This window comes from Eumetopias jubatus, unplaced genomic scaffold (assembly GCF_037043125.1).
Source record: "Eumetopias jubatus isolate StellerSeaLion01/CBP00866 unplaced genomic scaffold, mEumJub1_p1.0 scaffold_4, whole genome shotgun sequence".
NCBI lineage: Eukaryota > Metazoa > Chordata > Mammalia > Carnivora > Otariidae > Eumetopias > Eumetopias jubatus.
The window spans coordinates 2,310,762-2,420,876 of record NW_028274810.1 but is presented as its reverse complement, the minus strand read 5'-3'; the positions used below and the strand labels follow the sequence as shown (position 1 = coordinate 2,420,876).

Here is a 110,115-nt window from a genome sequence, read left to right as displayed (position 1 = left end):
GTCATGATTCCGGGGTCCTGGAATCGAGCCCCGCATCGGGCTCCCCGCTCGGCGGGAAGCCTGCTTCTCCCTCTCCCACTCCCCCTGCCTGTGTGCCCTCTCTCGCTGTGTCTCTCTGTCAAATAAATAAATAAAATCTTGAAAAAAAAGAAATAAAGATTTTATTTATTTGAGAGACAGAGAGAATTAAGTGTGTGGGGGGGTGCAGAGGGAGAGGGACAAACAGACTCCCGGCTGAGCAGGGGGCCCGACTTGGGGCTCGATCCCAGGACGCTGAGATCATGACCTGAACCGAAGACAGACGCTTAACCAACTGAGCCACCCAAGTGCCCCTCAAAATTTTTGAGATGGATGAAGATACTAATTTTTTTCTACTGTATGTCAGAATTGTATATTGTAATGTGCCAATATTTGAAATATCTGCATTACACATTGAACCAGTTTCCTCCAAATGATCTGTTCCAAATGCAATAAAAAGCAATGGATCCAAATATACGGATTACAAAAAGTTTATTGATACGGTTTCAGATTCTATGTTGCAACTAACGTTTAAGAAACACTATGTTGGGGCGCCTGGGTGGCTCAGATGGTTAAGCGTCTGCCTTCGGCTCAGGTCATGATCCCAGGGTCCTGGGATCGAGCCCTGCATCGGGCTCTCTGCTCCGCGGGAAGCCTGCCTCTCCCTCTGCCTCTTTCTCTCTCTCTCTGTCTCTCATGAATAAATAAATAAAACCTTATAAAAAAACTCTAAAAAGGGGAGACTGGCTGGCTCAGTTGGTTGGGCGACTGCCTTCGGCTCAGGTCATGATCCTGGAGTCCCGGGATCGAGTCCCGCATCGGGCTCCCCGCTACTCAGCGGGGAGTCTGCTTCTCCCTCTGACCCTCCCCCCTCTCATGTGCTCTCTCTCTCTCTTTCTCAAATAAATAAATAAAATCTTTAAAAAAAAACTCTAAAAAAACAAACAAACACTATGTGTTGGGGTAGCTGTTGGTTAAGGGGCTGCCTTTTGCTCAGGTCATGATTTTGGGGTCCTGGGATCAAGTCCTGCATTGGGCTGCTTGCTCAGTGGGGAACCCGCTTCTCCCTCTGCCTGCCGCTCCCCCTCCGTGTGTTCTGTCTCTCTCTCTCTGACAAATATATAAATAAAATCTTAAAAATAAAAAAAGAAACTACTATGTGTCAAATTTTGGTATAGTATAAAAAAATATTCACAGTTATCTGAAAAAGCTATTGAAATATGTCTTCATTGGGGCGCCTGGGTGGCTCAGTCTCTGGGCGTCTGCCTTCGGCTCAGGTCATGACCCCAGGGTCCTGGGATCGAGTCCCACACTGAGCTCCCTGTTCCACAGGAAGTCTGCTTTTCCCTCTGCCTCTGCCTCTCTCTCTCTGTCTCTGTCTCTCTGTCTCTCATGAATAAATAAATAAAAACAAAAAAATACATAAACAGACTCACAACAGGCTTCACAGCAACAGCAACAATAGATAAAAAACACTGGAATTGTATATGAAATCTTTTTTTTTTAAGATTTTATTTATTTATGTGACAGAGACAAAGTGAGAGAAGGACCACAAGCAGGGGGAGTGGGAGAGGGAAAAGCAGGCTTCCCACGGAGCAGGGAGCCCAATGCGGGGCTCGATCCCAGGACCCTGGGATCATGACCTGAACCGAAGACAGACGCTTAACGACTGAGCCACCCAGGTGCCCCTGTATCTGAAGTCTTGAGGGACGGGTGCCTGGGAGGCTCAGTGTGTTGAGTGACTGGCTCTTGGTTTCAGCTCAGGTTGTGATCTCAGGGTCTTGAGATCAAGCCCTACATTGGGCTCTGGAGTCTGCTTAAGATTCTCTCTCTCCCTTTGCCCCTCCCCCTGCTCTCTCTTAAATAAATAAAAATCTTTATAAAAAATAAAGCCTTGAGGGAAAACAAATGTCAGTTTTTTAAAGTATATTTTTTCCTCAGATTTTATTTTATACTCCATTGTCATATTTTAATCAATACTTGTGAGGTATTCTTCTATTGGACTTCCTGAGAATGAAATGGAGTTAGAAAATGAATAAACTACAAGGTCATTATCTGATAAGTTAAGTATAGAAAAATTAGAGTAATATGACTACTAAGTTAAGACTATAATGATGAAACAACAGAATGAGATATTATTTGAAAGAATGATAGAATCAACAGTACCTCAGAGCTATGAGAGAAAAGTAACTTCCCATCCTGAGAGGATAAATTTAATGCAAAATAAATTATTGTAATTGAAACTACCTTAGAGTAATCCAAGATGTGTTTTTCTATTAGATTCCATTAGGACACCTAAAAATCACTGGGGCATTCAGTCAGATGTCACTGCTGGATCTCAGAGATACACTGGTTCAGTACATCTTGGGCAGGGTAATTAATCTGCATTTTAAATCATCATCTCTGGTAAAAATTGACATAAGATGTTTCAAAGATCACACTATCTTCATATTATATGAGAGAGGAATGGACAATATGTACACTTTTAATAGATACTTTAATGTACATAGAAACCTCTATGAAATGTTAAAATAAATGTAGAATATTTCTGCATTTTTTTAAAGATTTTATTCATTTATTTGACAGAGAGAGAGACAGCTAGAGAGGGAACACAAGCAGGGGGAGTGGGAGAGGGAGAAGCAGGCTTCTCGCCGAGCAGGGAGCCCAATGCGGGGTTTGATCCCAGGACTCTGGGATCATGACCTGAACCAAAGGCAGACACTTAGCGACTGAGCCACCAGGTGCCCCAGTATTTATTTATTCTTTTAAAAAATATTTTATTTATTTATTTGAGAGAGAGAGAAGCATGAATGGGGGGAGACGCAGAGGGAGAAGCACACTGACTGCTGAGGTCCAACTCAGGGCTCTATCCCAGGACCCTGAGATCATGACCTGAGCTGAGGGCAGATGCTTAGCCGACAGCCACCCAGGTGCACATTATTTATTTTTATATGGTTATGACTATGTACATTTTGTTCACAATTAAGCCAAATAATTATGATTACATTTGCCTCATAAAATTTTTGTTTTTCCTGGAATTTCCAATTGCCTTGGGTTTTTTTGTTTGTTGGTTTTGTTTACACTCTGTCAGAAGTGTAAACCTCTTGGGGTACCTGGGTGCCTCAGCTGGTTAAGTGTCAGACTCTTGGGTTTTGTTTTTGTTTTTTTTGTGGTTTAGGTTTTATTTCATCATCATCAACTGAACTCTGCCATCCAGCTAGACCTGGGGAGAAAGAACCATGGAGCCCGCAGAACTGCAGCAAGAGCACAGAGATTCTGGGGTATCTCGAGCAGGTGGGGGTGGAGGGGTGCTCTCCCGAGCTACACAAGGAATGGTCTGGTAGTTAAGATAAAACACGAGTCGGATTTCCTAGATCTGTCCACAGTCAGCAATGGTGATCTTCTTGCTGGTCTTGCCGTTCCTGGACCCAAAGCGCTCCATGGCCTCCACGATGTTCATGCCCTCTTTGACCTTGCCGAAGACCACGTGCTTGCCATCCGACCACTCAGTCTTGGCAGTGCAGATGAAGAACTGGGAACCGTTCGTGTTGGGTCCAGCGTTGGCCATGGACAGGATGCCAGGACCTGTGTGCTTCAGGATGAAATTCTCATCATCAAACTTCTCCCCATAGATGGACTTGCCTCCAGTGCCGTTGTGGCGTGTGAAGTCCCCCCCCCCCCCCCGCACATAAATCCCGGAATAATCCTGCGAAAGCAGGAACATTTATAACCAAATCCTTTCTCCCCAGTGCTCAGGGCACGGAAGTTCTCTGCTGTCTTTGGAACTTTGTCTGCAAATAGCTCGAAGGAGACGCGGCCCAAGGGCTCGCCGTTCACGGTGATATCGAAGAACACGGTGGGGTTGACCATGGCTGGGCGGCGAAGGCGGCTCCGGGTCGGTGGCGTCTGCAAGGCCCAGACTCTTGGTTTTGACTCAGGTCATGATCTCATGGGTCCTGAGGTGGAGCCGGAGTCAAGCCCCTAGCCAGGTGGAGCCCTTAGTGGAGCCCTGCATTGAGTTCCAAGCTCAGCCAGAGAGTCCGCTTGAGGATTCTCTCCCTCTGCCCCTCCCCCCACTCGTGTGTGTGTGTGTGTGTGTGTGTGTGCGCGCGCGCGCGCTCTTTCTCTTAAATAAATCTTTTTTTTTTTTAAAGATTTTATTTTTAGGGGCGCCTGGGTGGCTCAGCCTCAGTTGGTAACCAACTGAGCCACCCAGGCGCCCCTCAAATAAATAAATCTTTAAGAAAAAAAAAGTGTAAAGCTCTCAAGTTGGTCAAACACAGTAGGTAACCTGTTGACTTCATGTGATATCAAGCTGGTCTGGTGGCAGGAGGCCTGCTGCAAAGTTGTCCTGGCTCTTCCCTACACTTTCATCCGGGGAATCCTTTTGTTTCTCTTCTGTGCGGATCAACCATTTATTTCCGGGATACCGTATTTTGATTTTCCCTGGCTTCATGCTCTGTTTTAATACTTCATCATCTACTAGCTTCCTGAGGAAGGGAGCACAGAAAGAAAATTTCCTGTCTTTGCATGCCTGGAAACATCTTAGAGGAAGGAGTATAGGATTCTAGATTAAAAATAATATTCATTTAGAATTTTGAGGGCATTGCCCTCAACATTTTCTAGTTTTCAGGAGTATTATTAAATCCAATGCCATTCTGTGTATGCAACTGAGTATCCCTTGTTTTTTTTTTTAAAGATTTTATTTATTTATTCATGAGAGAGAGAGAGAGAAGCAAAGGGAGAAGCAGGCTCCCCGCTGAGCAGGGAGCCCGATGCGGGACTCGATCCCAGGACCCTGGGATTATGACCTGAGCCAAAGGCAGATGCTTAACCATCTGAGCCACCCAGGCGCCCCCTGAGTATCCCTTCTATGCAACCTGATTTTCTCTCTCAAAGCCTTTAAACAGTTTTTTTTCTTTCTTGAGAGAGAGAGAGCGAGTGAGCGAGCGCATGAGATGAGCAGGGGGAGGGGCGGAGGAAGCAGGAGGGAGAAAATCTTTAGAGGTTTTGCCCCCAGTGATCATGACCCAAGCCAAAATCAAGAGTCTGACGCTTAACCGACTGAGCCATCCACGCGCCCCTCTCTAGAAGCCTTTAAGAGTTTCACTTAATATTTACTATGAAATTTCATAATGAAATACCCTTGGGTGTTTGATTTTCAAAAAAATGTTGTTTCTTTGTTTTTTAAATTTACTGTGTTAGACCCTTTTAGTCTGGAAACTCATGTCCTTCAGTTCAGGAACATGTTTTTGGATTTTTTCTTTAATAATTTCCAGCAACTACTCAATTTGTTCTCTTTCCCAAACTCTTATTTTTAAAGATATTTTTACTTATTTTTGTGAGGGAGAGAGAGAGAGAACATGAGCAGGGGGAGGGGCAGAGGGAGAAGCAGATTCCCCACTGAGCAGGGAGCCCGATGCGAGGCTCGATCCCAGGACCCTGGGATCATGACCTGAGCTGAAGGCAGATGCTTACTGACTGAGCCACCCGGGCACCCTCCAAAACTCTTATATATTTTTTAAAGATTTTATTTATTTATTTATTTGAGAGAGAGAGAATGAGAGATAGAGAGCACGAGAGGGAAGAGGGTCAGAGGGAGAAGCTGTGGGACTCGATCTCGGGACTCCAGGATCATGACCTGAGCCGAAGGCAGTCGCTTAACCAACTGAGCCACCCAGGCTCCCTCCAAAACTCTTATTAATCAGATATTCTATCTCCTAGATTAAGCTTCTAATTCTTTTTTTTTTTAAGATTTTTTTTTTATTTATTTGAGAGAGAGAGAGCTTGAGCAGGGGGAGCGGGTAGCAGACGGAGAGGGACAAACAGACTCCCAGCTGAGCAGGGATCCAGATGCGGGGCTCAGTCCCAGGAGCCTGGGATCCTGACCTGAGCTGAAACCAAGAGTCAGACACTTAACCAACTGCTGAGCCACCCAGGTACCCCTCTGAAGATATATATATTTTTAAAGATTTTATTTATTTGTTTGACAGACAGAGACACAGCGAGAGAGGGAACACAAGCAGAGAGAGTGGGAGAGGGAGAAGCAGGCTTCCCGCTGAGCAGGGAGCCCGATGCGGGGCTGGATCCCAGGACCCTGGGATCATGACCTGAGCTGAAGGCAGATGCTTAACGACTGAGCCACCCAGGCGCCCCCCTCTGAAGACATTAATTGCAGTTTTTTGTAATTGTCTCCTGACCCCTTCATTATCTGTTACCCTCTTGGTTCCTTTTCTTGTCTTTCTTGTTTGAGGTTTCTGTTGATTCTTGACTATCTGTTCTGACTTAAGCTGAGGTCCAAAAAAGAAATGATGGAAAGCTCATAGAAGGTCCAGAAAAAGTCAGCTGGTGGGCCTCACTGTGTGGTGGGTGAGGGAGGGACCAGTCCTTGAGCTCCTGTAAACTTTTTCTCCTGGGTCAGTCATTGTCCCCAAAAAGGAATTTTCCAATCCTCCTGACCCTGCTTTCAAAGGACTAAGACCTTCTGATTTTTGAAGTCTTTACAAGTTCTAAGACTCCAATTATCTTACACCGTTTTGAATTCCAACTCCACACCTCATGAGTAGAATGGAAAATATTCAAACTTAAGGATTTAAAACCTCACACATACGCCTTTCCATTTTTCAAAATTATATCTCTCATTTTCTCCAGTCTTTTCTCTCTTTGTCCTTGTGCTTTTCTGTTTTGTTTTGTTTTTTAATTTCTTACTCTCATTTTTTTTTTTTTTTAAGTAGGCTCCATGCCCAGTGTGGAGCCCAACATGAGGCCTGAACTCAAGACCCCAAGATCAAGACCTGGGCTGATATCAACAGTTGGACGCTTAACTGACTGACCCACCCCGGCACCCCTCCTTACTCTCATTTTGATATGGTTTCTGGAGGGAACAGAGATAAATGTGTATGCTCAATTGACCATATTTAACCAGAAGCTTCTTCCTGAAGTCTCAGTTATGTCATTTCTCTAAATCCTAAGGTGGTTGTGAAAATTAAAGATAGTAGTGCATATGTAACAGGATGTTGAAAGAGGTTTTTCCTGTTGCCTTGGAATTTGAGCTGAGTCCTCAAGGAGAGAAGAAGAGCGTATAGGTAGGTACTCCACATAGTAAGGGAAGCCTACTGGACAAACAAAAGAGAACAACTCCTCCAACATTGATGGTCCTTATCCTCATCTTCATCCTATACAGGATGAGCAATTTGATGAGGGAATGAAGGTATGGAGATAGAATAGTTGGGCTATTTTGGAGTGCTTTGTTTTTCCCGTTCTCTCATTGTCTCTCCCTTTTTTCCCTTTGCTCATTTGTTTTGTTTCTTAAATTCCGCATATGAGTGAAATCATATAGTATTTGTCATTCTCTGACTGACTTATTTCACTTAGCATTATGCTCCCTAACTTCATCCATGTCATTGCAATTGGCAACATTTCATTCTTTTTTTATGGCTGAATAATATTCCGTTATATATATATCACACCTTTTTTATCCATTCATCCATTGATGGGACACTTGGGCTGCTTCCGTATCTTGGCTATTGTAAATAATGCTGCCATAAACATAGGGGTGTATGCATCCCTTTGAATTAGTGTTTTTGTATTCTTTGGGTAAATACCCAGGAGTGTGGAGAATGGAGTTTAGATAGGTGACTGCTAGACTCTGCAGCAGTACATCCCTTCAGCTACTCAGTATCTCTCATGTGGCTATTTGTGTTCCAGCAACCTATACTTGTTTAAGTAATCTCTGCACCCAACATGGGGCTTGAACTCATGACTCCAAGATCAAAAGTCACATACTCTACTAACTGAGCCAGGTGGCCCTAGCAACCTATGAACTAAGACAAATTATCAACTGCCAATGCACCGTATATACATTGGTGGAATAGGAAAAGTCAATCACAAGCAAAGCTCTCTCTTTTTCAGGACAGCATAGGGAACACCCAGCAGTCGATTGTCACTGGTCCATAGACCACTGAGTGGCTTGCCTCTGTTCTCATCCCTTGAACCTGGATGTGCCAGTGTCTGGTTGACCGATGGAGGAGAGCAGAAGTGATGCTTTGTAACCTCTAAGGCTAGGTCTTGAAAGGCAATGCAGCTTTTGACTAGTTTGCTGGAACACTGATGCTAGGACCCTCTAAGTTAGCACTCCAACTGCCCAGAGGCCACCATCTTGTGAGGAAGCCCAAAGTGGCCTACACAGAGAGCCCTTGAGAAGCCCTGAGAATATAAAAGAGAGTGAGATGCCTCGCTCTTCCAGCTCCATCTGTATAACTCCTACCACACAAGACACCCTGAGCCAGGGTGCCCAGCAAAACCCTTTGGAGTCACAGACACTGTGGGGATAATAAATACTTGTTATTTTTAAGTTTTGGAGTGATGTGTTTCACAGCAATAGATATGTAGAACAACAGGGTATATCAAGTCTGGGAGGGACCAAGGACCACGTGCCCTGACGGAAGAGTAAGTTCCTCAGTTGGTCTGTCTGGCTTACCCTTGTTCTGCCTCTTGGGAAAATCTCCACTGCTCTCCCTGGCCTCTTGCTCTGCCCTCAGGGAAGTTGTTCTTTGTCCACCATCCCTCATGGCCCAACTGAAGAGACCTCTGTGGGGGATACTCTCTTCAAGGAGTACACAGTTTGGGCAGCCACCTCTAGAGGGAGCCACTTCTGAGTTGTGGATCCACGATGTTTTAGTTTATAGCCATTGGCTGTGACAGGCCAGGTGTGGATTTTTGTTTGTTTGTTTTTGTTTTTGTTAACATAGTTTCATGAAAGAATTAGTAGGCTTACAGTCAATTCTTAAACATGAGTTACTATGGCCAAGATATCATACTGAGGCGAGGCTAGAAACTCACATTTTGCATATTGGCCGCTGTGTCCTCCCCCTACTCCCTCCCAGCCTCCCCCACCCCCGACCCTGCCAATTGTTGGAGGCCTGAAGGGGAAGATGACACTGTTAGTCTGATCTTTGCTGGGAGTCTTGCACTATAGTCAGCCACAGAACTCTTTTTTTTAAGATCTTATTTATTTATTTGACAGAGAGAGACAGCGAGAGAGAGAGAGAGAGAGAGAGAGAGAGAGCACGCACAAGCAGGGGGGGTGGGAGAGGGAGAAGCAGGCCTCCCGCCGAGGAGGGAGCCTGATGAGGGGATCCCCGGACCCTGGAATCATGACCTGAGCCGAAGGCAGATGCTTAACGACTGAGCCACCCAGGCGCCCCCAGGCACAGAACTTTTAAGCAAAGATGCTTGAAAAGGTCTGGGGCCACAGTGTTATCTCCTGGCGGGTGACTGTTTTGCAGCTGCTATTCTGAACTGCTTCAGTTTGGGATAGAGAAGCCTCCATATAATAAGACTCTCCATCAACTTTTATATTCCTTATTGTGTGTGTGTGTGTAGAGAGAGAGAGAGAATGTTTCCTTAGCAGTGTTATTTCCGTTTCTTTTTTTATGCTTACAGACTGGTTCAAGTGTAATTTCATGTCTCATGCAGAATTTTGCTAAAAGCAGCACCAACAAACCAGAACATGAAACCCTTTCTCAGTGGCTTTCTAAGGTACAGTGATAAGTGGTTTGCAAGTACTAGGGGCTGCTAGCTTTCCAGCCTGCAGTGGAGTGGATCCTCCCTAAACGATTGGCCAACATGCTTCCCTTAAGCAAATGCCACATTTTAGATACTCCACTTCCATCAGTTTGGAACTGCATTTATGTTTGTAACTGAGACTGGAAATAGAGACTTAAACAAGCGGAAGTTAATTTTTCTCTCAAAGTAATGAGGTCTGGATGTAGATAGCCCAGGGCTTACATGGTGTCAGGGGTTCCTCAGCTTCCCTGTTTACCACCTTTTTTTTTTTTTAAGATTTTACTTATTTACTTGACAGAGAGAGACAGCGAGAGAGGGAACACAAGCAGGGGGAGCGGGAGAGGGAAAAGCAGGCTCCCCGCTGAGCAGGGAGCCCGATGCGGGGCTCGAACCCAGGACCCAGGGATCATGACCAGGACCCCGGGATCATGACCTGAGCCGAAGGCAGACGCTTAACGACTGAGCCACCCAGGCACCCCAAAGATTTTATTTTTAAGTAATCTCTACACCCAGTGTGGGGCTTGAACTCACAACCCCGAGATCAAGAGTTGCACACTCCACCGACAAAGCCAGCCAGGTACCCCTAAATGAAAAATCTTAACATGAACATTTAATTTAACAATAAAAATTAAAACCTTAGAGTGACTTTAATCAACCCCTCCCAACCAACAGGCAATTAAGCTCAAGATTTTAGTTCTATCTTTTCTAGTTTTAGTTTCGGATTTTTAAGTTACAGTTTGGAGGTAAACAGTACAATACTTGTTATGAACAACACATCCCAGCCCACTCTCCACGTTTCCGCCTACCTAGAAGCAACCACTTTCAGCTCCTGTGCCCTGTAGTTTAGCAGTTATCTCCATATCCCTAAATAACACCTTATATGGTGAATACTTGATTTTTTACTTTATAATATTATGCATGGATTTCTAAAATGGAAGATGAGGACTCATATCTTCCATAGCCTCGCCCTCACACCCCCACTTCCTCCATATAATTATATAACAACTTTGGTTAAAGGACTATTCAGAATTTTCATTACTTCGACTATGTGAATGTTATTCACAGATGTGTCACGAGGATACTTTTCCTTCCTTGGAGTGTTTTTTGTCTTCTACTTATTGCTAACTGACCCTAAACTCTTCTCCAACTGTCTGCATTTCCTCTGAAGGCCCTCAGTCAATCTCACCTTCACACTGAAGTCTTTCCTGGGGGCTCCTGGGCCGAACCTCTCTGACCTCTTTGCCCTCTCCCCTGTGACCTCCCTGCACTCTCCCCCTGCAATTCTCCTTGCTTTTTGCCTGTGTCAGATCCTATTTCCTACATTCCACCGGACTTCATTCTTGGTTTACTCTCTCGCTTTGGTGGACCAAAGCCTCCAGTTTTCTTTGAAAGGGTTGTCCAAGCCCAACCAACAAACAGCCAGCATGGGCCTCTCGGCCTGTGGCGCAGTGTGGGAATCCACAGACCAAAGGAATCGTAGGTGTCTCACCAAACAAAGGAAGAGATACATGGACTACAGGCCTTGGGGCAAGGGTGAGGCTTAGGCGAAATTTATTTCATTTTTTTTTTCAAAGATTTTCTTTCTTTATTTGACTGAGAGAGACACAGCGAGAGAGGGAACACAAGCAGGAGGAGTGGGAGAGAGAGAAGTCAGGCTTCCCGCTGAGCAGGGAGCCCGATGCGGGGCTCGAACCCAGGACCCAGGGATCATGACCTGAGCCGAAGGCAGACGCTTAACGACGGAGCCACCCAGGCGCCCCGGCTTAGGTGAAATTTAAATGAAGCAGTGTTCTAATAGGCTCAAGGGAAACAGGGATCCGTGTAAAGCGGTTAATATCAAGGCTGGAATGAGATACTATGTCCAGAAACCCTTTATCTGAAGCTCTGCACCTGGGTTGTAAATCAGGACTGCTTCTCTATCTCAAGATGACTTGGATCCTTCAGGCCAAAGGAGAATGATTCATTCTTACTGATAGGCTTTCAAATAGCAATTTCTTATGGCCCATGAGTTTAGAGAACAAAGTTTCTCAGTGAGTGAGAAAGCAGTAGTTACAGAAGGGAGACCTTATGAACTTTATTGCTACATGCCTTGGGAGAAAGAGTGTTTTTTGTTAACTTTGCTGGCTTTCTGTGTCTCTTAGCCTCATGAATGGTAGGGCAGGATTTTACCTTGTCTGTCTAAGATTTACTTTCTCGGGGTGTGTGGGAGACAATATTTTTGAGCCTTGGCTGGGAGCTGTTAGCTGTAAGGTTCTTTCTAGCATGATCTGGCCAGACATTTTCCCGGGGGAATCCCTGATGTCAGTATCTTTAGATCAGATTCTTTGAAGCAAGCATATTCCAGTCTCTTTCTTGGAAAGAATGGTTCTAATTGCTAGCGTTCTGGGTCCTGAGTTTGGGGAAAGGGCTGGGGTTCTCAGAATTCAGGATGTAAATGTTCTTTGGTCCTCTTGTTTTTAGCATCCCATTCCTGCCCTCTCTGGAGCGGAGGACTCCACTTTTCTGCCATGGTGGAGGAGGGAGTCACAGAGCATGCATGGAACGCATCAGCGGAGGGGCGCCTGGGTGGCTCAGCTGGTTGGGCATCTGCCTTCAGCTCCTGTCATGATCCTAGGGTCCTGGGATCGAGTCCCACATCGGGCTCCCTGCTCGGCGGGAAGCCTGCTTCTCCCTCTCCTGCTCCCCCTGCTTGTGTTCCCTCTCTCGCTGTGTCTCTCTCTGTCAAACAAATAAAATCTTTAAAAAAATAAAAATAAAAATATAAAAAAGCTTATGTCTTTTTAAAAATGCCTTTATTATTATTTCAGTAGATTTCAGGAAGGAGCAAAAATAAGTGAGTGTCTCTAATATATCCTCTACCCAGAAGTCTGTCTTGCTTTTGAACCACATAAATTAGATATGATTATTATTGTCATATACAAGCAGTGTTGATTTAGCTTTACCCCCAAGTTTACTAATTTTTTTTTAGGATTTTATTTATTTATTTGAGAGAGAGAGAATGAGAGAGAGAGAGCACATGAGAGGGGGGAGGGTCAGAGGGAGAAGCAGACTCCCCGCCGAGCAGGGAGCCCGATGCGGGACTCGATCCCGGGACTCCAGGATCATGACCTGAGCCGAAGGCAATCGCCCAACCAACTGAGGCACCCAGGTACCCACTAATTTTTTTTTTCTCACTGATTTTTTTTGCTTCATAGACCTTCTCTCTGGGATAGTTTATACTCTCCCAGAAGGCAATCCTGTAAGAGTTCTTAACAGTTAAGATATGCTGGTAGTAAACTCTTTGTTTCTGTTGGTGTAAAAATGTCTTTATTTCACCCTTGTATGATGAGCTTGGACTTGATCATGCGGGCATTTGGGGAGAATGAGGGGTTTTAAGCATCTGAATATGATTAGTTTTGTTTTATAGGAAAACATTCTCAGTGGGGGTGAGGCAAGGATAAGGAATCTGTTGCAAACATTAGATATGATGGTGGCTGGAACAAGGGTTGTGATGATGGGCCTAGGGGGTGGACTGGAGAGATATTAAGGAGTTAGAATTGATAGGCCTTTGTCATCACGGGTAATGAGGAAGAGGAATTAGTGGAAGATGCCTCCCAGGTTTCTGTGTGTGTGTTAGCAGTGCTAACTTTCCCTGAGATGCAGATCCGGGGACGAGAGAATGTTTGGTAGAAAGTGGTGAATTTGGTTCTCATCAGGGGGCCTTGGAAGTGTCTGTGGCATTTCTGGATGGCACTCTGGAACTCAGGTGGGAGTGAGTGACACACATGCAAAGTTGTCAGGCCAAGGTGATGGATGCTTGTGGATGACGCACTCAGGGAGACGGTGTGGACTGATGAGGGGATTTTGGGGCCTGGGGGTGTGAGAACTTCTATTGTCTGAAAGCTGAGTCTACCTGCGTGACTGCTGTGGCATGAGGGGATGAGGCTGAGCAAACCTGGGCTGCACTCTCACACTCAGGGTCATTTCAGCAGCTCACTTTTCCCTTAGGGAGCAACAGTCTAAAATAAACCACAGGAAGGCTTTTCCCTTCTTTGTTACCACAGTTCCACTGACCCTATAACAAGGTAGCTGCTGGGGCAACTGGACAAATTTAAGCTGCAGGCAACAATATATGCACCAATAGCACTAGAGACAAGCCCGATGAGTGGTATACCCAAGTGTGAGGGCTTGATTGGTCTGGGTTCAGTACAAAAAATGAAATCCAATATTAAGAAAAAAGGAATTCAATTTATTGAATTAGGTATTTGCAACGTACTTGGAAGGGCTGCAAGGGAGGGTGCTAGCTCGGCTTCCAGGAATGATTCTCAGAAAATGGCAGAACTGGGGCACCTGGTGGCTCAGTCGTTAGGCATCTGCCTTCGGCTCCGGTCATGGTCCCAGGGTCCTGGGATTGAGACCCACTTCGGGCTCCCTGCTCAGTAGGGAGCCTGCTTCTCCCTCTCCCACTCCCCCTGCTTGTGTTCCTTCTTGCTGTGTCTCTCTCTGTCAAATAAATAAATAAAATCTTAAAAAAAAAAAAAAGGAAAAGAAAATGGCAGAACTTTCAGGGAATCTGCTATTTTTGCCATAATTAGGAAGTTGGGAGGATATCAGGAAGCTACTGGTTACTACTGGAACTATTCATTTCAAGAACACAATACTATTCCATTGCAATTTGGTGGGGGGAAAGGATGGTCTTTTCAGTAAATAGTGAATATCCCGATGGGGGAGAATCCCTAAACTCACAGCATATGCAAACATTAATTCACAATAGATCATGAACCTAAATGTTAAAAGTAAAACAAATAAAGCTTTTAGAAAACAAACAAACAAACAAAACTTCTTGACCTTAACCAGGACACAAAAGCACTAACCATAAATGAAAGGGTTTTTTAATTAAATTAAATTCAATTTAATTAAAAAAAATTTTTTTAAAGATTTTAATTATTTGAGCAAGAGAGAGAGCACAGAGGGAGAGTGAGAGGGAGAAGCAGACTTCCAGTTGAGCAGGGAGTCTGACGTGAGGCTCGATCCCAGGCCCTGAGATCATGACCTGAGCCGTAGGCAGATGCTTAATGAACTGAGCCACCAGGCACCCCAAGGAAAGGCTGATAAATTAGACTTTATTAAAATTAAGAACTTCTTGGATGAGTTTTAAAAACATTCTGCTAAGTGAAAGAAGCCAGACATAAAAGGTCACATATTGTAGGATTCCATTTATGAAATATCCAGATAGGTAAATTCACAGAACAATACAGATTGCTGGTTTTCAGGGGTTGGGAGGGTGGGGAATGGGAGTGACTACTTAAAGGGTATGGGGTGAAAGGAAACGATGAAAATGTTTGGAGTTAGACAGATGTGGTTTTACACAACATCATGGTTATACTAAATCCTGATCAATTGTTCACTTTAAAATGTTAATTTTATGTTATGTGAATTTCAGCACAATAAAAAGAAAGGATTTATGTTTACCAAAAAATAGCATTAAGAGAGTGGAAAGGCACCACACAGACTGGGAGAAAATAACTGGAATTAACATACTTGACAAAGCACTTGTGTCCAGAATATATAAAAAACTACAAATTGATGAGCAAAAAACCCGCAATAAAATCATGGGCAAAGACTCGAACAAGCACTTTACAAGGGATAAGCTATAAATGGCCAATAAGAATAACGAAAAGTTGCTTAATATCATTTTGCATCAGGGAAATACAAATTAAAACCACAGTGAAATACTGCAACATAACTACCAAAATACTTAAAGCTAAAAGGACTGACAATACCAAATGTCGGTGAGGAAACTGTACACGTGTACATTGCCTATAGGAGTATAAACTGGAATATTTAGGTACTATCTACTAAAGCTAAACATACACATCTCCTATGGCCCAGCTACATACTCAAGAAAAATTAGTGCACCTGTGCATGAAAATACAAGTACAAGAATGTCACAGGAGTTTTATTCAGGATACCCAAAAACTGGGTATAACCAAAATGTCCATTAACAGCAGAATGGATAAATTGTGGGTTTGTCAATAAAACAAAATACTATATAGCAAAAGCAAAAACAAAAACAAAAACTATTGCCACAACATTAGATTTCACAACCAAAATATTGACAGAACCTAGATACACAAAAATTATATATTGTATGATCTCAATATATGATGTTCAAGAACACGCAAAATGAATCAATGGTGATAGAAGCAGATAGTAATCGGGGCACCTGGGTGGCTCAGTCGGTTAAGTGTCCAGCTCTTGATTTTGGCTCAGGTCATGAGCTCAGGGTCATAAGATCAAGCCCTGCATTGGGCTGGCACCTGCTTGGGATTCTCTCTCTCCCTCTCCTCTGCCCCTCCTCCCCTTCTCTCTACCTTAAAAAAAAAGAAGAAAGAAAGCAGAAATAATTATTGCCTGGGAAGGAGCCTTTGGGGAGCTAGTAATGTACACACACACACACATACACACAGTAGTACCTTCTGATTAAACCAGGACCACCTCTCCTTGTTGCAGCCATCTGCTGCTCGCACCCCACCCTGTCCCTCTCTCCTAATGCTTGATTCCAGTGTCTTGTAAACGAGCCTTCCAACCTCGATCTGCTCCTGAATGCCTATATCCTACCTTCCCTCTCCTCAGACCTCCAGCTCCTCCATCATCCTCACTCTTGGGGGTTGGTTTAGTTTCTTACACCCCAGCAACAGAAGCAACTGGAGAGATTTTTACAGCTTCCTTGCCATGCCCACTTACTCTGCCTTCTCTCCTGTTATTATAGGTGAATGATCCTTGGCCCTCTGCTTGAGAACTAGACCCCACCCCTCATCTTTTTAACCATTTGGCTCCAGGAACTTTCTTCTATCTCTGCTGCAACCCCAGATTTTTGTCAGTACAGGATCTTTCCCCTCAGTGTACTAACATACTGCAATTCCTTCATCTTTTTTTTTTTTTAAGATTTTATTTATTTATTTGTGTGTGTGAGAGAGAGAGAGAGAGAGGGCGCACAGGGGAGGGGCAGGCAGGCGGACAAGCAGGCTCCCCGCTGAGCAAGGAGTCTGACTCAGGGCTCCCAGGACCTGGGATCCTGACCTGAGCCCAGGTGTCCCTGCAATTCCTTCATCTTGAAATGGTCCTTTCCTCACCTTTGTTTCCCCTCTAGTTACCACCCCATTTCTCTCCTTCCCTCCTTGGAAAGAACTGTCTATAATCACTGTTCCCCACCCACTAGCATTCTTTTGAACCCACTACATACAAGCTCTTCTTCCCCCCAGTCCACCTAATCTGTCCTTATCATGCTCGCCCATAACCTCCACTTTGCTTAATCCACTGGTCATTCCCCGGCTTCATCTTATTTGATCTTTCAGTGGTATCTGACAATTTACCATGCTTTTCTCCTCCTCCTCAAAACACTTTCTTAAAAACAAACAAACAAAAAGAAACTTTATGTGGCTTCAAGGACACAACGTTCTCCTGGTTCTCTCCTTTTATTTTTTTTTAAGTTTTTATTTCGAAGTAATCTCTACACCCAACGTGGGGCTTGAATTTACAACCCCGAGATCAAGACTCCCACACTCCTGATCTCAGGATTGTGAGACGAGCCCGGCATAGGGCTTTCCGCTCAGGTGGGAGCCTGCTTAAGACTCTCTCTCCCTGGGGCGCCTGGGTGGCTCAGTGAAGCGTCTGCCTTCGACTCAGGTCATGATCCCAGGGTCCTGGGACTGAGCCCCACGTTGGGCTCCCTATGCTTCTCCCTCTTACCCCTGGTTATACTCTCTTTTGCTATCTGTCTCTCTCAAATAAATAAATAAAAATCTTAAAAAAAAAAGACTCTGCCCCTCCCTCTGTTCTGCCCCTCCCCCCTCGCAAGTAAATAAATAAATCTTAAAAAAAAAAAAGCTGCATGCTCCACCTACTGAGTCAGCCAGGCACCCCTCTCTTTCTTTTCTTTCCAGTTTTTCTCAGTCCCATTTACTGGTTCCCCTATTGTCCTGACCTTCAAACTCTGGAGTTCCCCATGGCTCAGTCCTTGGACTTTTTCTCTTTTCTATCTTCACGCATTCCCTTGGTGATCTCATCCATTCTAGCTGGGATTTTAAATACTATCTATAAGCTGATGACATCCAAATTTATATCTCCACTTGGAAGAGTCATATGACTGACCATGACTGAAATTGAGCTGCTGACCTTGCCCTGGAATGTGCTTCTCCTGGTAGAATTCCCAGCTCAAGAAATGGCAACATCAGGTGCGCCTGGCTGGCTCAGTCAGTGGAGCATGTGACTCTTAGGGTTGTGAGTTCAAGCCCCATGTTGGATGTGGAGCCTGCTTAAAAAAAAAAAAAAAAAAAGGCAACATCATTCTACTTCCTCAGGCCTCAAGGTTTTGAATTTCTTTTTCTCATACCCCACATCCAACTTTTGTTTTTTTTAAAGATTTTATTTATTTATTTGACAGAGAGAGACACAGCGAGAGAGGGAACACAAGCAGGGGGAGCGGGAGAGGGAGAAGCAGGCTTTCCGAGGAGCAGGGAGCCCAATGCGGGGCTCGATCCCAGGACCCTGGGATCATGACCTGAGCCGAAGGCAGTCGCTTAAACGACTGAGCACCCCCCCCACGTCACATCCAACATTTTTTAAAAAAATGATGTTTTGTGGAATGCCTGGGTGGCTCAGTTGTTAAGCGTCTGCCTTCGGCTCATGTCATGATCCCAGGGTCCTAAGATCGAACCCCACACCAGGCTCCTTGCTCAGTGGGGAGTCTGCTTCTCCCTCTGCCTGCTGCTCTCTCTCTCTCTCACAAATAAATAAAATCTTTTTTTAAATAAAATCTTTTTTAAAAATGATGTTTTATTTACTCAGATAGATTTTTTTTTAATTTTAATTGCAAAAAAATTTTTAATTCCAGTGTAATTAACATACAGATTATATTAGTTTCAGGTGTACAATATAGTGATTTGACACTTCCATATATTACTTGGCGCTCATCACGATGAGTGTACTCTTAATCCCCATCACCTATCTCACCCTTCCCTCCACCCACCTCCCTTCTCCTAACCATCAGTTTGTTCTCTGTAGTTAAGAGTCTGGTTTTTGGTTTGTCTCCTTTTCCCATCTCTCTGCTCATTTGTTTTGTTTCTTAAATTTCACATATGAGGGAAATCATATGGTATTTGTCTTTCTCTGACTGACTTACTTCATTTAGCATTATACTCTCTAGATCCATCGATGTCATTGCAAATAGCAAGATTTCATTCTTTTTTATGGCTGAGTAATATTCCGTTGTATGTATATGCCACATCTTCTTTATCCATTCCTCTATCAATGGACACTTAAGTTGCTTCCATAATTTGGCTATTGTAAACAATGCTACAATAAAGATAGGGTGCTTGTATCCCTTTGAATTAGTGTTTTTATATCCTTTGGGTAAATACCCAGTAGTGTGATTACTGGATCATAGGGTAGTTTCCACAGTGATTGCACCAGTCTGCATTCCCACCAACACTGCATGAGGGTTCCTATTTCTCCACATCTGACTTGTTTCTTGTGTTATTTTAGCCATTCTGACAGGTGTAAGGTGATATCTCATTGTGGTTTTGATTTGCATTTCCCAGCACATCCAACCCAAAAGTAAGTCAGGCCACTCTGTCATGTCTCCTTCCTATCTCACTCTGAGAAAACACCAAAGTCCTTCCAATAGCCCCCAAAGCATCCCATGACCTGATCCATTCCTCCCACCCCCTTACCCCTCTGGAACACACTCCCACCTCAAGATCTAGTATTTACTCTTTCTGGAATGTTCTCACAGGTAGCTGCACGGCTCACTCACTCACTTTCAGCCTTTACTTAAATGCCACCTTTCTCAGAAAGGCCTTTACTGTCTGTCCTATCTAAAATTGCAACTCTCCCAGACTTCCTGTCCTCCTTCCCTCTTTATTTTTCACATTAAAAACAGATTAATAGCATAATTCTTAGAGCAGTTTTAGGTTTATGGAAAAATTGAATAGAAATTAGTTATCGTATACTTCCTTATCCCTAGTTTTCCCTATTATTAACATCTTGTACTAGTGTGGTACATTTATGGCAATTAACCAATATTGATATATTATTATTAACTAAAGTCCATAGTTTACAGTAGAGCTTTTGACAAATGTATAATGTCATGTATCCACTATGACAGTATCATATAGTTTCACTGCCTAAAAATCCACTGTGCTCCACCAATTCATCCTTCCCTCCATCTGAACCCTTTGCAACCACTGATCTTTTTACTGCTCCCAGTTTTGCTTTTTCCAGAATGTCATATAGTTGGAATCATACAGTATACAGACTTTCCAGTTGGCTTCTTTCACTTAGCAATATGCATTTAAACTTCCTGCATTTCTTTTCATGGCTTAATAGTCTTGCTTCATTTTTCTCCTGGCAATTATCGATTTTAACATGCTTCTATTTATCTTACTTATTTACCATATTTATTGTTTGTCTTCTCTGTATGTTTCATGAGGACAGAGATTCTTGTCGGCTTTGTTCACTGATGTATCCTCAGTGCCTGCAACAGTATTTTACCTATAGATGGTGCTCAGGTATTGGTTTGAATTAAAATATTTCTTAGGTGAGTGAATAGTGCATCTAATTGAAGAACAAACTTCTATTGAGAACTCTCTGGGCAAAAGAATCTGTGAAACACTGTTTAGCTTTCTAGACCCTTAGAATTCAACTCCACTGCTTCTGACCTTGCTTAATACCTAACCTAACCTGTCTGTGCCATACTTTCCTCCCCAGTAAAATGGAGGTAATAATAGTACCTCCCTCATGCGGTTGTGGTAAGGATTATGTAAGTTAATATACATGAAATTCTTATAATAGGTCCCACACACAGTACGTGTGCATCAGTAGTGACTATTATTCCATGCAGGAAGACGCAGAGGAGGTGGGAACGGAACGCTGGTTGGCTACATCCACGCTGTGAGCTGTGTGAGCTGGAGTAACTGCAGGCAAACCTGAAACAAGAAGGCGGCAGACAGGGCACTAATTCCATTTGCCCATCACTTTACAGAGAACCTTACGTTCTAAACGCGTTTATATATTTTTTAATTTAAAAAGATTTTTATTTATTTATTTGAGAGAGAGAGAGCGAGCGCACAAGCGGGGAGGAAGGGCAGAGAGAAAGGGAGAAGCAGCCTCCCCGCTGAATGGAGAACTCACGCGGGACTCGATCCCAGCACCCTGGGATTACCACCCAAGCTGAAGGTAGACGCTTAACCCACCGAGCCATCCAGGTGCACTAGATGCGTTTAATCCTCACAAAAACAATCATATCGGTTGGTATTATAATCCCCATTTTATCCATGAGAAAACCGGTTCAGGGAGGTCGAGCGACCTGCCCGATGGAACCATAGATTTCCCACGATATCCACCCAGAGGCTCGGATTCACATCTCAATACAGTCTCTATTACTCATGCAAACTCTCAGGGTACGCCGGTGAGTCCTAGATCCAGAGGTCCAGAGGTCCAGTGACCCCTGCGCAGGGTAACTTTTAAAAAAATAACCACATCCCAGTGATGAACGTCTTCGTGCGCCGCAAGCTGCGAAGGTTCGCAAGCCGGTGAGCCTGTGCTCTGGAGGGCACGCTGGGCTTGCATATGTATTATGTATTCTGAGTACGACCGCAACTTGTTTGCGGAACATCCCCTCCCCTTCTCCCGCCTCCAGGGGGCGTGGCAACAAAGCGCGGGAAAACCGGCTTCGACTCCACCCCCAGCCCGTTCTGGGGGCGGGGAAAAGGAGAGCTCTTAAATGGGAAATGGAAGCGACAGTCGGCTCACACCCCATCCCCGTGCTTAGGAAGTCTACCAGCATACCGCTTTAAGATCCCTTTGGAAATGGCCCAGGCCACGCCAGCACTCTAACGTCACCTCTCCTCCACTTCCGGTCTGCAGGGCCGTCCCGGGCTCCAGGTGCCTGTTCCTTCCACACTTCTAATCCCGCCCCTACTGCGCGCCCTCCTGCAGAGGGAGAAGGTACGGGTGACGCCATCGCCCAGGAGCTGGCCCGCGCGAGAACCCCATCCATCCAGATTATATGACGATTTAGACAGTGGGAAAACGGCAAGGAACTGGTCAACCAGATGACGTAATGTTTTGGGTAACGTCCCATTTTGTGGCTTCTGCACAGCATGACCGACACTGGGGTTTAGTGTGAGAAAACAGAGCAAATGGACCTACGCATCCGGGCTTCTCTCAGAGTCGACGAGGTTCTCCTCAAAGTGCCCACCAAATAGAAGCTGAGAGTTCTTTTAATTTGCATAAGCGAACTGCGGGCTTCAAAGATTGTGGCCAATAGGGAGTGAGGGGGCGGAGACGCACCTGGGACAGTCACCGCCTCCAGAGGGAAAGCAGGGGATCGGACTGGCTTCTTTCTAAGCGACAGTAGCGGAAGCCAGTCATTTTTGAGATGCCCAGATGGGGCAGGTGGGCCCGGCGCAACCAATGGGGAGAGGCATTTTCAGAAGGACTAGGCTCCTTGCCCAATGAGGCTGGGAGGACTGTGCGGGACTAGTTCCGAGCGGCAGTACTTAGGGCCAACCCAGTGCGGGCCTGGGAGGGGCGCAGTGCTGAACGACGGGGGTGTTGGCCAATGGCGAGTGCGAAAGCGGGCGGCCCAGACCTGGAACGCGGAGGGAGCTGAAGGAGGGGGAGGCTGAACGGGAGAGAAGCAGGAAGTAGCGGCGGCCTCGGGGAGGGCGGCGGCGGTGGCGGTGGCGGTGGGAGCAGGGTAGAGACCGCCGGGTCTCGGCCCGCACTTGGAGCGGAACAAGTAAGCATGCCTGGGGTAATACCCGCCCTTGGCCCCGCCCCCTGGGGGGGCGGGTAAATACCCCCGCCCCTCCCCCACTTGGTCAACTACCCCCCTCTCCGCGCCGCCCCCCTGGGGCGGCTTCTAGGAAGGCCCCGCCGCCGCCTCCATCCCTTCAGGCTGATGGGCGAAACTCCCAGCTTGTTGAAAGCACAGCCCCCTAGCCGGGTAAACGTGGAGGGAGGGTAGGGGTCCCCAAGTCCTGGCGCCCCGAGCCCAAGAGGCGTCCGAAGCACGGCCCGGTGACTGCTGGCTGCGGGATGTCGCGACCTAAAATGGTGTCCGTGTTCCGGGGGCGGGGGCGGGGGAGCTGGGCCAGGCCGGAGCGGAGCCTGCACCCCGACTGGGCGCGGGTCAGCGTCCGGGCCCGGGCCGGACTCAGGCTCGTGCCCCGGGCCGCCGCGCGCCTTCGGATCACTCCTCAGTCTCGAGGGAGCCGCGGGAGTCTGCGGGAGGAGGAGGCTGTGCCGCGCCGGGACGGGAGGGGAGGAGGTGGGAGTTGGGACGGACCCCGGCCGGAGAGCTGCGAGTCACGCAAAGACCGTCCCCTCCCCACTCCTCTCTTTCCACGCGCCTCCCCTACTCCGGTGAAGTCCTGGGCCGGGAGGTGCTGCGCGGCAGCTCCCCAAGGGCCTGGCCTGGCCGGGGCCCGTCCTTCCCTTCTCACGGTGGGAGCGAGAGAAGCGCGGTGCGCCTCAGTTTCCCCAGTGGCTTCTCCTCTGTACACCCCGCCCCCTCCCCGGAACCCCGGACATGCTCGCGGCGCCGGCCCTCGGCAGATGGCAGGGACTTAATTCCGCCCGCTGCCCAGCTTGGCGGCAGCCTAATCGCCCCCGACCGCCGGCCCCTCGCCCTGCTCTGCAGGCCCCGGGCCAGGCAAAGAGCAGTGGAACCCCCTGCCGACCTAGGCCAGTTCACCCTCTTCCTGTTCAGCCCCTTCCTTTGGCTTTTGGGGAAGAACAGAGGGAAAGGGGGGAGGGCCGGAGCCCAAGAGTCCGGGCACAGCAGCCGCAGAAAGGCCTCGGCCGTGGGGTGGGGGAAGCCTCTTTGGCCTTGAGCTCCCGCTGCTTGGTGGACCGTCGGCTCCTGGCTATCGCATGACCTCTAAGTCACTTGGACGCCAAAGGGGGACTTGCTTGGGGAGGGCGAGTGGGCAGATGTTTTCTCCTAGTCGCCACTGGTCTGTGCTCCACCAGCCCACTTTTCTGAGGGCCGGTGTGGAAGGCAGCTCCGGTTTCTCCTGGTGGGGAGAGAAGCAGGCAGAGGAGGGAGGACCCTAGCTCTCCATCAGGGCAGAGGCAAAGGGTGGAGGGCTTTGTTTAAACCCAGAGACTGCAGAATTAAGTAGGGGGTGGTGAGGGGAAACTTCCCTTTCTTCCTCTTGTTGGTCCCCTCTTCCTCTACCCTGCCTGGGTCCCACCATTGCCAGCTACCACCTGCTGGGACCATCTCCAGTTTCAGTCTAAAGGCTGGCAGGAGGTGAGGGAATTGGCCCTGAGAAATGGCTTGCATCCTGGGCAGAGAATGTGTAGTGACAGAGACTTTTTCAGTTTCTTCCTCCTAGATCTAGAAACACTTGTGGGGAGAAACTGGTGAGGAACAGATCCGGGTCCCCCCCAAGCTTCAGGCTGGCCATGTTGGTTTAGTGCCACATGCGTCTTGTGTGTGTGTGTGTGTGTGTGTGTGTGTTTGTGCGCACGCACGCGCGTGTGCGCATGCACACTCACTGGGCCAGGTTGGGGTTGGGCAAGACTTCCTGGACTGGTGTTGCCAAGGGAAAATGAAAAGGGTGAGGAGTGTGAATTAGGAGCTCAGAGCAGAAATGACAGGGGTAAGGGGGCTTGGCTTTTCCCCTTTGTGGCGGTCGTGCTGGATGTTACCCTGGAGTTTGGCCCTGAGAGAGCAAGATGGGGAGGGAGGGAGAGAGGAGGGGCTGGCCCCGGGAGGGCAGAAGCACTCTGGGGAAGGTAGGTGAGCTAGCGGCAGGTGTTTGTGACAGGAGAGGCCTAGGCTGGGGCCCTTGTGACCAGGCTGCCGTCACGGTTTTCCCCTGTCTTTTGTCTTTGTCTCTTTCTGTTACTGTGTCTTATTCTGTCCATCTTGGTCTCTTGGGTGATTTCCCTGAGTCCACTTCTCCTTGTTAACCAAGCTAGATCTCCAGGTGCCAGTGGTCTCCCCAAGTCCCCAGACTTGACCCCTGACTCTTGTCTCTGACCCCAGCCCCAGATTCCCAGTGCTTTCTCCTTCCCAGCTCCTCCTTGACCTGACATGTCTTGTTTGTCCCAGCTGTAATAATAAATCCTATTCTGGGTTCTGACTCTCAGGGTTATGATTCATATCGTGCTCAGAATCACCCTGTGATGTATGGGTTACTTGCCTCCCCTTTCAAAAGTAAGGCAGTGGACATCAGACCATTGGCAAAGCTGGAAGTAGAATCATTTCTTCATCTTGGCTTAAGTCACTGTCCCTTTGTACACATGGCCTTTCAGATCTCTGTGGACCCCCAGAAGATCCATGAAGAATTATGAATGGATCCCATGCTGCCATGAATGAGCCCTTAGACCCAGAGCGTCCTGTATATCTTCCTCCTTAATAGTGGTATTGATTAATTGATGGGTTTTGTGCTGGGCACAGGAGGGGCCGAGGTGGTTTCAACCAAGATGTTCACTGAACTCCCTCTGTCTCTGTTATCCTTGTCTCAGCTGTATTTCTGAGAAGTTACTTTTCTTCTGCTTTCTCTCGATCTTGGTGTCTTCCCTGGAATGTGCACATAACCTACCTTTCAGTTTTATGGTTTGGCAAACCAGGTACCTCCACCAGCTCTAGCATTTGCGTTGTGGTAAAAGCATACCCAAGTCAGACTGTGCATGGTCCCAAGAGGATAAATATGGAGATCCCAAGGGAGGTGGGCCAGGGTTCCTGCCTCCTGAAGGCTAAGTTTCTTGCTCTTTTTTTCTGTTTTCGTCAGGTCTGGGACCTGTTGCCATGGGGGACATGAAGACCCCTGATTTTGATGACCTCCTTGCTGCGTTTGACATCCCCGATATTGATGCAAATGAAGCCATCCACTCTGGGCCAGAAGAAAACGAAGGGCCTGGTGGCTCAGGAAAGCCAGAACCCAGTGTAGGAGGTGACTCTGGAGAAGCAACGGCAGCAGCTTCCAGGGATGGCCCCGAGGTTCCAGCCCAGGCTTCTGATCATGGCCTGCCACCGCCAGACATCTCAGCAGTCAGCGTCATTGTCAAGAACACTGTGTGTCCTGAGCAGCCTGAGTCCCCGGCTGGGAGTTCAGGAGGGGAAGGGGCCCAGGCTGGGGGGGTGACTAAGGAAGGGCCTGTGGGGCCTCGTCTGATGCAGAATGGTTTTGGGGGCCCTGAGTCATCCCTTCCAGGTACACCCCACTCTCCAGCTCCTCCCAGTGGGGGTACCTGGAAAGAAAAAGCCATGGAAGGCAAAGCTCCTTTGGACCTCTTTGCTCATTTTGGGCCTGAGCCAGGGGAGCACCCTGATCCCCTCCCTCCCTCTGCACCTTCCCCGCCTCGGGAAGGGGCCATGACCCCACCTCCTTTCCCCTCTCCCTTTGAGCTGTCCCGGGAGAATGGCCCAGCCTTGCTGCCACCTGGTTCTCCCCCACCGCTGGGGACCATGAAGCAAGACAGCTGCAGCCCCCTTCATCCTCAGGGCCTAGCTGGGCTAGGCTCTGGCTCGAGCCCCGAGGCCACGGGCATTTCTGCCAGCGCCTCGCCTCCCGGGGTGACTGGGTTGCCCTTCTTCAAGCAGTCTCCCGGGCATCAGAGCCCTGCTGCCTCCCCCAAAGTGCCCCGCTGTCAGCCCCTGAAGGAAGAAGAGGAGGAGGGGCCCGTGGATAAGCCTTCCCCCGAAAGCCCCCAGAGTCCCTCTAGTGGAGCTGAGGCTGCAGATGAGGACAGCAATGACTCCCCTGCCTCTTCCAGCTCCTCAAGGCCTCTCAAGGTGCGGATCAAGACCATTAAAACATCCTGCGGGAATATCACAAGGACGGTAACCCGGGTCCCCTCAGACCCTGATCCTCCTGCCCCTTTGGCTGAGGGGACCCTTCTGGCTGAGGCTGGCCTCCTGAAGCTGTCCCCTGCAACCTCGACCCCTGAGGGTCCAAAGGTGGTGAGCGTCCAGCTGGGTGATGGCACAAGGCTAAAGGGTACTGTGCTGCCTGTGGCCACCATCCAGAACGCAAGCACCGCCATGCTGATGGCGGCCAGCGTGGCCCGCAAAGCTGTGGTTCTGCCTGGGGGCGCTGCCACCAGCCCTAAGACACTGGCTAAGAATGTGCTAGGGCTGGTACCCCAAGCCCTGCCCAAGGTGGAGGCGCGGGCAGGGCTGGGGACCGGGGGGCAGAAGGTGAACGGTGCCTCAGTGGTGATGGTGCAGCCTTCCAAGGCGGCCACCGGGCCAGGTGCAGGAGGTGGCACGGTGATCTCGCGGACCCAGTCCAGCCTGGTGGAGGCCTTCAACAAGATCCTCAACAGCAAGAACCTGCTGCCTGCCTACCGGCCCAACCTGAGTCCACCGGCTGAGGCCGGGCTGGCCCTGCCTCCGACAGGCTACCGCTGCCTCGAGTGTGGTGACGCCTTCTCGCTGGAGAAGAGCCTGGCGCGGCACTATGACCGCCGGAGCATGCGCATCGAAGTCACCTGCAACCACTGCGCACGCCGCCTGGTCTTTTTCAACAAGTGCAGCCTGCTGCTGCATGCCCGAGAGCACAAGGACAAAGGGCTCGTCATGCAGTGCTCACACCTGGTCATGAGGCCCGTCGCCCTGGACCAGATGGTGGGGCAGCCGGACATCACGCCCCTGCTGGCTGTCCCGCCCGCGCTCGGACCTCCAGCCTTGCCTGCCTTGGGCAAGGGTGACGGGGCCATCACCGCCGCCATTACCGCCGTTGCCGCTGAGGCCCCTGTGCTGCCACTCTCGTCTGAGCCGCCTGCTGCCCCTGCCTCCTCGGCTTACACGTGCTTTCGCTGCCTGGAGTGCAAGGAGCAGTGCCGGGACAAGGCCGGCATGGCTGCCCACTTCCAGCAGCTCGGGCCCCCTGCCCCCGGGGCCAACAGCACTGTGAGTTCCCTTTCGCGGCCCTTCCCCGGGGGTAGAGCCCGCTGCCATGGGAGTAGGATCTGGGAAGGTGTTGGGGGCTTGGTCAGGAGAAGTCATGGGGGACAGGCCACTCCTCATTGACTTCCCTTCTTTCCGCCCCCTTGACAGGTGTGTCCAACCTGCCCCATGATGCTCCCCAATCGCTGCAGCTTCAGTGCCCACCAGCGCATGCATAAGAACCGGCCTCCCCATGTCTGCCCGGAGTGTGGGGGCAACTTCCTGCAAGCCAATTTTCAGACCCATCTTCGGGAGGCCTGTCTACATTTGTCTCGCCGTGTAGGCTACAGGTGCCTCCTGACTCTCCTCCCCATAGTCTGGCCCCTGCCCCGCCCTCCCCCCCCGCCCCCCCCCGCCCCGACCCTGCCGGCACTTTATGGCCGCCTGTGTCCCAGCACCAGCCTTTCAGCTGGCCTGTCAGGGAGCGCCCCATCTCTCCTGCTGAACCCTTCAGGCTGAGATCTGTCTCTGCCCTGCTCCCACGGACAGGGGAGAGAGCTCCAGTTCGGCCTCCGCAGGCCTCCCTCAAGGAGCAGGGTCTGCGTTCCCCTCCTCTCCCCACCTTGCTCGGGCTCCGCGGCCGCCTGGAACTTCTGAGTCCCGCAATTCCCAGGAATGACGGGGCTGGGGGACGGGCTGGAGACAGCCTGCCTCACCTCGGCGCCCCCTGCCGCCTAGGTGCCCCAGCTGTGCAGTGGTGTTCGGGGGCGTGAACTCCATCAAGTCCCACATCCAGACGTCGCACTGCGAGGTTTTCCACAAGTGCCCCATCTGCCCCATGGCCTTCAAGTCCGCGCCCAGCGCCCATGCCCACCTGTACACCCAGCACCCCAGCTTCCACACGCAGCAGGCCAAGTGAGACCTGGCAGGGAGTGGGGTGGGCCGGAGCGGGGTTGGGGCCCCGATGGGCAGGGTGTCTGCACTGTCCTCTCCACCCACACAGGATGATCTACAAGTGCGCCATGTGTGACACGGTCTTCACTCACAAACCCCTCCTCTCCTCACACTTCGACCAGCACCTGCTGCCCCAGCGTGTCAGCGTCTTTAAGTGCCCATCTTGTCCTCTGCTTTTTGCTCAGAAAAGGACCATGCTGGAACATCTTAAGGTAGAGGAGTTGAGGGACAGGGGTGGGGTGCTTGGCTGTGGTGACCTGGGGCTAGGGTAACATAACCCTGAGGAAGTGGGCGTGGGGGAGCAACGAGGCCTCTGGCAAAGCCAGGCCCTCCTCCACAGTGGCCACCCCCTTGTCTCCCTGTCACAGAACACCCATCAGTCCGGGCGCCCCGGGGAGGAGACTGCTGGGAAAGGGGCTGCGGGTGCCCTTATGACCCCCAAGGCTGAGCCTGAGGACTTGGCTGTGGCTCGGGGAGGAGCAGCTGCCCCAACTGAGGAATCGTCTTCATCCTCAGAAGAAGAAGAACTACCCAGCTCTCCTGAGCCCCCTCGCCCAACCAAACGGCCCCGACGGGAACTAGGGAACAAAGGCATCAAGGGTGGGGGTGGGGGCCCTGGAGGCTGGACCTGTGGCCTTTGTCACTCCTGGTTTCCTGAGCGAGACGAGTATGTGGCTCACATGAAGAAGGAGCATGGCAAGGTGAGTGGGCCTTCCCCCTGGGATCGGGTTGTGTGGCTGTGCGGTTGGGGTCTTAGAGCCTGGCTCTGAGGTTCCCTACCGTCTGCTCTCCCAGTCAGTGAAAAAGTTTCCCTGTCGCCTTTGTGAGCGCTCCTTCTGTTCCGCCCCCAGCCTGAGGCGCCACGTCAGGGTCAATCACGAGGGTATCAAGCGAGTTTACCCATGCAGGTAACCCTTGCCCCTCATCTGCAACCCCCCGCCCCCAGCCCCTTCCTCTTTTTGAGCAAGTAGCCTGCCCACCCCATGCCCCCAGCCCCACTAAGTACCTTCCAACCATGACTCGAGAGTGGACCAAAGGTTGAGGCCTCCCTCTGCTCTTGGGAACCTCCTCCCCCCGCCCCCCTCAAGCCGCAGGCCTTGGTCTTTGGGCCAGTCTCCTGGCATCCACGCTACCCACTCTCCCCCTGCAGGTATTGCACAGAGGGAAAACGCACCTTCAGCAGCCGCCTGATCCTGGAGAAACATGTCCAGGTCCGGCATGGCTTGCCGCTCGGGGCCCAGTCGCCCGGCCGGGGGGGTACCCTGGCTCGGGGCCCCGGTGCCAGAGCCCAGGTAGGCAGAGGCCCAGCCTGCTCTTCCGGGCCTGTGGGACTGGGAAACTGCAGGGTTCTAGGCCCTGGCCTCAGGAAGCTAGGCGGGGGTGGCAGGGTCAGTGGGGGATGAGAGGGAGGCCTAATTTCTTCCCTCTCTTCGCCAGGGGCCAGGACGGAAACGCCGCCAGTCCTCTGACTCTTGCAGTGAGGAGCCTGACAGCACAACACCTCCAGCCAAGTCCCCCAGGGGCGGGCCGGGCTCAGGAGGCCACGGCCCCCTGCGCTACCGGAGCAGTGGCTCAGTGGAGCAGAGCCTCATGGTGGGCTTGAGGGTGGATGGCGGTGCCCAGCAGTGCCTCGACTGTGGTCTGTGCTTCGCCTCCCCTGGCTCTCTGAGCAGGCACCGCTTCATCAGCCACAAGAAGAAACGGGGTGCGGGTGGCGCCAGTGCCCTGGGCCTGGGTGATGGGGAAGAAGAGGCCCCTCCTCCACTGAGGTCTGACCCGGAGGGCGGAGAGTCTCCTTTGTCGGCTTCTGGAGGCCCGCTGACCTGTAAGGTCTGTGGCAAGAGCTGTGACAGCCCGCTCAACCTCAAGACCCATTTCCGCACACACGGCATGGCGTTCATCAGGGCTCGGCAAGGGGGCAGCGGGGACAACTAGGCCCGGGGCCTGGACTGGCCGGCCTCCCCTCCCTCTTCGGCGGGAGCCTGGGTCACTGCTGCTGTCTCGTCCCTGGGCTAGGGATTTCCTTCTAGTTCACGTTTTGTTCAGCTCCTCTCCCCCAGCCCCCAAACACAACAGGCTTTTGAGGATTATAGTGACTTGCAGTCCCCCCTTTGGGTTTGGCCCTTGGGTCCTAGTAGAGTGGGCCCTCCATTCCTCCTTTCTGAGCCCGACACTAATTATCCTCCTGCTGCAGACCCCGAGTGGGTTGGGGTGGGAGGAGGGACGTTCCTAGGCCTGTGAGCAGGGCCCAGGGAAGGCCCGCCCCCCCGCCCCCCCCTCGCTGGGGCCCTCAGGAAGCTTCTCAACCCTCAAGAGCCTGGCCCTGCCCCTGCACCACCCCTCAGACTCCCTGGCACTTGAGCCCCACCCCCACCCCTGCAGTGCCTTTCACTTTTTTTTTTTACCCAGAAATCCAGGGGGGGTTGGTAGGGACGAGTCCTGTCAAGGGGGGGGCCCAAGGGAGAGGAGGGGACAGGCTCTCAGGAATCCTTTATTCTTGTAGTAATAATAATACTAACAGTGGGGAAATGGGAGGGAGAAAACCAGACCATTAAAACTGCTCATGGTTTAATCCCTTCACGCTCCTCTCTTTATGTGACCTGGACATTGTGGACTTGGAGGGGGAGAGAGTGAAAGCTGGGGAGGCCTTTCCCAGGACAAGGACACTGACCCAGACAGGCAGGGAAAGAGCAGTCTTCCTCCACCCAGTTCTTTGTGGTGCCTTTGGCATCCAGGACACAGGCATCTGCTCATATTCCTCAACTACCCCCCCCAACCCCTGAAAAAAAATTATAGTCCAAAAATGACACAGATGGCTAACTAAGGACTTTATTTCAAACAAAAATTAAAAATAAAAAGTTGAGAGCTATTTCCCTGGGTGTGGGTAAGGGATCAGGCCAAGGAATTCCCTGCGACTAGGCTGATACCCGCATCCACTGGAGGGGTCATGACCCTTCCCCTCCCCACCCCTGGGATGGGGACCCTATGCCAGAGTCCACCCAGCAAGGGGAACTTGGCCTGGGCCAGTCGCTGGGAGGGGACAGAGTTGGGCAGCAGCACGGCCAAAGGCCAACCACAGGATCAAGTCCTAAGTACCGAGAACCTACTCCCCCCCCGCCCCGCCCACCACCACCACCACCCCTCAGGACCCAGGACAGAGTAAAGATGGCCCGTGGAAAGAACCTCTTGGACCCTGGTGAGAAGAAAGGCCCCAGTGCCCCTCACGTCTATTCACCTCTGTTCTCTGGAGGGCTGCGAGTCCTGCAGTCTGTCAGATGGTGACAATGACACTGCTAGGGGCAGGGAAGATCTGGCAAGTCTGGGCCCCACAGCTGGCTCTCCCACCCCCGGCAAGCTCTACAGTTACCACATGATCCTCTGTATTTCTTGCCTTCCATTTCCCGTGGGTGGGATTTCCTGGTTTGGGGTTTCTCAGACAAGGGCTCTCCCAGGGAGAGTCCTTTGAATTCCCCACCACTCCGGGGCCTGAGAAGGAGGGTGTCACATGATGCCATTGGTGAGGTACTGGAAGCCGTCATAGAGTTTGGTGGTGATAGACCGCATGCTGCCGTCCACCATCTGCTCCACCAGCAGCTGGAGCTGCTCCTCAGTCATGCTCATGTGGAACCGCTCTTTGAGGTTGCGAATGGTGCTGGAGCCATGGAAGCAAGGAAGCTGAGAACCTGGGGAAAGCGGTGAGGGCACAGGGTCACGGATGGCAAGGGGGGGGGGAGGGGCAGTGGTAACAGCCACAGCAGGAAATAGAGAGCCAGGGGTAGCTGAAGCGCCCCTTCCCTCCCATATCAGAGAGCTCCCTGACTGTGGATGCAGTTCTCCCTGGGAAGAGATGGGAGCGTTGGGGGGGACCCTGTCTTGAGCCCATCTTCATCCCACACTCTTAAGCCCCTCTAGATGAGGGTATGAGGGTGTGAGGGCAGATGGGGAGAGGGCCGGCACCACATCGCCCCCAGTACAGGCGGAGGGAGCAGAGTCTCAGGACCCAGAGGGAAGGCTGGGAAGAGGGTCTGGGGACTTATCTGGGCACTTATCTGGTTGCAGGCCTCTGCCTATGCTACGTCTGACACTCACAGATGACCTGGGCCACCGTCATCACGGGGCCAGACGGGGATGCTCCTGAGCAACGGCGACAACCTGCGGGGTGGGGGCAGGGATGGGGAGGAGGAGGAGACTGGCAGCTCAGCCCAGGCGTACGTACCCATACTGCGGCAGCCCTGAGGAGGGGGATGGAGACTAGCGCCCAGAAGAGCTGGCAGAGGAGAGACTCTAGGTGGCAAGGCAGTGAGGGAATGGCTCGGGGAGTAGATCAAGAAGAGCGGAGAGGAAATACTTTCAGCTCACGGGGAGGAGTGAGTGTTGGGACAGGGAAGGGGCCTGGGGACAGGGCAGTCCGTGGTCAAGGGCCAACAGGGAGGAAAATGGTGACCGGAAACACCTGGGCTGGCAAAGAGCAGAGCCAGAGGGATGGAAGGAAACAAAAAATCAGGGGGCCAAGGGATGGGGAGACAGGGAGGGACCAGGAGGCTGGAGATGGGGCTCTTCTCTCCCTGAGGATGCCTAAGGGGTAGTTTCTGCAGTCTGTACCCCCCCACCCCCTCCCATCCCTGGGACCCAGCTCCGTCAGGAGCAATGTTCCAAAGGACAAACGGCACCCTCTGGGAAACCACACCCCCAGTCTTGAGGTAGAATCCACTTTTTGGAAATTCTATGCCCTGGGGCCCCAACATCAAGTGGACCCCTGAAGCACACTACAGGCACTGCTCTGTCCCCAAACACACGGCCTCTTCCCAGCCCACCTTGCTGCATGATCTCCACGATCTGCACCACTTTATCCATGTGCTTCCGAGCAGCGATCAGTCCCTGCAGCATCAACATCTTGTAATAGTTGAACATGTCACCATCTAGGCCCCCCATCACCTGCGAAGGGAGACTTGTGTGTGCACAGGGGCTCACAAGCCAGCCAGGACTTCCTCCATCGGGGCAAACAGGACAAACTCCGTGACTTCCCCGCTCTCTTATCGGGCAGGAAGCCTCCCAGGACATCTAGCCTCACCCTGACTCGCTGCCATTTCTGTTCTGTTGGTCCCTAATTTGGGGGGAGCCCACAGCTCCCTCTCCCATGACAGAAAGAACACAGTGAGGCACCTCTCCTTCCTGACTCACGTCCACAAACTCTGTGGTCAGCTTAAAGGCTGACGTCTCAAAGCCCAGGTTTCGGGGTGAGCTGGACAGGATGAAGCCAAAGTCGATGTGGATGATGTGGCCTTCTGCATCCAAAAGGATGTTTCCATTGTGTCTGAGGAGGGGGCAGAGGAGAAAAAGAGGCAGTTGTAAGTCTGACTGAGGCAGGGGGCCTCAAGCTGCTACACCCCGGCCATATGATACCAGGTTAGGGGAGCCTCCTGCCAAGTTTCTTGCTGCCTAGAACTCTGGGCCCAACCTCTTATGACCTACAGCTAATCAGAGGAAAGAAGGGAAATCAGAAAAGTAAACTGCTGTCAAAGGCTCTGGGGTCTGAAATTGCCATCATGATTATTTTTTTTGAAATTGCTATTATTAACAACTTAAAAACAGTTTAGAATATCCCCATTTTCCAAAAATCATGCTTCTAGCACCCAAACTGACCCCAACTGAGTAGAGAAGCTGGAAGCAAGGAAAGGTCTCTGTAGCTCCAGCCAACTGTCTTAGAGGCCAAGCCCTTGGCACAGTGGGAGGCCTCCAGTCAGAACCTACTTACCTGAGTTTTGTTGGTAATTCCTGTCAGCCCACTGCAGAGCAGAGCCCCACCACAAGAGAGCAGGCTGAGTGGAGTTTAAATGTTAAATACTGTGTGGGGAGCGGAGGAGTAGGTTTTAACCATTCGGTAAGAATACTTACGTAAAAAAATCTCAGGAAGCAATTACTAGGGGCTAGCTGCAGGAAGAAGAGTTAGAGGGAGATAAATCCCAGGTCTTTGTGATTCCCACATGAATGGCCAGCAGAAGGAGGAACAATTAACATGCTAAGCATGTGAGCCCGGCCCATTCAGCATAACCGACCCCCTCTGTGTCAATAGAGGCTTTGTTAGGCTAAGAGCTCCGGGTCTGAAGCCACCTTCTCTAGGTTTGGTCAAACTGGCCAAAAGAGGGGGACGGAGGGAGAGCCAGTCCCACCTCAGTCCTTTCCCCTTGGGGGAAAGCATCACAACTCTACCAGCACAGGCACAATCTTGGGAGCAAGAAAGGTTCTAGATGTCCTCGTTCAACCTCTCATTTTACAGGTGAAGAAACAGAGGCCCGGAGAGGAAAAATGACTTTCGCGCACAAGGTCCCAAAGCTACCGAAGGGCAGCTTATCTCCTAACTGCTGGAGTTAGCTCCAGCTGCAAGGTTGTTGCAGGGGAACAACAGAATGGGGGCTCATTCTGAAGCAGTGAGGGAGATCGTGCACCTGATTCCAGTTTGGGGCCCGTTCACTGTTGCCCCTTCTTTCCAGCGGCTGATTCCATTCCTGGCTTCACCACATCCATTCGTTTTTTGAGTTATTAGAAAAGGTTTATCAGCTGCCTGCCCCCTCCCCCTCTTTAAAGTCTTCCAAACATACTAGTTTTCTACAGGAAAGCCCAGAGGCCTGACTAGCCCCTGCCTCCCTGCCACCCACTTACTCAATCTGGGGCTCAGCACTAGGCTCCCTGGGCCCTGGGCTCAAAATCCTGCCTCTTCAGAGACAGTCTAAAGCTTGCAACCAAACTCCTTACAAATAGTTACATTTCCCAGCAGCCTGCACACGCAGAGCCTCTGCCAGGCTCACTTACAGGGCTGGCAGGGTAGAATAAGCAGTGGTCCTGAAAGCTCCCCGACCCTTATTTTCCCTCACAAGGAGACGCCTGCCTGACAGGGTTTTCATATAAGAACGGCAAGCCTTAATAGGTATTAGATTTCTGATAAGCAGCCCTGTGAGTTAGATCTTCATGTGCTGCCATGTCACCGGGCACCCAAGGAGCAGAGACCACTGCATCTCAGCCTTTTCAGGGCGCTGCCCCCTGCCCGGTGAGAGACACGACTTACGGGAGCATTCCGGGTGCTGACCCAGACAGTCACCGTCTGGAGACCATCTTAGAAAGCAAGGCGGTGTAATTATCTGTCCGACATGCTCGCCTATACGGGAAGCTGGACCTCACAAAGGTCAATGTGATATCGGAAGAAATGACAGCTCTCAGCAAAACAAAAGATACTTAAAAGTTGTGAAATTCACATGCTGGAACAAGAAGGAGTGTTCAGCGCTGGGAGCTGCAACTGTACGTCCAGCACATTCCTCGAACCCATCTTCTCCTGCTCTCGGTGGCCCCCGCTAGCCTCAGGCCAGGCCTCAGGACCTCCTGCTTTATGGAAGACCCAGGTACATTCCCCTCACTCTCTGCGCCCTGGGGGCAGTCACTAAACACAGACTGGATCTTGTCACACCTCTGCCTGCAAAATAAAGCCCTTCTGACCCGACCTCAGCTTGCCTATGGTGCCACCGCCTACCACCCCGCCAGGCAGCACACTGCGCTGTCTCCTCGCCTGGAGCGTCCTCCCCTGACAGCTTTCTCGGTCCTCACCGTCTTTGTCCCTGAAGACCCTGTTCGCTCAAACCCTTGCTCCTCCCAGAAGTCCTCCACTTTTTTGCCCCTGTACCCCTAGCACTAATCGGTCTGCCTCCCTGCTTAATGGCACACGAACACGTCTTTGCTTAAAACGTGCTGTTCATTCCACTGTTACATCTAGGCCACGGCAGGTGGTGAAGAGTGAGAACTCTCATGAAGGGACAAGGTTAGGATAAGGAGTTCACCCACCTGTCCTTCACTTGCAGTAGGTAGCAGACCAAGCAATAGCCAGCACAGCTTTGTACAAAATTGCGCTGCGCACTGAGGAATGCCTCAGTGGTGTAACTGCCATGCTCCTGCAGGAAGTAATCGAGCAGGGAGAGCTGTGACTGCTTCTTCACCTGGTGAATGGACACAGCGTTGACCACCGGTTCAATCATGCCGCTGTCAGCAGAAATCACAAGGATCTTGTATGGCTTGATCCACAGGGGCACTCGCTCCTGTTCCCAAATGGACTGTGGGGAGACACAGAGGCATGCGACTATCATCTTCCCAAACTAGGGGAGGAGGCTAAAATCCACCCCCTGCCCCCAGAGCCCAGCCTCAGACAGTTCCCGTCTTTGTAGCCTTGGCTTCTAGGCCATCAAGTGAGTAAAACCCACTGATGCCCCCTGAGGACCAGGGAGTTCTGAAAGAAGTCCAGGGCTCACAAGATACAGGGAAGTATATGAGAAAAGGCAGCGTAGAGGATGAAAACCCCAAAAAGGCAGGGAGGACGGGAAACCACACTGACACCTCACAGGCACGCAGAATGTGAGCCACTAATCCAAATTCAAATAATAGGGAGAAGACAGGAAAGGCTTTAGGTCCAGGGAAAGCCTCTGAAGAAAATGACAATATTTATAGAAAGAATAGGATTAACAGGTAAAGTTGCTTGCAGGCGACCAATCCAAAGGTTCAGGGGATCGACATCTCTGGCACACTGCAAAGCAGCTGCCACAGACCAGTTAGGAGACTAAAGGACAAATCCAGCCTCCCAAGTGCAGAGATCACAGCAGGTGCAGTTCACAAACGGGCCACGAGGGGTCGCGGTGGAGCTGTTCCTGTGGCTGTACTTCCTGGAGAAGGAGCACCAGCTTTCGTGGGAGCTGCATCCAGTTTAGACCTAGGAAGGAAGCTGGTCCCCAGCACAGCTCCCTGTGGAACCACCTGCGTAACGACCTGCGTGCTCACCTCAGCTGGGCTGAGTTCCCCTTCTTCCTCCCTCCCTCTCTTACCTGCAGTTGCTTTAACACCTGGAAGGCCAGGAGCTCCTGCCGAAGATCATCCCCACACTTGACAATGACCGACAGAAGGCGCCAATTGGGGAGGTGGCCATAGGGGGAGCCCTCTCTGATTCGCCTGTGAAGAAAGAAGCAAAAGGTGTCAAAGGGTTGACGACAGGAGAGGACAGACATCGCTTCCGCCTGAAGTCTAAACCAAACTCCCCACAAGGCAAGGACTCGGATGCCTGGGAGCCTGATAGTTTGGGAGAGACTGGCGGACAATACAGATGCCACGGTGAGTACCTGAGGCCACCTCCAAGCTTTGGGAGGGGCCCAGGGACCACAGCCACCCGACTCACCTTACTTTTTCCTGCCAGGGCTCTTTCAGAGCAACTGCAGAAGGGTCTTCCGGGTCTCGTCTGAAGGCTGTGGGGGTGTGAGCCAGCTGCTCCGAGAGCCGCCGTCTAGCAGGAAGAAACTATATCATTTGCTTGGAGGAGTTACCCCAGAGCCTCATGTCCCTGTCTATGCCGGCATTTCCTGCACTCTTTCCTTGATTCTGGGCACACAGAGATAGAAACCTGGGCTGAGAGTTTTGCTAACCTGGTGGTCTGCAATCATGTTGCAATGCAGGTTACCAGGCCCTCCCCATTTCTCGACTGAGACTCTGATTCAGATCAGGTGTGGCTCCAGCATCTGCATTTCCAGCAAGCTCTCCTCCCTCTCCCTTGATTTTGGCACGTGTAGTCCTCAGACCCATTCCAAGAAATGCTGCTCCCTTTGGAGTCCTCTTAAATGTAACTTCCTTCCGTGGTAGCCCAGTAATTTCTCAACCTGCACCTTCACTGTCTCAAGTTTGGTGGCCTCAGGACAACGACGGAGTAAGGAGAGAGAAGAGGGAAAGAGAGGCTGACAGACAGGAAAGGACAGAGACAGGCACAGTGCCTGAGGGGGAGGAAGAATGTGGGGCAGGGTGGTCTGGCCATACCGGATGTCCCCTGCTGCTATGAACACAGGCTCCTTGCTCTCCTGGCTGGTGATGCTGTCCACAGAGAACTGGGAGATGTTGTCACAGCTGTTGGTGTGCACTTCAGGGAGCTGGGAGAGCAGGGGACCACAGGTCAGAAGCGCCAAACACAGGCCTCACTTCTGTCACCTGCTCCTCCAGTCACTCTACACGCTTGCCGCCTCTGCATCATGATCGCTCCCCCACTTCTGGACTCTGTTCCAGAAAGCCTGCCCTGCTTCCATGCCACAACGCCTGGGCACTCACACGGGCCTTACGGCCGTGTTTCCCTAAGTGTGAACTACCTCATCAGAATCACCTGGTACGCTGCTAAAATGCAGACTGCCATATCCCGCCATCAGTCTGAAGTAGAATTACTGGGAATGGGATCTGGAAGCCTGCATTTTTAACAAGTTCTCCAGAAGACCCTCGGTGTGCTCAGGTTTGCACACCACTGCCACGACCGCCAGAGAAAGCTGGACTTTTGCCCTTTACTAGGAGTTCTCCCCGGCGACAGCTGCATTCTCCCGCAGGGTCCAGAACTAGGCCCCTCTGACCCATTTCTTCAGTCTAAGCCATTCCGTCTAATCTCCCCATCTCTCTCAAATACAAAATGTTCCACCAGACCCCAACTCCACTCAGCACTTACTGCACACTGCCTTGTTGTATATCCTATAAACAGGTTTTTTCCCCTTAAGTGTCTGCGTCCAATCTCCTAATTGGACTGTAAGCTCAAGGACAGAGAGTCTGTCTTCACAAAGTGACATCTGGCTGTGTCACAGTCCTACATAAAATGCGGCTCTCGCTCTTCACAAGCCCAGGACAGAGTCCAAGTTTCCTTCCACAGTTGATAGGATCCTTCCTACAATGTGGCTCACGCCAACCTCTCCAGCCTCCCTCTTCACCACTTCTACCCACACAGTATGTCACAGCCACACATAACGTCCTTCGGTTCCTCAACTGAGCCCAGCTGCCTCGTCCTCCAGTCTGCACATTTGCTATTCCCTCTGCTGGGAATGGTCTGTCCAGTGAGTCCAGCGACCCATCTTCAGGGCCCTGCTGACATAGTTCCTCCTCAGGAAATCATGTGGGGTGTTGCCCAGGCCCCAGTCTGGAGTAAGTCCTACCCCCACCCTCAGGGGCTGCCTAACACCCTGCTCCCTGCAGCACAACCTGGATCTCACCATACTATAGCTGCCTGCTGACTGGTTTTGTTCCCTCTCTTTTTAGGTCATAAACTCCTTGCGGGCAGGGGCCATCTTGTTCACTAGTCCACAGTACTCTAGGCTGGCACAAACAAGGCTCTCCATAAATACTTCTTGAAGGAATGAATGTATGACTTATTATTCTCTACTTCTCTAAGACAACTTTATATAGCAGATGTTCATAAATATTTTAAGTTTCCCTCACTCTCTTGGGCTTAGAAGTTCATCCTGATACTTAACCTAAATTCCTTCTGCAGGAAAACAAGCTCCACCTGAATAGTCCAGACTAGCGGTGTTCAGGGCTTTCCCCCTCATCCCCATGGGCACCTGCCTCAGCCTGCCTCAGGGTGTGTGGCCTTGTCTCAAATACAATGAAAGCTCCTGGAGAATGGGTGCTGGGCCCCAGTACCACCTCCTGGGAGCTCCCTCACCTCCACCTGCAGCTCGCCTATGTCATCCACCGACCAGGCCTCATCATCATTGTCATAGTTGGGCACAGTGCTGAAGCTGCCTGCCCGCTGCTCATGGGTGATACCGCATTCAGGCAGGTTCTCCACAGACCGTGTGCTCCGAATTCGGTTCTCGGGTATCCGGGCGGGAACGTTGGTGGTGTCAAAGTTTTCACATTCAAGGACTTCCACATAGATCAGGTAGGGAGCCTGGAGGGGAGGTGTGTGTGTGAGAACAGTATTTCCAACTTCCCTCTACCACCGTCCCCCAAATCTCAACTCTGCTAACACAGTCCTTCCAGCTGCCCACTCCTAGCTCCAACCCTCACCTGCCAGTCTTTTGACACTATGAATGCCATATTCAGAGCAGGAACTTGTCCTGTGAACATGCATTTCAAGAATTTGGGTGAGAGACTGCACAGGTCTTTAAAATGCTTCAGCTGATGGGCACCTGGGTGGCTCAGTCCGTTAAGCGTCTGCCTTCGGCTCAGGTCATGATCCCAGGGTCCTGGGATCGAGTCCCACATTGGGCTCCCTGCTCTGCAGAAAGTCTGTTCTCCCTCTGCCCCTCTTCCCACTCATTCTCTCAATCTCTCTCTCTCAAATAAATAAAATCTTAAAAATAAAAAATGTTTCAGCTGAGCTCCAACATGTACAGATGATACACTTGGGCAAAACTATCAATTACCACCTTCAGAGAAGCCTAGAAGCCTATCTGGGGGCTTGTCCTAAAGACAGACAGAGACTGGGGAAAAATCAGGCACTGCTCCAAGCAGGGTCCTAAACCTCAATACTTCTTCTGAAAAAGAATCTGAACCATTAGGACTCATTCCAATCAGCAGACAGCTAATTCTCTCCAACATGAGTCCGGCATCCTTCTCTCCTTCTACCTTCTCACTCTGATCAGAAAAGGTCTTAGAAACAAAAGATTTCTTTCTTTCTCCCACTGTCACTGTAGATGGAAAGCCTAAGAGTTATGGAAAGGCTAGGGAAGAGCTATCAAAGGGCTGGAACGACACTGGAGAGCAACTCTCTCCTGAGACATGGGAAAGAAGAGGCAAGCTGAAAAGATTAGGCCTCTTTGGTCCAAAAAAACAAGGCCCAAGAAGGGGGACAAGAGGGCCCTCAGAATCACAACAGCACTGAGATAAGGTCAAGATTGACAAGTGCACATGAACCGTGGAGGCCAGGATATTGGTGGGGCATCCCTGAGTGTATACACGGGAACCTGGACAATCATGGGAGAAGAGTCAAACAGGGGGTAGGGTTTGGGCCAGAGCCCACCTACCTTGTCCTTGGAGTTGAGGACAACAGCCTGGGTGTGGGGCACGCGGACCACGTGGTGGTCAAAGCCAGCAGTGGGCAGCCAGACTCGGGCAGGGAGCTTATGGTTGAGCAGGGAGAGCTCTGAGATCAGCCGCTGTGTTTTTTGCTCCTTGGTGGGGAGTGTGGCCAGACGCTTGCCGATTGCCATCAGGGACTTGATGAATTCTCGCTCAGGAGCCAGTCTGACGGGCTACAGGGGATTGGGTCAAAGTAAAAGACGGTAAAGAAACCATAGAAAAAAGTGGCCCACCCACTTAATCACTCCTGGCCATGGATCCCAATGTCTGGAGAACTCTAGGGAAGGAGCTACCTTTCAGCACTGGCAGGAGGTGCCACCACTCCACCCCTGACAGCTTCAGCTGGGAATAGGTAGAAAAGCTAGCACACTCCTCCACAGGCTGATTCTTGAGGGTGAAGGGGGTGTGAACCTATGTCACTGGGAGGTACCTCTCTTCTCTTGGACCTGAGTTTGTTACGAACTGTCCCAAGGCTTCGAGATCGGTAGAGGGACAACATCCAGAGAGAAGAGCTGCTTATACGTGACGCGCTTCACTTATCTCTAGGTCCTTGGGCTGAGTCTCTGCTAAGGGGCTCTGCCAGTGGCCCACAAGGCTAGGGAGGGGCGTTCTGAGTCACTACGTCTCCTTTCAAGGATTTACTCCATTCAAATGACTTTTGTTACCTTTCATAGCATCCCCCTGACCACCCCACAATCTCTTACAAGGGGTTAGTGCACATGCAGGGGATGTGAAGGGGATGAACAGACTTTGCATTAATGAGGGAACAATCAACAGGGACAGAAAAAGCAGATGGAGGGAGGGAGGTGTGGGGAGTGGGTGGAGAAAGCAATAGCTCCTTTCTGCCCTTGACAAGGGCCCTGAGGGTCTGTCTCTTTCAGTGATTCCTCCTTAGGTCCTCTTCCCCTACCTCTCAGGGGCAGGCTCCCCATATTAACTCCTGCTGTGAGCCTGGCTCCTCAGGCTGGGCACTTCATCATTCCCAGAAGGTCCACCTGAGCAGTGAGGTGAGGGTGCGGGAAAAGATGGATACAAAGAAGGGCTCTATTCCCAGCCTAAGTCCTTCTACCATTAGGAGTACTTTATCAAGGTAGCCACCAGCATCCCCATCCCAGCTCCCCTCAGCTAGATAAGAACAATATTTCTTCTTCTTATAGAAACAGTATTTCACTCACCAGGCCTTTCTCTCCCTCTCTGTGGGTCCTGCTTAGTTTCCTGAGAACTGAGAATTTCTACCCTCACTCCCTCACACTGCAAAAAAGAGCTTCTTTTGAAAGCTGGGTAGTACCAGGCCCATCTCTGCATGTGCAAAGAGCCAGTGTTCAAAAGAATAGCTCATCTCTCAGCCTCTGCCCCACTGGGGGCCGGCTCAGGGTCCCATATGATAATGAAACAGGATGTCGGAATCAATCAGGGATGCTCTGGGAGACCGGGTTGAAAAGAGATCAAGACAGGAAGACAGCAGAACTGGGCTTCTGTGGTCCCTGGAAATATCCCAGGGGCCTCATGGAGAAAGCAAAAGAAAGGAAGAGGAAATCTGGAAACTCACTCCTTCATTCATCCTGATCCCCTAATCCATCCAATCAGGTGGCAAACCGTCACTGTTCCAAGGACCCTCCACCCCAACCAATTCATGGTCATCTCAGATTAGAAAAGGCAGAATTCCTTCCCATCCTCAAATCAGCATTTGGGTCGGGGGCCCCTACGTTCCTTCAGCATGTTGGAGATGTGACCCCAGGCCTCGAGAGAGGCTCTGCCACATGCGAGGAGATAGGAATCATGATTGAAAGGGGATCAGCACAGAACGGAGAAAACTGATTGGGTAAACAAATCAAAAAGAAAAAGTAAAAAAATCATCCAAACTCCCAGAGGGTCCAGCATTTCCTCTCACGTCTCTGCCCAGCAACAAGGTCTGAGACCCTGTGGGACCAGAGGGTCAGGGGTTAGTCCAGAGGGAACAAGAAAGGAGAATGCGGATTAAGGAACCTCCTGGGCAGTGAGCTGGGAAAGGGAAGAACTCAGACCTGGAAGAAAGATGGTTGAAGCTAAAAAAGAAAACCGGCTTTTGGGAGGTAAAACTTTCCTTCAGGCCAAATCCTGTTTGTGTTTGGGGTCTGCTCCCCCAGCACAGGGCCTAGCATTTAGAAGAACCAAATAAATATTTGATGGTCTGATGGCAGAAGCCATGTGGAAAGGGTTCTGGGTGGGAGAAATAGGATCCTGGGGCTTTCTGCCAAGAAGTTCTTGGCTCCAATCCAGGAGTAAATTCTACCTCTCTCCCAGCTGTTGGCTCTAGAGACCCAGGAACTGGGGGCTGAGTCGCAGTGCTTCCCAGCTGCGTCTGGGAGAAGGCTCGAGCACGACTAAGCCTAGGCTCAGGGCACTGGTGACAAAGGGCAGGGGACTCTTCCAGGCTGGGGAGCCCTGGGAGGGAGGGGCTGATCTCCCAGGCAGAAAAGGCACCTTTTAACTCAAGCGTTGGCCTGGGGACTCAGAAGACCTGGGGACGGAGAGGAAATGCGGCCACAGGGGGGGAGCCTGCCACCCAGTCCCAGCCTGACCCCACTTACGGAACTGAATGAATTATCAATACTCTCGGTGCTGGAGGAGAGCTCCTGGGAAAGGGCCAGAGGGCAGGGGGAGGAGGAGGGGCAGGGAGGGAGGGGAGAGAGACAAAGGCAAAGAATTTAGCTCCAACTTGGATCATAACTGCTTCTCTCATGTATCTCTACCTGGCTGCTTTAATGAGAGAAAGTCAACCCAGAAACACCACTTGCCCACATTCTTGACCCCTGTAGGAGACAATGGAGAGCTGGCTCAGACCGTGAGGTCAGAAGAAGGGCTGAAGAGACAGAAGGCCTCGGCTTTTCACTTTGTCCCCTTCTCTCCTTGCCTGCACCGAGCTCTCCCTCTAGGGCAGACCCTACAGCTGGGCGCCTCAGGGCGGTAACTGCACTGCCAAGCTGCCTGCTTTCTCTTCAGCCACTCACATGCTCCTACCCAAACCCCTCTCTGTGGAAACCACCACAAAGGAACTGAATTTAACAAGCTGCATGGCCCCCATACTGGAAAGCCTGCTTTCCCCCAGCTTCTTGCTAACGTCAGGGAGGAAGAAGAGCTAAACTTTCAGTGCCTGGGCTATCTCCTTGCCAATCAGCCTCATTATCATCCTGGGATGGCCAGTCCCAATCTTGAGCCATGTGATGAGGGACACCCCAGAGCCATGAGCATGACACCTCTGGGCTAGATGCTGCTGGGCCTAAAGGATGGATGACTCTCCTCCTATCTACTCAACCTCCGCAGGCTTCCAATCAGGCTATTTCGTGCCACACTCAGTAAATTACAATTTTTGGACCTCAGCTGGGGAACTGGTCCTAGCTGCATCCACCTGTGAAAGCTGAGCAGCTGAGCAGAAGCTGTCCAGCTCCCAGCCTAGGAGATTTATCTAAATCTCACCCCATGCCTGTGTCTTACTGGTGTCCGTGAGCAAAAACAGGGGAAAGGGCTGGTGGTCAAACTCGCCTTCAGCGGTTCTACTGCAGCTTGTGCACGGGCCCATCCTGGGTTCTGTCCACCAAGGTCTCCCAGGGCAGGGAGAAGGGGCAACAAGCATGCACAAACATGCAGGAGGGCAGGGGCCTGGACTTAGAAACAAAGTCCTGGGAGCTCCCAGAGCAGGAGGACAGTAGTCACTGAGCTTCTACTCTGCAATCAGCATTTCAAGCACCTACTTAATTCCATTCCATGGTTTACATTCTCTTCTAGCTGGAGGTCCTATAGTCAGGTCATTCCTTGAAGAATCTGAGGAGAGGGGCACTTGGGAGGGAGAAGGCAGGCCAAATACTCTTCCAAGGCAACAATTCCTCTGCTTTGGGTAGAGGTGGGCAGGAGAACTGAGGCAGTGAGGATGCCAGAGCCTATTCTGACTTAGGGGTTCAATCTCTGTCCATGAGCTGGTTGGGGAAGGAACAGCAGGGAGGGTACTGCTCCGTGAGCAATGCTCCAGCTGATTCTTCCACAGACGGGTCCCGTCTGACTCATTAGTAGCCTTGGGGGAAGGGAGGTATATCATGATCTGTTCCTCTCTCCTACTCTGTAGGCTTGAGTCACTCATACTGAGTCAGCTCCAGGAGAAAAGCTGAGGCCAAGAAGCTGACATCACACCACATCAGGCTGGAAGGCCCACTGGGGCTTCCAGTGTGACATGCAGCAGATTTCTCTGTACAAAGGTTATAGTCCTTAAAAGACAAAGCTGATCTACTACGAGTGTCATTATGTGGGGCAGGGTGTGGGGTGGGGGTGGTACCTAAATCATCTCTGCTCCCTGGGCCCCCATTCTAGGCCAAAATGTTTACCATTTGGTTACTAATGGGAAGAAAGACTACCTGAGCAGAGTCCTCCAATTAGGCTGACAAAAACTGCTTTGAAGCGGCAGGCTTCGGGGGCAGAAATGGTGGGGGCTGGGAGAAATCCATGCTGGAGTCCTTGGCTTATAGTGGAGAGTGTGAAAGATCCATCATTAAGAGAAAACAGAACACCGTGTGAGATCTGGGCAGAAAATGACCGTGCAGGGAGACTATGGGCAGGAAGAGAATTGCACGGGCCGCCGGGGCCTCTTCTCTGTGGCCTCACTTTACCCTCCAGAGCTTCTCTTTAGATAATTATGTGCTTTATTTAATAAGCTTTAGACTTCCTCCTTACATGCAGGAAACAGCTTCTCAAGAGAGTTACAAACTCCACCAAAAAACTGTTAGAACTGATAAATTCGGTAAACTTTCAGTATACAAAATTGAGAGTCACATACTAAGCAGACTCTTAGATAATGGGGTCTCCACAGTACAAGTTCCTGGAGGGAAGAGCCACACTTTATCCTTCATCTTTTACTGCCTCTGGCAATGGCTGTGCATGGGGTACAAGCTCATTTGTTGAGTGAATGAATGTTGTATAACAGGGGAGGAGGAGGAGCAGAAGGAGGAAAACCAATTCCCTTGGTATTTGGGGAACAAAAGCCTTGACAGACGTATCCTCAAATTGCCAAAGGGGTTTAGACAGACCTCTGTGCCAAAGACTCCAATGCTCAGACCCCTAGAGACATTCCTATTTATTCTCTCACTCCTGGCCAGCATCAGATAACCCAGGAATGCCTAGGGATCTGGTATCTCCTTCCTTTCCTGGATCTAATAACCCATGATAAGGAGCCAGGTTGGGAAGAATGGCAGCCAGAGAAGCCACTCCAGAGGATTTAAGCTCTCACAGAATACCTGTGTCTCAGAGTCACCCATAATCCCATCCTGGGAAGGAGCTAGATCCAAGGAAGAGGGACCAAGGACCAGGACAGAGTAGGCCTGAGGCCTCAGCTTTTCTGGTCCTAAGATGACAACTACCAAATGCATATAGAGAAAAGCCATGCCTGACAGGAGGTGCAAAGGGGTGCATTTGCAGCTGCTCACACACATACTGCTACAGGCTTGACCCCAAGAGAAGGAGCTCCCAAACCCTTCAGGGCCTTAGTCCCACCAGATGTGGATGATTCTTCTTGTTCTGCAACGACCTCTGTTCATGACTTTGAACTTCCCTGCAAGCTCAACCAGAAAAGAAAATGGTGCATTTTGATTCTGAGAACCATTGGGCTCTTCTGCCTGTGCATGGAATCGTGGAAACCTAGATGGCTAGGGCCTAGGCCATTCTTCCCCAAGTGGACTCTGACAGCTGAGGGCCTGGGAATGCAGATGCTGAGAAATAAGCAAGATGGCTCAGCTGAATGATTAAAAGCATCAGCTGTGATCTGAGGCCTAGCTGAGGGACCCTGGGAAAATCACCTCACCTCTCTAAGCTTGCCTCTTCAATGGTAAAATAATCCCTGTCTCTTAGGACTGTTGAGGATGAAATGTAAAGTACTTGGCACAATGCTTGGCATCTAATAAGTGCCCAACAAATGTTGGCTCTTTTAGCTTCACTCTTATCATAACAAAACCCCAAATTTCCAGAAAGCAGGCTCTGTAGTCTCCCTCCGTCCTGCCTTTTCCCTTCCCTAGTCACTCTGATTGAAAGAAGCTGAAAAGAAGTCCCACTGTATCAAAACCGTGGGTGAGTTATGTGCCCCACAGGGGCAGATGCCAGCACCATGGCTATATGCATTTTCCAACAAGTGCAAATTCCTTGCTCTTTTCTCCCTTCTTTCCTAGGCTGGGCTGGCAGCCAGGATGAGAGCTGGGCCAGTGGTGAGTCACAGGGGGGGACTGGGGCATCACTGTCTGGCTGGGACCAGGTCACTGACACTTAGTTGTCCAGTGGCAACTTCCCAAGCTATCTGTCCAGACATGGGATGGAAGGTGGGCATAACCTACTGATGTGCTTATCTCCTCCCTCTCTGGACACCCCCAACTGCTCCTGCAGCCTTCTCTTCTTTCCAGCCTTCAGGTCTCTGACTAGACTCTGGGCATGCCCAAGATTTATTCTACAGCAAGACCACTTCCCTCTTCCCTTTGTGCTTCTCCAAAATGCTAAGACATCCCTTCCCCTGAGGAAAGGCAGGCACAAGGGCATTCTGCAGATACCTCAGGGATAGGGAATGAACCTTACTCTTAAGTCAACAAAAAGGAGGATCTTTGGAGAGTGGGGCAGAGGGATTATGAGGAGGAGTGACCAGGAGAATGAAGTTAAGGCTCTATTTAATACCCCTCCCCCCAGCACACACACCATCCCTTTTCCTCCCTGATGGCTGCTACTCTGAGAGGTTCTGGTAGATATCCCAGGTCTCAAGTCAGGGTGGGGAGGGTCTCTGCCACAGTTCTCAGTAAGTAAGTAGTTAATGGAATGGCAGTGAAGTTGAGTAAAAACAACTGGACAGAGTCAGGAGTGTCAGCCTTGCTATTAGCTACATGACCCGAGGCAAGTCACTTCTCTCTCTCTAGGTCTCTGAGTTCTTCCTTTGTAAAATGAGACAGTTGGAATACATGAATTCTAAGGTCTTTTTCCACTCTGACATCCCATGCTTTTATCAGTGAAATGAAACAGAGGAAAGGAGAGAAAAGGACAGCGGAACTATATATCAGACATCCTGTCTCCATGCCGTCTTGCCCCCACTGCCCCTCCCAGACATTTTACCTCATCCTCATTTTCCACTTTAGGGTTGCTGGCCGTTCGTTTCAGGTTGCTGCTGAGACTTATGCTGGCGGTGGCATCGGACTTAGAGCGCTGGTGAGTCCTCTTAGAGGGAGACAGCCCCATGTCAGGAGCTGGGCTCAAGGAAGGCAGCTCCCTCTTCCGGTGAGCTGGCTTTAGCTCATCTGAGAGGATCAGCTTCCGGAGCTTGGTCCCACGGGAGTGTCGCTGAGTGGAAATGTGCATGTCTGAAGAGTAGGCCCCAAGCAACAGGGCGCACTGGAGGGAAAAGTTAATGCTCTGGCGGCAGCGATGGACTATGTAGGGCTTGATGGCATCACCCACGTCCTCATCCATGTGGATGTACATGTTAAGCAACTGGGGCAGATAGAAATCCACATCCTCGTTGCGAAAGCAGAAGAGCCGGTTGCCGATGTAGGCTTGTACTCCAGGCTCCTTGGAGTTGTACAGGTATGAAATGGCCATGGAGATGTCAAATAGTTTTGACTCAAAAAGCCTCAGCAGCCAGGATTGTTTGGCCGAGTTGTTCTGCCGCCGTCTCCTTGCTCCCTTGGCCGTGCCCGAGGCCACAGTGGCCCCCATTTCATCTTCCTCCTCCCTTATCTGGGCAGGTGGATCGTCCAGGCAACGGATCGCACTGTCCAAAACATCCCCATTGACCAGCTCCAGAGGGGTGTCTGTGTTAGATACAGCCACACCTCCATGCAAAAGCTTGACTTGCTCCAGCACCTCCTGGCAGGCCTTTTGGGCCACCTCACGGTCAATCACTGATAGTTCCCCGACCCCCTCTGTGATGACGCCTAGCAAGGAACCCCCATTATTCCCTGGCGGGCCAGGAGTGGGCTCAGAAGTTGGCTTCAGGGGGGCAGGTTCCACCACCATGTCTCCCATGGCCACAGCCAGACTTCGAGCTTCCAAGCTACAGGAGGAAGGAAAGAGAAAGGAACAGAAAGGGAGACACATACACACACTGGTTAGTGGTGCCATCCTCAGGTCTTCCTTTCGTCCACCATGAAACCGTCCCAGGCCCCTCCTCTCTTTTGTCTTCCTGGACTCCTTCAAAATCAGATGAGAAGTCATCCCCCACGAAGCCTTCCCTGACTACCTCCACTACCGATCGCCACATTACTCTTCCTTCTTCTGCACTTAGCTATCAGCTTAGCCTCTGTTCCTACCTTGCATTTGCAAAATGCTGCTTTATACATTTTGTTTACATAGGTTTACAAATCTTCAGGTAGACTGGGAAGCAATTCTGGTCTTATTCCCTTGTCCCTAACTCTTCAAATGCTTTTCTATCTTGTATTCTTCTCGTATCTCCCTTGACAAGCCTCGCCTGCCAATATCCTTTCTCTTTTCCTCTTTAAATTGTATTCCCTTACTCATATAACATTCCAGACACAGGTCCTAAGCATCTCACCTCCATTTAGTATCAAAGCCTATTTTTTTTAAGTTTCATTTTTATTTAAGTAATCTCTACACCCAACGTGGGGCTTGATCGAACTCAAGACCCTGAGATCAAGAGTCCCACGCTCTTCCGACTGAACCAGCCTGACACCTGCCAGTATCCAAGTCCTGATATGTTTCTCTAGTCACCTTCCCTTCAGACTCAAAGTTCCCAAGGAGTAAGGGCCAGCAAATACCATCCAGGCTTCACTGAGAAAACAGCTCTAAAACAACCATCAACAACCCTGCTGAAGTGTGCCATTTCTCTGCTTGTCTGACTTCATGACGTCATTCCTTCTTTCTCTAGTGCTGTAGCAGTCAAGTACAGTGGAAAGACTGCTGAACTTGGAGTCAAATGGGCTGGGATTCAAGATCCTGGCTCTGACATTATGAGATGTGTAAACTTATACAAACCATATATTTTCTGAGTTTCAGTTTCCTCAACCGCAAAATTGGAAAAACATATCTACTTCTCATTGTTGTTGTGTGGGAAAACATCATGAGTGTAGAAGGATCTAGCACAGTCCTTGGCACACAGTAGTACTCAATAAATATCAGGTGAATCCTAATCACCTAGCAAGTTAGTAAACAGTGTATATGCGTACAAGTGTGTGCGCACACACATACTGTTTATAAGGAAAGTGAATTAGCGTTACATTTGTTGTCTAAGAATCTCCCAAAACATTTATGACAGACCTCTCCTACCCCAACACTACCTTCTCCATTATCATACACACAGCCCACGAACTGGAAAGGCTGGGAGAAGGCAAAAAGAATTTAGCTAGAGCTCATGGGTCTATAACATCCAAAGAACAGGGAGGAACAGGAATCACAACACCAAGAGTCCCTCTCTGGAGTGAGAGAACATTGCTGACAAAAGCCACTGCTCTCCTAGGACGATTCTTCCGAGCCCCACCAAATGTGGATCAGAATAGCGTAGAATGGAAGGAAATTTCAAAGCGAGGACTGGGAGAGGCACACTGTGAATGTCAGATCTACCCAACTCCAAAGTCCGACTGTAGTCAACAACGGGCTCAGAGGCCTCTTCACAAAAACACAAGTAAAAGTGAGCCTAAGATACACTCAAGAGCGTGAGCAAGAGGAAGGCAGGATCTACTGTAGAGCGGAAACACAGGTAGTTTGCAACCATTAGTGACACCGCCTTTGATGCTAGTGAATCTGGGTGCATAGCACCATACCACTTTGGGTAGGTGAAAGGAGGCTTGCGATACAAATTCTCTAATCGCTCTGGGAAGCCCCATTTTCCACCGCCACCCTTCCGGTGCCTCTTCTTGCACCTCTGAAATGTTAAGAGTCAGTCACTCTGCTCTGCCCTATACTGTATAGCCTAGCAACGTCCCTCCCAGCAGTCACCACTAAGTCTTGCAGGAAGACAGATGGGGAACTCTTCTGTTCTCAGAGATCACCAAAAAAAGGCTACTTTAGTTTATCTTTCTCCCAACCCTGTCAAACAAGAAGTTCCCATCCCTGAATTTAATTTCTCTGATGCAGCTTGAGCTTGGTATCAGTAAAAGTTTGGCAACTCGTTCATCATGCTCTCTCCTAAAATTAGGCCGAGCCCTCTGAGTAGTAGAACCAGCATGGCTGCCTACGTGGATCTGTCTCTACTCGCAACTTTAGGCTACACAGAAATAATAAGAAAGCTTTAATCATTCCTTGCCACACCTTTGCAGGGCACTCTGCACCAGAGGATCATTCTAATTCAACTGAGACCACCACCTTTTAGGTCTGCTGAAAAACTCACATGATAGCCTCAACTGTTTAATACAACCAACTTTTATTTTTTCCTCAATCTCTGTATGCTTGGCAAATCTTTCCGCTTCCCTCTACTCCAGAGACTTCCAAGTTATCAAAAGCTCCTAAAATCCACTTTTCAAAACTTCCAAGAGACATGAAGTTGAGACATCCTCCCATATATAGCACCTCAGACCTCACTAGGATACTCAGCAGATGCCTGCCCCAGCTGACCACAGTTGGGATTATTACTGGCACCAGGAGGGGAGGGAAGGATGCCATTATTTATTTTTTTATCCCAGGGCTCAGCCAGGAATCCCGCATCACAGTACTCAGGGGACTTTTCCACTGAACAGATCCCCCATCTCAGTCTTTATTCCCCAGGGAACCAGATGGTGTCAACAGATGCAGGAAAACTGGACTCCTCTCTAGTGGCTCTGCCACTAGAAACTACCAAATTGGAGCTGGACCTCCCTTGCCTCCCTGAGCCTCAAGGATTGCCTGCATCTGAAACAAGTCATGGGGGGAGGAGGTATTGAGTTGCCAATTCAGACAGTAAGAAATAGGAAAGGGATTCTCCAAAACCTAAGTCCTAATACAGTCTTCAACATCAGTTCATTCATTTTCAAAAGCAAAGACAATATAACTTTGGTAAGTAACCATTCTAAAGAAAGTGAAAGGACTAGAAAGCGAAAGAAAAAAGGAAGAGGTCCTGTATTCATCACCCTTCGCCTTGTAAGAGAATAGGAAAAAAGAAGAAAATCCAAACCTTTAATATCAAATGGCTCCTATGCTCTCAAGGACGGTCAAACAACTGAGGCTCCACATTTCACACTGGGAGCCTAAACTGGCCTTCCAATTAGATGATGAAGGAACTGAAGAGGTCTCCCCCACCCCAGCCTAGCAGCTGGCTTCTAGGCACTGGGTAGGAGTGGAGTGTTAACTGATTGGGCTCCACAGCTAATTGTCTGGGAAATGTAGGGAATCCTCATCTAAGCATCAGGGGGTTGTTCAGGGCTGAGCACAGCAGTGGCCACAGAGCACACTGAGAGGGTGTACATGTTTGTGTTCTGTTATGACCTAGTATTTAAGTAAATGTCTGCAAAAACTTTATGGGGAGGGGATGTTTAACCTGGCTTCCCGCTTCTCATCACCTCCAAAGATTCCAGGCAAAGAAGCCTCCAACTCCCTACTGATCTTCATTAAAGGATTTCCTGGGTTGGTCTCTGCTAGGACAGGACAGCAGAAAGCCCCAAATCAATCCCCTCACTCAGTTAATGACCATTCCCTTCTTGGGGGACTAGAAAAATATGGGTTGCTTCAGACAAATCCTCATGTTTTACAGGTTCCTGTATTTTCACGGAACTGTCTTAAGAGATCATCTTTCCAAGCAGGTAGGCAAGCTCAATTTTCCTCCCTTTGAGATGGATCATGTGAGTTGGAAAAAAGGGTAGTGAAGCCACTATCTTCATCCTACAAGGTGGGTAGTTAAGAGAGACTGTTACAAGTTCATGGAAAAGAAAGGGAAGTTCACATATGTTATTTACAATTACAGAGGCTTCTAATAAATAAAAGTGACAATTATATAAACAAGAAGCATAAATCCTCTAAAGTCCAATGCTCTTTTGTAACAATTAATAAACCAAGAAATAGAGGCACAAGCATTTTATCCAATGCTATGGTGATAACCTTCAGAAATAAACACTGAGATAATTAAGATGTTAACTCTAAAGGAGGAGTGGGAAGAATGGAAAGGGACTGTTGATTTCATCATAAACTCTTTTTTTTTTTTAATTTATGTGACAGAGAGAGACACAGTGAGAGAGGGAACACAAGCAGGGGGAGGGGGAGAGGGAGAAGCAGGCTTCCCGCGGAGCAGGGAGCCCGATGTGGGGCTCTATCCCAGGACCCTGGGATCATGACCTGAGCCAAAGGCAGACGCTTAACGACTGAGCCACCCAGGCGCCCCTTCATCATAAACTCTTAAGTACCATTGGAATTAATACCAAGTGCATGTTTGCCTTTTAATAATTTTCTTTTAAAGATTTTATTTTTTTAAGTAATCTCTACACTCAACGTGGGCTTGAACTTACAAGTCAGAGATCAAGAGTTGTGTGCTCCACCAACTAAGCCAGCCAGGCACCCCGCCTTTGATAATAATTTTTAAAAAGAAGCTGCTCTTCCAAAGAGACTCTGCATAACCCTCGGCTGCTTGTTCTGCTATTGAGAAGTTCCTCCTCATATTTTAAAATCTAACTCAAACCTTTCGTTAAAAAGGCCTCAGCTCATCTTTCCCCCTTGACCTCAACGGACAAAGTAGAGATTAAGTGCTACCTTTTTTTCTCATAGAAACCCAGGGACGAACAGTGAGTAGGCTCAGGCCCTAGCAGGAATCACATAAATACTTCCCCCAAGGCCCCAGTGGGGGATTGGCATCAGGGAACAGGGCATTCTTGAGATAGCAGCAGAAAGGCAGGGAAAGCAGTGGTCTCAGGGTAGCTAAGTCAATATTGAATCAGGCTGAGAAGTCTCTGTGCAGGGCCATGGGAGCTGGTATAAGCAGATTCCAGTCAGACAGCCCAAGCCAGCTCTGGAAGCCCCTGCTGAAACAGACAAATGGCAAAGAAAGTAACCTGTGCACTCACCTCTCTCTGAACTGTTCCTCCCTGCTGCAAGCCCCAAATGCGCTTGGACTAGGCCCTCTCTTGTCTCATGCCAATTACTGAAAGGTTCCTCCCAAACTTCTTCCCCAAATCAAAGAATCTCAATTTGCTGTTTTGGATGGCGTTCAGCAAACACGTTCTCATGCAGCGTGGACCCAGCTCTGAGAATGAAGCAGGGAAACTAGGGGAAATATGATTTCTCTTTGGGGGTGTTTCCAAGGAGTGAAACTACTCCTAAAAAGGAGGATGAGGAGACTGCACTCTGGCTAACAATGAAGAGGGAGACAAGGGAGAAGTGGGAAGAGGAAGCATGATTACTTTCAAAAAGACTTAGAATTGGAAGAAAAATGCAACTTCACATGCCCTCTTCACTATCACAGGCCAAGAGAGACATGGCATACAAGGGAGCAACTAGTTTCCCAAGTCCCACTTCACTCCAAGTTCTCTTTCCCAGCCATCTTCCTCAAAGGGCTTTCCCACAAACATACTTTTCCATCTACAGAATCTGGAGTTATGGATCAAGTCCAAGAGGAACAGCACAGGTGGTCAGCAACTTCATGTAGTGGAGAAAAAAGGCAAGGCAGACAAAGGAAGCAGGCCTGGAGCTTGTCTTTCAAATGGACTTATTGCCACAGCTGTCGACTAGAAAGACCCAATAGAGAGATCACAATGAAGGAAAACTCTCAGGTCAGCTAAACCACTACTAAGAAATGCCTTTTGTCTGTGAAACCCAGAATGTTTTGTAAACAAATAAACCAAGTCTAATTTTTCCCCCAGCCCACGTTACAAGTAGCCTATTACTGCACTGATGCCCACAGAGTGGGCCATTCTCCCAAAAAGGTCACTCTAGAGGTCAAGTGAGGAAGTCACATACCAAACCCAGAAGTCCTGATTCTGAATGTCCAAGCTCTTTCTAATGTCTCATGTTCCTTTTTTCAGTTACCCCCAACCCCACCCTGGGCCTAAGCCCTACGGAATCAACCAAAACTATTCCAGTAAGCCACAGACAATAAATTGACTCCTTCTGGATCTGGAAGACACTCTAATCAGTGATCCCTTAAGGACAAGCCTAAAATTAAGTAATCCAAAACAAAATTTCTCACAATCTCACACAGTTTCCATGCAGGCTTGTTCATCCCTCCTAGTGGCTGATCCTGGGTAGTCAACAAAGTATAATCTGATAGGAACTTCTTCAAAACTTACTCCATCCTTCAGAAACACCCTTCTGTCCAGAAAAGCCTGAGTGAGACAGCTGAGGCTCCCCCCACCAACACATTTTCTTCTTAGTTCAAGATTGAGCTGATCCTGAAATAAGTGGTAGGTAGAGATAAAGAATGTGACAGAACACAGACCACAGGGAAAACAGAACCAAGGGTCACAGGGATCAGCAAAATCCTTGAAACTCGAGAGAGAAGGTGTCAGAGATGGAAATCCTGAATGGGAAGGGGCACTGTCAGATCTTTTCTATAGGAACAAACCTCCAGAGGTTGGGGTATTGAGAGGGGGGAAGGGAAGCTAAAGAAAGTTACAGGGATCCTAAAGCTCTCTAGAGAAAGGTAAGGATTAAGGCCAAAGTACAATGCAAATGGTACTTTGGGAATGACGATGAGGGCCTGAGATTTCTTAAGGGGAGGGGAATAGGCAATTCTTGGAAGCCAGGAGCTGGGTGGGTGGCGGTGAGGTAATGGAATCAGAAACAGAGGAATAGAGGGCCACAGGGAAGAGAGAGCTCAGGGAAATGGGAAGCCAGTGCTGGGGTTGCACGGAGACATCGGAGGAAAGGGGCAAAAATAGGAAAAGGGATGAAGGCGGAGGCTGTGGGAAAGGTTTGGGGCGGAACACAGCTGACGAGGAAGCGCAAACAAGAATGGACATTACAAGAGGTACCCTGATGTGGAAAGGGTTCGTGACTTAGGAGAAAATAATTCGGGACGGAGGCAACAGGGATAAGGGGGGGTGAAGTGGCGGGGGGGGAATCCCCGGGCGGAGGGAGGAGCTAAACAGAATAGGAAGCCAAAAAAGCAGAGAAGGACCCCAGACTTGAGGGGAACGGGTGAAGGCACCCGGGGTGCAGCTGCCACCCGGAGGGCAGTGCTGTAGTCAAACCCAGGTGTGGGGGCGGGGGGAGGCTGTGCGGGACAGCGTGGGAGAGGGACCCCCCACGCACAGGGCCAGGGGGACTCCCGGGGTAGGAATCGCTTACCTCCTGGGGACCCCCGCGGAGGGGGTGGGGGCGGTCGGGGTCGGGCTGCCGACACCGCCGCCTCAGCAGCAGCGGCCGCTGCCGGGTTCCATTGGCCGCCTGCGCTTCCCTGACAGCGGCCGCGGCGGCTGAGCCAGGCCCCGGCGGCTGAGCCAGGCCCCGGCTTAGGGGCTGCCCTCGGCGCCGCCTGAGGGGGCTTTCACACTGCCTCAAGTTCGACCGGGCCGCACAGCCTCCTCGCCTTCCCTCCGCAAAAGCAAGACGAAAATAAAAAATCCCAGTAGGGCTCAATTCTTGGGATATGCCTTCCTGCTTCTCCGACGCTCAGGACCCTGCCAATCCCATAGCAATCTAAGGAGTTGAGCTGCCTGGAACATGCCTGTTCAGAAATAGAAAAGGGGGCGGGGAAGACGCATTTGGAAGCTGGGGAGGGAGGAGAGGACGAAGGGAGGAGCCTACGGGTGGGAGGAGGGGCCAATCTTCCGGAGGCTAAGAGGTAGCTTTTGCGAGGCTAGGGAACCGAGAAGGTAGTAAAATTTACTGGATAAGGGACAGGGGCTCCTGACCTAGAGCAGAGAGAGGCAGGCCGGCAGGCGGGTGCGGGTGCCCTGTTAAAGAAAGGAAGTACATACACATTGGGTACTTCCATAAGTACCTGAACATGCAAATTACATGTAAATGAGCCCGTTTGTGTTAGCAACCGAGTTACCGTAATTGCTATCAGTGTCTTTCCCCCCTCCCCTATTCCACAAGACTCTCTTAGTAAATTAGGCCGTGGAATGGACGCGGGGGGCCCGGCGGGGAGTGGAGAAAGAGAAAGGGCGGGCGGGGAAGATAGTCACCCTCACCACCCTTTTCCTATTCATCTTTAAGGACGCTGCCAAGATTATGCCCCTTATCGCTTCGGGAATGGCGCGGTCCAACCGCGTCAATCTTGCGCCGTTAGCGGCGCGACTCGAGGCCGTGGTTCTGCCTCCGAGGTCACCACCTGCCTGGATAGCCTTTGGCCTCCAGCCTCCGGACGTCGATCCCTCCAGGGAGGGGCTGGACAGGGCCAGGTCGGGAGAGGTGAGTGATCATAACCCCGTCTTCCAAACCAAACCAAACCAAACCATATACAACTAAACAAATAAAAACACGCCCTGCAACTGGACCTCTGGTTTTGCTTTTGTGTATTTGTCAGTATTACTGATTGGGAGCCCTCTCCCTCAGAACCTCTGTCCCAACCCTCATGGGGCCTTACTTAATATTTGTGGTTGAGGCTAGATTTCTGAGGCTAGCCCAGATCTTGTATGCCACCTTCCCTGCCACTTAAAGTCTGTTTGATTTGGGAGGACTGGAGTAACCTCTTTGAACCTCAGTTTCTATGTCTGCAAAGTGGATCCAGGAATATCAACACTTTACAGGGTTTTGTGAGGATTAAAAGAGAGTACAGATTACTACCATAGCACTACATTACTATTATTGGGACAATAATATAGGATGATGAAAGAAAAGGGTCACTGCTTCTGTGTTTAATGGGGAGGCAGAATAGAATGATTTTCCAGAATAATCAGGAAATTAAAGAAGAAATTTTAAAAATACATGGAAGCAAATGGGGAGGCAGAATAAAAAGTAGTAGCTTGGAAATACCTATGTAAAACATGCAGTATGTACAGAAGTAACAAGTGGGGTACCCAAATGCTGAAGGAATAGAGAGGAGTATGTTTAATTAATACAGAAGGCCTAGCCACTAAGTATATGGCAAATGAATGAATGGAAGACCTCTCAAAAATACTGTAAGCCAGGTATTAGAAGAGATATTGGGCAGGATCCAGCAGAACAAAAAAGAGAGCATTCTGAAGACTAAAAAACTGTTGAAGAAAAGAAATGGGTATTTGCTTGAATCATGAGAGGGCAAGCTGATAAACTAGGTTAAAGCGGGAGTACAGTAATGACAGATGAGCAGAGAAAGAAGCCAAGAGTGCCAAAGATAGTTTGAATTTGTCACCGCTGGTCTGGACGGGGGAATCATCAGCCCACCTGTCAGGTCCTGTAACTCTTGGCCAGCTCCCAATCAGCTGTCAGGCAAGGGTCAAGAGGCAATGATCCTGCTTTAACCTAGAGTTTAAAGTGTCACACATCCCTCCCTTCCAGGGGTAGGATTCCCAAGGGCCTTACGCCCCCCCCCCCTTTTAAGATTTTATTTATTTAGAGACGCCTGGGTGGCAGTTGGTCAAGCATCTGCCTTCAGCTCATTATCCCAGGGTCCTGGGATCGAATCCTGCATTGGGCTCCCTGTTCAGTGGGGAGCCTGCTTCTCCCTCTGCCTGCCGCTCCCTCTGCTTGTACTCTCTGACAAATAAATAAAATCTTAAAAAAAAATTTTATTTATTTGAGAGAGAGGATGGGCCTGGGGGGGCGGGGGGTGGTGCAGAGGGAGAAGTAGACTCCCTGCTGAGTGCAGAGCTGGACATGGGGCTCGATCCCAGGACCCCAAGACCATGACCCCAGTGGAAGTCAGACACTTAACGGGCTGAGCCACCCAGGTGCCCCCTTAGGGCCAGTTTTTGAAACATTGTGAAAAGGGATGTGAAAGCCTTACTTTTTATAGTAGGAAGTTTTTTATTTTCCAACAACAAAACAAGATTTCAGGAACATCTCTGCTCAATCTTTAAGTAGGAACTTTTGATAGCTACTGACAGTTATTAAGTCCTTTATTTTTTTAGAGAGGAAGGGGGATGTTGGAGGGGCAGAGGGAGAGGGAGAGAAAAAATCTTAAGCAGGCTCCATGCCCAGTGCAGAGCCCTATGCAGGCTCGATCTCACAACCCTGAGATCATGACCCGAGCTGAAATCAAGAGTTGGGTGCTTAACCGCATGAAGCACTCATGTGCCCCTATTAAGACCTTTATTAACCAAGTGAGACCTCCTCCCCTTGCCCTCCCCTCACAAACACAACATTAAGCAGAAGAGTGTTGAGTTTTCTGAGTTTATAGCTCTAAGGGCTCAAGTGTGAATTTCTTTGCATCTCTGTATAACTTGGTCTTTCTGACTTTTTCTGGAGATTTATTTATTTTTTTATTCACTCACTAACTTATTTATTTATTTATTTGATTCACTCTCTCTTTCCACAAGTCTCCAAACCCCTCTGGTCTGAACTCAAGGCAGGGAGGATTCATCTTTGTATTCTAGCCATATCCTTAGTTTCTGCCACATGGAGAAGAAATTATGTTTGTTGATATAGCAACAGATGGAATGCAGAAGCAGATGTGAGAATCCAGTCAGGCATTAAAGGGATTTCCAAAAATATAAAACAATGCCAACTGTCTTACTGATTTTTTTTTTTGGTTTGGGAAAAGTTATTTTTCATAAATGAATTAATAAATTAAAAATATTAACAAGTAAATATTTGACTAAACTAGTTTTTCTTCTTCCTATTTCCTTTTCTTCTTGATCTCAGTTGTCAAATTATAAAACTGAATGCTATTCTTTGTTTCCTATATTAAATTAAATCATGACATTTATGATATTCTCTAAAATTCCTTGCCACGCTGAACATATTTTTATTTTATTTATTTATTTATTTTTTAAGATTTTATTTATTTGAGAGAGAAAGAATGAGAGACAGAGAGCACGAGAGGGAGGAGGATCAGAGGGAGAAGCAGACTCCCCTGCTGAGCAGGGAGCCCGATGCGGGACTCGATCCTGGGACTCCAGGATCATGACCTGAGCTGAAGGCAGTCGCTTAACCAACTGAGCCACCCAGGTGCCCCTTTATTTTATTTTTTAAAGATTTTATTTATTTATTCTAGAGAGAGAGGGAGAGAGCATGAGCAGCAGGGGTCTGGGGGAGAAGCAGAGGGAGAGGGAAAGCAGACTCTACACCGAGTACAGAGCCCAGTGCCGGGCTTGATCTTAGGGTCCTGAGATCATGACCTGAGCTGAAATCGAGTCCAGCGCTTAACCGACTGAGCCACCCAGGCGCCCTTGGGGTTTTTTTTGAGAGAAAAGATAAAGAAGCCAGCAGTTACTGCCCAAGCCCCTACTGTATATGAAAGCAAACATTACTTCTTTATTCCTCATTACAATCCCGTGAAAGAGGTATTATACCATTTTTATGGAAACTGAGCTTCAGAATGGTCATTTTTTTCAAGGTTTTTTTTATTTCAACCCACAATAAAAAATACATTTTATCATCATGATCACTGAAGAACACACAAATGTGTCTTCATTGAAATAAAGGTTTCATGAGGGCGCCTGGGTGGCTCAGTCGTTAAGCATCTGCCTTCGGCTCAGGTCGTGATCCCAGGGTCCTGGGATCGAGTCCCACATCAGGCTCCCTGCTCAGCAGGAAGCCTGCTTCTCCCTCTCCCACTCCCCCTGCTTGTGTTCCTGCTCTCACTGTCTCTCTCTGTCAAATAAATAAATAAAATCTTTTAAAAAAAATAATAAATAAAGGTTTCATGAAATAATACCCTAACTATATGCAATGCATTCTGATATTTTCTATTCTATTTCCCTTTTTGAAAATACTGTTTTACATCCTGCTAAATCAGTTTCACAACCCGTGAATGGGTTGCAATCTATAGTTTGAAAAACTTTACTAAATAAATGTTCAACATCATAAGTGGTAAAGCTAAAATGTGAACTGAATTCATGCTCTTTCCAGCAAACAAATACCTTCTCATGAACATTTCTTAAAAAATGCATTATATATATATGTTGTGCTTAGCTTTATCTCATTGTATGAAGCCAGCAGGACAATCCTAGGCAAAGAAGGGATAGGCCTACTGAGGAAACATAACGTGAGATGAAACACTTAGACAAATATATAATGACATTAGTCCCCCTGTTTAGTATGTAAGTGAATGTGGCATTTGCTTTCATTTCTGAAGAAAGTTGCTTATTATCCACAAAAATAAACAATAAGTTTATTTATTTGGGGCCATAGACTAGACATGTAGAGCTTGTCTTGGTTTAGTAGTAAATTATTATTTCAAGTTTTAGTGAATTATAAATTATCTTCAACTTATGATTGGGCTAAAATGAAAAAATATGACGTTTGGTGGGTGAGGTCATGGGAGTGCAGAGTTGGGTGCTAGGGAGGGAGTAGGAATGGTGGGGAGGAAGCAGTAGGCAGTCCTCAAACCTTTACTCCAGTAAACTGAAGATTGCCTAAACTATAATAACTTGTTTCATTTTAGATTTTAAGTTTCATTTATTTAAGTAATTAAGTAATCTCTACACCCAACATGGGGCTTGAACTCACGACCCCAAGGTCAAGTGTTGCATACTTTTCCAACTGAGCCAGCCTGGGTGGCTCAGTCATGAAGCGTCTGCCTTCCGCTCAGGTCATGACCCCAGGGTCCTGGGATCGAGCACCGCATCGGGCTCCCTGCTCAGCGGGAAGCCTGCTTCTCCCTCTCCCACTCCCCGTTCATGTTCCCGTGTCTCTCTCTGCCAAATAAATAAATAAAATCTTTTAAAAATAGGCTAAACACCCCTGGTGGGGGGGCAGGTACTGGCTGGCTCAGTCAGAAGAGCATGCGGCTCTTGATCTTGGGGTCATGAGTTCTAGCTCCACATTGGGTGTAGAGATTACTAAAAAAAATTAAAAATAAACTTAAAAAAAAAAACCACACGTAAATCTCAAAATCCTCGTGTGGGCTGGTCTCCCAGAATGAATGGATATATCCCCAGGCCCAACCAAGGTAAGGGCAGGGTTTCCTTGGATGCTTCCATCTATTCTAACACCAGTGGTTTATTTTTCCATATGCCTGTCACTTCTAATGTGTCAGCAGCCCGGTCCAGTCCCTCTTCTCCTCCCACATGGAACCGTCTGCCTGGCTGGTTCCTTCTAATTCCAGTTCCTTCATCCTCTAATGGAAACTTCATACCTTTCATCCATTCATTCAGTCAACAGATAACTATAATAATGGTTGTGTGTTCTTCTAGTTGACTTCTCAGTATCATTCATACACACCCCTTCTGCCTGCCAGGTCTCTATGGGGGGTTGTTCTGCTATGCCTTTAGTCACAACTCACATCCCCAAACCCCTGCTTTTCCTAGAATGTCTTCCTTTTTCACCTAAGCTCCACATACCTTAAAGGTTTAACTCAAGCATATCTTTTCCATGAAACCTTCCCAAATTATTCAGCCCAAAGTGATCTCTCTGCATTTACAGCTCTCATGCAGAATGAGTGCTATGATTTAACTCTTTTTACTATATGTCTTATGTTTTCTGTCCTTTTGCCTTATGAGTTAGACTTGTCCAGCTAACTCCTACTCACCTCTACTGGAAGTCACCCCAGACCCCCATCTGACTTACACGCTATTCCTCTGGGCCCCCACAGCCCTCTGTGCTTAATGCTAAGATCACTGTTATGTTGCCACTGTGCTGTGATTGTCATTGACTTGAAGTCAAAGCTTAAGTCAACGGGCTTCTAATAAGTTCCTGGCACTTAAAAAACAAGAAGGAAAATAGAAAAACTGCAGTAATGCCTATTCCTGGCAGCCTGGATAAGAGAAAAGGCTCTCCCATTAAAATACAAGTAGAGCCTGGATAAATTACAAGAAACATAATGTTTAGCACATTGCTGGGCACATTAGAAAGAGAAATCACAAAAGGAAGAAAAAAATAACATTAAGCTGAAACTTATATGAAAGACGAGCAAAAGGCAGCAGGAGCAGCAGGTTTGCCTTGGGGACAAATGCCAATATCAGTATCGTGAACAGAGGCTAAGGCCTGGGCCTAGCCATGGAATGGGAGAAAACCTGGAACTCATGGATTGAACTGAGACTCCTGAGGGGCTAACACAGTTCCAGGTCAGGAGCATCATTTGGATCCTGGCACAAGCAAATGCAAATTCTCTCTGGGGGAAAGTACCCCCAATTTAGGCTCTCTGGATTCCCGCAGATTAAGTTTAACAAAACATAAGCCCCAAACCCCCAAATTGAGAATAAACTGGGAAACAAGCTACCACAGGCAAGAATGAGCAGAAAACAAAACATTCAGATACCAAGAAGTCACAGAGATATAAAATAACAATCCCAACAAATTTCAAAGGTTTAGTATCAGAGTACCACATCTCTGAGCACAAATGATTAAGCTGAAAATGGATATCAAAAAGATAAAATTTTAAATATCCAGACATTTGGAAACTCATAAAACTTTTCTAAATAACTCATAAACTTAAAAAAGTCATCAAGGCAATTTAAATATTCTTAGGACTAAGTTATAATCAAAATACAGCAAAAAAAATTCGGGGAATATAGAGAAACAGGTCCTTAAAGACTTACAGTAGAAAAGCAGAGCTTGAAAATTAATTAGATCAAATTTAAGATGTTATGGAAAAACATAAAATTAAATCTAAAGAAAGCAGGAAATATTATAGATAATATCTATAATTAATGAAATGGAAAACAATACATAAGGGAGAAGACTGACAAAGCCCAAAGTAGTAGCTGAACATAGACAAGTGAAATAACACACTTCCAGTGCAATTGATGAGGAGGAACTGAGAAGGTAAAAGTACACAGTAGAAATGAAAAGAAGGACATGACTACCCAGAGAGCAGAGGCATAAATAAATAAATAAATAAATAAAAATTTTGTTTAAAAATAAAGGCATGAAATGCACAAAATCCTAGAACACTTACCCTAAATTGACTCAAAAAGAAATAGAAAGTCCATAGCAGCGATGTCCACAATAGCCAAACTATGGAAAGAGCCAAGATGTCCATCGACAGATGAATGGATAAAGAAGATGTGGTTTATACATACAATGGAATATAATGCAGCCATCAAAAAACCAAAATCTTGCCATTTGCAACTGGAACTAGTGGGTATTACGCTAAGTGAAATAAGTCAGTCAGAGAAAGACAAGCATCATATGACCTCACTGATATGAAGAATTCTTGATCTCAGGAAACAAACTGAAGCAGTAGTCTGGATAGAACCACAACAACTTTGGGGTGGAGGGGGGTGGGAGGGATGGGGTGGCTGGGTGACAGACATTGGGGAGGGTATGTGCTATGGTGAGTGCTGTGAGTTGTGCAAGACTGTTGAATCACACACCTGTACCTCTGAAACAAATAATACAATATATGTTAAAAAAAAAAAAAGATAGTAGGAAGGGAAAAATGCAGTGGGGGAAATCGGAGGGGGAGATGAACCATGAGAGACGATGGACTCTGAGAAACAAACTGCGGGTTCTAGAGGGGAGGGGGGCGGGGGGATGGGTTAGCCCGGTGGTGGGTATTAAGGAGGGCACGTATTGCATGGAGCACTGGGTGTTATACGCAAACATGGAACATGAATCATGGAACACTACATCAAAAACTAATGATGTAATGTATGGTGACTAACATAATAAAATTAATTAAAAAACTTAAAAAATAAATATAAATGAGCTATTAAGCCATGAAAAAAAAAAGAAAGTCCAGACAGCCTATAATTATTAAAGAAATTGAATTGATGGTTAAAGTTTTTCCCAAAAAGACAGGCAAAGATGGTTCGACAGCTGGGTTTTACCAAAGTGTCAAGGGACAGCTCATTTCAATCTGATGTCAACTCTTCCAAACAATAAGAGGGGACAGTCCCCAACTCAGAGGGTATACAGACCAAATGAACCATCTTAGAAACCTTTTTAGAAATCTTACTTCAGGGGCGCCTGGGTGGCTCAGTCGTTAAGCGTCTGCCTTCGGCTCAGGTCACGATCCCGCGGTTGTGGGATCGAGCCCTGCATCGGGCTCCCTGCTTGGCGGGAAGCCTGCCTCTCCCCCCCCCACTCCCCCCACTCCCCCTACTTGTGTTCCCTCTCTGCTGTCTCTCTCTCTCTGTCAAATAAATAAAAATAAAAAAAGCTAACATTTAAAAAAAAAATCTTACTTCAAAAAGGCACTAACAGGTACAAGAATGTTTGTAGCAGCATTGTTTGTAATGGCAAACAATTGGAAACAACCCAAATGTCCATTAATAGGTGAATACATAAATAACTTGTGGCTTATGTACTTGATGGAACATTACACAGGTGAAAATGAACGAATTACAGCTACTTACAACACAGATGAATCTTAGAAATGTTAAGTGAAAAAAAGCAAACTTCAGGGGGCTATTAGAGCATAAAATTTTTGTAAAGATAAAAAAGCAAAATTGAACAATTTTTAAATATTGTACACATATGGTTAAATATATACACACGTGTGTGTGTGTGTGTGGCACGCAATTAATAAACATAAAATTAAGGACAGTGGTTACCTCTAGGGAGAGGCAGTGGGATAGGAATGGGTAGGAACACAAAAAACTCAATGGTATTTCTAATGTTTTAATGTATAAGTTGGGCGATGGGTCAAAGGTATTCATTTAATATTATGTTTCATAATTTATTCATGTTAAATATATTCTTTATAGATACCAAATATTACATATTATAATTTTTAAAAATCTGCTGTGGTGGAAACAAATGAGTGAAGTCTCCCTGAAAGAAAATATGTTTCCTGGGCAGAACCAAGATTGCCTGACAGAAGCTACCCTTATGCAGAAAACGACGTATGTCCTCAGTAAATACTGGTTGGTTTACTGCTTTTCGAAGGATAACGTCTGGGTTCCCTTCTTATTGGTGCTTGCTGATGTGCAGAGCTACCTCCTGCCACACACCTAGCCTAAACCCCACGATCCTGGCTGAAATCCTGACACACGTATGACAAGAGACTGACACCTGGTGGATACAGAATGGATTTAATAAAATGACTAGGAACTAAATCTTTCACTCCACTTGGTGAAAGTGGCAGTAGGGTAAGGGATAGGGAAGCAGAATGAGGAGAAAACCAACATTCAGAAACAGGAAAGGGAAGGATCTCCATCTCTGAAATGTAGGGATTGTCATCTAAATGAGACTAAAGAGAGAGTCCCTGAAGGAGAGTGACTTCCCTCTCATTCCTTCTGCGCCTACCAGAGGAAAGGGGCTACAGCTGCAGTAAGGAAAATGCAAGACGGTGAGGGAAAAAGGAAACAGGTGTAGCTGATCCCAACCTAGCAAACTAAAACCACATGTACGTCCCGGTATTGGCCAGGTGTCAGCTGCCTCCCCAGGAACCGCCCGCGTCAGTTCCCATTTGGAGACCTATGTGATTCTAAGGAAGCTGATCCCAATCTTTCCCTGATGTAGAAGGAGCGAATTAGCATACACCATCCTTCTGGCCACAGTGATTGGTGAGGGATCGGCATGTGACGCAGGCTGGCCTAATCAGAGTCCATCTTAAGGCTTTGCTAGGATGCCTGGCACAAAGATGCCCCCCACCCCTTCTGGTTGGGTATAATCCCAGGAGTGCTGGCAGCCACTAGGTGGCCCAGGTTTAAGATGATCCTACAGAAGGCAGCAGCAGGGGGAAATCAATCAGGTATTTAGAGAAACACTGAGCCACCGCATCAGCTTTTCCTGGAGCCAGTACTACCTCTGGACTTTCCGGTTATGTGAGCCAGTCAGTCTTTATTTTTAAGCCAGTTTGAGTTAGTTTTTTTTTTTTACGATTTAAAACCAAAAGATTCCTAGCCTATACATTCATCATACTTACTCCATCCCTATCTTCCTGCAGGATAGCACAGAGATCCAGGTAAGACAGTCATGACAGATTTATCAGTGACGCTAAAGCCAAGGGTACTGAGCTGGAAAGGTCAGAGGCAGGAGCCGGACACTGTGTAAGACACAGGGTGCCTCAGCTCTCTGTACAGGAAAATGAATTCCCTTAGGAAAAGAAGAGCCAAATGAGAAGCAAGTGCAGAGGGGCCTCTACTAGGCAGGTAGAGTTAATGTGGATATAAACACTCCTCCCCACATACCTATCATGGGGGTGTTGCTTTGGGGTCTTTCCCCTCGTGGAATAAGGAATTTTGAAGCACATGCCCCTTTAAGTCTTTATTACCCTGCGCTGCGGTGTCTACCTCTCCCTTTACCAAATGAAGAGCTTCCTTTTGGCTTCTACTGCCCTTGATGACACTCACTTTTGAGGTGACCAGAGGAATTTTATCTTCTGCTTCTTTGGCATGCCGGGAACTGGGGCCCCTTCCTCCTCTGGAAACAGCACCATCTTCCTGACCCTGGGCAAGCACCATCCCCTTCTCAGCCTCTCCCACTGGTCCTGGCTTCCCTGACCCTCCAGCTGAGTTGCTTTCCCCTCCAGAGGCCCACGTCTCCCGTGGTAACCTTGGGGACTGGGCAGAGTCCATGGCAGGTGCTGACTTGTCAGGGGGAGAGGTCCTTTCCTTACTTCCACCTGATTTTTTTCGAGGGCGCCCCCGTTTTCTTTTGGCATCACTTCCTGTATCCTCTATATCCTGCTTTGCTGCTTTAGCAGGTGGATCCTGCCCAATGGCCTCACTCACAGGTACTTCTGCTGTCCTCTTGACACCCTTGTCATGGGGTCCCGGGTCACCACCTATGCCTACTTCCCTGTTCTCTGTGCCCTGCGGCTGAGTGAGTGCCCCAGGCAGGGCTTGCCCAGGCCCGGGTCCGGGTCCGGGTCCAGACAAAGCAGGAACGGTTGGTAAGATCATGTTAATGATGGGCATAGCTGCCTGGGGTCCCCCAGCCCTACTGGGCAGAGGCAGTGTAGCCACTTTCAGGCCTGAAGAAAGCTTGGGGGCCAGGATGGGTGGAGAGACTCGGATTGGCGGAATAAGTGAGCGAGGGGCCCGGGGAAGGAGCAGAGGCAGCCGAGCCACCAGGGCATTAACCTGTGGGTTATTGGCTGCTGGGGCTGGGCTCTCCACTACACTCTTCTTCCGCTCGCCACGTGCAGGGGGGCCACCTCCAGCCCGGGGTTCCAGCTCCTTAGGAGGCTAAAAGGTGAAGAGAGGACACAGTAAGTGGGAAGATCAGACATCGGAGCAAACACAGACACAGGAGGGTGAGAAGATAATGGGAAAGGGGATACTAAGCCCCCAGCCCAGGGCAGCAAGGTCGGGGCGGGGGGTGGGGGGGCATCAACTTCCTTACCTGGGCTGGTCTCTCTGGTTTCTTATGGGCTCCACCTTCTAGGCTCTCTACACCATTCTTGGATTTAGATGACCGCTCCCGAGGGGCATGTTCATCGTCTTCTGCAGAGGTGCCAGAAAAGGTAAAAGGCGAGGGTGAGGAGGAAACAATGGCCACGTGAGGTGACTCTGACTGACTGACTGGTGCAGAAGGGGGAAGAAAGTGGTCTAAAGCGTGTCCTAATGCCCTACGAGGGGCACCAGGAATAGAAGACAAATGCAAGGTGTCTCTGTCCTAGTAGGCGGGAGGGCCTATGAAGCTGAAAGTGGCTGAGAGATTTTTGGGGCCTGAGAGAGTCTCCACCCACCAGCGAGCCCCATCGCCTTGAGCACGTGGGCATGTGCAGATCGGGCAGAGATGAGATGCTGCTGCAGCAGGAAGCGGGCGACCTCAACGATGGAACTGAAGGACCGTTTCAGGATTCGTTCTGCCCAGTCACAGGTCAGAGCACAGGCTGCCTCCACCAGCTCATCCCGAGGTGCTGGGGTTACTTCTGGGCCCATTTCCGGCTGCAGCGGGGAAACACATGCCCAGTCACACTCCAAACTGAAGAACCCTTGGCCCCTCTCAGACACCTGTGTCAGCCACAGTTAAGACCAGACTGGAGATGGGGTAACTCATCCCAGAAACCCACAAATTCTCTTCATCCTCTGCCTGAGCCATAAGGTAGGTAGAAGGGCATATCCTATATACCCAGAAGCTATGTGCAGAATGACGTAGGCTATGTCAGCCCTCCACCTTGGAGAGAAGAGTGCAATCAGAGGGTTGGTTGTTACTTACACTGTCAGAGCCCTTCAGGTCAAGTCCAGGCAAGGGGGGCATAGATACCAAGGTCTTCCTTCGTATGCCACTGTAGCAATATCTGAGGCAAGTTAAAGAGCAGCCAACGGTGGGGATCTCCGAGCCCCATGGGAAGGTTAGGCTGTTTCCACTCCTGGCCCTCCACACCCTAAGTTTTACTCCCCAGGTCCTCCAACCCCAACCTCTCCATTCAAGGATACTTGGACTGGCCCCGGCCACCAAGCCTTCGGGCCTTGATGTCAGGGAAGATCTCTCTGATGATTTTGCCAAAGTTGGCTGTGCTGAGTGGGCGGCAACAGGCGAGGCTCTCACAGTACTTCCTGGCGGGGAGGGGGCAGAGTGGGAAGACACTCAGAGAAGGAGGTCATGGTGAGATTCCGAGGGTCCCTGGCACCCTTTAAGAAGTCAGGCTCTATCAAGGCAGGGAGCTCTCCAGGGGTGAGGGGGTAGTCCTATGCCCGCCAACCCACACCACCCTCCTCCCGCCTCATTCACCCACCGATAGGCATCATAAACACTTTGCTTTGGCAAACAGGTGTCAGTATGCTCTTCTAGGTGGTTACGGATCCACCTATAGGCATACATGTACTCCTCATTGCTGAGTGTACTTGGCTCTGAGCTGCAAGAGAAGTAAAAGGGACAAGCCTTACTAAGATCCTCAAGTTGCTGTGGTTCTATCCAGACTACTGCTTCAGCAGTGCTGGACCAAATCACCCAGAATCCAGCTTTTCCTGGTAAACTGGGGCAGGACAGGGACTATTCTTCTCATCAAGGACAGCTGTTATGAGTATTCCAATTCACCCAGCCCCATCCCAGTGAGCCTTCCTTTAAGAACCAGAACCTCTGATATCTTAAACTCTAGCACCAAACCTACCTTTTGTCTCCAGTACTGGGCCCTGAGGGAAGCTGAAGGTAGAGATACAGCTTGTCGTTGTCTGAGAATTTCTGTACATCTTGCTGAGGTAGGGAGGAACAGAGAGGCAGGAGAAAAAATAAGGCCAAGAAGGACGCAAGACAGGATCTTCTGATCCTTCCCCCAAAGTCTAGCTGCCTTAGAGACTGTCAGACTGAAAAGGACCTTAGAAATGATTTGGGGCTGGGTGTTCACTGTGCTCTGAGGAGTGCCCTTGTGAGCTACTGTGGTGAGAGGGGGAGTGGAGGGGATGGGCTTTGACATTATTCCTACTGAGCGTCTACGCGACAGGTCACAGAGAGATGAAGTAAGATGTCCAAGGTCAATCTGGCAACAAGTTGCAAAGCCAATTATCTTCTGACAGGGAAGACAGTACTGCCTCTCCCACATAAAGCTTTCAGTTATGCATATCTTCATCACCCTCATCCCCCACCAATTCCACCTCTCTATTGCCCTCTTCCCGAAAATACTTACCAGGATTCCCTCGACTTTGTTCTGCACGGCCTTGCTGTGGAAAAGAGGAGAAAGCTGGAGGTCAGACACAAGATTTTCTCTAGTGTCTTACTGTTAGGGAGAGGAAGAGGGATGAGATGCTTAAGGGGTGCTCAGCAACTGCTCCCATGATGAAGAACCTCCCCATGTTCAGATGCACTTGCTCAGGGAGAGGCAGTTCATCTACAGAGGAAGTGAAGTGCTACAGTTCTGGAGCAAGGTTTGGAGGTGGTGATGAGTACTTACGAAATGGTACCTCGGAGCCTCTGAAGAAGGGTGGTGGGTTCTCCCGCCTCAGCACTACCTGAGGGGGCCCTTCCCCCAGTCTTCGGGCTCTTAGCATCGGGCTCATCTTCGGCCATCCCGGCATGAGGGCTAGAGCTGAGAGACCAGGCATGAAGATTTAACCTCCCTTTCCCTGGAGGCCCCCGGGCACTCCTCATCTCCCTACCCAGAAACACAGAGAAACAGAAAGAAAGCCTCTGAATTTCCTCAGTGGTCTTTTTTTCACCAGTTGCCTTCTCCAAAAATTAGAAATTATCCCATTACTTCCCCAGGCCCACATATACCCAAAGAGATCTTTGCCATATCCATTCTATCTGCCCCACCTTTTTGCAGTCTCCTAAATATGGAAAACTGTAAAGGAAGGGATAGGGGGACTGGAAATCGACGTTAGACATGTCCATTTCTGCCTCTGATTCCGTACTGCCCTCCTCCCCTTAAAAAAAAAAACAAAACAAAAATAAAAACAGTAACAACCACAAAATAAAGTTCTCCAATTCTCTAAGCGACTCCTCACGCCTTAATTTTCCTGGGAGGTCAGAAAGGATACGAACATATTCTGCCCTTCCAGCCTTGGAAAACACTGGGCCCAAGTTCTCATTACTTAATCTCGCCACGGCTTCCCCCGCGGCTTCCCCCTCCCCACGTCGCCAGTCCCTACGTCATCTCCCTCAACCTCCCATCCAGAGGCGCACCCCCACCTCCCTCCCTTTCCTCTGCATTCAATCCCGCGTTGCTGCAAGGTGGGGGGTTCAGGGTGGCGAACTCCTGGGCTGGGCATAGGAAACCCGGTTGGAGGAACGGGGTCCCAGATTCGGGGCACGTGCACATGGGTGAAGGAGCTTTGAAAATACAGCCAAAATCTTGTTCTGCTCTCCTCCCAACTCATACTGCCCCCTCCCTACCTTTGAACAGTCGCCTTCCAACACAAGCAACAATAAAGGTAAGGGAGAAAGAGAAACTACCTCGTAGCCACCTTCACTCCAGCCCAGCCCCACGGTCCTGGCCCAGCGGGCTCGTGCGTTGCTTTATTTTCTTTTTTCTGAATGGCTGGAACAGCCCCGATCTGCCTAGATACTCGGACGACCTGCTCTCTCATTGGTCGTTGCTGCCACCCGGAGACAGGAGGCGCCGGGCTCGCACCGCCTGCGGGTAGAGTCTGCCTGGTAACAGATTCTGATTGGACAATAGGGGAGGGAAAATCCAAAGTTGGTCTTATTTGAGCGAAGAGGGGGAAGTCCGGGTTAGGTTTCGGTTAAAACTGGGGTCGGTTGGGACTGCCGGTCCCAAGAGATTCTTCTCTTAAAGGGACCGCAGGACGAAAGACCGGGCGCTGGGCTCCCTTTGGAGCTTTCTTTTCCTTTGCCCTCTCCTTCCGGGTTTCAGTTTTGCCTTCGGTCGTCAGAGCCAGTGGAAGAAAAGAATCAATGGATAATTAAAAGAAAAAAAGCTAGAAAATTATGGGTAGTAGTGATGGAGGTTCGCTGTAAGCCCACATAACCTCCTTTTGATGAAAAACAAATTGAGCACCCCATCCCCGACCCCCGCCCTCAACACAGCATACAGGCACTCCACAACAAATCTGCAAACACAGGCTCACGTTCCTCTCTGATGGAGGCCTCAAAACCTCCGCAGCTGTACCACGTTTAGTTAAAATGCCAAGCGTTCCTGGGTTTCCCGTGGGTACTTTATTTCCTTCCAAAGAGTTGCTAATGTATCTGCATCCCCATAGTTCTGCACTCAGCGAACATTGGAATTTTGACTGACACCCCCAGGGGGTGCTGGATACCCACAGGAACTCTTTACTCTCATAGAACTTTGTACTGTATAGGTCATGGTTCTTAACCCTTTTCGTTAAGGATGTTTTTAGGTCATGAATCAAATGAAAGCAATGAATCCTTTGCCGTGAAAAACGCACATGCAGACCAAGTTCCACATCTAATTTCTGAGGTCAGGGACTGCAGGTTAACATTCTTTTGAATGGATGTATTTTGTTTTGCACAACAGATACCTTACACCTAAAACTCTATTTGCAGTCCTGATTCTAATACATTCTCTAGTCTCATCATCAGTGTACTTTTGTAAAGAGGACAAGCAGTACTGCCTGATCTGGTCACCTTTGCCCTTTATAGCCCCCAATAACCTATGCTTCTGTGGCTACGGGAAGAACCTAAGGAATTGCAGAGTTTGAGGGAATAAGGATATACTGGCAAGAAGGTTTTCTAATAACAGCAAAAATTTATTGGTGTTCTCTGTGTGCTAGACACCATCCCGAATTCTAAACACATTAAATTCTATCATTTAATGCTCATGGCAGCTCTTTGAAGTAGGTTGTCTCTGTTTTATAGGCAAAGAAATTGAGATTCGGAGAAGTGAAGGGACTTGTCTACAGTTATGTATGTAGGAGCGCTGGAATCAGGATCCAAAGACAGGCAGTCTGCCTTCAGAGCCCATTTTCTTGAACACTGCTCTAGACTGTGTATACATACTTGTAGACACTCATATACAAATATGGGTATAGACTGATAGAAAGATACCCCCAACCACCACTGTTTGGTATGAAGGGAGATATAGGGCACTTTGATTAGAAAAAGAGATTGGGGTAAATTATGCTGGCTTAGGAATTTGCAGGTGGCAGGGAATAAATGGAAACTTCAGGAAAGGGAGAAAAAGTATCATAGGTATGTAAGGGAGATTATTTTGACAGCACTGTAAGTAGGTGAGGTTGCATGGGGCAAAAGGCTTAAGATGGGAAAAACAGGCAAGTATTCACTTATGCCAGGCATTGTGTTAAGAACGGGGAATGCAGCATCGAATAAGGTATGATGTACCTTGCCCTGAGAAGTAACAATAAAAATGATCTGATTAGCATCACCACAATAACAGCAAGTATTTATCTAGAGCTTAATATGCGCTGAGGATTTCTCTAAAGGCCTCACATATGTTGCCACTTTATCTCTTAGCAACTCTATCAGATAGGTACTGTGATTATCCCTATTTTACAGATAAGAAGACTAAGGCATTGAGAGGTTAATAATTTGCCCAGTGTTGCACAGTAAGTGAGGGAGCCCAGATCTGAACCTAGGCTATCTGGATCAGAATATGCTCTGGACACCATTGTACAGTGCCTACTGCTATTGGGAGTGAATTCTTAAACATGAGAAAGCAAACCATAAAAGACAATATTGATAAATTTAGATAATTAATATTAAAAACCTAAATTTACTTTATTTTATTTTATTTTTTGGGGGAAATTCACTTTATTCTAATTCACAAATGAGAACATCACAAAAGGTGATTTAAGGAGGCACACCAATATCTGCCCAACCCCAAATTCAAACCATCTCAATGAACAGAACAACCATTTTCATTCCAATTCTGCAGAAAGCTGTATTTAATGATGAAGGAGAAGCTTAACTGGTGGTTTTCCAACACTTTATATATTCACCATCAATTATATTTTTATGCTAAATTAACTTGGTTATGAGAGATGATTTTCCATATCTTCAATTTGAACTTCTTGATTAGGCTAATCCATTTGCAAATCTGCACTGTTTCAGCACCTCGCTGAAGCCTTCACAAAGCTTCAGGTCACCCTGGTTCTGGGCACACTCCAGAAACTGTTTCATCTCATGGTGGCATGGGCCAAACTGCTGCTGCTCCTGGTATGCTGGCTGGGTTCCCTGAGGCTCCTGGTAAGTGATGTCAGGCCTTGAAGGCTCAGCATTGCCTCCTCCACCGAAGCCCCCAGTGATGGCATGACCTATCGTGTGCCCGACAGCAGAGCCCACAGCCACGCCAGCTGCAGTGGTTGCCATCTGGGCCATGAGCCCTGGCTGCCGGGGCGCAGCAGCAGGTGAGCCGACAGCCGCTGGTGGAGCCGCTGCCAGAGGCTGAGCTGCCGGCGCTGGTCTAGGCGCTGCTCTCATCTGAGGTGCCCGGCTGGCCGGCGAGGCCGTGCGGGAGGTGCGGCTCCGGCTTCCACGCGGCATGGTGACTTGCAGAGCAGCTCAGTCAACCTAAATTTATTTTAAAAACCACTAGGCAAAGAATGTAAAATCAAGCCACAAATTGGGAGAAGATATTTCAAGACACAACAAAGGGTTATCATCAGAAATTTATAAACGCCTTCTACAAATGAAAAGATAAACACCCAAATAGAAAAATGGGCAGAGAGGGGCGCCTGGGTGGCTCAGTGGGTTAAGTGGCTGCCTTCGGCTTGGGTCATGATCCCAGGGTCCTGGGATAGAGCCCCGCGTTGGGCTCCCTGCTCAGCGGGGAGCCTGCTTCTCCCTCTCCCTCTGCCTGCCTCTCTGCCTACTTGTGCTCTCTCTGCCAAACAAATAAATAAAATCTGTAAAAAAAAAAAATTAAAAAAAAGAAAAATGGGCAGAGAAAATCAACAGGAACTTCATACAAGAAGCAGAAATGGCTCACAAACATATGAAAAGTTGTTCTCTCGCTATAGTAATCAAGAAAATGCAAATTAAAACCACAAGATACCATTTCAGACCCACTAAATTGGCAACAATTACAAAGTCTGGCAATGCTGAGAGCTGACAGGGCTGTGAGCCAACAGGAGCCCTCCTCACTCACTGCTGGTGGGGATGCAATTTGCTATAATTTTGGAAAAGAGTTTGGAATTACTTGATAATGTTGAATATGTGAATATCTATGATTCAACAATCCTACTCCTACAGACATGCCCTAAAGACAGAGACAGTAAGGTTTATAGTCTCACTGTTTGCATTAGCGAGCAGAGTGATAAGTTGTATATTTATATGATGGAATGTCATAGGGCAGTGGGAATGAATGAGCCACAGCTACATGCATCTACACAGATGAACTTTAGAAACAGTGAAGGAACTATAACAGAAGAAAACATACAGTGCAATGCAATTTACAGATATTTAATGACAGGCAAAACTGAACAATATATTGTTTATGGATAAATACGTATGTGGTGAAAAGTAAAAGTAATAGAATTATTACCATAAGATTAAAGATATAAGTTACTTCTGGGCTCCTGGGTGGCTCAGATGGTTAGGCGTCTGCCTTCGGCTCAGGTCATGATCCCAGGGTCCTGGGATCGAGTCCTGCATCGGGCTCCCTGCTCCTTGGGAGCCTGCTTCTCCCTCTGCCTCTCTCTCTCTCTCTCTCTCTGTCTCTCATGAATAAATAAGTAAACTCTTTTAAAAAATAATAAAGATATAAGTTACTTCTGGTAAGCAAGGGAAAAGAGTTTTAGGAATGGTTGTTCAGCCAATCAATAGTTTTTTCCATAGGTTCTAATTTAATTTGTTTGTTTTCCAAATGGATGGCCGGTCTTTTCTTTTTCTGGTCTTTTTCTTTCTTTCTTTCTTTCTTTCTTTCTTTCTTTCTTTCTTTCTTTCTTTCTTTCTTTCTTTCTTTCTTTCTTTCTTTCTTTCTTTCTTTCTTTCTTTTCTTTCTTTCTTTCTTTCTTTCTTTCTTTCTTTCTTTCTTTCTTTCTTTCTTTCTTCTTTCTTTCTTTCTTTCTCTCTTTCTTTCTCTCTTTCTTTCTTTCTTTCTTTCTTGCCAGTCTTTTAAAAATATTTATCATTTCCGGGTGCCTGGGTGGCTCAGTTGGTTAAGCGACTGCTTTCAGCCCAGGTCATGATCCTGGAGTCCCGGGATCGAGTCCCGCATCGGGCTCCCTGCTCGGCGGGGAGTCTGCTTCTCCCTCTGACCCTCTTCCCTCTCGTGCTCTCTATCTCTCATTCTCTCTCTCTCAAATAAATAAATAAAATCTTTAAAAAAATGTATTTTCTGTTATGTTTGCATCAGTATCAAGGTCCACACATTGCATCGCATTTAGTTTTGGTTGCTGTGTTTCTTAAATCTTCCTAATCTATACCCTCTCTCTTTCAATTTATTCATTGAGGAAACAGGTCATTTGCTCTATAGAGTTTCCCACATTCTTCATTTTTATGATTGTATCTTTTCAGTGTTCTTAAATTTTTAAAACTTGTTCTTCTGTCTCCTGTGTTCCCTGGAAACTGAATGTGAGATCTAGAGGCTTGGTCAGATTCATTTTGATTTTTTGGCAAGAATACTGCATAGGTGGCACATAATGCCTGGTCATCTCTCTTTTTGTAATGGAGACTGATTAGTGTGTTCAGGTTTTGTCCGTCAGCTCTATCCATCATAAAATTTCATTTTAGTGTTTCATTTAATGGTTTTAGCAGACACTGATGATCATTGCTTAGGTCCATTTGTCACTGGAGGTTACAAATTATTGTTTGTTAATTTTATTGTTAATAACACAATAAGTTATTGTGTTATTCAAATTCTATCATTCCTTCTAAATGTACTAGCTGAAATTCTACAAAAAACTTTTCCTCATCAACTATTTGGTTATCCCAAGGCAAGTTCCTGAAGAAAATCAAGATAAATACTTGATTCCTTCTCTTTGTTCTCCAGTTTTCAGAATAACGAAATGGTTTTCTAGCATCTTTCAAATATGACCAATTAGGGTTTTGTGTGTGTTTTCATGAACTTCTGGATTTTATTATAGTTGGTATATTTCAGTCTACTTCGATTATTGTTCTTTTTTTAAAAATTTTTTTATTGTTATGTTAATCACCATATATTACATCATTAGTTTTTGGTTCGATTATTGTTCTTTTTGAAACTCAAATTGTTCTATCTTCGGCCAGTGGAAGCTCCTTCAAGTTGACTTATGTGTTATTTTTTTCTTTTGAGATAATTGTGGATTCACATGTAGTTGCAAGAAATAATACAGAGAGAGCTCGTGTACCCTTCACCCAGTTTGCCCTCATGGTGCACCTTGCATAACCATAGCACAATATCAGAACCAGGAAACTGACTGACATTGATACAACTCACCAAATTTACTCATGTTTCACCAGCTTTACATATACTCATTTACATGTATGTGTATGTGTATTTATCATACAATTTTTTATCATACTGTAGATTTGTGTAACCATCGTGACAGTCAAGATACACAACAGTGTCATCACTACAAGAATCTCCTGTGTACTCTTTTATAGCCACCCCCCTCCAGTCCCATCCTTAAGCCCTGGCAACCACTAACCTGTTCTCCAATTGCATACATTTCTTTTTAAGATTTTATTTATTTATTTGAGAGAGAGAGAGAATGAGAGATAGAGAGCACGAGAGGGAAGAGCGTCGGAGGGAGAAGCAGACTCCCTGCTGAGCAGGGAGCCTGATGCGGGACTCGATCCCGGGACTACAGGATCATGGCCTGAGCCGAAGGCAGTCGCTTAACCAACTGAGCCACCCAGGCGCCCTGCATACATTTTTTAAAAAGAGATTTTTATTTATTAATTTTAGAGAGGGGGAGGGGCTACCCAGGTGCCCCTCCAAATCTATACTTTTGTTATTTCATGAATGTTATATAAATTGAATCATACTGTATGTAGCCTTTTGAGACTGGCTTTTTCCCCCACTCAGCATAATTCCCTTGAGATCCACCCAGATTGTTGTGTGTACCAATAGTTAATTCCTCTTTATTGCTGAGTATTATAGTCCATGGTATGGATATAGCAGTTTAACCATTAATCCACTGGAAGACATTTGGTTGGTTTACAGTTTGGGGCTATTATGAGTAAAGCTGGTGTGAACAACTGTATACAGGTTTTTGTGTGAACATACATTTTCAATTTTCTGGGATATATGCCCAGAAGTTAATTGCTGGGTCATGTAAGTACATGTTTGGTCTTTTTTGTTTTTTGGGTTTTTTTGCTCAAGCCTAAGGTTTATTTTGTCTTTTAATATGACTTCGCTTGCTTCTTCCTTGATGTGGCCTCTTCTGTCCCTCTAGCTGCTCAGTTTGTTCTGCCATCCTCAGGTCCATTTCTTAGGTATTCAGAATGATTGGATAGTTATCTAGCTGTGTTCAGGGGACAAGGCAAGCCTAGGGTCTTCCTACTATGCCGCCATCTTAGCTCCCCGCTGCATGTTTGGTCTTCATAAGGAATTGCCAATGTATTTTCCAGAGTGGCTGGAACATGTGGAGCAATGTATGAATGATCCAGTATTTCCTCATTTGCCAACATTTTGTACTATCACGATTTTCTGTTATAGTCATCCTGATAGGTGTATAGTGGTATCCCATGGTTTTAATTTACATTTCCCTAATAGCTAATGATGTTGGTTATCTTTTCATGTGCTTATTTGCCATCTTTACATCCTTTTTGGTGAAATGTCTGTTCATGTGTTTTGCCCATTTTCAAATTGGAATTTTTTTTTACTGTTGAATTTTGAGAGTTTTTCGTGTGGTCTAGATATCAGTCTTTTGTCAGATATGTCCCATGTCCTTTAGACATAACCCCTGGAGTCTTCATAGCTTCCTTGCTTTCTGGTATGGTAAGTATTTGAGGTTCATTTTGTTGAATGGAATTTTAAGCTTTTAGAAATATTTAGAAGTGATGTAGAACTATACGATTCTTTCTCTTTCTGAAGCAGTTTGGTTATTGAAAAGGACAGGGAAGAAATCTAGGAGAGAAACATCTGGCTAGACCCACTAAATCCCAAGGCTCCCTGTGACTCACTCATCCCACACACCTCCTTTATGTTCAGTTATTCCTTAAAGCATACTATGTGCTAAGATGTAAGCCAGGTGCTGGGAATAAACAGGGAGTTTCAATATAATGTGACATATGTGCATGCTGAGGTTAAGTGCTGGAGGCTCCTACCCTGGGGAGTCAGTGAAGGAGGCTTTCCAAAGGATATGGTAACCTGGCCCAGATGACAGGAAAGGCAGGGGGATGGAATCAGGACTAAGTTGAGGTAGATCTGTCAAGGAGCATATTTAGAGACCCCCAAAGGAGAAAAGTGTGTTATATTCTTGGGGTGCCCCGGGACTGCCATCTTGGGAGTCCTAGACTGATCCAATGTTTAAAACAGGACACCTTTTTAAATTTAATTAATTAATAATTAATTAAAACAATACACCTTTATGGAAGGCGGAGAAGAATGTAGGCTGATACCTGAATGTTGCTTGGTATCGTCTTGGGTAAGGAGTTAAGGAGTCAGTAGAATTGCTGCCTAGCTTTTGTCTCTTAGGTTCCTGAAACTCCTGCCTCATTCCTTTCGTAAAAAATGAAAGACCTAGTGCAGAGAAAGGAGACATCTCTGCTTTGGGCAGGGGCCTAAGGCACCATCCTGGTATGGAGACAAGAGAGCCAGGCCTGGTCTGTTGGGTTGGTTCACCTTGATGTTCCCGGCCCTCCTGCTTGGTCATGGTCCTGTCTTCCAGATGGGAGGTGACACACCTAACCTCCCGACAACTCTGTGTTCTCCTAGTACTCTCACCAGCAGATTGCACCATCCATGTCAGGGGTCTGGGGTGTCCCTTGTGTGTGGGGAGGCACACTACACTCTCTTGGGGGTTGTGGGTGAGATTTTACATTCATTAAAAGAAAGCATGGATTTAAAAAATAATAAAGTTTAGGAACACCAATTGACACTCTCTCCTCCCAGGTCTCCTTGTGACAACCACCTCCAAAATCTTCACATTCTGTCTGGCCATAAAAGTGAGATTTGGGCACCCTTAGTATCATGTTGTCATCACTGGTATGAACTAGTCACTCCCGTGGAGTACTCTTCAGAACTTTCCCATGCAAGATACAAAGGGTCAGCAGACGGGAAGTCATAGACCCTGTGCCCCCAAAGATGAGGTGATCTGAGGAATAGGTTCACCAGTTTATTTCTTGGTAAAGTAATTTCCAAGAGCTCATAGCTCATGTACAAGCAGCCAGTGAGCAACATGCAACAGTGATCTGTAAATGAAGACACTACTCAGTATATTCCAACAGCCTCAGGTTGGCTTTGGTGGGACAATGCCAAGGGTTGGGGGCCAAGAGGGAGCAGAGCGTAGCCATGTCTCTGCATAAGTGAGGGCTCAGATATGGAGTGGCTACCAGGGGTGGACTTCAGAGCCAAATGTCAGAACTGCAGTCACCCCCAGGGTAGCGGAGTTCATGGGCCAGGGCTGGGCCTAGGGGCTCCTTCCCAAAGTCCACGAGGAAGTTGGGGTTCAACTTCAGGCCTCCCTTTATTGTGTCTACATCAATCTGCAGCATGACGGAGCCTTCCCTGGTGGACACAGGAAGGGGAAAAGAGAGGTCAGAAGTGGCCATCCCCTTCCCCCAAGAGTTTGTGATGCAGGGGTAGGTCCTAGGGAAGGAGCAGGGCCTGTAGGGTGGAAGCAGGTGGGGGTGCCCAAGGAGTCTTCAGAAAGGCAGACTCTTCTGGGAGAGGAGGGCTAGGGAGGGAAGCCCAGGCGGTCTGCTTCTCACCTGATGAGATCAGGGTAAAACTGCTTGTCCCAGGCACTGTACAGCGATGTGGTGACGTATAGACGCTTCCCGTCTAGGCTAAGCTGGATCATCTGAGGGCCTCCAGGTACCCGTTTCCCCTTGGGAAAACCAGGGGGGTCAGTCCCATGGTAATAACATATGGGTCCTTGGAGGGGGATCATGGAGTATGCCCCCCACCCCATACTTCTCCAGCATGGATCTGAGGGTCCCATGAGCTGGACTGGGCGCTGCGAGGTAACGGGGGAGGAGGAGGGGAGGTAAATCCTCACCTTGACCACCAGGGGCTCTGGCTGGGATTTTAGCTCTTGGTCCTTCAACACTTGCACGGGCCCTCCCTTAACAATGCTGCCCCCAAGGAAGAGCTGGGTGGGGAGATACAGAGCGTAAAGGAGGACAATGGTGGGAAGTGAGGACATTGCAGGAAGAGCAGCTTGCCTCACTTTCCCCACGTATAGCCATGGCTCCCCCCAGTCCCGGGCTGCACCATCCCTCAGCCTCCAGTTTTGCTATTCCTGCACCTCCTTTATCACCCCCCAGCCACTTCATACCCTCTCCCTCACCCCCAGACTTCTTTTTCCTCCCTCCTTCTTGCTCCCCATTCTGTTGGCGCCCCACCTGTCCCGTGAGGCGGGGCCTTTGCGGGTCAGAGATGTCATACTGCCGCAGGTCCCCGTGCAGCCAGTTGCTGAAGTAGAGGAAGCGGTCATCCAGAGACAGCAGGATGTCCGTGATCAGGCCTGGGGTGGGAGTGTGGTTCAGAGGCTTTAAGGACTCTTGTCCCCCGGCCAGGAAGCCCCATTTGAAAGCCCCCCCCCCCGCCCCTGCGCCAGGCACTCACCTGGCATTTCAGGCAGCAGCCAGCCCTTCACCTTCTTGGGGGGCACCTGGATCACCTTCTCCACTGACCACGTACCTCCCTGGGGGTGGGGTTGGGAGGCAGAGAGGTGAGCTTGTGAGATCGGGGGGCTGGGGTCGGATGTGGGTCTCTCCAGGCCCTACTGTCTACAGGGAGCCAGCCAAGGCAGGGCCTTCTTGCCACCGGGGTCTAAGTCCGATGCAAACCCCTTAAGGTAGGGATGACGTCTGCATTCCCAGCACCTAGCACAGTGCCTACTGTAGAAGCTCACACATACTTTTTGAATGAATATGTGGGAATTTAGGGTTGAGGAGAGAAGAGAGAGAGAACAAGTGGCCTTGGATTTTGTTCCTGGAGAAGTTGGGCTAGTGGATCCAGGCCGAGAGGCCTGGGTCACGCCTAGAGAGAGGGGTGCCTCGTGGCTGCGGAAGCCTGGCAGAGGTACAGGCTCGGACTGCTGGGAGGAGAGGGCCAGAGGACACAGGTCACCTGATTCTTGTAGAAGCGCTGGATGGTGGAGCTGAGGGCACAGCCCACGAAGCCCTGGGCCGCGTCGGGGTTGTGCAGGAAGCGGACCTCCAGGGGGATGAGCCCATCCTGTAGAGGCAGGGTCTGCACGATCTTGTGGCGCTGCCAGTCCCACACGTGTATGTGGCTTCCATATAGCCCTGGCATGGGGACGGGGCCAGAGGATGGGCTCAGGATCCGGGCAGGGGGTGGTGGGCAAAAGCCAGGGCACAGCCCCGTGCAGAAGGTTGAAAAACCGGTGGGAGGGATTAGGAAGACGCTTGAGCAAGTCAGAGTACTCAGCACACTCTTATACCAGCAGCCTAAGAGTCGGGTTCACAGGAGGGGGGGTAAGAGGCCCGGAGAGGGGTTTTCAAGCAGAGAGGAGCGGCATGCGTGCGTGCCCAGGCTCCTGCTGGCCTGTGGGGGGGATTCTCACCTGCCTCTACATCAGCAGGGTTGAAGCCATCTCCAAAGACATTGGGAGCTGCCCATTCAGTGCTGATCATGACATTGTGTCGAGGCTGGTACCAGAAGTCATAGCCCATAGGTGCGGCTCCCCCAGGCTGTTCCCACGTCCCCTTCACCTCGAATGTCTCTCCATCCAGCAGCACGAAACCCCCTGAGCAGGGAAGGAAGTAAAGTGGCAGGTAGAGGTAACAGAACTGCTACCCTCACCCAGCCCTCACTCCCAGGCATGTCCAAGAGGCTCCAAGTCCATTGCCTGGTGCCCCTTCCTCCCACTGGGTTTGCCAGCTCCTTCGATTCAGGTGTCCAAAGGGTCCCCACCCAGAGGACCGGATGGAAGGTGGGGACTCACTCTGGTGCCCCTACCGCCATCAATTTCATCCCTGTCCTCTCCAGACCACAGGGGGAGTTTTCTGTTCCCTTGAGCCAAGAGCCTGGGACTCAGCACCCCGTGCTTCTCTCGCCCAGCCTCCCACTCTCTGTGGGGTTCCTCCCAGAGTCTAGGCTCCATTCTGCTCACTACATTTTTTTTTTTTACAGCAGACAAATTATATTTACTTTTCATTCAACATGAATGCCCAACATGTTTTCCCTTGCTTGGTATGTTATGAAGCCTGGACAATTCTTGGCAAATACAACTAGATGTCAACTCCGAAGTGTTATTAAATCTAGGAGTGTCACGTTTCTCCCATCTCTGAGAAAAAGGAGCTGATAGTCTGCTCCAAGCCGTCAGATGGAGGGCGCTGACAAAATGGGTAAGGTTCAGAGGGAAGAAGCCCGGTGTAGTGATTAGGACTCAGATTCCTGGGTTTGAGTTCCACCCCTACAACTCATTAGCTGTATGACTTTGGGTAAGTTATTTATCAGTCTGTGCCCTGCTTTCTCATCTGGAAACCAGAGATCCTAGTAGCAGCTCCCTCAGAGGTTGCATCTGGCACATAGTAGACATTTTGTGTCAGTCCTGATCGTACCATAAATGAGAGAGCAAATGTGAAGATGAAGGATCCCAAGGCCTGTGAGACTTGCTCCTGAATTCCTAAAGGCTGACATCAAATGTATGCCTTTTCTGGGGCCATGTCTGTGCCCACATTCCCCACAGCGGACTGTTCTGACTATAACTTTTAAGTGAATTCATCAGTCACGTTTCATCTTCATAGAAATAATTGAAACTACTGAAGTTAATTGACTATGGTTTAAATTTTGGATGAGACCTAGCCCTCTGATTCTCCCTGGAAGGTCAACCTATCCCTTCCCCAGCTTGGGATCTGTTCCCCCCACAGATCTGCCTACAGTGCCAGCAGGTACCTTTGCCATTGCCCTTGGGGTCTCCCAGGGAGCTGATCATCACCTCCCCACTAGCCAGGCAGTGGCTGGTGTGCAGGTAGCCCAGGCCACACTTGGCATGGATGTCCTCAGCCTCAATGACCTGGAGGGGGATAAGGAATGGCATCAGAATCTTACAGGGCTGGGGGGACCCAACCACAACTCCCCCATTCCCCTACTCCTATTTGCTGACCCCACCTTCTTTTCGTTCAAGACACGGACACAATGTTCCCAGTGGGAATAGGGCAGAGATTCAATTCTGCAGAGCAGCAAGGGAGAGTCTGAGAGACTGCTAATTCCGCAGGCAGAAAGCACTGACTTCTCTCCCCCTGTCTCAGAGCCCTGTGAGACCAGAAGCTTCTCGCCCGGGCCATTGCCAGTGTTAACTCTGTATCACCAGCAGCCAGCTGTGAGTGCGTGGCACAAAGATGGTACACAACAACATGTTGAAAGGAAGGATTGGAGGCTCCTGCCTAAGGGAGGGAAAATTAAACAAAACAAAAACAAAAAACCCTCCCCCAAACAAAAAACTATTCCCACACCTCCATTGCCCACCCCCAGGGTCCCTGAGCAAAAAAGGCAGGGCGCATGCCTTGTGTAGCTTCGGGGCCCGGGGATCGGAGCCCACATCCACCACGTAGATACGGGAAGACATGATACAGGGCAGCATCAGCTTGTTGCGTGACTTGGTGCTGTCCCCGAAGCAGCTGCTGCAGGTGTTCCATCCCGAGTGATGCAGCTCATCCTTCAGGTTGGGCATGGGCAGCCGGTGGATGACCTAGGACGGGAGAGGGGGAGGGGTGGTGCTCACCCAGACCATGCCTCTGTGATCCCTGGACCCACTTGGGCTTGGCAGCACAGCACAGCCTGGAATTCATCGCTGCCCAGCACCTCAGGGGTGCCCTTGGGCAAAGAACACACTTTACAGTCATACCCAAAGGAAGGCGAAGAAGGCTGGACTGGGAAAGGGCATCGCTGGGGCCAGGGCCGGAGGAAGGGTCTCAGGGTCCTCCAGTGCCCGAGCTCCACCTCACCTGGCAATAGTAGGGAGACTTGGGGTCAACGTCCACAGTGGCCAGATAATCTGGGGCCTCAGTGCCAGTGTTTCGGTAAATACAGGGCAGGTAGACAATCTCCTCCCTGGGTCCTAAAGGGTAGCAAGCAGTTAGCGGGGATGGCAGCGTGGAGAGGAATGACAGCGGTGGTGCTGGATGTGCCCGAGGCCGAGGTCTCAGGTTGCCCACCCCCACTAGCGGTGGAATCAGTCGAAGGTGCTGGCCTGTAGAATTCCTTTCCGGGGGCATGGGCTCTCAGACGTTGCACACTGACCTTTCATGGCTTCCAGAGGGGTAGGGTAGCCGGGTCCACACTTCCCGCATTTTGTAGCTATGGAAACAACGGGGCACGGTTGGTTGGACCACTCTCTGGAGGGTGAAGGCTCCCTCCCCACGTGCCACCACACACACCCCGCCACTGGCCAAGGCAGACACGCTGTCCCGGGTCCTGTGTCAACTCTGGCACCATCACCGGAGTGATGTGTGCCTGTGGCAGAAGGAGCTGCACAGGTAGGACCTGAAGATGGACAGACACTCAAGCAGGACCCAGGGGAGGGCAGGCGAAGGGTGAGCGCGGCACAGCTGGGCGGCACAGCAGTGACCGCTTGGACTTGCACCCCAGTCCCAGCGGCTCGCTGACTAGCCACGGGAGCTTGCGCAAGTTACTTAACCTCCCAGCTCAACTTCCACACCATCTGTATAAAAAGAAGGTACTAAGAACACCGCAGCGGGCTTTTAGGAGAGGTAAACAGGAAGGTGCCGTCAAGTGGGCAGCGCTGCACCTGACCGGAGCCAGTCCGCCCAGGCTGCCCTCAGCTAGCGAGGGTGGTACCAGCTTGGCTCCGTCCCAGCCAGTATCTCTCCCGGGGCCTGGGGCACTTCTTGTTTTTCTACCCTCTGGGTCCTGCCCCCAGGCTGCTGGCCAGAACCTGGATGACTTAGCCAAAGGTCTGGGAAGGAAGGGACAGGAGGCTGAAGTTCGAGGCCATAGGGCTGTTACCACCTGGCTGTCCTTAGACCAGTTTCTCCACCCCTGCTCCTCCCCCCCCCGCCCCCCCGTGAGCCCCACTTCCTTTATCTGTGTTTGGTCCACCTCTGGAGGGCTCAGAGGCCCATCAGGCAGAGCTGTAGGGTGTGGCCCTCCTTGTCCCTGAAGTCTGGCAAGAGAAGCCACAGGGATCCACGGCACCAAAGCCAGTGGCCGAGAAGGAGCGCCAGGAGGACCAGGCCTCAGGCATCAGGCTTTGGGGTCTGACCAGGAGGAAGAAGGGAGGAATAGCACAGAGGGAGCTGCAGGCTGAAAGAAATCCCGGACTGGAGAGCACAGACAGGGCGCTGCCTCCCTGCCCTGGCCCACGGCCAGTGTGCCCAATGCCCTGACAGCTGGGGGGCCGCAAGTGGGGAGGCGGGAGGAGCCGGAGTCGAGCCGCCACTGGTGCCTGGGCTCAGGCCCGCAGCCAGGAAACCAGGTCTCCTACTCATGGCAGCCAAGTGACTTAGGAGGCCCGGACGTGGCAACAGCGTTTTTGAGTGCAGAAACCTGGTTTCAAAGTCCAGATCTGATATCTGCTCTCTTCACTTTCTCCTTTTCTTTGGCTAAAAGGGGGTAATAATATCTTACCTTCTTGTCTAGGTGACTATGAAAGTCAAATAAGCCAATGTATTCAGAAGTACTTTTGTAAAGGGGAAGCACCATATAAATACGGGTAGGGCTGCGCCAGAAGTGCGGGACAGAAATCCCAGGGAGAGGGCTGGGCTGGGTGGAGCAGGGTGAGAGGGCCAGTCCAAAGCAACTAAGGAGACTTATGCCAGGGCTTGGCACGGGAGGCAAGGGGGTGAGGAAGGAGGTTGCTGGACACAGAACAGAAGGAGATTCAAAACTCCAAGACATCAAGACAGAGACAGGAAACCCGCAAAGCCGAACAGAGACAGACAGGAGGTATGAGGGAGGTGTTGCCGGCTGCCTCATCTTCCCCTCCCCACCCCCCACCTCAGTGTTTCTTAGAGTCAGTCAGGCCCTGTGCAACCCTAGGTCCCCAGGAGCATCAGTGTTCTTGCCTGACACCCTCTCTGTCTTAAGCATCTCAAGCACCATCTCTGAACACCTTTGGGTTTGAGATGAACCCAGGAGAAGCTCACTGGGTTTTCCCAATGTCAGGCTGGCTGCTAGGCATTCTGCCAGTCCAGGAAAGAGCCAGATGCAAGGGGACAAGGGCCTCGATACTCCCAAGCAGACCTGAACTCCTCCTCAGCCCGACATCTGGGAGCCTGAGGATGGGGAATGGGGGGCTTTTGGGACTGGGAAGGTGGGAGGCGCTGGAACAGGGCCCCAGTGAGAGTGTGTGGGCTCTGATTCCCCTTTCAGACTGATCGGGGGTTCAGGGTGGCTAGAGAGTGATCTGGCCCCCAAGGTCTGGGTTTCCCACTTCCTGGAGTAAAAATCTGGCCCAAGGCTGGAATCAGGATTATCTTTCACCTATGGTGACAGCCAGGGACAAGAGGTTCTCCTTACGTATACCCCCACCCCTACCAGATTTTCCCAGCTGCAGAAAGGCCCCTGGAGGGATGCCTGGGTGGCTCAGTCGGTTAAGTGGCTGCCTTCAGCCCAGGTCATGATCCCAGGGGTCCTGGGATCGAGCCCCACATCGGGCTCCTTGCTCGCCAGGGAACCTGCTTCTCCCTCTCTCTCCCTCTGCTTGTGCTCTCTCTGTCAAACAAATTAAAAAAAAAAAATCTTAAAAAAAAAAAAGGCCACTGGAGCCCTCCAGGCCACAGGCAGGGAGCCAGGTGGGGGTCCAGGGCCACCCCTCCCAGCAGTCCCTCTACCCTCTCTTTACAGCTCTAGAAACATTGGCTGAACTGGGAAATGCAGGGGTTGGGGGTGGGGGCAGTGGAGCAGAGTTCAACACCCCCTCCCCTAACCAGCTTCCCCGACCCAGCTTTTCTATCACTTCCTATTTTGTGGGCCAGAGGTCAGTGGCACTTGGTTGTCAGAAGGCCCCGTCCTTACCCATGCTGCTTGCTGGTGTGCTTTGGTCCTGACCCGCCTGCCAGGAGTAAGCTGAGACAGGGGCTGTGCTGGTGTTGCAGGCAGGCTGTGTCAGGAAGGGGCAAAGGGAAGGAATTTATACAACCAACTGGGGGCGGGGTGGGGCGGGAGGAGGGCCTGGGCTGCAGCCCAGAGTGAAAGAGTGGAAGACTCAGGGCAGCTGGCCAGGAGGTTTTCAAATAGCTTGGGGGCTAGCTGGGGTTTGAGTTACTGGGTGTGCGTGCGCGCGCGCGCGCGCGTGTGTGTGTGTGTGTGTGTGTGTGTGTGTGTGCGCGCGCGCATGCTTACAGAGGCCTGTGCACATGCAGATATGTGCTGTGCCTGTGCACACATCTCTTTGGTGGGTGCCTGGGCATATGTGACTTTGTGGGTCTGCGAATGTGCATGGTCTCGTGTCTACCTGTGCGTTACCTCTTTGTGTGTGTGTGTGTGTGAGTGAGTGTGAAAATGTGCCAGTGTGAGTGTTGCGTGTCTGGACTTGGGCATGTCTGTGTGTACTTATGGGAGCCTATGCCTGCCAGGGTGTTTATGGCTGTGTGGGCCTCTGTGCGTGAGTGTGCATGAGTGTGCATGTCTGTGTGAGCATATGTGTGCACGTGTCCCTGCCTCTAAAGGCTCTTCTCTGTACTTGGATCTGTTTCTTGCCATTGAGGGGCACCCAGGGCTGTGGGCCCACTTGCTCCTATCCACAGCCAGGGTCAGCTCTCTCCTAAAATGACCCTCTCATTCCAGACATCCATGCTCCAAAAGGCACAATCTTACCCACCCCACAGCTGCTCACCCAGGTCGTCCTGCCACAGCTGCCCTGACAGAATATCCAGGTTTCACTTTCTCCAGACTCCTGTATTCCCCTTGAGCTTTGAAGTGGAAGGGAAGTTGGCAGTGCTCCTCAACACTTTCTATTACCCTCATAAATCTCAGGAGGTTGAAGTCCAACCCCCACCCCCATCTCTCCGCTTGGTACCTCAACAGCTCGCAAGGCGGATAGCAGGGCTCCAGGGCAGCCCAGCATGGTGCCACTGTCCTTCACTGGCCTGTGATGAGTCCTAAAACTCTCAGGGTCTCCACATGTCCAGGAAAGAAGGAGAGCTCCAGCTGGAGGCTTCAGTGCTGGCTGGGGCTGCTGAGCCTGCTAGGATAGTGTCCCAGGGACATGTGATGGCCTCCGGAAAAAGGCAATTGCTTGCTGAAGAACTAAGACAGGGCTGAGGCCTGATCTGTTAGCTCTTTCTGGGGCTGCCCTCATCCAGAGAAGCCCAGGTTTGAAGGGCTGGACAAGGGAACCCACCCCAACAGTCCTTCATCTTGAAGCCAAGGGCCCCCTCTTTCCTGAAAGCTGGCTGCCTGACCAGGGTAAGCTTTGCCCCACTCTTCTAGGAACCTGCTGACTCTGTGCCTACAGAAGCCACTTTCATCTCCTTGGATGAAAGCTGTGGGGTGAAGTTTTTATTGGGTAGTGAAAGGGACAAAGTTTGGTCTTGAGACTGCCCGCAGAAAGATCCATGGACTTCCCAAACTGGAGTGGAAGGAAGGAGCACAAAACTGGGCTGCTGTATGATGGGCGTCTGTCCGCCTGGTTCCCATGGGTGAGGGAGCCCATCCAGGAGGATGCTCCGTGGCCACCCATGGCAGGGAATCTCCCTTACCCCCTTCTCCGCAGTATCCCTCTGCCTCTCCTGGCTTCTTCCTACATCTGCATCCTCACCATTACGCCATCGGCCAGGCACGGGCCCCAGTCAGCCGTGTGGGTGCAGCTGTGCCCCCGGGGCGGCTCCTCGCGCTGCTTTTTTGCCTCTGCTGGCTTCTTCGTCTGCTGGCTGCCTTCACTTACCTTGCCTTCAGCCCGCCCCTCTGGTCTCCTCCTCCTGAGGTCTCATCTCATACCCCCTCTACTCTCCTGCTTTGGGGCTTGAAGTAGCCCAACATCCAAGATCTGAAAGAGAAAGAAAGCCCATTCTCACCCTCTCATCGAAAGTCCTGGAGTCATTACCTCCAGAGAGGCTGTGATTTTGCTTGTCCTAGACAAGAATTGCAAAGCACTGTTCCATCCCGGACTGCCGGCTCTCTCATGCCCGGACCTCGGACCTGGAGTGCTCGGTGGCTCCTGTATGGCACCCTAGCCTCTACCTGCCGCTTTCCCAGAATGCTTCCCCCAGAGCCTACAAGGTGCTTGGGAGAAGTTGTCCAAATTAGGGCTACAGATGGAGGCAGTCCAGGGAAAGGGCTGAGGCCGGCAAGAGAGGTGTTCATGGCCCCTGGCTTTGTCTTTGCTCCCAGGGTGGGCCACCCCAGTCAGCCTCCTTGTGGCCTGAGCCTCCCAAATGCTGCTTCTCAGGAACTTAAGGGCTCCCTCCTCTATCTGATCCGCCCTTCCCTAGCCAACCAGAGTCCCACAGAGCTGGCTGACTCCCAGATTCACATGAAGGGATATGGGGAGAGCCCTGAGCTTCCTGCCCTGGGCTGTCCCTGGGGAGTGTGGGACCCCAGCCCAGGCCTGTTAATCCCAGGAGGCTGTACCCTACCCTGATACTGGGCATGGCCACTGCAAAGAAGGATGGGGGCGGTCCATGCTCCTTCTGGCTCTTTCAAGCTCTAGGAAAGCACAGTAAACATTAGAGGAGGTAGGTTATCAGTCTGGCAGCCGAACAGTCAAGAGATTATATAACTGCTGCCTGAACTTTGGCTCTGTTCCATCTTCATGGACAGAAGATGGATTCTTGTGGCCTTGGGGGCCCCACTGTGGGTTCCCCCTTTTCCTTCCAGCCTCAGCCAGACTTCTTTGGACCTCTTTAAACAGGTCTTAGACCACCGTTTGGTAAGATGGCGAAGGGAGGAAAGAAGGATTAAACCCAGAGAAGGGAAGGGAGAGGAGATGATGAAGCTGGAATCTCCAAGAATAAAAATCTTAAAAATGTTTAAAAAAATGTTGTTCTTCATCTCTAGCAAAATAAAAGTGACAGGGAAGCAATCAAAGTCCAGCCAAGGGAGTGATATTAGGGAGAAAGCAGAACTAACCTGTATGCACCACCTGGTCACACTCACCCTTGCACGTGTGCCCCACTTACCCCTTGCCACACCCCAATCTTGTAAGTAAATCATCCTCCTTTTCCTTAGGAAGAAGCTGAGGCGCAGAAGGGGCTAAGGCACCTGGGAGATGCAGAGCAGGATCCCTACCTCGGTCCATCCGACTCCGGAGCTCAGGTTTTCTAATTACTCTGGGGCCATTTTGTATTTTGTTTGGCTCTGGATTTGGCGGGGGTGAGGAGGGGGAGGGTAGTGGGGGAGGCGGCCGGGAAGCAGAAGCACCAGAAGGAACGAGGAAAGCTGTGGTGTTGTGTCTCTGGGGAGTCTCAGAGGCCCTTTCTTGGGAATGGGGAGAACAGTGAAAGAGCAGGTGTCTCCTGACCTGAGCAGTGAGGTCTTCATGGTGGGAAGGGAGTGGGGCATACCCCGCCCCCGTGCTGTAGGAGGGAGACTCCATCCAAGTATAACCATGGTTACCTTTGGAGAGAGGCAATGGAGGGAAGGGGATAATTTTCCATTTTTACTTTATACACTTGCATAGTCTAAAAAATAATAAGCATGTATTACTTTTGTAACCAAAACCCCAAATAAAGGTATTAAATTTTTTGTTGTTTTCGGCCAGTCTGCCTTCTCCTTGGGGAGACACACATGTGCGTGGTCATTCATTCACTCAGTCATTCACTCTCGCATTCCACAAACACTCCTGGAGACCTGTTTTGGTAGACAAAGTGGGGAACGAGGCAAAGTTTCTGCCTTCAATGCCATGCCCATCATCAAGGAAACATATAAACCAATCACATAATGGCCGATGAAGGCTATGAAGGACCCGTGATAATGTGGGTGGCCGAGAGCAGGCCGGGATTAGACAGGGTCGTCTGGTCTATACACGGACGGACTGGCCTGCAAACGAGCAGCCCAACCCACCATACAAGGGGCCTGTGGCGCATGTAGCCGCAGCCTGGGGAGGCCTGAAGTAGGCCTGGCTGCACAGGTTGAGGTTTCTACCAGCTAAGCAGAGTTTCTGAGCCATGTCCTGCTCAGGTCTCCCGGTTTCACCAGCCCAGCTCCACGCCCTTTGCAAAAGGCGGCAGTGTTTACTGAAAGCTGTCACCAGGCACGACTGGCGCCAGGCCAGGCCCTGCTCCCTAGAGGTCCACGTGGCACTGCCCACAGCAAACCTGGACAGCTAAGTAGCATTTTCTTCATCTCGCATCAGAGGAAACAGAGTTTTACGAATTCAACCAGCTGCTCACGGTTACTTCACAGCACCTCCCTGTCTCTGCACAATGCTGAGTTCAAAGCCTGCCCACCATGGTAACAACAGAGCTCAGAGAAGCGGGGGAAGCCCTCTGCCCCAGCTTCCTACAAGGGGCATGATTTGAGAGGCGCTCGGAGGGCTTCCTGCCCACCCCCCATCCGCTCAGAAATGTCCTCCCTTCCAGACTGCCATGGTGCTGGAAACTTCGCCACTCACGGTGTATTTCTTCCGGATGGGACGCCTCTTCTCAACTTGCCGCTGCACGGATTCCCCCTGAGCTGTTACGTGTGACTCCGTTTTATCGGAAGTCTGCCCCTGATGATAAGAGCAAGGGAGGCACTGAGGAGATGGAAGTGTCTTTCTCTGGAGCCACAGGAAAAGAATAGAGAGTGAGAGAGGGAGGGCTTTTTCTGTATTTCTGTCTCTCTCTCAGAGGAAAATTTCAATATATACAAAAATAGAGAGAAAAGTATAATGAACCTGCAGGTACACCACCCACCTTCCATAAAAATCTGCTCATCACCCATCTGGCTTCAACTATACCTCCCAGCCCTCCTCTACCTTGGATTGTTTTGAAGCAAACCCTGGACATGATAATATTTCTTGCATTAATATTTCTGTATGCATCCCTTCAAGATTAGAATTCTTGTTCTTTAAAACCACCATGTAGGGGCGCCTGGGTGGCTCAGTCGTTAAGCGTCTGCCTTCGGCTCAGGTCATCATCCCAGGGTCCTGGGATCGAGCCCCGCATCGGGCTCCCCACTCTGCGGGAAGCCTGCTTCTCCCTCTCCCACTCCCCCTGCTTGTGTTCCCTCTCTCACTGTGTCTCTCTGTCAAATGACTAAATAAAATCTTTAAAATAAAATAAAATAAAATAAAACCACCATGTCATAAGCACACCTAAACAAATTAGTAAGTCTTGACTCTTATCAAATATTCGGTGTTCAAATTTCCCCTATTGTCTCATAAATTTTTGTTTTACAGTTTATTTGAATCAAGATCTGAAGTGGGTTCATAGCTTCCTATTGTTCTTAAATCTCTTCAATCTGTAGGTGAGAAAGGGAGATATCTCGAAGACAGATCCAAGTTTAAGTGAAGAAGGGTCTGAGTGGAACAGAAATTATGTGTCTTGTCACATATCTAATCTACCAGAAGAAAAGGTGAAGTGGGATTGAACCCAGGTATGTAGTCTAGAAGAGGTAACAGCAACATCTGTCACAGGGATGCAGGGGAAAGTTCGCTATGACCTCCTCCCCCGCCCCTCCTGCCCCAGCCTTCCTCCTGTGCCAAGCCTGGCTCCAGAAAAGCTGAGAAAAGAACAATAAAATGGCTTTTATGCAATCATCTCTACCTTTACAGGGCCCACTTGGCTTGTACCTTCTCAGGTAAGAGCCCTGGGAAGAATTACGTCAGTGTTGGTTAATGGCCCAAATTAAGCCATCAAAACCCCTAATCAAGCCTTATTTTGGACATGTTATAATACTATAAATAAAAAATCCAAAGGAAAATAAAAGCCCTTCTATTTGAGGCTGGAAGAACCTTTGGCCCCTGGAGTCATATCCCTGAGTCACAGTTTCTCTACTAAGCTCAGGACGGGCAGGAACAAATCCCCTCCTTCTCAGGGCCTCCATTTTCTCACCTCACCACCAAAATACTGCCTGGGAAGAGTGGGGGGATACTCCCTCCAGGGTCCCAAAGACACGGGAAGCCTGAGGCTTTGGGAGACTTGTCTTCAGTTCTACATGGAATCAGAGGAAGGACTGGGGAAGAGCCTCACTGCCTTCCTGGATTCTCTGTCTCCCATATACCGTATCTGACCTGCTATTCCCCTAGGATCTCCCCAGGGTCACGTCCAAGTGTAGAAAGATGGAAAGTGCTGTCTGGAATGGGAATATTTCGGGATTTCCTGTCTCAGCTTATCAAAAGACTGCTCAGAAACCAGAGTTTAAAAAGGCTTAGGGCGCCTGGGTGGCTCAGTCTGTTGATCATGTCTCCCTTCGGCTCAGGCCCTGATCCCAGGGTCCTGGGATCGAGGCACGCATCAGGCTCCCTGCTCAGTGGGAAGCCTGCTTCTCCCTCTCCCACTCCCCTTGCTTGTGTTCCCTCTCTCGCTGTGTCTCTCTCCGTCAAATAAATAAAATCTTTAAAAAAATATCTCTAACATATCAATTAGAAAAAGACAATAGAAAAATATTCCAAGGATATGGAAATGAAGGATAAATGGCTAATAAGAAAAGCTACCCAATCTCATTAGCAATTAAAGAAATACGTGTGGTGTTTTTTTTTAAGAAAGATTTTTTAAAAAGATTTTTTAAATTTATTTGAGATAGGGAGAGAGAACGAGTGAGACCACAAGCAGCGGGAGCGGCAGGCAGAGCGAGAGGGAGAAGCAGGCTCCTCACTGAGCAGGGAGCCTGACCTGGGGCTTGATCCCAGGACCCTGAGATCATGACCTGAGCTGAGGGCAGACGCTTAACCAACTGAGCCACGCAGGTGCCCCAAAGAAATACTTGTTGAAGCAAAAACAGCAGATATGATTTTCAAAAATCAAAAGATTGTTAATATTCAGTGTTGGAAGTATTGTGGGGACAAGGGCACTCTTGTATGTTTTGGCAAAGGTATATAATGGTGGGACATTTTAAGAAGACAGTTTAGCAGGCGCCTGGGTGGCTCAGTTGGTTGTCTGACCCTTGATTTGGGTTCAGGTCACGATCTCAGGGTTGTGAGATCAAGCCCCACCTCTGGCTCCATGCTGGGCATGCAGCCTGCTTAAGATTCTCTCCCTCTGCCTCTCCCCCATAAATAAAATAAAAATTTAAAATAATAATAAAATAATAAAATAAAATAAGGCAGTTTAGCAATACCTAGCAATATTTTCAGTGGAAATCCACTTCTAGTGATCTACTCTATGGAAATAGACAAGTATTCAAATATATTAATAAGGTTTTCATTGCAACATTGTCCAGAATAGTGAAAAGTTGGAAACAACCAATATGGGAATAGTTAAATATATTATGGAACATCTATAACATGAACACCAAGCAACCATAAGGTGTAGTTAGTTTTATACATTTTGACATGGAAGGATATCCAAGAAATATGGTTACAGGGGGAAAAGGCAGAAAAATAGTATGATCCCATTTAATTAAAATGATATATAAAATTAATTAGTTAAGCCACAGGGTTTAATTAATTTGATTCATTTATATATTAAACTAATTAAGTTAAATTATAATTTATAATTACATAGTAATTATATTATGTAATTTAATCTAGTGTATAATATAAATATACACTATATATATATGTGTGTATATATATATGGTTATGTGTTTGTAGAAAAGGATTTGAAGAGATAAAGCTTCTTTTTTCATACCAAACTTAGCAAATGTAACCAACACAGGTTACCTCTGAGGACTTGGATTATAGGGAGCAATTTTTATTTTTTCACATTATGTATCGATTATGTATTTTTTAAATTTTATAATAAGCTTGAAATACATGCATAATTTAAAAATTGAAATAGGGAAAGAAGATAATAACACTGTTGCCTGTCAGATGAGCAAAAATTTAAAAGGTTAAAATCCAGTCATGGAGAGAATGTAAGGAAAAGGGCATCATTCAGGATTGGCGAGAGTGCCAACTGGTACCTTATTAACAAATACAATTTGTCAATACCTCCCAAAAGTTAAATTGTGCATAGCCTTTTACCTAGGAATTCCATTTCTAGGATACAGTCCATAGAAATACCTCGACAAGCAGGCAATAAACAGGTCATAATGATAACAACAACAGATATCACTTATTAAATGCTTAGGATAGCCTTGCTACTGTTCTAAGCACTTTAAAGACAACGAAAGAAATGAACCCCACACCCACATAAAAGCTTACTATGTGCCAGGTACTTAAGCTCCTTACATGCTCTACCTTATTTAATCCTTACAACAAACCTCTAAAGTGAAGACTCTTTTATTATGCCCATTTTCCAGATAAGGAAATTACAGCATACTAAAGGGAAGTAACTCGCTCCAACTCACACAGCTAGTGGGTAGCAGAGTCCAGGATTTGAATCTAGGCAGCCGATTTCAGACTCTGTGCCTGTAACAGCTTCGCTCTAATGTAGTGAATCACAGAACCTTCCCCAAAGCTCCTTGAGATGGGTTGTTTTTATCTTCCATCGTTTGGAGCTGACGAGCTGGGCGAGCACGTACAGCCGTTTTTATGTTTGGTCGGAGACGGAACCTACCACCAACCACTATAGGAACCACAAAGGCCAGACACTCGCTTTCCCAGATCCCTTTGCAGCTGGGAGCAAGCACGTGACAGTCCTGGCCGGCCGGGCATGCCAAAGACACAAAGAAGTAGGCCGGCGGCGAGCGGGCTGTGCTTCCTGTGGGCTCAGGCGTGTGTGGGCGGCTGGCGGCGTCGCAGAAGCTTCCCGGGTCCAGCGTGCTGGTGGAGCCAGGGCTGCCCTTGGAATGTGAGGGGCAGAGGCAGTGTTCTGAGAGTGGGGTCTTGGACAGAGAAGGGCTCTCTGGCTGCTCCTGGCTGCAGTTCAACACCTCTACCCCTGGGGCCTTAGGACTCAGTGGAGCCAACACTGCTCTGCAGGTTGGGGTGATCCATGAGGCTGTGGAAAGCAAGACCCAGAAGGAGAGGCCCCGGGGGTGGCCAGAAGACATGTTGAGGCTCAGCCCACGTCACCAGGTAACAGCTCCTCTCTTGATAAATAGCCTCCTGTGGGCTTCTGGGTCGCAAGAGAAACTAAACATGGGACACTGGGTGACTTTGCGGCCCAAGCCCCGTCATGAACCGAGGATTAACTGACCCACTTAGTCGGCCCAGGATCTCGGGAGCTCCACGCTCCTCACCTCCAAGTACAGCTGGGTGGAGCCTGAGAACTTCAGGAAGGCCGAAAGAAACCACAAAATGCCCTGGTGTGCTCTCTAGCTTGCCCTGTCTTGCCAAAAGCATCTCCTTTCTCATCCCCTGGCTTCAGGAAAGATATTGAGAAGAAAAAAACATTCGATCTTGGATTACGGGTGGCTGGCTCTCCATAATACACCATCACCAGGCGCAAGTGGTCTAATAAGGAGATCAACAGCAAGAATTCGAGAACCAGACTGCCTGTTTGAATTCTGGTTCTACAGTTCCTAGCTGCGTGAATTTGGGCAAGTAACTGGACCTCCGTGTACCTCAGTTTCTGAATCTCTAAAGAGAGATAATTAAAAAAAAAATCTATCCTCATAGGTTGTTTTGAAAATTAAATGACTTAATGCATGTAAAGCTCTTCAAATAGCACTGAGCGTGCACTAAGTGTTAGTGTTCCGATTGCAGCAATAAAGCCCTTCTCAAGTTCTGGAGAGCTGCTGTACAAACCCACAACTGAACTGTACATTTAAAAATGGTTGAGATGGTAAATTCAATGTTACAGGTTCTTTACCACAATAAAAGAAGATGTAAGGAGCGCCTGCGTGGCTCAGTCATTCGTTAAGCGTCTGCCTTCGGCTGAGGTCATGATCCCAGAGTCCTGGGATCGAGCCCCTCGGGCTCCCTGCTCGGCGGAAAGCCTGCTTCTCCTTCTCCTTCTGCACTTGCTTGTGTTCCCTCTCTCACTGTCTCTCTCTGTCAAATAAATAAATGAAATCTTTAAAAAATAATAATAATAAAAGAAAAATGTTATAAAACTTATGAAAACTGAAGTTTTTAAACATGGCATTTTGTTATGAAGATACTCGCTTTCAAAGATAACTAGCAGGGGTGCCTGTGTGGCTCAATCGTTAAGCGTCTGCCTTCGGCTCAGGTCATGATCCCAGGGTCCTGGAATCAAGCCCCGCGTCGGGCTCCCTGCTCCGTGGGAAGCCTGCTTCTCCCTCTCCCGCTCCCCCTGCTTGTGTTCCCTCTCTCACTTTGCCTCTCTCTGTCAAATAAATAAATAAAAAATCTTAAAAAAAAAAAGATAACTAGCAATTCTTTTCTTGCAGAAAATTAAATGACTCTTTCTTTAAAAAAACATAACAATGCTTTCTGAGAGATAGTCCTGGCAGCTAGTGAAGGAGGAAAACCCTCCAGTAGGTAAAATTTGAAGTAGAATATGTCATTGGTTCTGTTGAGAGAAGACATAGTCTGAGGATCTTTACTGATTCATGGGCAAGGCCAGTCTTTGGCCGGGTGGACAGACTTGGATAGAACAAAATCAGGACTAGGGACAGGGAGTTTAGGAAGGAAGTTTGTGCAGAGACCTCTCAGGAGGGTCCCAGGATATAAGAATATTTGTGTCACTATGGCCCCACATCATCATAAATAAGGTCCCCTCCCTGGAGGCTGCTTCTGGTGATCAGGTGGGTGAGGTCAACCTGCTTTGTGGATGTCATTCCATTTCCTCCCCAGACATGCCATGAACGAAGTGCCTGTGGTGGCAAGAACACAGGCTTCACATGGCCTTCGCAGGATGGACTGCCCCTTACTGTGTCTGACCCAGCGAGGGCTATTGCTGAAATTCCACTTGACCTACAAAAGCTATCAAACCAGCCCACCACCTGGTGAAGGATGCTTATGTTAGGTCTCTTCAACAAGGAGGGGGCAGACATTTGTTCTCTCTAGAAGGCAATTTCATATTTGGATTTATTTTCCCTGCTCCCATCCATTTGCCACCACCACCATCTGTGGACATCCTGGATGGCTTGTACGTTCCCGTGGTGGCCTGCACAACATGGCTTCTGACAAAGCTCTCACTGTACAGTGACAGAGTGCTAGCAATGTCCAGCATGCGAAGTGCCCTGCACATATTAACTCATCTAATTTTCCCGGCAACCATATTGAGCAACCTACTATCATTAGCTCCATTTTACAGATAAGGAAATTGAGTCACAGAGAAATTTCAAAAAATGCCAAGTCAACAGTAGGTAAGTGAGTGGTGAGGCCTGCATTTGAATCGAGATGATTGGTCTAGAGCCCATGGTTTAACACCACACAGACTCACGAGAGTCATGGGTCTTAATCACGTCCCTTATCCATCCCTCGGAAGCAGTTGGCCTGACAGGAGACTCATTTATGGCAAAACCTTCTAAGAATGGAGTGCTGCCCACAGAGAGCAGTTTATGTTCTCAACCAGCAGGCATTCTATGGCACCATTTTTCTTTCAGCCAGAGTACACGATGGGCCCAGAAACCGAGAGAAGGGTGGGAGTTATGACCCATTCACAACATTTTTGCTTGCAGACCCATGACTCTGGGCTCCGCTGGGTTAGAGGTTTGGTATCCCAAGGAGATTCGCTTCCTCAAAGAGGAAGTTCCACTGAACTGGACCTTGGCACAGTGACCTGGCTATTTTGGGCTCTTAATGCCATCGAGTGAATAGGCAGAAAGGGGGCACAAGATGTTAGCTGGGGTGACTGATCTTGATGATTTAGAGAAAATAAGGTTGCTGTCACACAACAGGGTGATGGAGGGAGATGGGTGCAAGCCAGGGGCACCCCAGGGATACCTTATACCACCATGTCTAATGGTGAAAGCAGAGGACTAAAGCAGTAGAAGTGAGATAACCAAGAGTTCAGACCCTCCAGGAGTGAAGGTCTAAGTCATTCTGTAGGGAAAGAGTTCTGACCATCTTGAGTCCTGGTTGTATAACGTAGTGATTTAAAGGCTGAGCTCTGTTCCAACTGACCCGGATTCATTGCCAAGTGCTCACACATGCTGGCTGTATACCTGTCTCTGCTTAGTTTCCACACCTGTAAAATGGGGATAATAATGGTTCATACCTCAAACGTTATTTTCAGAATTGGGTAATACTTATAAAGCACTTAGGACAGGGTCTGGCATGTAGTAAACATTCTATAAGTGTTAGCTATTATTAAGGCAAAGGAATGAGAAGTAACAGGGGAAAGTCATAAAGACCAGCAACAGCATCATGATCAGTTGGGAAAATGAGAACAGTACACACAAAAACTTGTACAGGAATGTTTATGCTAGTTTTATTTGTAATGGCCACAAATAGAAAGGGACAATCCAGATGTCTTTCTGTGTTGGCATGATTAAACAAACTCTGGTATATCCATGCCATGGTAAGTTTACTCAGCAACAAAAAGAAACTATTGCACAGTGAAGAAAACCATCAACACAATGAAAAGGCAACCTATGGAATAAGAGAAAATATTTGCAAATCACCTGTGTGATAAGGGGTGAATATCCAAAATATATAAAGAATGCATACAACTCAATAGCAAAAAAAACCCCAAACAATCCGATTAAAAAATGGGCAGGGCGCCTGGGTGGCTCAGTTGGTTAAGCGACTGCCTTCGGCTCAGGTCTTGATCCTGGAGTCCCGGGATCGAGTCCCACATCGGGCTCCCTGCTCAGCAGGGAGTCTGCTTCTCCCTCTGATCCTCCTCCCTCTCATGCTCTCTGTCTCTCATTCTCTCTCTCTCAGATAAATAAATAAAATCTTTTTAAAAAAAATGGGCAGAGGACATAAGTGGACATTTTTCCAAAGAAGACACACAGAAAGCCAACAGGCACATGAAAAGCTGCTCAACGTCACTCATCATCAGGGAAATGTAGATCAAAACCACAAGGAGATGTCACCTCACACCTGTCAGAATGGTTATTACCAAAAAGATGAGCAATAACAAGTGTTGGTGAGGATGTGGAGAAAAGGAAGCCCTTGTGCCCTGTGGGTGGGAATGTATATTGGTGGATCCAGTATGGGAAACAGGATGGAGTTTCCTAAAAAATTTAAAAATAGAACTCCCCTATGATCGTCTGGGTATTTATCTGAAGAAAATGAAAACACTAACTTGAAAAGATACACACCCCCCTATGTTTATTGCAGCATTATTTACAATAGCCAAGACATGGAAGCAACCTAAGTGTCCCTCAGTGGAGGAATGGGTAAAGAAATTGTAGTGTGTGTATACACACACACACACACACACACACACACACACACACAGGAATATTATTCAGCCATAAAAAGAAGGAAATCTGGCCATTTGTGGCAACATGGAAGGACCTTAAGAGTGTTATTTTTTTTAATTTATTTAAGTTCAATTAATTAACATAAACTGTATCATTACTTTCAGATATAGAGGTCAGTGATTCATTAGTCTTATAGAACACCCAGTGCTCATTACATCACATGCGTTCCATAATGTCCATCACCCAGTTACCCCAACCCTCCACCCCCTCCCCTCCAGCAACCCTCAGTTTGTTTCCTATAGTTAAGAGTCTCTCATGGTTTGTCTCCCTCTCTGATGACTTCCCATTCAGTTTTCCCTCCCTTCCCCTATGATCCTCTGTGCTGTTTCTTATATTCCACATATGAATGAAACCATATGATAACTGTCTTTCTCTGATTGACTTATTTCACTTAGCATAATTCCTTCTAGTTCCATCCATGTCATTGCAAGTGGCAAGATTTCATTTTTTTTGATGCCTGAGTAATATTCCATTGTATATATATACCACATCTTCTTTACCCATTCATCTGTCGATGGACATCTAGACTTTTTCCACAGTTTGGCTGTTGTGGACATTGCTGCTATAAACATTGGGGTGCACATGCCCCTTCAGATCACTACATTTGTATTTTTGGGGTAAATACCTAGTAGTGCAATTGCTGGGTCATAGGGTAGCTCTGTTTTCAACTTTTTAAGGAACCTCCATACTATCTTCCAGAGTGGCTGCACCAGCTTGCATTCCCACCAAGAGTGTAGGAGGGCTCCCCTTTCTCTGCATTCTTGTTGAGGGTGTTATGTTAAGTGAAATAAGTCAGATAGAGAAAGACAAATCTCACCGATATGTGAAATTAAAAAAACAACTCAGAACAGAGAACAGATTGATAGTTGCCAGAGGAGAGGAGTATGGAGGGTGAGGAAAATCAGTGCAGGAGGTGAAAAGGTATAAATTTCCAGTTATAAAGTAAATAAGTCATAGGGATGTAATGTACACAATGGTGATCACAGATAATAACACTGTATTGCATATTTAAAAGTAACTAAGACAGTAGATTAGAAGTTCTCATCACAATAAAGAAAAATTTGGTGGTGATGATGTTAACTAGACTTATTGTGGTAGTCATTTGCAATATATACAAATACCAAATCATTGTGCTGTACCCCTGAAATTAAATTAATGTCGTATGTCAATTATATTTCAATTTTTTAAAAATGAACTATTATTTACACATGACAGCCTGGATAATTCTCCAGAGATGCTGAGTGAAAAAAGCCTATCACAAAAATTTACATACTGTATGATTCAGTTCACATAACATTCTTTTTTTTTTTGTTTGACAGAGAGAGAGACAGCGAGAGAGGGAACACAAGCAGGGGGAGTGGGAGAGGGGGGAGTGGGAGAGGGAGAAGCAGGCTTCCCGCAGAGTGGGGAGCCCAATGCAGGGCTCAATCCCAGGACCCGGGGATCATGACCTGAGCCGAAGGCAGATGCTTAACCGAATGAGCCACCCAGGCGCCTCCAAAACAGTAGACATTTCATTAAGAGAATGGTTAAATAATTTGGAATATATCTATGCTGTGGAATATAAAGAAAGCAGACCATCCATCTTGGCACAGGACAGTCAAGATATTTGGGCAAAAAGCAGGCTGCCAACTGCCAAACTGTGTGTATAACATGATTCTATTTTCAAAAGAACAAAAAACAAAACTCTTGGTTTGTCTATGGATAAAAGCAGTCTGGAAAGACATGACAAAATGTAAAGGAAGTTTACTTCTTGGGAAAAGAGTGAAATTAGATAGTATTTATTTTGTATATTTATTTGTGTATACTTTGTAGCATTTTGTTATTGTTGTTATTTACAGTAAACAGGTACTGTTTATATACTTTCTAAAACTCATTTTTGGGCCCAAGTGGGCTTGAAGAGGGACTATTTCATAAAGTTCAGAGAGTACTATCTCGAGGCCAGGGACCCTAAAAAAGGGTGACATAGAAGAGAACAGTCATTGAAAAAAAGCCTGGCAATTAGAACACAAATGGTCTTAGAATGAAAATAGTAAAGCATCAAAAAAGACTAATGTGGCTTCAGAAACAAGTTCTCTGATTTAGGATTTTTCAAGGGCTTGTTCCAAACATGAAGGGAGGAGGGCTGAAGTTCTCCCCCTTGCCCTCCAATGTCTTTGCTTCCTCTCAGATCATTTTTACTTTTTTATTTTTTTTAGAGGGGTTGGAAGGGGCAGAGGGAGAGAAAGACTCCCAAGCAGGCTCCACGCCCAGGGGCCACTGTGGGGCTCGAGATCACAACTGTGAGATCAGAACCTGAGCTGAGAGCAAGAGTCTAAGGCTTAACTGACTGCGTGCCCCAGGCACCCCAGATCACTTTTATTTTATTTTTATTTATTTATTTATTTATTTTTCCTCTCAGATCACTTTTAAAACAGCTTTACTGAGATATAATTCACATACCATAAAATTCACCCATTTAAAGGGTACAGTTCAGTGGTTTTCAGTATATTCATTATGCAACCATCAACACAGTCTAATTTTAGAATATCTTCATAATCTCAAAAAAACAAAAAACAACCCTAGTATTCATTAGTGGCCACTTTCCATTCCCCACCCCCAGCCCTAGGCAACCACTAATCTATAGATTTGCCTTTTCTGGACATTTTATATAAATGGAATCATACAATATGTGGCTTTTTGTATCTGGCTTACTTCACTTAGCATGATATTTTCAAAGTCTACCCATGTTGTAGCATGTATCAGTACTTCATTCCATTTCATGGCCAAATAATAATCCATTTTATGGATATACCATATTTTGTTTATCCATTCATCAGTTGATTGACATATGGGTTGTTTCCATCTTTTTGGGTACTATGAATATGTGTGTACCAGTTTTCCTGTGACATATGTTCTCATTTCTCTTGGGTATATGCCTAGGAGTGGTGAGAGAACTTTTTCTGTTGGATTAAAGAGGAGGATTTCCTTCCCCTTTATGTTGGAGGATTTCCTCAAATATCTAGTGATCCTTGGTGATCCTGTTTCTATCTAAATCTGAATTTTCAGCACCCCCACCACAGCCCAGCCTTTCAAGGTACCCAATGCCTCCAAATCCTAAGATTTTTCAAGATGACAGGGTGTGAAGATATCTTTACTTTACCATCCTAAAACCAAAAGTCTCATGAATACATTAAAAATTAAGTACACAAGCAATTACTGTATCCACTCTTTTTTATTATTTATTTTTTAAACTATTTTATTTATTTATTTGAGAAAGAGAGAGAACAAATCGGGGGAGGGAGGGGCAGAGGGAGAGGGAGAAGCAGACCCCTGCTGAACAGGGAGCCCGACGCAGGGCTCTAACGCAGGGCTCAATCCCAGGACCCCAGGATCTGATCTGAGCTGAAGACAGATGCTTAACGGACTGAGCCACCCAGGTGCCCCTATATCCATTCTTAAAAAAAAAAAATTAATAAAGCTAAAATCCCATTATAACTTCTCCCAAAACCATTTCCCTCTCAGGGACCAAATTACTCCCCTCACCCCAGCAAAAAGCATATTTCCTCTTTTAATTCCATTTCAATTGGCAGATTTTCTTGATTTTTTTTTTTTATTGTTAGGAAATTTTTCAGAGGTTCCTTGAATTTTTCCTAAGTAGGATTACATAAAACTCACTTTCAATCACCATCATAAGTCTATTAGCCTTATATTTATATATGTATTATTTTGTGCATTTAAATTATTAGGAATGGTATCATATCATTTGTATCATTCCAAAGTTTGCCCTTTTCACTCAACAATGTGTTGTTACATGTTAGTTTTTTTCTTTTTAGCTTCCTAAATAAATGTAATATATTGCATTTTATTTATTCATTCCCCTTTTGACGGGCATTTATTTTTTGCACTTGCAAGTAATACTCAAATGAACATTCTTGAACCTGTTTTCTTGAACGTGGGTGTCTCCCACTCATAGATTCACTGGGTCATTTAGCATGTATATTTTTCATTTTTATTAGATGCTGTCAAATCATTTTCAAAGTGCCTGTTTCAGTCTTTAAACGTTTCTTTTCCGGGGCACCTGGGTGGCTCAGTTGTTAAGCATCTGACTTCGGCTCAGGTCATGATCCCAGGGTCCTAGGATCGAGCCCCACCTTGGGCTCCCTGCTCGGTGGAAAGCCTGATTCTCCCTCTCCCGCTCCCACTGCTTGTGTTCCCTCTCTCGCTGTGTTTCTCTCTGTCAAATACATAAATAAAATCTTTAAAAATAAAAATATAAAGTTTCTTTTCCCAAATCTTCTCTAATACTTGATATTGCCAAATAACTAATTTTTTATATTATTGATGAAAAAATGTATCTCAATGATTTAACCTGCATTTTGTGTTCATTGGTGAAGCAAGGATCTTTTCAATTTTATTGATCATGTGGATTTCTTTCCTGTACGTTGTTGTTTATATTATTTGCTCATTTTCTTGGGATTGGTTGTTTTTTCTTACAGATGTGTAAAAGTGTTCTGAATTTTAGTCCATTAGAGATGATGTATTTGTTTCTCTGTCAGTTATAATTTTACTTTTTTTTTTTAGAGAGGGAGAAGGGGAGGAGGGACAGAGGGGGAAAGAGAATCTAGAGTAGGCTCCACGACTCCATCTCACAACCCTGAGATCATGACCTGAGCCAAAATCAAGAGTCAGACGCTTAACTGACTGAGCCACCCGGGTACCTCATAATTTTACTTTGTAATGGTATCTTGGACGATAACATTTTTAAAAAATTTGATGTTATCAAATTGATCAATCATTTCCTTTGTGGTTTGATTCATGTTTTAGGAATGTATTTAATATTGTAAAAATATTAATTCTCCCAAATTTTATATATATTTTATATATTATATTAAATATACATTTAATATAATTTTAATTAGAATCCCAATACAGTTTCATGGGGTTTTTTAAAAAGATTTTATTTATTTATTTATTTTAGAGAGAGAGAGCACAAATGGGGAGAGGGAGAGTATCTCAAGCTCAACATGGGGCTTGATCCCATGACCCTGAAATCACCTGAGCAGAAACCAAGAGTCAGATGCTCAATCGACTGCGTCACTCAGGTGACCCCGATTTGGTGGTTTTTTTTTTTTTAATTGGATAAAATGATCTAAAGGAAGAATAAATACCCAGGAAGACAGACAACAGATTAATATCCACATTATATGAAAAGCTCTTATAAATTGTTAAGGAAAAGACATGCAATCTAATCTACTAGAAGAATGGACAGACTATAATATAAAGAGACAATGCAGAGAGGAGAAAATTCTCTGCCAAGAGACATGAAAAGATGCTTACATTCACAGATAGTCCAGGAAATACAACTTAAAGATGAGATGCCACCCTCCACCTTGTCAGACAGGCAAAATATGGGAGAGTTATTACAGCTGTTGCTAGCAGGGATATGGGGAAAGGATACTTTCACCTTTTTTTTTTTAAGATTTTTATTTATTTATTTGACAGAGAGAGAGAGAGAGAGACAGCGAGAGAGGGAACACAAGCAGGGGGAGTGGGAGAGGGAGAAGCAGACTCCCTGCTCAGCAGGGAGCCCAATGCGGGGCTCAATCCCAGGACCCTGGGATCATGACCTGAGCCGAAGGCAGACATTTAATGACTGAGCCACCCAGGCGCCCCTCACCTTTAACTTTTAATAGAATGTAATTAACTGATTTATATACTGGAAAAAAAAAATTTTTGTCTCTATTCTACACCTCTCATTACACAATTTTGTCTAGATTTATGGTTTACTTTAATTTTAATCCAGACTCAATGTATGAGTTCACATAATAATTCTATTCCTCATTATTTTTATGCTCATCTGAACAGCATTCTATATTTTAATTATGTTTAATAGCATGTCCATTTAGTCTTTTGGATTTTGTATATGGGCAATCATATTGCCTAGCCACAATTTTTTTCTTCCTCTTTCTCAACTCCTATGTCTCATTTCTTTTTCTTCCCTCCCTTCCACTTACTCCTCCCTCCCTTCCTTCCTTCCATCCATCTTATTTATGAGGCAAGGATTGCCAGTCCATCAGATGCAGTGATAATGGTCTTCTTCATCTTGTTCTTTACTTTAATGAGATTATGGGACAACATCTAAAGTTTTACCACTAACTAATATCTATTGTAGGATTTTTGGTGGATATCCTTAGTCAGGTTAAAGAAATTCCCGTCTCTGCCTTCTTCATTAAAGGTTTTTTATAGGGGCGCGTGGGTGGCTGAGTCGATAAGCGTCTGCCTTTGGCTCAGGTCATGATCCCAGGGTCCTGGGATCGAGCCCTGCATCAGGCCCTGCATCGGGCTCCCTGCTCTGTGGAAAGCCTATTTTCCCTCTCCCACTCCCCTTCTGTGTTCCCTCTCTCACTGTGTCTCTGTCAAATAAATAAAATCTTAAAAAAAAAATTAAAAAATAAGAGATTTTTATATTCTTTTCATGGATGGCTATTAAATATTATAAAATTCTCTTCCTGCTTCCACTGAAATAATTATATATTCTCTCTTCTTTAATCTGGTGAGTTATATTGATAAATTTCCTAATGGTGAATTAACCTTGAAGTCTTGAGATAAAGCCTACTTAGTCATGTTGTATTATTTAATACACTGTTGGATTCAATCTGCTAATATTCTATTGTTTTTGCAAATATGTTTAAAAAGCCTAAATTTTTCTTGTACTCTCCTTGCCTCATGTCCCAGTGACTTTTGCCTAGAGATATAAAATTTGACTCTAATCTACTCTATTAACTCAATGTATTGACAATGACTCTCAAGTATAATTTTGGCAGGAAGCATGTGAGAATTACCCTTCTCATCTTCAATCTGTTTTTGTTTGATTTAGGAGGGGTTAGGTAAAAATTTAAATACCCATAATCAGACAGGGTTCATTGGCCTGAGAGGGGTGTGGGGGTTGAGCATGAGACTTCCTCTACCCCTTCAAGAACCTGGGAGCATGCAGTTCAGTAAATGCTTAAAGGCTAGATGTAAGTGTAATGAGAAAACAGCCATTTTGAGTTGCTGCTTTGGCATTTCACAATATGACAACCCCACTCACACTCAGAGTCTGGGCATTTAGATAAGGATCCGAGTTTAGGATTCCACCCCGAGTTCCTCCTGTGCTTTTCCTGGGGCACCTTTTATTTACTTACTTACTTATTTATTTATACATATTATATATATTTTTTTTTTAAAGGGAGGGGGGAGGGGCAAAGGAAGAAGGAGGGACAGAATCTTAAGCAGTCTCCATGCCCAGGGCAGAGCCCAATGCAGGGCTGAGGGGCTCGATCTCATGACCCCAAGATTATGACCTGAGCCAGAATCAGGAGTCGGATGCTTAACCGACCGAGCCACCCAGATGCCCCCAGGGCACCTTTTAAAATAACCACTTAGCGGTGAACCCCCGAAATGTCAGTGGCCTCTGCCCCAACCTCTGTATAAGTAATAGGTGCTTGCTACCTTGCTTTCTACCTCCTGCTCACTGATGACCTGGGACAGAGGACTGCCTTTCTCCTAGCTTATAATATTTCTTGTGACTTTAATTCTTCCGTGTGCATGTACTGATACTGTGCCTTCAACCAAAATGACCCCGGGGTTTTCATTTCCCCAGAGTGGGTGCTTGAATGTTGAGGAAGCTGCCTGCCTACCCCTTGTGGGTGTCTTGTGCACTCTCACTCAGCGGATCATGACCTGCTTATTCTTATTTTAATACACCAGCTACAGCCCCTCAACACAAAGGGGAACAGAGGGAATAGTAATGGTTGAGTAAACCATTGATTTTTCTTCTGGGCACTCCTGGCTCTGAGCTTTCACAGCATGAGAGGTACGCAGAATAGGATGGGTCAGGTCAGGCGGTTCAGGCGAGAGCATGTGTTGTGGACATTTACTTGTTCTTTGGAACTTAAGGACTCTAACTGGTCATTGCTACTACAAAGAAATACAAAGAAATACTTATTTACATTTATCTTTTATCAGCCACTCTATTAAATTCTCTAAAAATTCTTATAGTTTTTAATCTCTTGGGATTTCTAGAAGTACAATCATATCTGCAAGTATAAATGATTTTATTTCATCTTCTCAAATATTTATGCCACTTTTTCCACTTTATATGTAAATTCACAGAGGCAGAAGGCAGAATAGAGGTTACCAGGGTCTGAGGGGAATGGGGAATGGTGATTATTTGTTCAGGGTAATGAAAAAGTTCTGGGCTTGGAAGGGGTATAAGGGAGGTTTCTGGGGAGAGATTTATATTTTTATCTGAATAGGGGTTACGTGGATATATACATAT

At 48.1% G+C, this 110,115-nt stretch overlaps 4 protein-coding genes and 2 pseudogenes across 13 annotated transcripts; 1 reads left to right on the top strand and 5 right to left on the bottom strand.

Annotated features, from left to right (window-relative positions):
* Nucleotides 1-3,322: 3,322 nt before the first annotated feature.
* Nucleotides 3,323-3,925, bottom strand: LOC114197314 (peptidyl-prolyl cis-trans isomerase A pseudogene; annotated as a pseudogene).
* Nucleotides 3,926-22,252: 18,327 nt separating this feature from the next.
* ZNF687 (zinc finger protein 687) lies at nucleotides 22,253-31,001 on the top strand. Of its 2 annotated transcripts, none has more exons than XM_028088359.2 (9): nucleotides 22,253-22,369; nucleotides 25,377-27,499; nucleotides 27,647-27,825; nucleotides 28,214-28,390; nucleotides 28,479-28,641; nucleotides 28,798-29,130; nucleotides 29,225-29,337; nucleotides 29,580-29,721; nucleotides 29,867-31,001. In XM_028088359.2, the coding sequence occupies exons 2-9, from the start codon at nucleotides 25,394-25,396 to the stop codon at nucleotides 30,362-30,364; spliced, it is 3,711 nt and encodes a 1,236-aa protein (XP_027944160.1). In that variant the 5' UTR covers nucleotides 22,253-22,369; nucleotides 25,377-25,393; the 3' UTR covers nucleotides 30,365-31,001. The 2 variants fall into 2 exon arrangements, with proteins under 2 accessions (XP_027944160.1, XP_027944161.1); XM_028088360.2 differs by lacking the exon at nucleotides 22,253-22,369 and adding an exon at nucleotides 22,490-22,576.
* A 241-nt stretch (nucleotides 31,002-31,242) lies between these two features.
* Nucleotides 31,243-56,857, bottom strand: PI4KB (phosphatidylinositol 4-kinase beta). Of its 4 annotated transcripts, XM_028088364.2 has the most exons (13): nucleotides 56,468-56,857; nucleotides 54,247-54,425; nucleotides 48,386-49,322; nucleotides 43,849-43,893; nucleotides 41,224-41,451; nucleotides 39,918-40,145; nucleotides 38,264-38,373; nucleotides 37,635-37,739; nucleotides 37,288-37,411; nucleotides 36,260-36,525; nucleotides 33,611-33,743; nucleotides 33,244-33,364; nucleotides 31,243-32,112 (listed from the first exon to the last, which is right to left on the bottom strand). In XM_028088364.2, exons 3-13 carry the CDS (start codon nucleotides 49,292-49,294, stop codon nucleotides 31,931-31,933), a joined length of 2,451 nt encoding a protein of 816 aa, XP_027944165.1. In that variant the 5' UTR covers nucleotides 49,295-49,322; nucleotides 54,247-54,425; nucleotides 56,468-56,857; the 3' UTR covers nucleotides 31,243-31,930. The 4 variants fall into 4 exon arrangements, with proteins under 4 accessions (XP_027944165.1, XP_027944164.1, XP_027944162.1 ...); XM_028088363.2 differs by lacking the exon at nucleotides 54,247-54,425; XM_028088361.2 differs by lacking the exons at nucleotides 54,247-54,425; nucleotides 56,468-56,857 and adding an exon at nucleotides 55,468-55,569.
* A 9,313-nt stretch (nucleotides 56,858-66,170) lies between these two features.
* Nucleotides 66,171-72,069, bottom strand: RFX5 (regulatory factor X5). Of its 6 annotated transcripts, none has more exons than XM_028088370.2 (10): nucleotides 71,936-72,069; nucleotides 70,935-71,135; nucleotides 70,671-70,704; nucleotides 70,158-70,240; nucleotides 69,783-69,902; nucleotides 69,484-69,603; nucleotides 69,263-69,344; nucleotides 68,790-68,991; nucleotides 68,444-68,544; nucleotides 66,171-68,286 (listed from the first exon to the last, which is right to left on the bottom strand). In XM_028088370.2, exons 1-10 carry the CDS (start codon nucleotides 72,067-72,069, stop codon nucleotides 67,291-67,293), a joined length of 2,073 nt encoding a protein of 690 aa, XP_027944171.2. In that variant the 3' UTR covers nucleotides 66,171-67,290. The 6 variants fall into 6 exon arrangements, with proteins under 6 accessions (XP_027944171.2, XP_027944172.2, XP_027944174.1 ...); XM_028088371.2 differs by having other exon boundaries at nucleotides 70,935-71,069; XM_028088373.2 differs by having other exon boundaries at nucleotides 70,935-71,069; nucleotides 71,876-71,965.
* Nucleotides 72,070-74,479: 2,410 nt separating this feature from the next.
* On the bottom strand, nucleotides 74,480-74,962 carry LOC114197351 (coiled-coil-helix-coiled-coil-helix domain-containing protein 2 pseudogene; annotated as a pseudogene).
* A 5,761-nt stretch (nucleotides 74,963-80,723) lies between these two features.
* SELENBP1 (selenium binding protein 1) lies at nucleotides 80,724-97,520 on the bottom strand. The gene is given in 14 exon segments (XM_088022243.1): nucleotides 80,724-81,074; nucleotides 81,278-81,396; nucleotides 81,568-81,660; nucleotides 81,914-82,035; nucleotides 82,137-82,215; nucleotides 82,644-82,822; nucleotides 83,101-83,283; nucleotides 84,435-84,555; nucleotides 85,045-85,230; nucleotides 85,487-85,599; nucleotides 85,782-85,857; nucleotides 85,859-85,924; nucleotides 85,927-85,994; nucleotides 97,085-97,520. Coding segments are annotated over 14 exon segments (2,004 nt in total). The 3' UTR covers nucleotides 80,724-80,911.
* Between the last annotated feature and the right edge of the window lie 12,595 nt (nucleotides 97,521-110,115).

Coding starts and splice junctions, on each gene's coding strand:
- RFX5 (XM_028088370.2), bottom strand. CDS start 72,069: ATGAGAGAGCAGGTCGTCCGAGTATCTAGGCAGATCGGGGCTGTTCCA. Junction 71,136..71,935: donor GGAGTGAAGGTGGCTACGAG/GTAGTTTCTCTT, acceptor GTTTCTGGGTAG/GGAGATGAGGAGTGCCCGGG. Junction 69,345..69,483: donor GGTGGCCGGGGCCAGTCCAA/GTATCCTTGAAT, acceptor AACTTGCCTCAG/ATATTGCTACAGTGGCATAC.
- ZNF687 (XM_028088359.2), top strand. CDS start 25,394: ATGGGGGACATGAAGACCCCTGATTTTGATGACCTCCTTGCTGCGTTT. Junction 27,500..27,646: donor CCCCCGGGGCCAACAGCACT/GTGAGTTCCCTT, acceptor CCCCCTTGACAG/GTGTGTCCAACCTGCCCCAT. Junction 28,391..28,478: donor TTCCACACGCAGCAGGCCAA/GTGAGACCTGGC, acceptor CCACCCACACAG/GATGATCTACAAGTGCGCCA.
- PI4KB (XM_028088361.2), bottom strand. Junction 41,452..43,848: donor TTGATAATTCATTCAGTTCC/GTAAGTGGGGTC, acceptor AATCCCCTGTAG/CCCGTCAGACTGGCTCCTGA. Junction 32,113..33,243: donor CGTGGAGATCATGCAGCAAG/GTGGGCTGGGAA, acceptor CGCTTTCCCCAG/GTTCTCAGCTTCCTTGCTTC.